The sequence below is a fragment of the Prionailurus viverrinus genome, chromosome E3 (genome assembly GCF_022837055.1).
Source record: "Prionailurus viverrinus isolate Anna chromosome E3, UM_Priviv_1.0, whole genome shotgun sequence".
Classification (NCBI taxonomy): domain Eukaryota; kingdom Metazoa; phylum Chordata; class Mammalia; order Carnivora; family Felidae; genus Prionailurus; species Prionailurus viverrinus.
In genome coordinates, this window is record NC_062576.1 from 5,107,701 (window position 1) to 5,248,830 (window position 141,130).

General features: G+C 46.3%; 4 protein-coding genes and 2 long non-coding RNA genes across 9 annotated transcripts; 3 read left to right on the forward strand and 3 right to left on the reverse strand.

Moving 5' to 3' along the window:
* Positions 1–416: 416 nt before the first annotated feature.
* LOC125154069 (uncharacterized) lies at positions 417–4,150 on the reverse strand. The gene is made up of 3 exons (XR_007147660.1): positions 3,835–4,150; positions 3,352–3,578; positions 417–673 (listed from the first exon to the last, which is right to left on the reverse strand). It is a non-coding gene; the product is annotated as an uncharacterized LOC125154069 (long non-coding RNA).
* A 66-nt stretch (positions 4,151–4,216) lies between these two features.
* On the forward strand, positions 4,217–22,150 carry KDELR2 (KDEL endoplasmic reticulum protein retention receptor 2). The gene is made up of 5 exons (XM_047837734.1): positions 4,217–4,433; positions 13,796–13,896; positions 17,413–17,571; positions 18,645–18,897; positions 20,072–22,150. The coding sequence occupies exons 1-5, from the start codon at positions 4,343–4,345 to the stop codon at positions 20,104–20,106; spliced, it is 639 nt and encodes a 212-aa protein (XP_047693690.1). The 5' UTR covers positions 4,217–4,342; the 3' UTR covers positions 20,107–22,150.
* Positions 22,151–26,677: 4,527 nt separating this feature from the next.
* Positions 26,678–61,522, forward strand: DAGLB (diacylglycerol lipase beta). 2 transcript variants are annotated; one of them, XM_047837732.1, is made up of 15 exons: positions 26,678–26,880; positions 28,608–28,759; positions 37,396–37,567; positions 38,801–39,059; positions 40,713–40,835; positions 41,414–41,541; positions 43,009–43,135; positions 43,892–43,975; positions 45,365–45,442; positions 48,069–48,149; positions 48,240–48,367; positions 58,699–58,767; positions 58,850–58,922; positions 60,363–60,613; positions 60,704–61,522. In XM_047837732.1, the coding sequence occupies exons 1-15, from the start codon at positions 26,786–26,788 to the stop codon at positions 60,897–60,899; spliced, it is 2,016 nt and encodes a 671-aa protein (XP_047693688.1). In that variant the 5' UTR covers positions 26,678–26,785; the 3' UTR covers positions 60,900–61,522. The 2 variants fall into 2 exon arrangements, with proteins under 2 accessions (XP_047693688.1, XP_047693689.1); XM_047837733.1 differs by lacking the exons at positions 38,801–39,059; positions 41,414–41,541.
* Positions 61,523–64,020: 2,498 nt separating this feature from the next.
* Positions 64,021–89,121, reverse strand: RAC1 (Rac family small GTPase 1). Of its 2 annotated transcripts, XM_047837735.1 has the most exons (7): positions 88,798–89,121; positions 77,684–77,755; positions 74,890–75,007; positions 68,360–68,416; positions 66,822–66,884; positions 65,891–66,050; positions 64,021–65,637 (listed from the first exon to the last, which is right to left on the reverse strand). In XM_047837735.1, the coding sequence occupies exons 1-7, from the start codon at positions 88,830–88,832 to the stop codon at positions 65,507–65,509; spliced, it is 636 nt and encodes a 211-aa protein (XP_047693691.1). In that variant the 5' UTR covers positions 88,833–89,121; the 3' UTR covers positions 64,021–65,506. The 2 variants fall into 2 exon arrangements, with proteins under 2 accessions (XP_047693691.1, XP_047693692.1); XM_047837736.1 differs by lacking the exon at positions 68,360–68,416.
* A 26,476-nt stretch (positions 89,122–115,597) lies between these two features.
* Positions 115,598–119,122, reverse strand: LOC125154709 (uncharacterized). 2 transcript variants are annotated; one of them, XR_007147890.1, is made up of 4 exons: positions 119,041–119,095; positions 117,081–117,096; positions 116,692–116,907; positions 115,598–116,049 (listed from the first exon to the last, which is right to left on the reverse strand). It is a non-coding gene; the product is annotated as an uncharacterized LOC125154709 (long non-coding RNA). The 2 variants fall into 2 exon arrangements; XR_007147891.1 differs by lacking the exon at positions 117,081–117,096 and having other exon boundaries at positions 119,041–119,122.
* A 68-nt stretch (positions 119,123–119,190) lies between these two features.
* Positions 119,191–139,782, forward strand: LOC125154708 (small integral membrane protein 10-like protein 2A). Its single transcript, XM_047839251.1, has 2 exons — positions 119,191–119,650; positions 138,011–139,782. Exons 1-2 carry the CDS (start codon positions 119,465–119,467, stop codon positions 138,029–138,031), a joined length of 207 nt encoding a protein of 68 aa, XP_047695207.1. The 5' UTR covers positions 119,191–119,464; the 3' UTR covers positions 138,032–139,782.
* The last annotated feature ends 1,348 nt before the right edge of the window (positions 139,783–141,130 follow it).

The following is a 141,130-nucleotide window of genomic DNA, read 5'->3' on the forward strand; positions in this document are numbered from 1 at the left end:
GGCTGTACAAAAGGGTGAGGTTTTTCTGTCTTTGAAATTTCCTAAGCAGATTACCTGTGAGCCACATCACAGTCTGCTTTGATGCTTATTCAATAATAAAACTGCTTCGGGGAGCCCGGGGTCTCAGTTGGTTAAAAGCGTCAGACTCTTGATTTTGGCCCAGGTTATCTCACGGTTTGTGGGATATAGCCTCGCATTGGACTCTGCACTGACCATGCTGAGCCTGCTTGGGATTCTCTCTCTCTCCCTCTCTCTCTGCCCTCCCTCCAGCACGTTCTCTCTCCCAATCTCTCTCTCTCTCTCTTTCTCAAAAAAAAAAAAATAATAACATAAAATAAAACCCATAAAAACCGACTGTAAGAAGAGAACTGCTTCACTCTCCCCTACGTTTTGAGCAGAGGTTTTACTGGGTTGGCGGGAGATTTTATTTTGAATTCCATCTCCCCGGCAGTTGCAGTTAAGATACATCAGCTGAGGTTGCATTCATCCGAAGGCTGGGCAGGGGCTGGGATGCTGCTTCCCTGATAGTCCGCTCATAAGGCTGTTGGCAGAAGGCCCCATGTCCTTGCTGGCTGTTCGTAGGAAGACTCAGTTTCTTACCAGGTGACCCTCTGCATAACAGCAACTTTGATGTCCTTGTTGTCAACAGCTGGGTTCTCCCAGAGTGAGTGATCTGAGAGAGTAAGGAGGATAAAAGAATACCTTTAGGACCTAGTCTTGGAAGGGAAATGACATCAGTGCTGCCATATTTTTTTTTAAGCTTTAATGTTTTATTTATTTTGGGGGAGGGAGGGGCAGAGAGAGAGGGAGGGAGACACAGACTTCGAAGCAGGCTCCAGGCTCTGAGGGGTCAGCACATAGCCTGACGCGGGGCTCGAACCCACAAACCATGAGATTATGACCTGAGTGGAAATCAAACGCTCACCCAACTGAACCACCCAGGTGCCCTACTTCTGCCATATTCTATTTATTGGTGGAAACAAGTCACTAAATCCAGTCCACATTCAAGGGAAGAGGGATTAAGCCCCTCTCTAAAAAAAAAAAAAAAAGTTTGTTTTGAGAGAGAGAAAGTGCATGTGGGGAGGGCCAAAGAGAGAGATATCTTAAACCAAAGTCAGATGCTTAACCGACCGAGCCACCCAAGTGCCCCTTAAGTCCCCCTCTTAAGGGAAGGATCAAGTAATTTATGGACATATTTCAAAATCATGAAATATGACAAGACATGCCAACAAGCTGGTGAATTAGTGTCACCAATTCAAAAAGTGTCATGTAAATCTCTGCACAAGAAAACTAGAATTGTCCTGAAATCTTGCAGCTTTTATATGAAGTAACTTGAGGTTTTCCCAAATGTGACAACAGTCCTACAAATTTCCATGGTGTAACTGATGACCACTTGGGAAGATGAAAGAAACATTTCCAAGCTAGCATTTGAACTATTTCTGATGGATTGAACTATTTTTCAATCAATCATGCTGGAGAAAAGGTCATTTGTCTGTTCTCTCTATAGAGAATATTTTGAAATTATTGTAGGACTTGGTGTGGGAGAAATGGGCATAAGTGGTCAAAGGTACAAATTGCTAATAATAAAATAAGTAAGTTCTGGGAATGATACTTAAAGCATGTTGACTATAGTGAACAATACTGTATTATATTTTTTCAAGTTGCTTATAGTAGATCTTAAAAGTTCTCATCATAAGGGGTACCTGGGTGGCTCAGTCAGTTTAGCCTCCAACTCCTATTTTCAGCTCAGGTAATGATCTCAAGGTTCATGAGTTTGAGTCCCAAGTCGGGTTCTGCATGGATGGTGTGGAGCCTGCTTGGGATTCTCTGTTTCCCTCTCTCTCTCCCCCCCTCCCCCACTTTCTCTCTCTCCCTCTCTCAAAAATAATAAATACACTAAAAAAAAGTCCTCACCATGAGAAGAAAATTGTAACTCTGTGTGGTTATGGATGTTAACTAGATTTATTGTGGTGATCATTTCATAATGTATATGAATATTGAATCATTGTTATACACCTAAAACTAATATAATGTTATGTCAATTATATCTTATACAAAAATAGAAAAAAAATCGGTGTTCTGCACTATTAACGTTTTTTAATTAAAAAAAAATTTTTTTATGTTTATTTATTTTTGACAGAGAGAGAGAGAGAGAGAGAGAGAGAGAGAGCATGAGCAGGGGAGGGACAGAGAGAGAGGGAGACACAGAATCTGAAGCAGGCTCCAGGCTCTGAGCTGTCAGCACAGAGCCCGACGCGGGCTTGAACTCAAAGACTGCGAGATCATGACCTGAGCCAAAGTAGGACGCTCAACTCACTGAGCAGGCGAGGGGCAGAGAGAGAGGGAGAGAGAGAATTCCAAGCAGGCTCTACATAGAGCCCGACTCGGGGCTCGATCCAGGAACTGTGAGATCGTGACCTGTGCCAAAATCAAGAGTTGGATGCTTAACAGACTGAGCCGCCCAGGCGCCCCTGCACTGTTCAAGTTTTATTCCCAACACCTGGACACACACAAATTCATAGTCATAGAGGTGACCGAAGAGTATACGGTGGAAAAAAAGAGGTAGGAGTATTACAGAAGTGTGCAAGGCTGTTAATTAATAAAAATATTGTAGTATTTTCAGGACTCTGTGCTGAGATCATGGGTGAGCAACCAATGCAGTTTCAGGGGACAGAAGGGCCCTTCAGTCAAGGCCTGATGCTCTGCAGCCACCGTCTTCAAATTCTTAATAATTTTATCTTTGAATTGGTGTTTTGCAGGTGAGGTCCCGTGGCACAATGGGATACACAGCAGAGACTTGGAGCCTCGATTCCTGCCTTGTTCTACTCTTGCTGCCTTTTACCTCCCCAGGATGGGTTCTAAACTGCCTGCTCCCCTGTGCCCTGGCACCCTCCACTTGGGAAGTGGTGCAGGTACAGGGTGGGTCTGGCTGGGTCAGAGTGGGTCTGGTTGAACTGATGTGCCCTGTAGCCTCTCTGAGCAGAGTATGGCGGGTGGCCATCCAACCATTTGGTGGCCAACCCATAAGGGGCAAGCCTGTCGCCTTGCCCTGATCCAGGCACTTTGTGTGTCCTAGTACTGAGGTTGCGATACCCTGGAGGGTTGCCCTCTGCCTGTGGGTTGAGCATGGAAAGGGGAGCTGCCTGGCTTGCCCTCCCTGCCCCAGGAATGTCAGCTGGCTGAGGAGGGAACCAGCAGCCAGTGATCAGGCCCAGGTGCACACGCCACTGGAGTCCAGGACGGGCCCTGCCTCACGTGAGTGGTGGCACTGGCCCCTCCGGTAATCCCATGCCCAAAGATGCCCTCCCTGGCCTGCTCTGTGCCTTGGGGACCCCCCTTTATCCTTCCAACCTTCCTGGGTCTGGCCTGTGTTCATCTCTCTGGCCGGCTCTGGGACAAGTCGTGAAACAGCAATTGTGTTCTTTCGGCCACTGAGCATTGGAATTAAGTCTTACGGTATTTCCATTCAAAACTGACATGGTCCGATGTAAAGACAATCTGTAAAACTCATGATCACGATTGAAGGCTTTTTCTTCTTCAGAACATTAAATCGCAAACAGGAAACACCCCAAGAGAGACTGCAAAAGAAAGGGAAAAGCTTTATATTTTGGTTCCTTGAAACAGCATTTTCTTTTCCTGCCTTTGAACCGGGGACCCCACGTTTTCAGTTTGCACTGGGTTCCGCAAATTATGCAGCGGCTCCAGCTTGTCAGTTTTGTTCTGTTTGTAATTTCCTGTGGTTCATTTTCTCACCCTACAGAAATGTTCACTTTTCCACCTAATTTTGCACTGTTCCTCAAAGAGACTCCCCAGAATGGTAAAAGCTTCAATCACCTCCCGCATAAGCCGCATCCGCCGCAGCACCCCCAATATCGACTTTATCTTGAGCGAATCCACCGCGGATTAATGTTTATTTTCCTTTTACACTTTTTCGTCCAGTAATCCTGCAGAGCTCTTAAAATCAATGGGGGTGGGGGGTGGGGGGAGTGGAATCCCTTGCAAGGGAGTGTCATTTCAAAAATTAAAGGAAATCGCTGGCACCAGAGGGGGAGCCGGAAACCGACAGGGGGAAGTCGGCGAGGGGTCCGGGTCCTGGGGAGGGAGCCCCTGAGCAGGCGCTTCGGGCCCGGCCTGAGCTTGGACGCGTCTCCTTTAAGGGGCGGGTCCGGGGCGGGGCCTGGCTGCGGCCCGCCCTCCCAGACTGCCCCGCGCGCGCCGGCAGTTTGGCCACGTCCCTGGCCACGTCGCGCCCGCTCTCGCCATCTTCGCCGCTTCCTCTCAGGGGCCGCCGCTGCCGCCTGAGCCGCCGAGCCCCGGGGCCGCCGCGCCGACCGCCGCCGCCATGAACATCTTCCGGCTGACCGGGGACCTGTCCCACCTGGCGGCCATTGTCATCCTGCTGCTGAAGATCTGGAAGACGCGCTCCTGCGCCGGTGAGCGGCGGGCGACGTCCCGGAGAGGCTCGGGCTCCAGGCCGGGTCGCTCTGAGGACCCGCCGACCTCGGCCGCCCCGGGGCTCGCGGGCCTGCGGCGCCCGACACACCCCCCTCGACCGGCCCGGCGGGCGCCCGGACCCGGGGCGGGAGGGAACATTGCGTGGCGTTCAGGCCGGGCAGGGTGTCGCCGTGCTGGGCCCCGCTCGGCGCGGGGTCGACTCCCGAACTTGAGCCGTCGGGGCGGAGGAGGAGCCGGCCGGACTGCGCTGGGCCCCATTCTGTCGGAAAAGTTTGGATGGGGCGGGGGCCGGGGGAGTCCGGCTGGCGCGCCCCCGCCCCCCGCCCGCGACTTTAATGGGTGCAGCACCGCGCCGGGGGGGAGGGGGCGGGAGGGGCCGGAGGTGTGGGGAGCCCGCGAATCAATGGGACGGGAGGGAGGAGGATGGGCAGGACCGCGGCCCGCTCGGCCTGACGTGGCAGCCAGGCCAGCCCGGGAGGTGGAGCGGGCGCGGGGAGGTCACCCCGCTCCTCACCCTGCCCCTTCGACGACTGGCCTTTAGGTTAGGGTGTCGGGTCAGGCCTGTCCGTGGAGTGCCGTGGGCTTCACCCCAGCTCTGGGGTCCAAGATCACGCCCGCCACGGGAGGGGGGTGTGAGGAGGTCTCTTAAGTGAATATCTTGGGGACTGTCAGTGCTGCTTGGAGAAACGAACTAGTTTGTCGAACTCCGAGTGCCTCCATCTAATAACGGGTTCTCTTAAGCCTGCGGCGCCGGGTACCGCCGAGGTCTCATGTGGTCTCCTGTAATCCTCACTCCACGTCACCAGTGAGTTGGCGACTCCCTCCTCTGGAGTACACATTTCATGCATGCATTGCCGGGAGGCAGTGAGACAAATCTTCCCCAGATCATAGCTGTGAAGTTTTACATCGCATTAACCCTAGAAGCGTAAGAGCGGCGACGTTTTCAATGATGTCTTAAAATGCAGTGTGGTCTTTAAACGTGTTTCTGATGCCATGGCCTCAGTGAAATAAGTTGAGTGCAAGAAGCTAAATGTTTGCAGAGGCCATAAGAGACGGGGAGGCCTAAAGGACCTGGGTGGCAGAGATCCCACTTACCTGATTGATTTCTGAAATTGCCCCTTCTAGAGTAACACCCCACATCTTTGCTGTCTTCAGGAGTCGCCTATCTCCCCAGAACATACCCGAGATGGAGGAAGTAAGCAAAAGCAAAAGAGACCTTTGAGCGATCAAAATGGGTATTACAAAGTCCACGTACCGAAACCGGTGTTGTCTGGCTTGGAGGTGATCTCGCAGTTCGTACCTGTTCTGAGAGGTTCAGTTGTGTGATTTCCAGTTAAAGCAGAGTAGTTGCAGCAGTTGTGGTAGCTGACACCGAAGCACTTGCTGTGCGCTAGGTGGGACGCTAGCTGCTTGATCGAGCTTATCCCACCTAGTCTTTACTCTTAGAGCTGAGTGCTGTTGTCTCCGTTCTGTGGAGGAGGGAACTGAGTCTTAAGGGAGATGAGGAAATTCGTGGTAGAGCCAGGATTGAAACACAAGCAGCGTAGGTCACAGCGAAGGCTTTTGAATCAATGTCTATTTTGGCCTAAGTAATGTTAGTTCAAACGTTTGATGCAGACCGGTAGTTTAGGTCATGTTTTTGTTGCGTTCAGGAAATTTTTTTCTCCTGCTTTATTGAAATATGATTGACACAGGGGCGCCTGGGTGGCGCAGTCAGTTAAGCGTCCAACTTCAGCCAGGTCACGATCTCGCGGTCCGTGGGTTCGAGCCCCGCGTCGGGCTCTGGGCTGATGGCTCAGAGCCTGGAGCCTGTTTCCGATTCTGTGTCTCCCTCTCTCTCTGCCCCTCCCCCGTTCATGCTCTGTCTCTCTCTGTCCCCAAAATAAATGTTGAAAAAAAATTTTTTTAAAAGAAATATGATTGACACAGAACATTGTACTAGTTTTGGGTGTGCAACATAGCGATTTGATGTACGTATATATTGTGAAATGGTCACAACAAGCTTAGTTAATTAACATCCGTCCCCACACATAGTTAACCATTTTTTTTCTCGTGATCAGAACTTTTAAGGTCTACTCTCCTGTGAACTTCCAAATGTACAGTACAGTGTTGTTAACTATAGTCATTGTGCTATACCTTCATCCCCAGGTCTCATTTTATAACTGGAACTTTGTACCTTTCAATCACCTGTAACCATTTCATCCACCCCTCAGTCTGAAGATATTACTTTTAATCTTGATTTTTGCTCCAAAATTTTTGTGTGAGTCCCTTCATCTTTCACGTATTTCTCAGAAACCCGTTCTCTGTCAAGTCCTTAAGTGCGGAAGCATGTTGTCTCTTAAATATGTATCTAAACTAAGATGTTGGGGAGAAGCTACTGCACCTCCAGGTGTAGCATTTTTTTTTTTTAATGTTTATTTTTTGAGAGGGAGAGTGTGAACAGGGGAGGAGCAGAGAGAGAAAGGGAGAGAATCCCAAGCAGGCTCCACACTGTCAGCACAGAGCCAGCTGTGGGGCTCGAGCTCATGAACCGTGAGATCATGACCTGAGCTGAAATCGAGTCAGACACTTAACCGAATGAGCCACCCAGGCCCCCAGGTATAGAATTCTTAAGGAAACCTTGAGTTATATAGAGAAAGTGAGAGGGTTTGCTATTTTGTTGATTTTTTAATATTCACTATTTTCATTTGGGAAATTTAGGAGCATTTAGGAAAACTGAAAATATTTCCGCCAAAATAATAAAGAAGATAAATAGTTAAGTTCACGGGTGTTTGTCAAGTATTCCTACAATTTAATGCTCTAGTTATAGGGCATTATTAAGCTTCTCTTTGTCGGACTTAGGATCATTTTAGTTCTTACACATGAGATTCCTGGCCTTTTAAAAATCAGAATCACCAAGATGATTTATTCAGAGTTAAATGCTAAATTTGACTAGCTGCTTTGTTTTTCCATTCTAAATTATGAAAGTTGTTTAGAGGCTTTTGAAGGAGTAAGAATTTGATAGGAGTTTCTCAAATAACTGGAATAAGAGACATGTACATTCAGGTTGTGTTTCTCACTTTGAAAATACTGGTATTGGGGTTCATTTTTAGGATTTTGGCACCTGTTCTGAACATGCCTGCAGCCAGAACCATGGGGCTTTTTCCCTTAGCGTAAGGGCTGAGATGGGTTAGTGAGGAAGCTGGAGATTCTGTTTTCCTGAGCATCTAGTTTGAGAATGAGCACCTTAAAGGGCCTGTTTTAAAGTAGGGACAGGAGAGCTGATCTCAGCATAGCTGTGTTGAATTGGCAGTCTCCTGTGCCTTTGTCTGCCATTGTCATTATAGAGGGGTGCCCGAATGAAATGTGACTTTTCTCATATGCTTGAACCTTCGTTGCAACCGGATCCACGGTATGCTGAAGTTATCACTATCCGTGTCCTAAACGCTGACCTGGATAGCCTTGGGAGAACAAGCCTTGGATTGTAGATGAAGAACTTCCTAGCAACATTTTCCTGTAGGCCGGCTGATAGTTATTAATAGCGCTCTATCTGTTGTGCTTAAATTACTAGTGGGGTCCTTCTCAGATCCATGACTCCCAGCAACCCTCTCCTAGTCTCTCCCCTCCCCCGCATCTACTGCTTTGATTGTTGTTAGCTGTGGTTATGTCGGTTGTGTTATAGACTTTTATCATACTAAACATGACAGGAACATACAGTGTCCCTGCATTTCTCATGATTGGATAGCTTATAATTTTGAAGTACAGCATCTCATCTTTTATTGCGGTCATGGTGTACTTCACGAAGCTTTTGTATTACATTCCTAGCTCCCTCTTTGTAGCAGCTGTCACCTCTCTTCTTTTGAGTGCCAGTCTGTTGGCTAATCATTGCTCTCAAACATCTGTTGACCACCCACTGATTGCAAGGCACTGGGGACACAATTCAGAGCAGCTATCAAGGTCTCTGCTGTCGAGAAAGTTGCAATGGAGTTGAAATAAGACATGTATAAAAAGATAAAAATAAAGGGTATTAAACATTAAACTGTGTAGACAGTAAGGGTGCCTGGGTGGTTCAGTTGGTTAAGAATCTGACTCTTGATCTTGGCTCAGGTCATGATCTCACCATTCATGAGATCAAGCCCTGAGTTGGGCTCTGCACTGATGGCATGGAGCCTGCTTGGGATTCTCTGTCTCCTCCTCTCTCTGCCCCTTCCCTGCTCTCGCTCTTGCACGCTCTCTTGCTCTCTCTGTGTCTCTCTAAATAAATAAATAAACATTAAAAATAAAAATAAACCATGTAGACAGTAAATCCAATAGGTGTGAAATGGCTAGAAGGATCCCAGAGAAAGGACCCTTGACTTCCTGGCAAGGAGTATGTAAGACCTACGTGAAGAAAAATGTGAAACTTTCCTGGTGGACACAGAAGATGACCCGAGTGTATGTTCCTACCGTGGTCCTGGATAGGACCAGGCAGGCTGGTAACGAAGCAAGATGATTCATCTTCCCAAATTAATTTACTGATTCAGAATATCATCAAAGTTAAAAGACAGTAAACTGAGAGAAATAATCTGCAATATATCTAAGTGACAAAAAGTTAATATACATAATGAAACATTCCTACAAATAAAAAAAAAAAAAACGGATAGAAAAATAGGCAAAGTTGGCAGTTCACAGAAGACTAACAGAAGGCCCGTTAATCATGAAAGAATGCCCAGCCTCACTAATAGAAACTTGGACAGTAAAACAGCAATGCATACCATCATTTGCCTGCTGGGTGGGAAAAGACGTTCAAAACATCTAATATATGGAAAGGTGCAGAAGGGCATTCTCATCTGGTGTTCTTGAGTATGAAAATTGGCATAGCCTTCCTAGGGGAAATCAGCAAAACTTAAAGTTGACGTTTGTATATTTTATCCCAGCAATTCTTAAGAAGGTGAACTACAGAAACCTATGTGCACAAACTATCTATAGGTGTGAAGATGTTCCTTGTACGTAAGTATGTACAAAACACTGTTTATAGATAAAAAAGATGTTTGTGCAGTACTCATAAGAACAAAAATCATCAACAACCCAAATGTCCGTTAATGGAGTGGTTGCTCAAATGTTGGTACATTCACACTATGGAACATTATGCAGCCATTAACAAGAATGAGCTGGAAGTATTAACAGGGGAAGATAAGAGCTTAATTTAAAAAAAAAAAAAAAAAAAAAAAAAGGAAAGTATACAAAAAAACCCAGAAGGTAAATCTGAGATGTTAAGTTAAAAAAGCAAATTGTAGGAACCCCTGGCTGGCTTAGTTGGAGGAGCATGTGATTCTTTATCTCAGGATTGTAAATTGAAGCCCTACGTTGTATGTAGAGATTACATAAAAAAGCCTGGAAAGTTGCATTTAAAGTGTAGGTGGGAGGGATGTTAAAAGGTCCTTTTGCTTTTTATTACATATATTTTAACCCATTTGAAAATTTTAATGAAATAGCATGTATTTCTTTGAAAACAAGAGAAAACGACAAAACAGTACGTAGTAAGAGCTGTCATTTATCAAGCATTTGCAGTGTGGCAGGTATAATATAAAACACTTTTTCTCCAACAGTCCCATCGAGTTGTTAAGATTTGTCCCCATTTGACAGATGCAGAAAGTGAGGTGAGGTAGGGGGGCGATGTAGGTAATGGGCCCAGGCTTATCCTGTGTGTTCAGGGGTTGAGTTTGAACAGAGTCCATTTGGCTCCAAGAGCCTCTTTTTCCCTAAGTCACAAGAGTTGTGTTACGCATCATTTCCTATTAGCCTGCTGTTCCAGGGAAGGTTCATGGCCTTTAGGAGATAGGAGAGGATCGACTTCTTTAAGAGACAGTGGGTCCAGAGTGGGGTGCCAGGGGCCCTTGTTGAATGCTGCCCTGCACAAACTGTCCTGGTGCTTTGACCTGTGGGGCTTGGTCGCAGCTCAGCTGTTACCAGGACAAAAATAATTCTTGGGAAGCTTTTCTTTTTGGCTGAGGGTTCTGTTCTATAAACCAGTGGGAATATAAGAGAGTCAACTTTTAACCTGCAGCCCAATTTAAAGTAATGTACACTGTAGTATATAGTCGTAGGATTTTATGAAACTTAACTTGGCCCAATGGGAAAAGACAGAAATGGTGTTAGGTTTAATGACTGATTTCCACATAACAAGTTCTACTCCTTAATACGTATTTTTGGTGCATTTGGTATTGGGATGGCTGTTTCAGAAACATTTAGAGTGAGTATTGAGAGCTTGACCTGCTAGTATTCACATGCTTTGGTCTCAAAACAGGGAGAAAGTGACTGAGGGAGCCCCTCAGGCTTTGCAAGAGGTCCCCGCCCACAAGGAGATTCCTGCCGCTGCCCCCTCTGTCTTCAGCTGGGATCCCTGCCATCTTGTGAAGACAGGACTCTTTTTCTGTTTTAAAGGGAAAGCTGCAGCTTGTTAATGAGGATCCCAGACCAGGACGAATGGGATAGAAGTGCACAAGCACATTCAGGTTTCCAGCACAGCAGTTCCTGCATGGATTCTGCACCACGAGACAAGCTGCAGGCCACACGCCGCCTGTCTCTCTTCTCTCCTGCGCAGGGGGCTCTCCTACCCTCTGGTTGGCAGTAAATTAGGGCAGAGCCCAAAGAACATTGCCTATTTACAGTCGTAGAGATGGTATGACTTGGAAACTCGTTGCAAGTGTTATTCCAAAATGAATATTTACCCCATGACATGAAAATAAAACGAGTTGGTTTTTTTTTTTTTTTTTTGACCATTTGTTCATTCATTCAGCAGGTATTTTCTTAGCCCTGCTGTGTGTCAAGCCCATTGCTGAGCACAGAGAATACAAAACAGAAAAGACATGACCCCAACCTTTGGAGATCTCCGTGTCTGTGGGGAAAGAGGGAAGACAGGCAACCAGATAATCACAGTGTATTTTATAAGACCGTTAATAGGAGCTAGGGCAGCAGCTGCTGGGAAGGGGTTCCCATTATGTACTTGCTGAATGAATAAACAGCACCAAGGGAGGTGTCTTCAAAGACAGCTTGCCAGGGGAAGTGATATGTGAATTGGGTCTCAAAAGGGAGTGGTACAAATGATATGAGAGTCCTGGATTTTTGCTAAAGGAATGCTGAAAATGGGGACAAAATCTCAAATGTATCTGGCTTCCAAAATTCCATTAGAATAAATCCTTTATAATAAACTTGCCTGTACGTACCCTATAATTTTTTATTTAAAATGTTGGAGAGAACCATATAGGAAGTGAACTGGGAATTTCTCTCTCAAAGCCTCAACGGATCTCAAATGTGAACTGCATGTTCCCTTTCCTTTCCCCTCCCTTCTCTTCTCTCTGTCCCATGTCTCTTTGTGAATGACAGCTTCATTATTCTCCTTTGGAACATTGATCTTTGATAAGAAAAAGAAGTTCCCCATTACTGGGGAAGACTAAAAGGAGCAGAATGTCTGTATCTCCACCTTTGACCCTTGAAATTGGTTACTATTGATCTAGAAGGAAGAGAGTCAACTTTTTCTTCAGTTTCTGTTTGGGTGTTTTTGTGAATAGACTCAAACTACAAATGTTCATAGGTAGTAAGTAACATTCTTGTATCCAGGCTTTGAATTTCAACAGTGGGCAAAAGTGTTTCGTAAAATGTCATTTAAAAACAATGTGATTTGGGGGCACCTGGGTGGCTCAGTCGGTTAAGCATCCAACTTCTGCTCAGGCATGATCTCATGGTTCATAAGTTTGAGCCCCGTGTTGGGCTCTGCACTGACAGTGGGGAGACTACTTTGGGTTCTCTGTCTCCCTCTTTCTCTCTCTCAAAAATAATTAAAAATATTAAAAAAAAATAAAAACAATGTGATTTTCACATCCATAGGAGTATTGCCGATAATTATGTGCAGCGACATTTCCACTAAATACATGCTTACTTAAATGTCTAATGGGGTGGGGTGCCTGGGTGGCTCAGTCAGTTGGGCGTTCGACTTCGGCTCAAGTCATGATCTCTCTGTCCATGAGTTTGGGCCCCACGTTGGGCTCTATGCTGACAGCTCAGAGCCTGGAGCCTGCTTAGGATTCTGTGTGTGTCTCTCTGCCCCTCCCCCACTCATGCTCTGTCTCTCTGTCTCTGAAAAATGAATAAACCTTAAACAAAAATTTTAAAACGATGTCTAATGGGGTGAAGTTTGCAATGTAGAGGAGGGTGGGTGGGTTCTGGCCTGGAAAGATTCAGTTTTCTTCATGAATTCACTCAATCTTCATCTGAAACCCATAGTTTACATCCTTTGTCACATAAATACCTGGCCACATACAGATGTCAGAAAAGCTTAGTGCACACGCTATGTGACCTTCGGTACTTCCCCCAGCTGAGTCACATGCTGCAAGAGCACTCTGGAGGTGGCCTGGTTGTTGGAGGTGGAAACAGATTCAAAGATATTTATTTATCTGTTTGTTTGTTTGTTTGTTTGTGAGAGAGACAGAATGTGAGCAGGGGAGGGGCAGAGAGAGAGAGAGAGACACAGAATCTGAACCAGGCCCCAGGCTCCGAGCTGTCAGGACAGAGCCTGATGCGGGGCTCAAATTCACAAACTGCGAGATCATGACCTGAGCCAAAGTCAGGTGTCCCCCAAACTGTTTTTTTAAAGTGCTGCTTTTGAGGACTGGCTGTAGTGGCAGGTTCCCACCCTTCTGTCGTTGCATCCAGCATCCACGGCAACATTTTTATGGTTGTCTGACGAATCTAAGAGGTGGAATTTTTTAAAATGTTAACATGTCCAAGAAATGCTGCCCTCGCAAAGTAAGCCACCTTGGGAGGCCCTTCCACTGCCCCCGGGGGTTACTGCTCAGACTGTTACCTGAAGCAGTGCACCTAACTGGGTTCCTCATCTGCTTAATCGGGTTAGATTCCAACACCATCCCCTGAAGGATTTGTCACCATGAGATACATTGTTTTAAAGTGGAAAGAAAGATGCTAAAGGTAGCAGACCAGTTATAACACTAACAGCGGAATTAGTGAAATTATTCCTGTCTAAAGTCTTTGAGAAATACAATGTTCATTTGAACAGTGCACATCCTGGTATATTGGTGCTGGCATAATTAAGGCACTTTTCGTAGTTACCTGGCATGATAAGACTGCAAAGTGGTTAGAACCTCCCCGAAGGAGCGTGTTCAAAGATGTTAACTGGAAAAGAAAACAAAAAGAATGTTAAGCGAAAGGAAAAGTACAGCAGCTCTCGTTGACGGAGTCCTCCCAGACGTGAGCCACTGGCCCTGGTGCCCACTCCCCATGTGTGCACTTCCTGCAGTGTTCTCCGCAGGAAACAGCCAGCTCCTCTCACAGACACTTGGCTAACACTCTCCTTTTGTTTCTTTAGGTATTTCTGGAAAAAGCCAGCTTCTCTTTGCACTGGTCTTCACAACTCGTTACCTGGATCTTTTTACTTCATTTATTTCATTATATAATACATCTATGAAGGTATGGTATGACAGCCAACAGAATGCATTTTATCCATGGTTCACAGGCTGATGGAAGCTATGAAGTTTGGGCCAGTGGCGTGCTTAAACGTCTTCTAGAGGGATGTCTAAACATGCTGTTCTCAACGTAAGCACTTTCAGACCACCTTGTATGTAGAAGTGGGAGTAGTGTTATCATCAAGCATATTTTCTGTTTCAAAGCAGAATCTATTTAATTGAAGTGCTTCGCACTTAGAGATTTTTTAATCTTAAATTCCTTGAGTATGATAAACTTCTAAAGCTCTTGATAACCCTGTGAGAAAGAGGGGTGACTATTATGTTTTCAAGCAGTGGGAAATTACAGACTCCCTGGGAAACCCAGCAGGTTGGTTCAGAACTAGAAATGAAAGCCACCAGCGCTCCTCGCCGCGGTGCCTGTTTTGCTCTTGTGCGAGGGATTATGTGCAGGCTTCTACTTTTTTTTTCCTGTTAAATCCATGTTTTATAAACTTCTTTATGGGCCATCTTTATTGCTTTTGCCATGCCTAAATAACATCCGTACCATCATTTACTTAGTGTGTTCTTGAAACCTTTTACCTTGTCCTAAACATTAGTATCCATGGCGTTAGTGTCGTTATCCACATGAAAAAAAATGTGTAGTTATTAAAATGCAGAATGTTGGGGCGCCTGGGTGGCTCAGTCGGTTAAACGTCTGACTTCAGCTCAGGTCATGATCTCACGGTCCGTGAGTTCGAGCCCCGCATCGGGCTCTGTGCTGACGGCTCAGAGCCTGGAGCCTGCTTCGGATTCTGTGTCTCCCTCTTTCTCTGACCCTCCCCTGTTCATGCTCTGTCTCAAAAATAGATAAACATTAAAAAAAAAAAATTAAAATGCAGAATGTTCGTGGACCTTTGGGGATGCACGTGTTTCACTTGCAGAGGCCTCGGTTCCACACAGCCGTGGAACTTACACTTCCTGAACACCCACAGCACTGGCCCTCCCCTAGCGCTGAGGACAGGGCGGAAGCTAAGAAGGAAGGCCTACTGTCTAGTTGGGAAGGGTAGACCGATCATCCCAGCACCAAATGAATGACTGCAGTTTGGGATGGGTACTGGGAAGGAGAAGTATGGGGCTCTCACCTTGTGCAGGAGGAGTCTCATTTCTTCCCTCATTCATTCTGCGTAGCTTACTGAGCACCTGTGTGCGGGGCCCTGTTGTCAGCGCTTGTCGGCACACCCGAGGAAGTAGCGTTTAAGCTGAAGCCTGTTGTGGCACTTGAAAAACATTTTTTGTAAACACACGTAGGGGAGACAAAGAAGTATTTGGACCTGAGGTCTTTACTAAAAAGCAAATTTGAGTTCCCTGTAATCATTCCATTCTTCATTACTAGGTGATGGGAGCCTCGTCATCAGGAAATAGTTTGCTTACTTAAAATGGCTAGGTCCCTGCCTGTTGTCCAGGCAAGTTAAAGCTGCAGGTATTAGAAGCGTGTGAGCAAGAATTTTCCTCCATTCCCCTCAGGATACCTAGCTTTACAGGGCTCCTTCTTGTTTGATTCTAGTTTCCAGGCATGTCCTGAAAATCAGAGATGTGAGGGCCAAGTTTTATGTTCTCATGGCTTTGGCTTTATTTATATTTATTTTGAGAGAGAGCACGGGAGTGGGGCAGAGAGAGGGAGGCGGGGGGAGAGAGAATCCTAAGCAGGCTTTGAGCTGTCAGCATGGAGCCTGATGCAGGGCTCGATCCCATGACCGTGAGATCATGACCTGAGGCGAAATCAGGAGTCCGACGCTTAACCGACTGAGCTGCCCGGGCGCCCCTCATTGCTTTCACTTTAAAAGCCAAGCGTTGGCAAGAGGAGACAACAGCTGCTTTCCCTGGTGGCCACCGAAGCCTTTGCGGACAAGGTCTTGGCTGGCGGAAGGCCGGGTGCTGAGGAGGGACCTTGACATGACTTGGTTGGATGTTCTGCTGGAGGGGACTCTGTGTATAAATGTATATATATTTTGTTGATACATGTAGATGATATGTTATTTTATTCATATATGCACACATACACATAGTTGTATGTGGAGAGAACTCACAATATAAGTAAGATACTAATCTTCCTTGATTTTTTTTTTTTTTTGGTAGTTTGGTATATGGGTATGACCAATTTTAATACCTTGTTGGCTATTTGCAAATATAATTTCATGATGAGGTGCTGGGGACAGTTTAGTGTCTTTGTTTCGTTGTTAAGCATATGACGGGGTTTGATGATTGCTCTCCTTTTCCTGTTAAGTCCTTTGCCCAGATGTTTCCTCATTATGTTTCACCAGGTGGTTTTCCCAGTAAGGAGTCCCAGGCAGTGTAGCTGATACCCCAGTCGTTCCTATCCATAAGCTAAACCTGCCCTGGTTCTTGGGCCTAAAATTCCACATCCTGAAAATTGCTGTAATTTCAAAATATCAGACTTTTCCTTTGGGTTGGATGAATATATGGTGTTTGGCCTTTTGAACGTGGAAGAACATAACTGGGTTGTAAGCCTTTGAACAGCTGCACCTCTATGGGAGCTGCCTTACCGCAGGCAGCTTTTGGTTTTGCTTTTGTTATGTTACCAGACAAAATTTCATAGAAATGATCTGACTTTTCTGTGTTAAAGTAACACACTGTCAGCACAAATGGTCATTGTAAAGTCAAATGTGAGTTACATGGTATCTTATCTTTACACAAGCACTGGCGGAGGGGGTGTGTGCTAGTTTTGAACTGCATGGAGTGAACTTTGTGTTCGTTTTTTTTCTTAAGCTGCTATCTAATAGTTTGAAGTGAGATTAAAAATACACGCTTTGGCGGTTTCTTACAAAGTTAAATGTACACTTTTAACATAAGATCAGCAATCCCATTCCTAGGTATTTACCCAAGAGTAATGAAAACTTAGTTTCATACAGATGCCTGTACGTACATGCCCCTAGCAACTGTATCTCCCGTCCATCAAGCTGGACACGACCCACCTGTCCTGTAACTCGTGCATGGACGGACAGACTGTGGTAACACGCACGCGGTGAGCCGCTCCTGGGCAGCAGAAGAGAGCCGTGGTTACTACACGCGGCGGCATGGTTGGATCAAGAAGGCATTAGCTGCGTGAAAGAAGCGGAGACATACCATATGATTCCATTTATGTGGCATTCTGGAAAAGGCAAAAACTATGGAAACCAAGAATAGATCAGTTATAAAAAAAAGAAAGAAAGAAAGAAAGAACAGATCAGTTATCGCCAGAGGTTGGGCCTGAGGGGGGAGGGCTTGACTCCAAAGGCGCGGCATGAGGGGGTTTTGGGGGGTCACAAGATAGAACTACTCTGTGTCTTGATCATGGTGGTGGTTATATGACTCATAGAAGTATACACCCCCAAAAAATGAAGTTTATTGTCTTTAAGCATCAAAATAAAAAAGCTAAAGAAATAAATCTTGCCTTTCTGAGCATACGAATGATGTAGAAGGAAGCCAAGGGAGTTGGAACCGCCGTGAAGTATCCGTGACCTGGTGCTTTTCTCGTTCTTAGCTCATCTATATTGCCTGCTCCTACGCCACGGTGTACCTGATCTACATGAAATTCAAGGCGACCTACGACGGAAACCATGATACCTTCCGAGTGGAGTTCCTGGTGGTCCCCGTGGGAGGTCTCTCCTTTCTAGTCAATCACGATTTCTCTCCTCTTGAGGTGAGTCAGGGGGCTAGTTAGTGGGCATGTCTCCTTCCCCAGGGAAATAGCCGTGTTTGCAGATAACGTGGGACGGTTCTGTTTTGCTTGTGTCTTCTGTTTGGCAAGCTCCTGGGGCAGCATATACTATTTGGTGTAAATAAGTCACAGACGGGAATAAAGCCCCCAGGTATTTGGGTGTCTGCTGATGGATTATTGCCAGATTCTCCTCTAGAACATAAAGTAGGCGTCTGCGTAGTGAGCGCAGTGCCTTGCCTATCCGAGTGCTGGAAGAACGTGATCTTCTCTCCACTCTGACCCAGCTTTTGTTTCCTCTTCACGTAAGGGTGTCGTGCATGGATACCACGTGCGAATCCCCTCAGCCTCCTTGCTGCGCTCTGGCGTTTAGGGGGAGTGGTTGGCATGGCGCCCTGCGCTGCACAGAGCCGTGCCTGCTCCTAGGTGCCTCGCCCTTCCCTTCGTGTCTTGGGGAAACTGCCGCTCATGGATTCAGACACGCAGGGCTCCCCGCGAGGCCTTCTGTCGTCGGCATGAATAAAGTGCCGTGTGGGGCAGAGAGTTTGCATAATTACAATTCCCATTACTTGCCCCTTTGATTTAGCCACACCGAAAAAGCCTAAAGAATAAGAAAGATGATGAGAATCTTGAGATCCTCTGGGAAGGAGACCAGCCGGTGAGGCAGACCATCAGTGGGAAAGGGGTGGCCCCGGCTGTCAGTGTCGTGCGCCCCGGCAGAGAGCAGCGTTCACTCGGGAGCCTAGATTCGCAGTGGGTCAGGCTTATCCGGGAGAAACGTGTCTGTAGATTCACAGAAAATTGTACAGGGAAGGAGATGTTGGAGAGACGAGGTCATGAAAATTCACACCGGCCGAGGCGTCCAGTTACCCAGCCTGTCATTGGGAGTGTCATGCCTCTTAAATGTAGCTAAAGTTTCTGTGATTTATCAAACTGCTAAGCTACTCTGTTTGTGCTCAGATGCCCAGACTGCTGTTTGAGCTGCTCCACGATAAAGCAAGAGTATTTCCCGTGAGCTCACGGTGGGTACGGACCGAAGCTTGTGGTTTCTCTTACAGATTTTGTGGACCTTCTCCATCTACCTGGAATCCGTGGCTATCCTTCCCCAGCTCTTCATGATCAGCAAGACAGGGGAGGCGGAGACCATCACCACCCACTACCTGTTCTTCCTGGGCCTCTACCGCGCTCTCTATCTCGTCAACTGGATCTGGCGCTTCTACTTTGAGGGCTTCTTTGACCTCATTGCTGTGGTGGCCGGCGTCGTCCAGACCATTCTGTACTGCGACTTCTTCTACTTGTACATCACAAAAGGTACCTCGGGCTATGTGCTCCCCGCCCTGTTCCTCCCGCCGCGGGTTTTCAGGAGCGACCTGGCCCAGCACGCTCCTAATCTGGCGCTTGCTCCAAAAGCACAGCTCGTTTCAGGAAAACATTTTAACGACCATCAAATAAAATTCTGGATCAAGGTTTTCAGCCTTTTTTCTTTTCCGAGCTTTATTGTTTTTCTGTGACAGCATGTTTTTATTGTAAAAAATTGAATTAGCTTTCATCATTCTGAAAACAGTCACCTGAAACCCTAGCACTCAGAGATAGTTGCTGTTAATGTTTCGGGAAATGTAATTCCTGATGTGTCTGTGTATACACAGATGGCGGATTTTTAAAATACACGTGCTATTCTGTAATCTGGGTTTTCTTCCCCACTTACATTTTTTCAAATCAGTAGATAGAAATCTACGTAGTTTTCAGTAGCCATAGACTATTTCATTATGTGTATTACCATAATTTACTTACTCAGCCCCCTGTTCGTGGGTATTCAGGCTGTTACTCATTAGCTGCTATTAAAATCCAGTGCTTAATCGGTATCCTTGTATATATACATTGCCCCATTTATGTGAATATAGGACATGCAAACGTCACAGTAATCTGATGGGGGGAAAAAAAGACATATTTATGCATGTGCACACAGATGTAAGCATATAGTTTTAGGGGATTCAGGAACCCCTGAAACGCAGCCACTGACCCAGGCTAAGAACCCTTGCTAAACAGCTATACGGTATGATTCCTAATGGCTAGATATAAGAGCACATAGATCTTCTCTCTTTTTTAACCTCCAGTATTTCATAGACTTTTATACATAGTAACAGTTACATTTTAATATATGTTGAATCAGGGGAGAAAGTCATAAAACTCTGCTGTGAATTTGGTGACAATTTCAATCGAATGTGTGTCTCTTAAATTCACTTGCTGTGGCATTGAGGTACATGAAGAAATTTCAAGTGTATGTGTGCATGACATATTCATAGCTCAGAGGGTTCTGTTTATTGACACCAAAATCAAATGGTTGTTGGCGCCAAAAGCTTGTCTCCTTGGACCTTATTCTGTAGTGTCTTGAGTGTGACAGGCCTCTGGGAACGGGAAAAAGGAAACTGTAAGCTTATCAATAGCAGTAACCTTTTGTTTTCTCTTCCTCTCTTTAAAATCCTAGTACTCAAGGGAAAGAAGCTCAGTCTGCCAGCGTAAGTGCCAAAGACCACCACCAGCATCTGTCCCTCAGGGTGCTCGGACAGAGTTCTTACCACAGCAAAGGCACAAGATGCTTGATACGGAAAATCAGAAACTTAACTCTTTTGTTCAGATAGTCATCAGTGGCTCTGTAGGAACCCCGAGGAAAAGAGCCAGAAGGTTTCTGTTTAATGCATCTTGCCTTATCTTTTTTTATTACTATGTACAAAGATTTTTTTACACAAAGGAACTTAATGCTGTATTAATAAATTCAGTGTGTAGCTTCAATTGGGGTAGTTCCAAAAGTGAAGATTTTGTGAGGAATAAGTGCAACCTTTTTTTTTTTTAATTCTTTGAAATTGTTGATTCTTTGTGTCTGCAATGAAATTGTACTCCCTTGACAGTTGGTAGATTATATATTCTTCCATCTATCAAACTTGCATTCCACTATATTTATTTTTTGCCAAAAGATGAGTTATATTTGTTTGAAATCTGAGACACTATGTTGAATTTGGTATATCTGTTCAAATTTCTTCCCACCTAACGTGGCCATCGTTCCTTGGACATGACAACACTACACGTAAGGCTGGTAAGGATGGCTTGCAAGTCTTCTGGTTTTCATTACCAAAATTTTAAGATTCTGAACGTAGAAGGAGTCAGGTTTAAGAGTCCCCAGTGGTGCCCGCCCTCTTCTGCTAAGAAGAGTCAGTGTGAGACTGTCCCGAGGATGTCGAAGAACTTGGTGGACAGGGGTTCTAGGCCGCTTGCCACCCAGGTGTGGGATGTGAGGGACGTTGATTATGTCCTCTGAGGAACGGAACCCAAGCAGTCACCTGTCACCTTTATTTTCACTTTCAAAAGATTACTACAACCATGTCCATGCTCAGATTCACACGGTTTTTCGTATCACTTTCGGGTAGTAAATTGATTTACGTTTTTTTCTTAACTGGCAGCACCAATTGCCATTCCTTATACTCTTTAAATTTTTTTTGTTTTTGTTTTGTTTTTACTGAGCTCTTGCATGATTTATCTTGTTACCATCCTCAATAAACATGTTATTAAACATAGAACAAATTGTCTTTTTTTTTTTTTTTTTTTTTTTTTTTTTTGTGAATTAGGCTTTTGGACTATTCTATGTCAGGATGACTTTTTTCATTTTTTGATTGGCTACAAAAGCTCAATATAGGGCCATAAACATTTACTGTCCACTAATGAATCTAAAACTATCTGTATTTTGAGGAAAAATTGGAGTTTTTCCTCCTGATTTTGCTGTTTTATTGATCTGCTACATTTTTTTGATTTTATGCAAAAGCATATGACTTTGTTTTTATGTGATGCACCATAAAATGTTGAAGTGTTGAATACTAACAGTGCTTACTACAGGATGTAGTATTTTTGCTTGCTGCATTAAAATAGTTTGTGGAAGAAGGGAGCTAGATGGGTTTTATTTTTATCTAGTGTGTCTCTTACCCTCTTTCTGAACTGGCAGTGTAACTGCGTAGTTTAACCTCTTGTCTTTCTCTCTCGTCTTGCTCCCTGCACTCCATGCCTCATGGTTTTGCTTTGGTGTATCCGTATGTTTCTAGCGTTCTAGTCTTGGTTTAGTTTGTTTTCATCCTCCCTGGAAGATTTGAGAGCACGGAGGAAGGGTGGGAAATTGCCACAGAAGTGGAGCAGACTGCTTGCTGCCCACACTGGGGGTGGGTGGGTGGGAGGCTCACACTGTTTTTGTGCATGTAAATCAAACACGAGCTGGGACCGCTTGGGGGAGAGCATAGTGCAGACAACAAGATCTGGGACCTCAGCAGGCCGCCTGGCTTGGGAAGTATCAACGCCTTCTCTAGTCACTGTGCCCACATAAAAATAAAGCCGGCCAAGATGGGACCACCATTTTGTGGCCAACCAGGATGACATCTTCATAAATAGGGTGGCTGAGTGGGAGTACGGGACTGGGGCCGCGTCTCCGCACACATAGGAAACGAAGGCCTTGTATGATGCGCTTTATAAAGCACTGTTTCAGAGTCCCTTTCACGTCTCCAATAAAGGTTATCAGGTAATTATATTTTTTATCCAGGTGTTTTATTTGTGTGAATTTGTTTTAAAAGTGAAAGCATGAGAAATCCAGCAAAGTTAACCAGTTTGCCCACTGAGTGATCATTCTGTGAAAAGCTGCTGGCTGTTTACAGGTGCTAATCTGTTCCCTGGTCCAGTTCAGCCGCTGTCAGAGTAACGTGTCCTGCTTCCTTGCAGTCTGGTCACGAGGGAAGTAAGTAGGTAGAGAAAAGGTTGGGGGGGGGGGAGGGGAAGGTTGCAGGTGGAAACCCTTGGGAGAAGATCCAGTCCAGTTTTTCCCAAGATGCCACTAGGTTGGATGACTCCCTGGAAAGGTCAAGCACAGATTTCCTTTCAATAGAAATCACAAGTGAGGGGCGCCTGGGCGGCTCAATCGGTTAAGCTTCCGACTTTGGCTCAGGTCATGATCTCGAGGCTAGTGGGTTCGAGCTCTAGCTCGGGCTCCATGCTGGCGATGCAGAGTCTGCTTGGGATTCTCTCTCCCTCTCTCTGCCCCTACTGTGCTCTCTTGCTTTCTCTCAAAATAAATAAACTTTTAAAAAGTGGTTAAGGGCGCTTAGGTGGCTCAGTCGGTTAAGCGTCCAACTCGATTTTGGCTCAGGTCATATCTTACGGTTTGTGAGATTGAGTCTCTAGTTGGGCTCTGTGCTGATCGCGCGAAGCCTGCTTGGGATTTGGGATTCTCTCCCTCTCACCCCCCCCCCCCATAAATAAACTTAAAAAAAAAAAGTCCTAAGTGGTTAGTGGGAACCCTGAGTCAGAAAATCACAAGCTTTGGGATCAGCCTTGTTTTAGGAGTCTCAGCTCCTCACACTCTAGCTCTGTGACCCTGGATTAACGAGTCTCTTCCCTCTGTTACCTGCAGACTCTTGCTGTAGGGTTTTTGTGAGGTGTGAATGAGTCCATGTCTGTGAAGCTCAAAATAGAACTTGAGGCACACACATTAAGTGCTCAGCACCTCTGTGACCCCCTGCTCCCCTCCCATTGTGCTTAGTTTGGGGACAGCTGCCTTGCAAGCTGGCTGGAAACCACTTCTGGCAGGAGTTCCTGGGGCTTATTTGAGAACATTGGTCAATTTTGCCCTTGTTGGGAGAGCAATGCATCTGCAGACCTTGACTCTTAAGTACCTTCCCCAAACCACCTGAGTGCCATCTAATGAGGGCTGATTGAATTGGGGCTCCACGTGGGCTTTTTTTTTTTCTCCTGTGTCCTTCGCCCTCTAGTGACTGAATGTGGAATTAGCAAGAAACGCGCCCTGCTCAGTACAGGGGACACTCCCTTCACCCCTCTGAGTTAGCCTTTGTAGCGTGGCGGCGTCTTGTGTAGGTGCTGTGGGTATTTCTCCTACTGATTCTGAAACAATTCCCTCTTAGCATTGGATTTTAAAGAAAGTTGCAGCATAATATAGCACTAATCTTTTAAAAAGACAGGGACACTTTTTTACAACATTAGAATATTCCAGGTCTCCACTCCTAGTTTCACCCCGAGCACTTAATTTAAAAAAAATTTTTTTTTCTTAATATTTATTTTTGAGAGAGACACAGAGCATGAGTGGAGAAGGCGCAGAGAGAGCGGGAGACACAGAATCCAAAGCAGGCTCCAGGCTGCCAGTGCGGAGACCGACACGGGGCTTGAACTCACGACCCGTGAGATCATGACCTGAGTCAATTGGATCCCCAACCGAGTCACCCAGGCGCTCTGATCGCCTTGAGCACTTTAAAGGTGAAAGTCTCAAGGCAAATGTTACACTACACTTGACTCTATTACCAAAACAGAATGGAAATACGCAACGTATTTATTCCTCTAATAAGGGTTCTAAGACAATTAATGGTTGTGTAATAGGGAAACTGGTGTGCCCCGAAACTAAAAAAGTCACTTAAGTTTACTTGGAATTCTGAGAATTGAAGATCTCAGGGCTGTCAAGAAGGCCTTAGAAAAACAACTGTCCAAATTCCTGAAAGATCTAGCTAACATTGCCCGACACCCATCTGACAGAGTCTAAATGCAAGGGTATTAATTTTACTCAGGACAGGGATTTACTCATACGAAAGAAAATTAAGTGCTAAAGGAATAGTGGAAGAAATAAATCAGTTGATTTGGAAAAGTGAAAGTAAAGATCACTGTTTCTCCAAGTTAATGTTTTTAAATAGCTCTAATTTGGGGCACCTGGGTGGCTCAGTAAGTTAAGTGTCTGACTTTGGCTCAGGTTATGATCTCAGTTTGTGAATTCGAGCCCCGCATCAGACTCTGTGCACTGACCACATGGAACCTACTTGGGATTCTCTCTCTCCCCCTCTTTCTCTGCCCCTCTTCTGCTCGTGCTTTCTGTCTCTCTCAAAATAAACTTTAAAAAATAAAATAGCTCTAATTCAACCAATGGAATGTTATACGGAAATAGGACATAACTTGCAGAGATTAGAACTATTCAAAATACGTTTTTTATTTTTTAATTGTTTTATTTATTTTTGGGAGAGAGAGAGAGAGAGAGAGAGAGAGAGAATGAGTGGGGGAGGGGCAGAGAGAGAGGGAGACACAGAATCCGAAGCAGGCTCCAGGCTCCGAGCTGTCAGCACAGAGCCTGATGCGGGGCTCGAACTCATGGACTGTGAGATCATGACCTGAGCCGAAGTCGGATGCTCAACCGACTGAGCCACCCAGGCGCCCCAAAATACGTTTTTTTTTGTTTTGTTTTTTGTTTTTTAATTTTTTTAATGTTTATTTTATTTTTGAGACAGAGAGAGACAGAGCATGAATGGGGGAGGGGCAGAGAGAGCGGGAGACATAGAATCGGAAGCAGGCTCCAGGCTCTGAGCCATCAGCCCAGAGCCTGATGCGGGGCTCGAACTCATGAACCGTGAGATCGTGACCTGAGCTGAAGTCGACGCTCAACCGACTGAGCCACCCAGGCGCCCCAAAATACGTTTTTTTAATATGCACACTACCTCTTTGAAATGATAGTTTTGTGGGTTGTTATTGTTCTTAACATTAAGTTGACAGCTTATCTTTACTAACAAAAGTTTATATAGAAGAATTTTCTTACTCCTAAGCCTTACAAATTCTGCTTTCAAAAGGGAAGTATTACATTTGAGAATATTCGGATCATAGACACAGGCCTCTCTAACTTCAGAATCACCCTCTTTTCCTACTCTTCCTCCAATCTCGTTTTAGTATCTCTTTCAGGGAAGTCCTCCCTGACCTCTCTGATTAAGTCACTGGCCACACCAAGTACTCAAGTACTTATTTTATAATGAATAGTTCTCTTTTCTATAGAAACCTTGTAACATCCCCATTTACAATCTCTGTACGATTTCCACAACCATCAATACAATTTCAATTTTATATTTAACCCTGAAATTTTGCCCTTTAGAAGGAACTTCAGACTTAGAAAATCTTGACATTTAATGAATTTATTTATTCATTCATCAACTATTTAGTAAGTGCCTGTAATGTGCTCTATCACGTGCACAGCAGTCAACAAGATGGACAGGGTAAATTGCTCATGCAATTTACACCCTAAGGTGGGAGGAGAGAGGTATAACAAACATGGTGCCGTGTCACGGAGTAATTATTATGAGATAAAACTAAAGCAGGGTAAGGGAATGGAAACAGGTGGGTGTACAACTGTTTAGATAAGGTGGCCGGAGAAGGCGTCTTTGAGACCCGGACACTGGAGCTGAGGCCTGAATGAACTGAGAGAGAGACATGGAACTACCTGGGGAGGAGCAGCCCTGGCAGAGGACACAGAAAATGTAAAAACCCTGGGGCGTCAATGAACTTGCTGTATTTGGGGGTTGGGGGTTGGGGAGGACGGCAGGCAGCGGGGTGACGGAGAGAGAGAGAATGGTAACCCAAACCCAGGGAGACATACAATCACGCACTGACAGACTTGATGTGTGACTACCAGGGAAAAACCTTTCCGGAGTGGGGGTGGGGGGTTGGAGTCAATGTTACGCACAAAGTGTATTCAGGGGAAATACCTTGTCGGGGGCGAGGGGAGTAACAGCAGAATGAGGGGGCACAATGAGATCGGACCAGGCATAAGGCAAAGGAGGCTGGGACGAGGGTGGAGGAGAGTGGAGGTGCTAAGGGCTCAGAAACCACGCCACTAGGCGACCGCGTGCTCGCGGGGAAGGGGCGCGGATCAGGCTATCACCCCCACGCCCCAGCCCCGAGCCGCCAGGTGGTTTCAGACCCGGAACTCAGAGGCGTCCTAACGCGGCACTCCTGACCGCAGGGAGCATCGATGGTCACACGCCTCGAAGCCCACAGACCTGGGATGAGCCTCAGATCCGCCATTAACAGCCGTGGATCTCGGTGGGGAGGGCAATTTCTCCGGGCCTGAAGAGTCCTTACCTACAAAATGGGAATATTGTCAGAACGGACTTCGCTCCCGTTCAAAAACAGCTATCAGGCCAACCAGAGTCCTCCGGGTCAGCGTATCTGCGCAGGCGCGGAGCGTCCCGCTGCTGCGAGGGGGCTCAGTGCGCGTGCGCCGGGCCGGGCCCTAGCGTGCGCCTGCGCGGAGTCGTAGTCAGTTTGGCGTTGGTTCCCGGAGGCCGCGGGGCTTCGAGTGGCCGCCGGCGCGCGGCAGGCTGGCCCGAGGCCGGGCAGCGGGGCCTCCGCCATGCCCGGGATGGTGCTCTTCGGTCGGCGCTGGGCCATCGCCAGTGACGACCTGGTCTTCCCGGGGTTCTTCGAGCTGTCCCTGCGAGTGGTGTGGTAAGGGCGGCGGGCTGTGTGGGCTGGCGGCCGGCCGGCCGGCCGGGGTGCGCAGGGAGCGGGTCCGGGAGTAGCGTCCGTGTCGCCGGGTTTGTGCGCGCCGACTCGGGCCCCACGTTCCCGCATCGGGGCCTCCCCAACGCCGAGGACCTGGGTGCTGCCGCTCTACCCATTTCACGGAGGGCTCACTGAGGCCGGAGCGGGTCGGCCAGGCCCGGGGGCACCCAGGTGGGTCCCGTGGCACCGGCGCCCGTCACGTGCGGCGCCTAGGCCTGGCCCTGGGGGCCTCCGGAACGTCGTTCCCGACCAAAGGCCGTGACCTCCGGTTCCGCTTCCTGGAGCCGGGGAGCAGCCCTTGCATGATCACGGCGCTCGGCCTGGAAACGCAGGGCATCTTTTGTCCGCCAGAGGAAAGATGGAACATAATAGCGTGGCTGCCGTTCCCGAGCCGGTTGTGGCCGAGTTCCATGCATGAGGAGCAGTCAGGCTCAGGCTCGGGAAATATGTACCCTTTCGTCTTTCCAAGTGTGGAACCCATGGGAACTGGAATTGGGCTCCTGAGGTCTGTTCCCAACCGGTCTGAGCAGGAAATAAAACAGCACCACTGTAATTTTTTAAAAACACATTCTTGAGGGGAAAGGAATACAAAAACACAAAATATTGGAAGTGGCTTCTCAGTAGTTTCGTAATTTCCAGAGCCGAGCCTCTGAAATCATTTCCCAATATTATTTCCAGACCCAAAGTCTTATACAAAAGCATAAGATGTTATCTAGTCCAGTTCCACCTCTGGGCTTGAATCCTTAATACAGCGTTCTTGCCAGGGGTGCTCTGCCCTTTGCTGAAATACCTCTGGGGACCGGTCGCTATTACTTTGCCTTGTTTGGGGTTGTCTTTATTGTTATTCTGCACTGAAGTACTGCACTGAAATCTCGAAGTCGCAATACTTGGCCTTTCACGCTTATCAGCGTTCACTATCGGTGGTCTTTGGATAACTTCTTGCCTGCTGCTTTTGTATCACACAGCAGATTACAATGTGTGTCAATTTCTCGTTAATACACAGGAGTAAACGCTATCTTGTTAATAATTTAGCAAGCATGTACTTTGTTGATTTACAGTTGCATATTTCTTTCTTTCATTAATTTATTTGGGGGGGGGGGGAGGAACCTGAGTGGGAGAAGGGCAGAGGTCGAGATAGAGAATATGAATGAATGAATCCCAAGCGGGCTCTGTGCACTGCCAGCTCGGGACTTGAACTCATGAACCACGAGATCATGATGTCAGCTGAAACCAAGAGACAGATGTTCAACCGACTGAGCCACCCAGGTGCTCCTACGGTTGCATCTTTCTGAGTCATTATGGGGTTGCTGTTTTTCAGCAGTTCATAGTATGTTTGCGTATGGCGTTAAATACCTCTTATGAATTACAGCAGGCAGAGAATAAGGGCAGTCATGTAGGCACAGAAAGCATAAAGCTAATTTTTTTAAAGTCATACTTTTTAATTGACTTAGTAGATTTTTTATTATTTTTTTTTTAGATCTTTTATCGAAGAAAATTTTAGTCCAAAGTAAATTTCACTTTGTTTGGGGAAATGTTAACTCCTTTAAAATTTTTATTTTTAAATATTTAAAAAAAAATTTTAGAAATGTTAACTCCTTTTATTTCTTTCTGTTATGTTTTGCAGAGTAGTTCCTTGGATTCCATTTCTGACTCTCCCTATCTCTTGGCAGGTGGATTGGCATTTTGACTTTGTACCTCCTGCACAGAGGCAAGCTGGACTGTGCTGGCGGTGTCCTCCTCAGCAGTTACTTGATTGTTCTTATTGTCCTCCTAGCAGTTATAATATGTACCCTGACAGCCATCGTATGTGTCAGCATGAAAGGTAAAGCCTTTTGTATTTGCTGTCTGTTCTTTAACAGTTTGATTGAGATATAATTCACATACTGTAAAATTCTCCCATTTAAAGTGTGCAGGTCAAAGATTTTTAGTCTGTTCACAGAGCTGTCCAGCCATCACCACAGTTTTAGAACATTTTCATCATCCCTGAAAGAAATCCTATACCCATTAGCAATCATTCCTCATTTTTCCGGATTTCCTCAGCTCTAGCCATCCATGTATCTGCTTTCTGTCTGTAGGTTTGGCCATTCTGGATCATATAGGTAGAATCATCCACCATGTGGTCGTTGGGTCTGGCTCCAAACTTAGCATGTTTTCAAGGTTGATTCATGTTTTAGTGTGTCAGTACTTCATTCTTCTTATGGTTGAGTAATGTCAATTACATTGAATGTATATGCCACATTTTACTTATCCGTTTGCCAGTTGGTGGGCATTTGGAGTTATTTTACACTTTGGGGCTATTATAAATAATGCCACTATGAACATCCAGATCCATGTTTTTGCGTACATAGAGGTTTTCGTGTCTCTCGGACATACCTAGGGTGGAATTGTTAGATCATGTGGTCACCCTGTGTTTAACCTTCTGAGGAGCTGCCAGACTGTTTTCCAAGCAGCTGTACCATTTTTCTTTCAGTTTATGAAGCGTTTCCATTTCTCTACATCCTCACCAACACTTCTCATTGTCTGCCTTTTCGAGCATAGCCATCCTAGTGCACTTCATTGTGGTTTTGATTTGCAGTTCCTTTTTTTTTTTTTTTTTTTTTAATTTTTTTTTAAGGTTTATTTATTTTGAGAGAGAGAAGGGGGTGGGGGGGAACGCACAAACAGGAGCAGGGGAGGGGCAGAGAGTGAGGGAGACATAGAATCCGAAGCAGGCTCCAGGCTCTGAGCTGTCAGCACAGAGTCCGACACCGGGCTGAATCTCATGAACCGCAAGATCATGACCTGAGCCAAAGTTAGACATTTAACCAGCTGAGCCACCCAGGCGCCCTGATTTGCATCTCCTTGAGGACTAGTGGTATTGAGCATCCTCTCATATGGTTAGTGGCCATTTGTATATCATCTTTGGAGGTGTGTCTACTCAGATCCTTTGCCCAGTTTCAAGTGGGGTTATTTGTCATTTTTATTAGTGAGTTACAAGAATTCTATTTTTTTATGTTCATTTATTTTTGAGAGCGAGAGAAACAGCATGAGTGGGGGAGGGGCAGAGAGAGAGAGGGAGACACAGAATCCGAAGCAGGCTCCAGGCTCTGAGCTGTCAGCACAGAGCCCAATGCGGGGCTTGAACTCAGAGACCGTGAGATCATGACCTGAGCTGAAGTCGGCTGCTTAACCGACTGAACCACCCGGGCACTCCAAGAGTCCTGTCTATTCTTTTTTTTTTTTTTTTAACATTTATTTATTATTGAGAGATGGAGAGAGACAGAGCATGAGCAGGGGAGGGGAAGAAAGAGGAGGAGACAGAATCTGAAGCAGACTCCAGGCTCTGAGCTGTCAGCACAGAGCCCGACGCGGGGCTTGAACTCACAAACCGCGAGATCATGACCTGAGTCAAAGTCGGACGCTCAACCACCTGAGCCACCCAGGTGCCCCAGGAGTCCTGCCTATTCTTAATGATAATTCTTTCTGGGGCACCTGGGTGGCTCAGTCGGTTAAGTGTCTGACTTTGGCTCAGGTCATGACCTCACAGTCTGTGGGTTCAAGCCCCGCGTTGGGCTCTGTGCTGACAGCTCAGAGCCTGGAGCCTGCTTCAGATTCTCTATCTCTCTCTCTCTCTCTCTCTCAAAAATAAATAAAGATTAACAAAAATTTTGTTTAAGTGCTAACTCTTTTCTGTGTGTTAGGGTTTTTACTAGTCACTTCACCCAAAATGTTGGGAACCTTCCCTATATGATTGCTTAGGCTCACAGGATGAGCCAAGCAGTGTGGCGCATTAGGAAGTATCAAAGGCAAGCATGTATGGTGTGCCGCTCTCCAGTGCATTTCATCGTTGCTTGAATGGGGCTGCAGGAGGCATGCTTACACACTCAAAATGATGGTAAAACTGGGTGGCAGGATCACGATCTTGATGGTTTGGAATGACCAACTGAAACTTAAAAGGTGGTGGTCGCTCAGTGGCCAACTGTTTCATGAGAAAGACCATAGGGTTTTGGATGACCAAGGAGTGTGGCTTGTGCCCACTTCCTAGAGAAATGTATAGGAAAGAGAGCTCTGGGTATTTCAGCATGGCCCTGGAAACATGAATGCATGAAGATCGGCCCAGTTTTGTGATCTGTGCAATTCCCCATTGGGAGAAGTACCTTTGTGTTTTTGTTTTTGTTTGAAATAAACTCTACCCCCAACGTAGATCTTGAACTGACCCTTAGTTCAGCAGTCAGCAGTTGCATGCTCTACTGACTGAGCCAGCCAGGTGCCCCAGCACTAAAGAGTTTTTTAATGAAGTCTGAATTTCTGAAAGATGAAGTAGTTAGATTGGTGTCATTTCAGCTATGGCATTGTCTCATTTATTTTATTATTTATTATTCATTTATTTTAGTTTTTTGGTTTTTTAAATTATTAAAATTTTTTTAAATGTTTATTTTTGAGAGAGAGAGAGAGAAAGACCAAGCATGAGTCGGGGAGGGGCAGAGAGAGAGAGAGAGAGAGAGAGAGAGACAGACAGAGGGAGGGAGACACAGAATCCGAAGCAGGCTCCAAGCTCTGAGCTGTCAGCACAGAGCCCGATGGGAACTCAAACCCATGAACTGTGAGATCATGACCTGAGCCTAAGTCGGAAACTCAACCAACTGAGCCACCCAGGTGCCCGTAGCATCATCTCATTTATTTGCCCTTTCTGTTCATGTCATATTCTGGTTAGGAGACCAAGTGTACAGCTATATCAGGAGGTTCAGATTTAAAGCAGTAATGTAGCTTTTTTTTTCCCTTAAGTATTTTTTTCCTGATATTTTTGGTGGTATCAGGGCACTTTCACACCCTGTGATGGATGGCCGTGTTCACTGAGGCTCTTTCTCTTGAGCCTTTGCTTAATGCCTGCACCATCTCACATTCATGGTCAGGGCTCAGAAAATATATAACGGGTTGAGGCGCCTGGGTGGCTCAGTTGTTTGAGCGTCTGACTTCAGCTCAGGTCATGCATGACCTCACAGTTTGTGGGTTCGAGCCCCGTGTTGGGCTCTGTGCTGACAGCTCAGAACCTGGAGCCTACTTCTGATCTGAGTCTCCCTGTCTCTCTCTGCCCCTCCCCCACTCCTGTTCTCTCTCTCTCTCTCTCTCTCTCTCTCTCTCTCTCTCTCAAAAATAAATATTAGGGGCGCCTGGGTGGCGCAGTCGGTTAAGCGTCCGACTTCAGCCAGGTCACGATCTCGCGGTCCGGGAGTTCGAGCCCCACGTCAGGCTCTGGGCTGATGGCTCAGAGCCTGGAGCCTGTTTCCGATTCTGTGTCTCCCTCTCTCTCTGCCCCTCCCCCGTTCATGCTCTGTCTCTCTCTGTCCCAAAAATAAATAAATGTTGAAAAAATATATATATATTAAAAAAAAATTTTTTTTTAACATGTCGGTGTACATGTTAAGCATTATGTGCTGGTTGTGTGTGTGTTATAGGGAGGTTGCCCGTCCAGCAGCCTCTTCCAGTTTTACTCAGGACACCCCCTCCTCCCCGCCTTGCTCACATAGGAAGTGTGTGTGTCAGAGAAGCTGACCCTCCACCCAGCTCAGGAATGATTCTCATGGATGAGCCAGTGGACATGTGACCCAATTCCTTGCTCCTGTAGGAAAGATCCAGAAGGAACACAGTTTTTGCCCTGGGTGATTCTGTGTATGGATAAGCTGCTGAATTCCTGCTGCATCTCTACTCACAGCCTAGGATGAGCTGACGCATAAAGGAGGGCAGAGCCGTGAGAAGCAAGAATGCCGGTGACACCTGTCTTGGCTCTGCACTTCCAGTCCCTGAAGTCAGGACAGGTCCTTCCTGTTCTTAAACCTTTTGTTACTTGTGGCTGGAGATACCACAACCGAACTAAAAACAGTACTTTATAAAGCATGTTAGTTTAATTGCCAGTGCGTTACAAATAATATTGTATGCCTTATTAAGGGCACCTCGGTGGCTCTTGATCTTGGCTTAGGTCATGATCTCACGGTTAGTAGGATTGAGCCCCACATAGGGCTCTGTGCTGACAGTGCGGAGCCTGCCTGGGATTCTCTTTCTCCCTATGCCCCTCTTGTACCTGCGTGCGTGTATGCACGTACCTTCTCTCTCTTTCTCAAAATATATAAATAAACATCAAAATATATATATCTTAAGTAAATTTCAGAAAAATATCATAAGGTTAAAAAAAGCAAAACGAAAACAATATTGTAACATACGAGACTATGTGACTTAAAGCCAATCTTCTTCATGTATTAGGGGTCCTACTACAATAAATAAGAAGAAGACTGATCGTCAGTAGAAAAATGGGCAAAGGTCATAAACAGTAAAATAAATATAAGTGACTTTTACATGTACTAAAAATGTTCAGCCTCAGTCGCCATAACAAAAAGTCACCCAGATAATACATGGAGTTGGCAAGGCTGTGTGGAAATAAGCAGCTCGTTTTGTTTGTAAGTATACGTTGGAAGCCAGATTTGGGAAGTACACTGTGTATTAGGCAGTATTTTCGTATATATTTGCACGTGTGCAGACAAGTCCTTGTAGGTGAAGAAACAAAACAGATGAATATATAGGAAGGAAAAAAAAAACCCAAATGTTATGAGACTCTTAACAATAGAGGACAGACAGTGTTGATGGGGGGAGGCAAGAGGTTGCTACTAAGGAAGGCCCTTGTGATGAGCAGTGGGTGTTACATGTGGGTGGCGAATCACTAAATTCTACTCCTGAACCGATACTGCACTGTATGTTAACTGGCTAGAATGTAAATAAAAAAGGGGGGTGGGGGGGATGTCCTCGTGGGGATGTTCATTGCAGTGCTATTTGTAGGTATGAAAGATCAGAACAAACCCCATTCCTGTCACTGGGCCATGGGTTGGGTCTTTGCACATGTTACAAAGAATGAGGACTGCTTTGTGGACGGGTAAGGAGTGATTTCCAATACACTGAGGTATAGGACCTTGTGTGTAGTTTGCTACCTTTTCCTGAAGAGAAGACAACTGAAAGACTGGGGTACAGAGGCTTAATACTATGTACCTACTTGAACTGTTTGAACTTTTTACCTTTTACATGCATTACCTGCACAAAATTGATGAGTTTTCTGTAAATTGTAAGTTTTGTATATGTATGTAAATTGTTTTTTAATTTTAAAAAACGTTTTTTTTAAAAAAACGTTTATTCATTTTTTGAGAGAGAGAGAGAGAGAGCACACAAGCAGGGGAGGGGCAGAGAGAGAGGGAGACACTGAATCCAAAACAGGCTCCAGGCTTTGAGCTGTCAGCACAGAGCCCGACGCAGGGTTCGAACCCACAAACCGCGGAATCATGACCTGAGCCAAAGTCGGATGCTTAACTGAGCCATGCAGGCGCCCCTATTTGTATTTTCTTTTTTTTTTTTTTTAATTTTTTTTTTCAACGTTTTTTATTTATTTTTGGGACAGAGAGAGACAGAGCATGAACGGAGGAGGGGCAGAGAGAGAGGGAGACACAGAATCGGAAACAGGCTCCAGGCTCTGAGCCATCAGCCCAGAGCCTGACGCGGGGCTCGAACTCGCAGACCGCGAGATCGTGACCTGGCTGAAGTCGGACGCTCAACCGACTGCGCCACCCAGGCGCCCCAGCTATTTGTATTTTCTTAAGCAGGTGTCACACCCAGCATAGAGCCCAGTGCGGGGCCTGAACTCATGACCCTTAGACCAAGACCTGTGCTGAGATCAAGAGTCGGGCGCCTTAACTGACTTAGCCACCCAGGCACACCTTAGTTATATTTTGTAATAGCACATTGGTTAATTTTATTCTTGATACACGGATAATTTCTTTTGCCCCTTCTGTTCCGGGAGACATCTCGGTGATTAACCTGTCACTTGTACTGACAGACAGTGTTTATGTAGCTTTTGGCTGACATTATTCTGTAAAGGAAACGCCCCCAGTTGCAGAGGACACGTTTGGAACCAGTGGAGCTCATCTTTGCCCAGAAGACTGATGCCTGTGTATCTACCTGTCCTCTTTTTCCTGGTCATCTGTGTGGCATAGTTGGGAAGAATCTTGATATTGTGGTAGTTTCCAGTTTTGATTTGAGAACCTCTCTGATGAAATCCTACTGTTGCTCCCTTGTAGGAGGTTTGAGTAGGGAAGGTCCAGCCTCATGACAGCCACATTTTGGAAGAACACCCTCACCCTCCAGGGTCTGCCGTTCACTGTGTTTGACCCTGATTGTGGGACATTTCCTTGCATCTCCTCTGCATTTATATGCAAGCTCGCAGCTCCTTTCGTGCTGGAGAAGATTACGGCAGTGTCTGGAGGTGTTGAGCCAAAGATTCTGTGACACGGGCCTGCCTTTTGTGGTTTTTACATAAATGGCTATGCCTGATGAAGACCAAGGCTGTGCCGAGGACATTCCATTCAAGGATGAAGTTCTGCTCGCTCGTTATGAGGCAGCAGCAGCAGCAGCCGAGTCCGCCCTGGTGACCCCTTGCCTTGAGAGGAAGATCTATATGTAAATAAAAACGTTTTCATAGGAATGACTATATAAAGGAGATTTTTTTCAGCATCTTTATTTCTCTTTGGAATCCTAATCAGAACTCCATTTTCTGCTTCCCTATTTATGTATTTATTTCATTCGCATAGTATCAGGACTTTGGGAGTTTCGGGCCCAGGTGCTGTTGGGGAATTCATTCCCTTATTCGGAGCTACTGCCTTCCGGTGCGCCCCGCGGGTGAGCCCAGATACTGTTTCCTGTTTTGCGGGTGATCGCCTATTGTTAGTAGCGGGCTCCAAATAGAGCACTGATTTTTCATATGCCTGCACTTTGTCCCTCAGAGAGAGACAGTGTTGTTTTGGTTACCTTCTATTTTGTCTTTGTGCCAAAAATGGGGCCCAGTAGTGTCTAACATTTTAAAATGTGACTCTGAGGTCATTTTTGGAACCTAAAAGCTATTTCCTCACCAAATCATTCCTTAGATCTTGTTTTCTTTTTTTTTTTTTTTAATTTTTTTTTTTCAACGTTTATTTATTTTTGGGACAGAGAGAGACAGAGCATGAACGGGGGAGGGGCAGAGAGAGAGGGAGACACAGAATCGGAAACAGGCTCCAGGCTCCGAGCCATCAGCCCAGAGCCCGACGCGGGGCTCGAACTCACGGACCGCGAGATCGTGACTTGGCTGAAGTCGGACGCTTAACCGACTGTGCCACCCAGGCGCCCCTAGATCTTGTTTTCAATCATTGCTCTGGGGGCTTTTTTCCTTCACTGTTTTTGTTTTAATCATGGCATTTTTATGTTGCCTAAATCAGTATTTTATCACAACTTTTTCCCAAAGGGAGAGAGTTGATGTTTAACATCAGGAATTGAAGCACCCAGGCCTCTCTCTTGATACTTGGATTTGTTTTGTATGCAGAGTAAAAAGGCCATGTCTGGGGGCGCCTTGGTGGCTCACTCGGTTAAGCATCCGACTTCGGCTCAGGTCGTGATCTCCCAATTCATGGGTTCGAGCCCTGCATACGGCTCTGTGCTGACAGCTCAGACCCTAGAGCCTGCTTCAGATTCTTTGACTCCCTCTCTCCGTGCTCCTCCCCCATTCACGTTCTGTCTCTCTGTCTCTCAAAAAATAAATAAACGTTAAAAAAAAATTTAAAAAGTCCGTGTCTGAATAGGCCTCTTCACGTGATCTTAGGCATCAGAATTGTTCACTTCCCAAAAGTGAGTTCGTTGGTGAGACAGAGCCGGGACCACACAGACCTGGATTATGTTGTAGAAAGTAGTTACCAAGCTCTCCCAGCCTTAGTTTCTTCATTTGTAAAATGGGATGGTGGGGGCGCCTGGGTGGCTCAGTCGGTTGAGCATCTGACTTTGGCTCAGGTCATGATCTCACGGTTCGTGAGTTCAAGCACCGCGTCGGGCTCTGTGCTGACAGCTTGGAGCCTGGAGCCTGCTTGGGATTCTGTGTCTCCCTCTCTCTGTCTGGCCCTCCCCGACTCATGCTCCGTCTCTCTCTCTCTCTCTCTCTCTCTCTCTCAAAAGATAAATATTAAAAAAAAATGGGATGGTAACTGTTTTCAGAGTCGTGAGGATTACAGAATAATAGACGTGAGGTGTTTCAGATGGTGCCTGAACGCCATAGGTCTCGATTAGGTGGTGGAGTCATTCTTGTGGCTGCTTGAACTTGGTGACTGTGTAGGTCTGTTGGCCTGAGACGGCTCTGTTTGGTGCCAGCCGTTCCAGCATAATTATGAACAGCCCCTCCTTCCCCTCTCAGAGGTATCCCAGTTTGGCCAATGATTATATGGTCGCCCCAGGTAGAACCCGGAGGCTTTCTGTCATGTTCCCACCCCTCATCGGTCACTGACGGTCAGTCTTAGGCCTTGAGTACCAGTTACAAGTAGATGGAGCCAGGTGGGTACTGTGCTAATAGGTGCTCTGCTGTTTCTGTGGGAAGGAAGTGTCTGAGGAAGCAGGTGACCAGTTTGAATATCTTCTGTGTTTCAGGAACCATTTGTAACCCTGGACCGCGGAAATCCATGGCTAAGCTGCTTTACATCCGCCTGGCGCTCTTTCTGCCAGAGATGGGCTGGGCTTCTCTGGGGGCCGCCTGGATAGCAGACGACATTCGGTGTGACAAGACGGTTGTGAATGGCATCATTGCCACTGTCGTTGTCAGGTGAGGCCTTCCGTCTTCTCTCTCAGCTTCTTGTCTCAGGTGAGATGGAAGTCGACAGACCTTTCTGGGTAACTGCGGATAGCCCAATGGCACAGGGGCTTCCTGAAATCGTTAGGAATTGGACCTCTTTGAGTAGGTCATAAACATTGGGAGACGCTTGTTCATATATGAGAATTCATCTTTCGTTATGTGTGTATTGATGTCATTTTCTTTCTCACTGGTTCTCATTTTTCTGCATTTCGTCCCTTGTGTTATGAGAAGGAAGAAAACCCAGATACCAAACCAAGGGCAAAAACTAAAGGCAAGAGGAGTAGAAACGCAGTGCCAGGAATTGTGACGGGGGCTGCTGCCTGGGAGTCAGGCTTTCACGTTTTCCAGGCTAATGGTCTTAGAACTGATCAAGTTAATTCCCGTCCTGTTACAGAGAAGGAAAGGGGGGGCTTCCCGAGCCGCCCGGGCAGCGGTGGCAGAATCCCCTCACGGGGGCGCGTCTTCCGCTGGCACGCGTTTCCCTGAGCCACAGCGCCTGGCACGTTGTGCACTGTCTGGACACGCTCACACATATGAATGGAAGACCTCTTGGACTCTTCCACAGTGTGGCAAAGTTCTCCTGGTTTTGCCGGGAAGAACCCTGAGGCATGGAGGAGTCTGGGTCGTGCTGGTGGCCCTTGGAGAGCAGGTTCCAGCTGCTTCCACGCCCAGGCTGCAACTGTACCTACTAGACGTCTTTTTTGTGGCCTTTACTTTTTTTTTTTTTTTTTTTTGAGAGAGAGAGAGAGAGAGAGAGAGAGAGAGAGAGGGAGGGCGGGCGGGCCGGCGGGCACGCATGCGTGCATGAGCTACAATCCAGGGAGGACCAGAAGGAGAGAGAATCTCAGGTAGGCTCCATGCCCAACACAGCATTGGATGTCATGAACTGTGCGATCATTACCTGAGCCCAAATCAGGAGTCGGACACTCAACCGACTGAGCCACCCAGGCGCCCCTTTTGTGGTCTTTACTTTTAAGGCTCTGATTTTTGTGAGGCCTGGGTCAGCCGTGGATGCATAAAGAACTTTCTAGAAAAAACAAGTCGCTCACCTCAGCCTGGTTCTGGGAAATCCGCGTCTTCCTCGGTAACTAGAGCCACGGCTGTACAGATGTAAAAACTGAACCCTGAGGAGGGAGCCCTGGCTCATGCATGTGGACGTGGGACCCACGGTCATCGCGCCTTCTTCCTCTCTCTGTTTTGCAGCTGGATTATCATCGTCTCCACTGTGGTTACCATTATCGTCGTCTTTGACCCGCTGGGGGGGAAGATGGCTCCGTATTCCTCTGCTGGCCCCAACCACCTGGACAGTCATGAGTCGAGCCAGCTACTTCACGGCCTCAAGACAGCAGCTACCAGCGTGTGGGAGACCAGGATCAAGTTACTGTGCTGCTGCGTCGGGAAAGATGACCACACTCGAGTTGCTTTTTCGAGTATGGCAGAGCTTTTCTCAACCTACTTTTCAGTAAGCCGAAGGGGTCTGCTTTCGTCTCTTCTCCCGAGTCAATGTCTCCTCTGTGAAGATGAGCCCTCTGTGTTTTGAGCCGCGCCCCCGTTGACAGAAAACAGCTCTTGCGGATGTGTGGTCTGTGCGTGGCAGAGCAGGGGAGATGCTCACGGGACGTGGGCTCCGGAGCCTTAAGCCGGGGCCCTGCGCTTCGGATGCCGTGTCTCCGGTCAGCGTGTCCTGCGTTGCTGCTGGTTCTTTGCACCGTGAAGGGTGTTAGTTAGTTTTCAAGGAGGCGAATAATGGAACCTGTATGTTTCGCGGGTAATTTGCCAGTCACCTGAATCCTGTGTCCTCCGGCCAGTGTGCTGCAGGTGCAGGCAGATGTAAGCAGTGTCCCGCATCCGGGGTGGTGTCAGACCTCGTGTGCCACATTACGGCACGACGGGATGTGTCCTTGCAGCGCAGGAAGGTGTCCTCACTCTAGAGCAGTTTCTTCAGTGATTTAGAAAAACTTGGTTTTCTTCCACATCGAGTGCTTTCGTGTAACATCCTCTAGTAAACTATCGTGTTCAGTATTGAGACCAAGTAAGGGACAGGAGTTCTCTTGCCATCCTGAGTGACTGCTGGTCCCTTTCCTGCGGCGTCCGAGTCAGCAGTGTCCAGGGCTGGCCCCGTAGGCTGACACCAGGCGGGTAGCAGCAGCCTCTGTGTAGACAGTGGACAAGGGTCTCCCTAAACTAATCCCCAGGAGTGCTTCTGCCTAGTCTTAAGATATTTGGAAGAAGCAGGGGTGCCTGGGTGGCTCAGTCGGTTGAGCATCCGACTTTGGCTCAGGTCACGATCCGTGAGTTCGAGCCCCGCTTGGGGCTCTACTGTCAGTGCAGAGCCTGGTTCGGATCCTCTGTCTCCCTCTCTCTGCCTTTCTCCCATGCACACATGCACTCACTCTCTCAATCTCTCTCTCTTGAAGATAGACATTAAAAAAAAAATTTTTTTTTTAAACTTTGGAAGAAGGAAGAAGAGAATCTGAGTGTTCTCAGCAGGTGTCTTCACCTGCATCACAGGTAGAGCTGATGACTCAGGGGCTGAGTGGCCAGTACCTGCTCCTTTTGGACTGGAAGTGCCTGGAGGCAGCTGAGGATTCCTGCCTGCTCCATACCCCACCCGGAGGAGGAGGGGAAAGTCAGGGGCAGGCGGCTTGCTCTGTTGCTGTCCTGGAGTGGGGTTCTCCCGGAGGCTTGCAGTAGCTGGTGTATTTAAGTTCAGTGTCGAATCTCTGCCCCAGGGACTCTTGCCACAAAACCACAGCATCTTGAGCAAGCATCTAAGTTTGGGCTAAAATCGGCTGTTACTGGCAAAGATGGTGAATTTACTTATCCATTTGCTCCCCAGCTTTACAAAAGATGTGAAGTCCATTAAGTGGTTCAGTTACTTAAAGTGAAATCTGAAATAAGAGCTCAGCCACATTTTTTTGTTGTCCAGTGGATTTGTCTGAGGGCAGGATAGGAAAAAACATTAAGCTCACATGCAGAAGTCTTGAAAGGAAAATACTTTTTAAGATACCCATTTACACATAACTGTGTGTGCATGTGAACTGTATAAAACTGGGTTTTGAGGAACTCGGGCTGTCCCTGCTAAGTTTTATGACAAGCCGCTGTTTGCACCCAGGACACAGATCTGGTGCCCAGCGACATTGCGGCGGGCCTCACCCTTCTCCATCAGCAACAGGACAACATCAGGAACAGCCAGGAGCCTGATGAGGTCATCAGCCATTCCCCAGGCCCCCCCCAGGTAAGCCCGTTCTTTTGGGTTGTAGAGTTTTGACATTTACACCTATTTATGTATCTTCAAAAAACAAAGAACAGAAAAACCTGGCCAGCACCAATTTCAGGAGCAGCTGGCTTGGAATGTGAGTTGTGGCTTCTGCTGGTTGTGGTTTTTCACCCGTCAGGTAAGGCGTTTGCTCACCCGGAGTTCAGGGAGCGGAGCCCGTTCCTGGCTGCTTCACATCCATGTATCTTGAAAGCATTCTCTTTTAGGAACTTGGCTGTTGCAGTCTACGTGGCAGAAACTCAGGGACCGGGCTTGGATCTCCCTGGGTGTGTTTGCGCTCTGCGCCTGGGGAGCGGAAACGGGTCAGCTTTGCTTGATGGGTTTTCCTGCCACGGGTGTTTATGCTTCTGAAAGAGAAGGTGGCACGTAGGAGTATACGTTTCTCCGCACCCCATCCAGCTGTCCAGGTCTTCACGGCTCACTTGTTGCAGGAAGGGGAGACTCCGGAGTTTGAGTTCAGGTGTATGACCTTGGTGAGTTGGTCTTGTCCGTAAGGGGTTCCCTGATACAGAAAGCTTTTTTTCCTTCTCTTACAGGAAGCTGATTTAGATGCAGAGTTAGAAAATTGCCATCATTACATGCAGTTTGCAGCAGCCGCCTACGGGTGGCCCCTGTACGTTTATCGGAACCCCTTCACAGGCCTGTGCAAGATCGGTGGGGACTGGTAGGTGGAGGGGTTTGAGGCCTCCGTCTTCCTTCTGCTTGTCACTTGCTACGCAGTCTGTCCTTTATTTCCTAAAAATAATCCGGTTTCCCCTCTCAAAACACTTTCTGTTTTGAAATATTTCAGAACTGCAAGATCAGTACTGAGAACTCCCATGTATCCTTTATATGGGGCCACCAGTTGTGACTCAGTTTGGTCACATGTGCTGTGTTACTATAAATACATAGCTTCTTCCTGAACCACTGGAAGTGTAATGCGATCAGCATGCCCCTTCTCTGTGGTTACTTCAGCCTGTATTTCTGTTCCCTCCCTCCCTCCCTCCTTCCCCTTTCTTTATTTTTAATTTGAGAGAGCCAAAGTACAAGTGGGGTGAGGGGCAGAGAGAGAGAGAGAAAGTTACCATTAAGCAATAGCTCATTTATATTCTGTATTCACAGTTTTCCAGTTGCCACGATAGTATCCTTTGTAACAGTTTTTCCTCCAGGTCAAGATTACGCGTTGCACTTAGTTGACATGCATCCCTAGTTTTTTTCTATTTTGGAACTATTCCTCAGTCATTTTTCATCTTTCATGATCTTGACATTTTGGAAAGGACAGTGTAGGTATTTTGTGGAATGGCCCTCAATTTGCCTTTGTCAGATGGTTTCTTCCTGATGAGAGTCCAGATACACATTTTTGGCAGGAATGTCCCGTGAGGGGTATTGCACCCTTCTTAGAATTACATCATATCAGCAAACGCAAGAGGTCAGTTTGTCCCGTTACTGGAGTTTTAGAGTCTCTCCCATTCTTTTTTTTTAATGCTTTATTTATTTTTGAGAGAGACAGAGACAGAATGCGAGTGGGTTAGGGGCAGAGCAAGAGGGAGACACAGAATCCGAAGCAGGCTCCGGGCTCTGAGCTGTCAGCGCAGAGCCCGACTCGAGGCTCAAACTCACAAACCACGAGATCATGTCCTGAGCTGAAGTCGGACGCTCAACCAACTGAGCCACCCAGGCGCTCCTTTTTTAAATTTTTTTAATGTTTACTTATTTTTGAGACAGACCGAGCATGAGTGGGGGAGGGACAGAGAGAGAGGGAGACACAGAATGTGAAACAGGCTCCAGGCTCTGAGCTGTCAGCACAGAGCCCGACGTGGGGCTCGAACTCACAAGCTGTGAGATCATGACCTGAGCCGAAGTCGGACACTTAACTGAGTGAGCCACCCAGGCGCCCCAAGTATCTCCCATTCTTGATATTGATTTTTTTGTATATGTGAAACATCGACATGACTCCAGAGATGAAAGCTGTAGTAAGAAGTATGCACAGGAATGTAATAATCTCTTAAAGGCCATTATATGTTCGCCAGAGTAAGGCCTGAAAATTGTAAACTTGGGTCCTTGTGATTTGGGGAAGACAGAACAGTGGGGATCGATGTTCCTTGGTCAGTGGCTCAGGTTGGCAGAGTACCAGCCTTGCCTGTGTTTTTAGTTGTAGAACCAGGACAGCAGAATATGACTTGGTTGGAGGTGATCAGCTCAGCTGCCATTTTGGCTCCATCCTGCAGACGACAGGGCTACAGTACAGGGACTTCATTCACATAAGCTTTCATGACAAGGTAGGTGTAACGGCGCTTCTGAACTTCTTTGGGGTCCTGGAGTCCTTTGAGATTCTGACAGAAGTTACAGATTTTTTTTTTTTTTTATGTTTATTTACTTTTGAGAGAGAGAGACAGAGACAGAGTGGGAACGGGTGAGGGGCAGAGAGAGAGGGAGACACAGAGTCCAAAGCAGGCTCCAGGCTCCGAGCTGTCAGCACAGAGCCCAACGCGGGGCTGGAGCCCACGAACCGCGAGATCATGACCTGAGCCGAAGTGGGACGCTTAACCGACCGAGCCCCTCAGGCGCCCCTACAGATTATTTTCCCCAGAAAAACGTACATGGGGAGACACACACACACACACTTTGCATACTGTTTTGGCTTAACGTAGATGGAGCCAGAAGTCTTCATAGAGATGCTGTACTGTGTTTTTGGTTTGGTTTTGTTTTAAGTTTATTTATTTATTTTGAGAGACAGCTTGCTAGTAAGCAGGGCGGGGACAGAGAGAGAGGGAGAGTCCCAAGCAGGGGCTTAAACTCCCGAACTGTGAGATCATGACCTGAGCCGAAACTAAGAGTCAGTCACTTAACCGACTGAGCCCCCCCGGATGCCCCTGCACCGTGTCTGCACGTAGCCCGCCTCCTGTTGAAGGACAGGGAGCTGCACTTGGCAGTCGTGGCTGCGGAACCGTTAGCAACGGGGGCCGGCCTGACTCTGTATCCGCAGCCACACGTTCTTACCCTCGGGACCTCCTGCCTCTTTCCCTCGCCCTCAGGTCTACGAGCTTCCCTTTTTAGTGGCTCTGGACCACAGGAAGGAGTCCGTCGTGGTGGCAGTGCGAGGAACCATGTCTCTCCAGGTAGGGAGCCCAGGGACGAGGGGTGGGGCGAACGGCCAGCCGCGGGCACCAGGAGCTGAGGATCAAGGCGGCGTCAGACAGGGCAGCAGGCGTTGGGGGGGAACACTGGGACAGAAGCTGCCGAAGCAGACCCCGGTTGTGAGACACTCCCTTTGGAAAAACCCAGGAAGTCGTTTTCCTTTTCACTGAGAAGCATCAGAAACAGACTGGCGGGGTTGGGGAGATGGGGGGCTTCCCTTCAAGAAGTTGCTACAGAGGCGCCTGCCAGTCCCCTCCTGGTGCTCACATGCGGACGCCTCGAGGACTGCCACTTACCTGTCCCCAGCCCAGCGAGACCTCTCCCGTCCTGTCCCGGGGAGATCCTGGGTGGCTTTTTTCTCCCTGTTTCCATGATGTGCTTTTCGGTCTGTTCTTGGCCGTTCCTCAATCTCATTTCCTGATTCCCACTTTGCTGCCGCCCCAGAAAGTGTAGAGAGACCTTGACCCTCTGCAGGGCGGGGGTGCACCTGGGGGTTCTGGCCGGACACCACAGGCACCTCGCCTCCTCCAGACCCGCTGTCTGGGCCCCGATTTCTGGTAATTCTGCAGCAGCCCCCAGCTGTCCCCTATAGAAAGGGTGAAGCCGTCCTCGGTGTCTGTCCTGCCTTCCTGCCCGGCTCTCTCCGGCCGTCTCTCTGTGCACAGGTCCCCGTCCCTGGTCTTTCATTTTCCCAGTCAGTCCTCATACCGTCCACAGAGACTCTTTCCAGAATGTGGGTCCGATCTTCCCACTCCTCAGGACCTCCCTCACCGCACCCCCTTCCCCGTTGCTTTTTAATACAGAATTCATGTCTCTTATCATGGCTCTATCGGAGCTTTGTGACCCGAGCCCCCCTGCCTTTCCACTTCCCACCAGGCACTCCACATGCTCCGGAGTCCCATCCCTGGTGGGTTAGCCAAGCCGGGGCCTGCTGCCCCTTCACCTGGGGTTGCCCACCTCTCTGTTTCCTGAAAGTAAGTTTTTCCTTTAGTCTCTGGCGTCACCTCCTCCAGGAAGCACCCCCACCCCAATGCATTTCTTACCCTCCCTTAGGTTTCTGTGAGCCGTTGATAGCCCCTTGAGGATAGGAACCATGCTTTGTTCAAAACCCAGGTACAGGGCTCTGCTCTGTGGTACTTAGAAGAGGGGTGTACAGAGTACTTAGGCAGAAGGTGTGTCTTAGACGCGTCCCACAGCCCCCTCCCTGCCATGGGTCCCTCAGGCTTCCTGGCCACCTGGGTTTCCCTCCTGAGTTTGGGTGTGAGGTTCAGTCCTCAGTCTGACCCAGGAGACTGTCCTTCAGAGGGACCCACCCCGCAGCGTCTGCTCTCAGCTCATCCCGGCGGCCTCTTCCAATGCGCTCTTTGCAGGACATCCTCACGGACCTGTCAGCGGAGAGCGAGGACCTGAACTTGGAGTGTGGGGTGCAAGACTGTTCGGCGCACAAGGTACGAGCCCTGGGGTTTGTGTTCGGGAATGTTCCGTCCAAGAGAAGCTCAGAGGGGCCAGGGTTTTTCCAAGTCTGACTGTCCGTCGTGGTGGCAGTCATGCTAGGCAGAATGCTAACCTGCTAACCGTACAGCAGATAGCCAGTGCCGAGTGAGTGCTCTCTTCCCCTTTAGTACAAATTCCCACGACAGTCCCACCAGGTTGCTTTTTGTTTCTTTAAGAGGAAGCAGCAGGTTCTGAGCCATCGAGGGACTTACCAGAGGCCACCCAGTTGTTAGGATAAGTGTCACTCGGCATTTGACCCCCCAGTCGAATGCTCTTCCCTTGATGAAAGTCACACATTGTCGTGGGGAAGTCGAGGTCCAAGAAGCGTCCAGCGCACGTGAGTCTCCCGCCCAGGAGCCCCGAGGGGCCCCGCAGCCCCGTCCAGTCACCCGCGGGTTTCCTGTGCAGAGGACACAACACACGAGTTCTCGTCTTGTTGGTTCTGTGCCGGTGGCGTGGGGCTGCGGGCTCCTCCTCCAGGAACACAAAGGGCCTAGAGCAGAGGTGGTTTTTTTAAACGGTTTCGATGACGTGACATAATATCTGTCACATTAACCACTTGTAAGCGTACGGGTTGCTGGCGGTAGATAGATTCCAAATGCCCGTCCCCATGACCGCCGTCTGTGCCCAGACTTTCTCATCGTCCTAAACAAACTGTCCCTTCAGCAGTCCCCTCTCGGCAGCCGCTGAGAGACGTTCTGCTGTGTGCACAGACCACTTTGGTTTGTCCGTTTGTCCACTGGAGGGCCCGCCGGCCACTGCTGCAGCCCTTCCTTTGCGCTCTGTAGAGACTCCACCCAGAAGCGGGGCCGCCGCGTCTTGGGGTGTTAGCTGGGTTTCACTCGGGGAGGAGCCGCCGAACTGTCTTCCGGCCCAGCTGCACCAGTTGGCGCTCCGCTTGCAGCGTGTGAGGGCTCCCGTTCTCCACGTTCTCATTCACACATATCTTCTGTGGCTTCGATGACAGCCATCCCAGGGGTGCGAAGCGGTGTCTCGCTGCGGTCTGGGTTCACGTTTCCCTGATGACTGATGCGGTGGCGAGCAGGGTGTTTTAACGTTTGGGGGAATGTCCGGTCCCAGAGATCATGGCGGCTGCTTCCGGGGCCAGGGCTGTCGGGGTGGACGGCGGTGGGCCTGTGCTGTTTTTATGCACTTGGGGTTTTTCAACCAAAACCCGTATCACTTCTCTAGTAATCGTTTTTTAAGCAAAATGCTTAGTTTTTATATAAACGTGTCAGAGCCAGAGTGGAGCTGATTGAGCCAGTGTCCTGCCTGGATAGTTCGCAAGGCGGGGCCAGACTGGAGGCTTCGTTCTGCCCCCCGTTAGAAGCTTGACAGTCCTCGGAAGTGAATGTTCCCCCGCAACCCCTAGCTGTCTCTTTGTGCCTCGAGTCACACAGGAATCCAGTTTAACTGTCGGACACGTGGGAAGAAGAACCAGAATGTTCGACTTTCTTACCGAGACACAGCCACTAGCCAACCACAGGATGCAGTTCAGTGGGCTGGGTAGTGGCTCTGGTCTTAGAATCTAGCCGCAGGCTTTGTGCGACCACAAGATGCGCTCTGAGCCTGGTCCCGGTCCCTCCAGAAGCAGCTCCTCCCTCGGGCCAGGAAGGTGGCTGCTGGAGCTGCAGGCCTAAGGGCCTGTACTGCTGCTCTCCGCCTCTGGCTTCACTCCTACACGTTTTGGCCCCGATACTGGCCGAAGTCGTTGGAGTTCACGACCATGCAAGCGAGCACAGTCTTGGCCTGCGTGTGTGACACGGGCCAGGGACTCCGGCCAGCTGCAGTGGTGTCCAGGTCACTTTTGGCTCTGTCTGTCCGGAACCGGGCCTCTCTCGTGTGAGGCCAGGTCCCGCCTCCTCCCACAGAATTCAGTCATTACCCACTCAGGGATTTGCAGTAGCTCGGGAGGCTGTCCCTCGTCTCGCATCTGAACACAGGATTTCTCCCCTTCGGTCTTGTTAGATAGAAGAGCAGCCGCACAAGGACAGGGGCCACGATGGCCTTGTCTTGTCCTCCATTGAAACTGCTTCATTTTTCAAGAAGCCTGTTTCTTAGGACAGCTGTATTTGTTAGGAGGTTTTACATTTCATTTCTTCTTTGAAATGGAACTAAAATCTGACCCCCCCCCAGAACTCATTTCCGATGGTCTTAGTTTTGCCTTTGCCGAAACTGAATACTTGACGAATATCTTAGAAGATCAGCCACTTATAATCTAAATCTGACAATCCGTCAGGACTTGGCTGAAGTAAACCGTGGTATGTGTATACAGCAAAATATCGTATAGCTTCAGAATAAGCCATAGAAAGACCCCTTGCCATGCACGTGTGTTCCCGATGTTACCCGTTCACTGGTTCGTGAAAACAGCCATGGAGCCCCCTCTCCAGGCCGAACTCTGCATCAGGAACCAGGAACACAAGGGCGAGTGGTAGCTGTGGCCGCTGATCCCCAGGTGCTGGTCTCCGCCTTGGGGAGACCGTCACAAATGAGTGTGCACAGTGTAAGCCTGTCACCTGTCATAACGGAACTCATTTCGTCTGATGATCAAAAGCCACCTTCTCTCGTCTGCATTTTTAGGGGATTTCTCAAGCCGCCAGATATGTGTACCAGCGCCTCATCAACGATGGGATCTTGAGCCAAGCGTTCAGCATTGCTCCCGTGAGGTTTTCATTTTTCTTTTCCTTCCCGTCGTTGTCGTCAGCCGTCTGCTTCGTCTTAACCGCGACACGTTCTGCTTTTGTCCCGCAGGAATACCGGCTAGTGGTCGTGGGACACAGCCTGGGGGCCGGCGCCGCGGCCCTGCTGGCCATCTTGCTCAGGAGCTCGTACCCTCAAGTCCGGTGCTACGCCTTCTCCCCGCCCCGGGGGTTGCTGAGGTACTTGTTTTCTGGCAGGCGTGCGACGGGGTGCCGCGTGCTCCAGACCGGTCTTGGAGTTGTGATCTCGTGATCTCTCGTGCTCAGCCCGTTTGCTTCAAGCACTGCACAGTTGCAGGGACATCGAACAGCCTTTCACAGGCCTGCTTGAGCACAGCTCTGCTCTCCCAAAGGGCACAGAGCGGAGACTCTCTTTACACAGAGGGACGGCTCACATCAGATGTCCCACAGAATACGTCGTGAAATGGTCACGAGACGTCTAGGCAACCTCTGTCTCCTTACATGACAGAATTTCTTTCCTTGGGACAAGAACTCTTAAGATTCATTTAGCAACTTTCAGTGTTTGTTTATTTTTGAGAGACAGAGAGACAAAGAGAGACAGAGCACAAGTGGGGGAGGGGCAGAGAGAGAGGGAGACACAGAATCCAAAGCAGGCTCCGGGCTCCGAGCTGTCAGCGCAGAGCCCGACGCAGGGCTCAAACCTACAAGCCATGAGATCATGACCTGAGCTGAAGTTGGACGCTCACCCGACTGAGCCCCCCCCCCCGGCGCCCCCCTCTTAGGAGCTTGCAGATGTGCCATCTGGTGTGAGTAACTCGTCACCATGCTGTACTTCCATCCCCATCGGTCCCCGTGACTTATTTATAATTCGGGCTTTGCGCCCTTGGGCTCCGTTCACCCCGTCCACCCGCCCTGCAGCCCTCACCTCTGGCAGCCACCAGCCTGTATTCTCCGTGTCTGTGAGCTTGGCTTTGGGGGATTTTTTTTTTTTATATTCCACATATAAGTGAGATCATACAGTATTTATAAAAGTATATAAGTCTATCTGACTGATTTCAGTTAGCATAATGCCCTCAGTGTCCATCCGTGTTGTTGCAAATCGCAGAATTTCATTCTATTTTATGGTCATTGTACATGCACGTGCACACACACCACCTTTTTTCCATTCACGTGCTGATGCGTGCTTACGTAGTTCCCACGTCTTGGCCGTTGCAAATCATGCTGCAGTAAACGGGGTACAGCTCTCTTTTCAAGTTAGTGTCTTCATTTTCTTTGGACACGTACCCAGAAGTGTAATTGCCGGATGACATGATAGTTCCACGTTTAGGTTTTTGAGGAGACTTCACACTGTTTTCCACAGTGGCTGCACCAGTTTGCTTTCCCACCAGCAGGACACCGGGGTTGCCTTTTCTCCGCATCCTCGCCAGCACTCGTTATTTGTTTGGGGACCTTTGTTGTTTTACTAGCCATTCGGACGAGTGTCAGGTGATATCTCATCGTGGTTTGGATTTGCATTTCCCTGGGAAGTAGTGATGTCGAGCATTTTCACGTACCTGTGGGTCACGTGCATGTCTTTTTTTGGAAAAAAGTCCATTCGGGGTGCCTGAGTGGCTGTCAGGCATCCCACTCTTGATCTTGGCTCGAGTGTTGATCTCAGGGTCGTGAGTTTGGGCCCCGTGTTGGGCTCCACACTGGGTGTGGAGTCTACTTAAAAAGAAAATGTTTAGGGCCACCTGGGTGACTAGGTCGGTTAAGCGTCTGACTCTTGATTTAAGCCCAGGTCATGATTTCATGGTTCACAAGATCAGGCCCCATGTGGGGCTCTGTGCTGATAGCATGGAGCCTGCTTGGGATTCTCTCCCTCCCTCCCTCCCTCCTTCTCTCTCTCTCTGCCTCTCCCCTGCTTGTACGCGTGTGCACTATCTCTCAAAAATAAACATTTAAAAAAAAAGGTATTGGACGCCTAAATGGCTCAGTCAGTGAAGCATCTAACTTCAGCTCAGGTCGTGATCTAACAGTTCGTGAGTTCGAGTCCCACTTTGGGTGAGCCCTGCTTCTCTCTCTGTCTCTCTCTCCCTCTCTCTCCGTCCCTCTCTCCCTCCCTCTCTCCCTCTCTCCCTCTCTCCCTCTCTCCCTCCCTCTCTGTGCCCCTCACTCACTGGTGTCCTCTCTCTCAACAACAAAAACAAAAAAACCACAAAGTGTTGCTTAAAAAAAAAAGAATGTTCTGCTCCTCTGCCCATTTGTTTTTTAATTTTTTTTTTAACATTTATTTATTTTTGAGGCAGAGACAGAGCATGAACAGTGGAGGGGCAGACAGAGAGGGAGACACAGAATCTGAAACAGGCTCCAGGCTCTGAGCTGTCCGACAGAGCCCAACGCGGGGCTCGAACTCATGGACCGTGAGATCATGACCTGAGCTGAAGTTGGCCGCTTAACCGACTGAGCCACCCAGGTGCCCCTGCCCATTTTTAAATCTTACTGTTTTTCTGCTAGTGGGTTGTGTGCCTTCTTTATATATTTTGGGTATCAACCCCTTGTCAGAGGTATGATTTGCAAATGTTTTCTCCCATTCTGCAGATCGCCTTTTCGTTTTGTCGGTCGTTCCCTCTCTCTGTGCAGAAGCTTTTCGGTTGGATGTGGTCCCTCCCTGTTTAGTTTTGCTTTTGTTGCCTTTGCTTTTGGGGTCAAATCCAAAAAGTCATCATTGAGACCAATGTCTGGGAGCTCACTGCCTGTTTTCTTCTGGGAGTTTTATGGTTTCAGGTCTTATATTTAAGTCTTTCATCATTTTGAGTTGGGTCGTGTTGTGGTGTAAGATAGGGGTCCAGGTTCATTCTTCTGCACGTGGCTTCGGTTCTCCCAGCACCATTGCTTGAAGAGACTCTTCTGGCCGCCTCGTATATTCTTGCTGCTATGTTGTAAATTAGTTGGCTTTATTTCTGGGGTGTGTGTCTGTTTTTATGCCAATACCATACTATTTTGATTACTGTAGCTTTATAATATCGTTTGGAATCCGGGAGCATGATGCCTCCAGCTTTGCTCTTCGTTCTCAAGATTGCTTTGGCGATTTGGGGTCTTTTGTGGTTCCGCATACATTTTAGGATTAGTTCGTCTATTTCTGTGAAAAATGCCATTGGAATTTTGATAGGGATTGAGCTGACTCTAGATTGCTTTGGGTAGTGTGGATATTTTGACAGTATTAATTCTCCCAGTCCGCGAGCATGGAAACCTTCCCATTTATTCTTGTCTTCAGTTCTTTCATCAGGTCTTAGGGTTTCCAGTGCACACGTCTTGCCCCTCCTTGGTTAAATTGATTCCTTCGTGGTTTTGGGGTGCAACTGTGAGTCGGATTGCTTTCTTATTTTTCTTTCTGATAGCTCATTAGCTCATGCCAACAACAGATTCCTGTTTACAAGTACCTACCTTGTGTTATTGTGCTTCGCAGGTACTGCTTCACTTTTAAAATTTTTTTTAAATAAGTAAAGGTTTGTGGCAGCCCTGCCTTAAGCAAGTTTGTTCGGACCACTTTTCAAACAGCATCAGCTCACTTTATGTCTTTGTCACATTTTAAAGGTTCTTGCAGTATTTCAGTTTTTTTCATTATTTTGTTATGTTGACGTGTGATGGGTGGTTATGACTCACTGAAAGCTCCGATGGTGGTTAGCATTTTTTTAGCAATAAAGTATTTAAAAAAAATTTTTTTTTTTTACGTTTATTTATTTTTGAGAGACAGAGACAGAGCACAAGCAGGGTAGGGGCAGAGAGAGAATGAGACACAGAATCCGAAGCAGGCTCCAGGCTCGGAGCTGTCGGCACAGAGCCTGAGGCAGGGCTCGAACTCACAAACTGAGATCATGACCTGAGTCGAAGTCGAACGCCTAAACGACTGAGCCACCCAGGCGCCCCACAATAAAGTATTTTTTAATTACAGTGTGTACATTGTTTTTGTAGACACATCGTTGCACACTTTAAATAGACACTGCACGCTTGGGGCCCCTGGGTGGCTCAGTGGGTTAAGCGTCTGACTTTGGCTCGGGTCATGATCTCGCAGCTCATGAGTTTGAGCCCCGCCTCAGACTCTGCTGACAGCTCAGAGCCTGGAGCCTGCTTCAGATTCTGTGTCTCATTCTCTCTCTGCCCCTCCCCTGCTTGAGCTCTGTCTCTCTCTCTCGAATATAAAGAAACATTAAAAAAAGTTAAATAGATGTTGCACACTTAATAGACTGCAACGCGTGTAAACAGAACTTCTCTGTGCTGGGAAACCAAACGATTCACGTTAGTCGCTGTACCGCAGTATTTGCTTTCCTGCAACCGAACCTGCGTAACACTGTGCCCCATGTTATGTCCGGAGTCGTCCTGCAGCCTACAACTCTCCTGAATTTGTTTCCTGATTATTTTTTTAAGTTCGAAAGTATATTTTTCTTTTCTTAACATACTTAATCCTACATCATTTTCTGTCCTAATGATAAAAGAAGTTTGTGCTATAATTTAAAAAGAAGGAAAAAGGGGAGGAAGAAAGAAATTTGTATCCATCATGGAAGTTTTGGAAAATGTAAAAAAGTGGAAAGATCAGAGATTTTCTACCCAGAAATCACACTGGAACTATTTAGGTTTGTTTACTTCTAGCTGCTTGTGTGTGGCTATGCTTTACAAATTAACAGTTTTTACTTGAGAGAGAGAGCAGAAGCTGGAGAGGGGCAGAAAGAGAGAAAGACACAATCTTAAGCTGGTTCCATGCTCAGCGTCAAGTCTGACAACACAGGGCTGGATCCCACAGCCCTGGGATCATGACCTGAGCTAAAAATCAAGAGTTGGCCCAATCAACTGAGCCAGCCAGTCACCCAGACGTAATATTTTGTATACATTATATCCTTAAATATTGTTTGAGAGCATGTTTTTTTATGTAGCTGCTGAGTATTCTATTATCTGGTTATGCCATTTCTATTCTATGGATGGAAATTTACATTTTGTGTTACTATTGGTAATTATAATTATATTTAATAATTATAATTCCGTCCATTATATTTATATATAAATATTTGTATACCTTTCCAATTTTTAAAGCTTTTTTTTTTTTTTTTTTTTTTTTAATGTTTATTACTTTTGAGAGAGAGACAGAGTGTGAGCCAGAGAGGGGCAGAGAGAGAGGGAGACACAGAATCTGAAGCAGACTCCAGGCTCTGAGCTCTCAGCACAGAGCCAGATGCGGGACACGAACTCACCAACTGTGAGATTATGACCTGAGCTTAACCCACTAAGCCACCCAGGTGCCCCTTAAAGCTCTTTTTATGTTAAAATATACATTTATACATATCAAAAGACATGAGTGACTTCTAAAAAAGTTTTCTTAATGTTTATTTTTGAGAGAGAGATAGAGAGGAAGCCGGCGAGGGCAGGGAGAGAGGGAGACACAATCCGAAGCAGGCTCCAGTCTCTGAGCTGATGGCACAGAGCCTGATGTTGGGCTCAAACCCACAAACTGCGAGATCATGACCTGAGCCAAAGTTGGACATTTAACTGACTGAGCCACCCAGGTGCCCCAACAGGAATGACTTTTTTTGTTTTTATTTTTTTATGTTTTTATTTTATTTTGAGAGACAGAGTGTGATCAGGGAAGGGGCAGAGAGAGAGAGGGAGACACAGAATCCAAAGCAGGCTTCAGGCTCCAAGCTGTCGGCACAGAGCCCGATGCGGGGCTCGAACTCATAGACTATGAGATCATGACCTAAGCCGTAGCCCGACGCCCAACCGAGTGAGCCACCCAGGTGCCCCAGGAATGACTTTTTAACTGAATTTTTGAATTGTGAAACATTTAATACAAAATTTACATTTTCTGAGAAGGATAAGCAAACATCTTTACAACGTGGATGCATTTTGCCATGTGAAGAAAAGTCTACACACAAGACCTATTGTAGGATTCCAGTTATCTCACCTCCTGGGGTGGGGGTGGGATTGATGGCCAGAGGACACAGGGGGCCTTTGGGGGTGCTGGAAACGTTCTTTATTGTGATGGTGGTGGCAGTTAAGCAGTTAAAGCATTTGTCAGGACTTGTCCACTCACATTGGGTGATTTTGCTGTGTCCACCTCAATAAAGTGGATTTAAAAATACACACAGCTCTCCGTACCCACATTGAGAAACCAAGCGTTCAGTGACTTAGAATTCCCTGTGCGTCCTCTCCTTCCCTGCACATACTCCCCATCCTGACCTTTGTGAAAATTCTTCCTTTGCTTTAAAAAGTAGTTTTACCGCTTATATTCAGGTCTCCACATAGCAGTTTGGATTTGTGTGGTTTCAGAATTTATAGAACTGGATTCCTTGTCTGTTGAGTTTCTACTTTGGTGGTGTTCCTTTTGCCCATTTTTCTGTCAGGTCTTTTGCTTCCTCGATCTGCAAACACGTACATTATGTAGTCCGTTCTTTTGCAGTTGCAAGTAAGTGTCGTGAATATGCTCTCCTGGTCCTCAATGTGCTTTGTACTTGCATTGAGTCCTGTCTTCACTTCCTTCCGTTCTTGATTTTAACCTTCATTTGTCAACCTTTTATGATTTTTGTTTCTTATTTAAGAAATCTTTTTCAGGGCACCTGGGTGGCTCATTCGGTTGAGTGTCCGACTTTGGCTCAGGTCATGATCTCATAGTTTGTGGGTCGGAGCCCCGCATCAGGCTCTGTGCTGACCGTTTGCTCAGAGCCTGGGCCTGTTTCAGATTCTGTCTCCTTCACTCTCTGCCCCTCCCCCGCTCACGCTTTGTCTCACTCTGTTTCTCAAAAATAAATAAATGTAAAAAAAAATTTTTTTTTTTAAGAAATCTTTTTCTATGCTAAGGATTCGAAGCTCATCTTCTTTATTCCAACAGCTCTTAGTCTGGCCTTTCACCTTTAGGTAGATCTTTAGTCTGTGTTTAATTGCGTTTTTGTGTGCGGTGTGAGTCTGGGATCCAGTCATTTCCCCCTCACACAGCACAACATCGTAGCCCTTCCCCTGCTGCCAACACGAAGTGTTGGCCTCTAGTGGTGCAAATCTAGTGTGCCTTTTGCTTTTGCAAGAGCTTCGTGGCTGTTCTTAGCCCTTTGCACCTCATATCAATTGTGGGATCAACTTTGCAAGTTCCGTAAACAAAAAGCTTAGTTCTTATTTCAGCTGCCTTTACTTTCTAGTTCACTCTGGAGGTAACTAACACATTACTGAGCCCTCCAGCCTTTGAACATAAAGTCGCTTTTAAAGTATTCCGGGACCCTTTAATGTCTTCCAATTAAATTTTATCATTTTCTCCTTTGGCTGACGTAGATCAAGCTCATAGAAATTTGTCTTTCGTCTTGTATCCAACAGCCTTGTTAAATTTCCCTATTTAGAATTCCTCTGCAGATGCTTTCTTTTTTTTTTTTTTTAATTGTGTATAATAACTTCACAAATGACAGTTTTCTTTTTTTTTTTTTTTTTTTCCCCTTTCGGGGCTGATCACCATTAAAATGTCCTGTGTCCTTTTGCAGTCAGTCCCTTCCACCCACCCCCACGTATCCAAGGATCTTTTTGTCACTGTAGTTTTCTCTTCTCTAGCATGTCATAAATGGAATCCTACAATATGCTGTCTTTTGTGTTGCGTTTCTTTTACTCAGTAAGGTGCATCCGGGTCACATGGGTGTTTGCTTTTTTCCTAAGTGCTTGTAGAATCTCCTTTTAATGTACCTTGCTTGAAAGGTTTAGATCCCCCAATCTGTGAAGGCCTAGTCACATGTGGCAGATGGCTGCCTCTGCGGTCTCCCACTCCTTGGGGGACTCCCATCAGACAGGCATTACTGCCTTGCTCTTACTGCACGTTGCGAACTTGTCTCTCGCACCTTGTCTCTCTGTTTCCAGTGCTACCTTCTGGTTAGCTCTTCGGATTCCCGTACGAGATCACTAACGCTCTCTTCGGTGCTTATGATCATCTTAAAATGGAATTTTCATACAGAAATCACAAATTCAAACCAAGGTCAAGAGAGCAGAAGCCACCATTTAATCAGCTTCAGTAGTTTATTAACACGCCGAATCTTCAGGTACCCCCTGCTTCCCACAGATCCCATGGCACGATTACTTTGATGCAAATCTGAGACCTATCATTTTATCCGTAAATATGCTGATTTCTATAGCATAGAGCACTTTTAAAAAAAGTTAATAATTTCTTCGTACCAATAACTAACCGATCACGTTCTCCCAATGATCTCATAAATGTTATAAATTCCAAACAAGATTCTCATCACATTGGATATAGTGGATTTGTCTTGTAACTGTATTTTTTTTGTTAGTTTTTAATCACATTTAGTAGTGTACATGCAGGCAATCCAGGAAACAGAAATTCTGTAAACTCTCTTAATGTATAGATTTCTCATTTCCCTCTATTTCCGAAACAAGTTACTTGTTGTGGAGAATCCACATTCTGGATTTCCTTTCTTGTATATTCACCATGTCACGTAACATGTTCCTGCGTACCGCTGGCTGTGTGTCCTAGAAGATGGTAGTTGTGTCTAGAAACTTGACAGACTCAGGGTTGATTTTTTTTGACAGTAATGCGTGGTGGGAATGGTACGTGATTCCTATTGGATCACCTCAGGAGACACCGGTCTGCTGGGCTCTGTGACGTTGGCAGCTGGTAACTGATATGTACGTATTTTATTAGAGATTGCAAGATGCTGATATTCTGGCATTCCTTCTACAGTTATTAGCCAAAAATTCAAAAAAAAAAAAACAAAAAAACAATACTTTTCTTCCAAGTACTTGGTTATCTGAGGTATAAGCTTCTCACAGTTTAAGCAGAACAGATGCATGAATGCTTGAATCTTTCCCTCTCCTTAGCTGTGTGCCGAGTGCTGAATCGGTATTCTAGCATTCTCCAGAGGTGGACCTTACTTCTTTGAAACTATCTCAGCCCATTGCAGCAGAGTTGCTGATGTTCCCACCGTCCCCTTTTGGCCAGCGGAGTCCCTTCAAACCAGGCTTCTCACCCTGCCACGGCCCCGGGTGTCGGACAGGTGTCTCCTTTCTGGCACCACAAAACGTTCTCAGGTTTCTTGCCCGGTCCTGCCATCTGGAAGCGGCAACCATCTCCCCATGGAGTACTGTGTTGTTTTTGAGTAGGAAATGGTATTAGAGACTGTCACCTGGGCACCGGGTGCCCCATTCCTGCCAGGCGGGGTCACGGTTTCTAGGCCTTTTCGGTGCTAAGAGGTAGGAAATGCTGTTGTTACCCCAAAGAGGAAATGTATCCTTACTTCATATTGACACTTGCAACTTAAAGATCGGGATTTTTACCGCAACTGTATCTTTTTTTCTCTTATGCTAAAAATCTTGGTTTCCTCTAGCCCCGGTTTTTAGTAGGTCCACAGAGCCGTGTGCTCACCGACGTATGTGTGCAGAGGCCACACAGACTGATCACTTTCGGAATGCTCATAGTGGAAGGATTGCTGCAGGCGGTTTGGGTTTTTTTACACTTGGTTTTGTTCTTATGTAACATCCCCCCCAGGGATGGACAGCCAACTTCTGTTGTTGGAAGCTCACCTGAAATAATCCTTCCGTTTGGCTAATACACCGCCAGGTTCATTTCTTTCACCCTCGATGTTAGGAATGGCTTTCCTTCTTTTAATTTTTATGATTATGTAAAACAATGACATGGTTCCAAAGACAACTGTACAGAGCAAGAGACACTCAGAGAGGTCTCCTTTCCATCCTTCTTCCCTGAGGTCACCGTTAGTTTTTAACCTGGCTTTTCCATAATTCTCACCTACTTACATATAAAAGCAAATACGGATACAACTTTGCATTCCTCCTCCTCTCCGATAAAAGGTAGCTAAGTCTTCATGCTGCCGTGGGTGTTGCTGTAACTTGTAACTTGACCGTGTGTCCTGAGACCACCCTCACTCTCCTGCTGCTAAGGACTCGGTACTCCCTGGACGTGCTGTGGTGTATGAATTGAACAGCTCTCCAGGGGTGGACGTTGGGGTTTCCAGCCTCTGCTATCGTAAGCAGTGGTAGCCTTTTGTATCTGTCCTTCTCCGTTTTTGCCAGTTGGTGTTTTTTCTTTGAAGTGTATTTATTTTGAGAGAGCGCACACACCCCTGCACGAGCCGGGGAGGGGCAGAGGAGGAGAGATTGATTCCCAAGCAGGCTCCCGCTGTCTTTGCAGAGCCCGACTTGGGGCTCGATCCCACGAACTGTGAGATCATGACCTGAGCCGAAATGGAGTCGGATGCTGAAGCAACTGAGCCCCCCGGGAGCCCGGCCAGAGTGTCTGTTAGGTCCCTCCAAGCGGGGCTGCGGGGGCGAAGGCACGCGCGTGGCCTGCCATCTGGATCCGGCTGACAGCTGTTTTGGCTTTACTCGAATCCGGGAAGGAGTCGCTCCGACTGGATGCTCTCCACTTTCTCTTCCCCTTTTTTAAAGGGTAGAGAACAGCCCAGGTCTCTGAAAACTGACCTCGGTCACCTGGCAAAGTTGCTCGATTTCTCTTTGGAGCTCTTTGTGGGCAATATAATCCTGAAACTTGACGAATGTTTATCTTTCTGAAATTTCAGCAAATCCCTTTATGAACACTCCAAGAACTTCACCGTGTCGCTTGTGCTAGGCAAGGATATCATCCCCAGGTGAGTCTGCCGGCGCTTCCTCGGGGCTCGGGGCAGCTGAAAGACCGGATTTTGAGCTTCAATCTGGTCTTCTGCTAAACAGGTTAAGTGTGACCAACTTGGAAGATTTGAAGAAGAGAATCTTGCGAGTGATCGCGCACTGTAACAAGCCCAAGGTAACCTGGGGGTGCCCGGAAGAGGGTCTGCAGGAGTTGGAGGCTGTGTGTGCCCCGAGAGGAAGTTTCTCAATTCAGAGGCTCTTAGCCCGGCGCATTCGATGCCGTTGCCCGAGGCTCTCTCTCCCCAGGGTACAGCTTCCATCTGGGGCTCGGGGCCGATGCCAAGGAAAGCACACGGCTCAGTCCTGAAATGCCACGGTTGGAGACTGTGGTAGAACCTTCCCTGTTCCACTTCAGTGATGCGCTTTCTTTGCCCTGTCTTGTGACCCAACAGTATTCTGATGCTTTTGGTCCCAAAGCTTAGAAAATAAGGCTGCCAAATAGAGTTTAAGAATTATTAGTATACCATGGAATGTTGTAGTCATTAGAAATGGTGACATAAATTTACATTTACCAATAGAGAAAGATATCCATGATGTACTGAGAAAAAAAACACTTTTTTTTTTTTTTTTTTTTTTAAGGGCAGATTTAAAAATGATCCACTTCAGCTCAGGTCATGATCTCTCAGTTCGTGGGTTCAAGCCCCGCATCAGGCTCTCTTGACAGCTCAGAGCCTGCTTCCAATCCTCTGTTTGCCTCTCTCTGCCCTTCCCCCAATTGAGCTCACTCTCTCAAAAGAAACATATATATATATATATATATATATATATATATATATAACATATATATAACATATATACACACACACACACACACACACACACACACACATATATATATATTTTTTTTTTTTTTTTTTTTTTTTAAAGGATTCTCAGGGGCACCTGGGTGGCTCAGTCGACTAAGCATCCAGCTCTTGATTTTGGCTCAGGTCATTGATCTCACGGTGCAGGAGATCGAGCCCCGTGTCAGGTGTCGACATCATAGAGCCTGCTTGGGATTCTCTCTTGCCCTTCTCCCTGGCTCACAGTCTTTCTCTCTCTCTCTCAAAATAAATGAACATTTAAAAAAGTAATATAAAAATGATTCTTAGAGGTATGTTTGAAGGCAGCGGATGATAGGTGGTAACAAGGATGTAGAGTTTTTGATGATTTAATTTACTATGAAAACAGTTTACTGACTTTCAAAAAAATTCTTTTAATAAGCTTTCTCCTTACCAACTACTCCCCACTCCTCAAATTTTTAAAAAGTAATGTGCTTAAGGGAAAGAACGAAGCTGGTTGGCGGAACTGCTTAAAAAGAATTAAGGGTCACTTTTTCTCAAAATCTGCATGATGTGGTTTTTACTGTTGCTTCAAGTTTGATGTGGCTTCGTTGTGCAAGAGATACAGGAGTTCGGGCCACTGAGGTCCACGCTCCTAAGACCCGTGGTTTAAACAAACCAGGGAGGCATTTGAGCTCTGAGGTCACCGTCCCACAGCAAGTGCTGTGGTCCGAGGTCTGTGTGGCCCGGGAAGGACTGGGTAACAGGCACCTGCCTTCTTGCTCTGCCCTCAGTACAAGATCCTGCTGCGCGGGTGCTGGTATGAGCTGTTCGGAGGCGACCCTGACAACCTTCCAACAGAGCTGGACGGGGGCGCCCAGGGACACCTGACGCAGCCGCTTCTGGGGGAGCAGAGCCTGCTGACGCACGGGTCCCCGACATACAGCTTCTCCAGCGACTCCCCCCTGGAGTCCCCCGCCAAGTACCCCCATCTCTACCCTCCCGGCAGGATCATCCACCTGGAGGAAGAAGGCACCTCAGGGAGGTGAGTGCGGGCGGCGTGGCTCGGTCCCCCTTGACACGTGCTTCCAGCCAAGGGGGGGCGCTCCGCTAGTTCAGCTTCTGTCTGTCTCAGGTTTTGCCGCGCTGCCGCTCGGTACAGTGCGAGGTGGGCACACGAATCACAGTTCAGCAAAATACTCATCGGCCCGAAGATGTTAACGGACCACATGCCCGACGTCCTGATGAAAGCCTTGGACAGCGTGGTGTCCGACAGGGCCGCCTACGTTTTCTGTCCCCCCGGAGGTGGCTCCAACGTGGACGTGGTGTAAGTAGAGCTACTCTAAACCGCTCGAGGACGGCAGACTCACACTTTTGTTCTTACGTGGACAGTAGCAGAGTGACGTCCGTGATGCCGGTGGATGTCCGTCGATAGGAATCCGTCAGGTACTAGATTTGGTGGTCTTCTGAATCACGGAACGATTGATCACAGTGTTAGCAAGATCGGGTGTCAGGGGAGAACATGGAGATGACGGGACTCGTGTAGGAAGCTTCGGGAAGCTCCAGGGCAATTCCCTGATGATCTCAGAACCGTCCCAGCAAAAGTTGGGATCCACGGCTAGGTTTAAGGACCTGACGGATCTGTGGACTCTCACCGCCCCCCCGTCCCACCTTTTCAATGACAGGGTCTCGTCTTACCACTGTTTAGGAGTCTGAACCCGGCAGACTGAATTTTCCTGGCTACACAATCTTAGTGCGTCACTGTAAGGGTACGGATGGGTCTTCTCCTGGGTGGCGCTAAGGGTCAGCCCCGAGGTCAGGCTGGGAACTGGGGCCACTGCTCCTCGGCGCTCCAGCCTCAACATCAAGCTGCTTTATTTTCACCTATTACTTTGGCTTTTGGACGTCAGCCAGTGGATTCCGAGGGAGTTTATAATAAAGCACTTACACGTGTCGTTCGTGTCTGTACGGTGACGTACTCTTCCACTGGATGTTTGCGGGAAGGCCTGTTTTACTGGCTAGTTTTACAGCAATCGCGTTTGAAAAGCTTTCTGTCTGAGCAAAAATGAAGTCTTCTTGGATAGTTTTTTTTCTTGGAGCTCTGGGCTAAAGACTGAGATTGCAAAGGCATCTGATTTAACCCCACCGAAGCGCTAGGAAATGACGGTAAATTGGTCTCTTTAAAAAGCATAAATACACCAGGATGGGGAGAGAAGAGAAGGAACAAATGGTTGACTGGAGGAAACAGGATCTTACGTGGAGGAGGAAAGACCAGAACTGCCCTGGGTTACAGCTCAGATTCCCCAGGCACCTGGGACAGAGCGCGGCACAGGACTAGTCAGGTGAGCTGGTCTGCCAGAAAGCTGGAAGAAATCTGGCCCTTGGTTCGCTCTGGGGTGGAGGGGGCCCCGGACAGCAGCACACTTGAAGGCAAGGGGATGAGGTCTCTCAGCTTCTCACCCTTGGCTGCCAGAACCTTCAGGAAGATTCTCCCAAGTTATCTGACCTCTAGAGACCCTTCCCTCAGGGCCTCTGAGCTGTCACAGCCATTAACGCCTTAGGTTCCGCAAACCTGCAAAGGCCCATTTAGGAAACTCCGGTTGAGATGCCACGGTAATGTCCAGTTGCTGTGAGTTTGGGTTCTAGACACAGTTCCTGTACACTCGGGGCAGAAAGCTGACAGATCTGAGATGCCCGTGGACGCCACCTGTGGGCTTGTTTCCAATCTGCTTTGTAAAGGCTGTCGACCTTTAAGCCCGAGGCCAAGGACCACCAGGCACGTGAGCGACAAGCGACCGGAAGAAACTTCCAGCTACCCCCACCACAGCTTGCGGACAGAGAAGACCGATCCCGACACTGAAAAAGTGGCAGGAATGAGAAAGAACACCCGAAAGTTAAAAGCAAGCAAGATGAACTCCAAAGCAGCCAGGCGGCGGCCACCTGCAGAAGGGCAGGCAGGACAGAGGGGGAAGTACAAGGGACAGCAGCCGCACGGGGTGTGCAAGGCGGAAGACATCCCACACGACTGCAGTGGCCAAGACGTGAGAGCACGGGTTCCCCACGTGCTGCTTTCTCAGGAAACACCCGGAGAATGTGTTCAGCAAGAGGAAGCAAGTTAAGAGACAAGGAGCCGGGGGCACCGGCTGGCTCGGTAGGTAGAGCAGTGCCTCCTGATCTTGGGGTCGGAGTCTGAGCCCCACGTTGGAGGTAGAGATTACTAAAAAATAAACTCAAAAAAAAAAACCCCAAAAACATCGATACATAAGAAAAGTGGTGGCCAGAGGATTCTGAGACTTTAGGAGAATGCAAATTGCTGAAACTCAGCAAACATCCTGAGGAATTTCGGTATCGGCTGGAAGTCTGCAGTTAAATCGTGAAGCACACAGAAGAGCAAATAGTCTTAATTATCCTCAAAGAAATGAGTAGCTGTGCAGCACAGTCCTGTTCCTCAGTGGCTCAGCCAGGCGCATCTGCACAGTAACACGGATGCTAAATAGCAAACACCAACCAGGATCGGGAAGGAAAGGTATGCCGGGGGTGGGGTGCCACTGGGAAAGAGCCGGGGCTCCCGGGAGGACCAGTGGTAACGGCTGAAACTGAAAACTGCAACCAGCACCAAAGTCCTGTGACTTCGCCAGACCCCCAAGGAGGGGAGGTGGGCTGGAGGGTGAAGCAAAGAGCCGGCGGTCGCATCAGGCACGCACGCCTCTGTGACGAAGCCTCACCCAGCGGGACGGGTCCAGAGAGCTGGCGGTTTGGATCAGTGAACACGGGGAGATTTGGGGTGGGGAGGGAGCTGGGAACCGCGTGGGGGCTCTGTGTTCTCCCCCACACCCAGCCCTACGCATCCCTCTTTGCTAAGCAACTGGTGATAAAAACTGGTAGGTAAAAAGCTACATCACTTAGCCGTATGGAGATAAAACGAAGGTTTTAAAAGAACTCAAACTGGTTGCCTTGGGGGAGGGTGTGATGGGAGACAGCGGTTTTTGTAGCAAACCTTCAGAACTACATGGGCTTGAAACTGCCTTTTAAAAACATCTTTAAAAACTCAAAAATAAAGCAATCTTCAGAATGATATAAAGGATTTAGAAAATGGATTCCGACATTACCTGTTCATTGAAGTACAGTTTCAGGCTTAAGGTCATAATCGGCCTCCTTCCCCCTTTTCGGGGTCCCAACAGCCGCCAGCTTTAGCCCAGAGCTCTGGCCCCAGTTGCACGAGCACCCATGTGGACGCCCCACCCGCATCCGAAGGTCCCAAACCCAGCCTGACTCCCCACCGGTCCCTGCTGACTCTTCAGCTTCTCCCCTGGAGGGGCCTCTCCCCGTCCCCCAGCATGAAAACCTGCACTGGAAATAAGCGTTTCCAAGCGCCTAGGATTTCAGGTGAGGCAAACGTACACATACCCCAGGAGGTCGTTCGAGCTCTCAAGAATTCAAGTATTACAGTCATATGATTCAAGGATTTATTAAGTCACACATGCAAAACATAACTGCTAATTGCATTAGCAAAAGATCAATGTAAAAACACTCCACAAGTCTGCAACGGTCAATTTAAAAAACTTTGTTCTAGTGGTTGAAAGGTCCAACCTTGGATTCTTGCCAGCGGGTAAGTTGTACAGAACTTGGTTAGCACGAGCACGGGCTTACAGAACCTCACAGACCCAAAGGAACGTGGTTGATTAGGCAGAGCGACAGGAAGCGTGTGTCCAGGGGAAGGCGGCGAGGAGGAGGGTCAGCATTAGTCAAGGTACAGTACTGGTGATCTGGCAAGACAGTGATGTTACGAAAGTTCATAGTTTAGGAATATCTAAAATATTTCAAAAACTGTAAAGCTGCAACACATGATTTTTACACCTAGTTACTAGAAAACTAAGGAAAGCGCTTATTAGCTCTGAATAAAGTAACAAGGGAACAGGAATGCACTTTCACTAATCTACAAAAAAAAAAAGTCTAATGCATTATCAGAAAGATTTTATAATACAAGGAGGCATATTGCTCATTAAGAAGGGGTTCTATAAGAAAAGCACTAAGTCAGCAACTATGGGAACGACCAGTTCAAAGATGAATTAAATGCCCGATCTCAGGAGGGATGGAGTCTAAGAAAAAAAGCTTAAAACACTTAGTGATGATACCGACCTTTCATCATTTACTGCATCTGACAGAAATTAACCTTTTAAGATTTTACCCGTGACACTTTCAGTTTAGTAATGACGTGCACAGTGTAGTGTTTTGTCAGAATACTGTCTTCGTCCTCTGATCGCGTCCCATGGCCCGCACACCCTCCCCAGGTGCCCACGGCCACAGCGGACCCGTTCATCACAGGGGCGGGAGCCAGAGGGCGGTTCCAAATCTCAGCAAAAGCGAATACACTACTTTAAAAAAAAAAATCTCACTACAAAATCAAAAAGATTGATCAGAGAGCTGAGTCATTACGCTCTTTCCAGGAGGACACACAGCTCGGTGCTGGGGGCGGCCGGGCTGTGCCAGGCGGCCAGTCTCCGGAAGGAGGCTGGGGGCTCTCCCGGCAGAGACCAGCCAGCAAGGGTCTGTGCGTCTGAACTTGAGAGGCTGGCTGCGGTCTCTTCTCAAGACAAAGGTCTTAAACGGTTTAGTGCTTAGTGTTCTCAGCACAACAATGCAATTTAGTTCACAAGGTATTTTGGCAACTCTTAATCTGAGCAAGAATAGGGGCTTCTGAAAAATAAGGCTTTAAAAAAGCTTGCCATTTTAGGGCTAAATTTTAATATAATGTGAAAGTTTGAAGTCTTACACTTTAAACAAACAAAACCTAAAAATTACTGATTGGTTCAAAATGGTTTTATGGAAAAACTAATCTGTAACAAAAACTTGGCATTGAGTGCGAAGGCTCCACCATTTTTGAGCAAAGCGTACAAAGGTTCTGAGGGGGGGCAGGGCAGGAGAGGGGCCCGGACATTTACAACAGCAGGCATTTTCTCTTCCTCTTCTTGACGGGAGGGGGGCAGAGAACCGCTCGAATAGCTTCATCAAACACTGTCTTGAGGCCTCGCTGCGTGAGCGCCGAGCACTCCAGGTATTTTACAGCACCTGCCGGGAGACAGCCTCTTTCAGCCCCGCTCTCCTCACCCGGACAAGGACGAAGCAGCAGCTCCCCGGGCCCCGCCACCTGCTGGCACGTGTGGCCCAGCGGAGCAGCCCTGACCCTGCACCCACCTGGTGAGCGTCATCACGACCCTGAGTCGGAAAACACGCTCTCTACTTCCCCAGACTGGAGTCCAGTCTGTCACGAAAATAAAACCCGAGCAAAGAAAGCAGACGTGAAAATGCAAGGATTTCCTACCGATCTCCTTGGCCATGGCCAAACCCTGCGGGTAGGTGATGGGAGTCAGCTTTTTCTCCTTGAGTTTCTCAATCGTGTCTTTATCGTCCCTGAGGTCAAGTTTAGTTCCCACCAAGATGATGGGGGTGTTGGGACAGTGGTGTCGCACTTCAGGGTACCACTAGATGCAAGAGAGAAGAAAGTCATGACACGTTCCCCTCCCTCATGAACTTTCTTTGCCTAAACGATACCCATCCGGGTGCCCAACTGACCCCACCACCCCACCTTAGTCCCTCGGCGCTTTTGGCAGGAACCGCCCCCCCCTGCCGTGCTCACGCCCCCCCCCCCCCCTTCAATACTTTCAAGAACCACAGGCCTGCCTACCTGTGGGTGTTTGATCAGCAAACCAGGATTCCAAGACTAAAGACCCAACAGAACAGGCTCTACTTGTCAGTTGGGGGGGGGAGGGGGTAGGAAGGGAAGGTCTTCCTTCCCCAAAAAACTACCTTTTGGTAAAATGGGTCAAGCTCTTACATGAACTCTGAGAATCCTACCTACATATATTCAACAGTGGGCATGAATTATGTGGACTGAGGTCTTAGCCCTGCCACCACTACTCTCACTGGACACATCCCTGATCACAACGAACATCCCCCGCATGACACTTTTCACTGGAAGTGTGTGAAAGACGTAGGAGAGGAAAGTCATGGCCGCTGTTTTAGCAGATGACTCCCATCAGATGGACTCGAAAGTGTTATTTTAACAAGGATGCAGCGTTTCTGAATCAGACCCTGAACTTTAGAATTCTACATAATAAAGTCAATGATTTCAAAAATTGATCTACCTAAAGTAGAATTACAAAATCATTAAAATTTCTATCACTAAATGGTAGTTTTACCTCCCAAAGATGACACTATGTAACAAAACATTGGTCTAAAACATCCCGGCTTACCTTTGCTCGAACATTTTCAAATGACGCAGGACTCACAAGAGAAAAGCAAATTAAGAATACATCCTATAAAGAGGAAAGAGAGGCATTTAGAAATGATCTCACGGTGACGAGCGCGCTTTGCTTCGTAAACACTGTGGGGACGATTCACGAGACGAAGTGCATGTTATGCACCAGCAGTCCGTGTCTAAAGCTCACTCCCTGGTTACAACCCTTCAGTTCTGTCAGAAGCTCCCAGACCAGAACCAGCACATGAAGCAGCCAGCTACTTACGAGAAGAGGGGAGAGGATTTACTACAATGTGCTAGCATTTCCTAGAGGCTGGAGAGGCCTCCAATCAGACCCCCAGGAGGCCTCTTCCTTCACACTCCCAACTCCCACTGGCAACTTTAATGCTCTTATTTATATACAGGGACCAAACCAGAGTCAAGGTACCACTCATTTCTGTAAAACATGGTCTGTTTTTCAAAAGCAGAGTTGATTTTAAAAAACATGTATAAATGGTATGCTTTTCATTAAGCTCCCCGGGTGCACATTAAGTACACTTTCAGTTGACCGCTGGGTTGCAAATAAACTGCTTTAAGAACTGCCACCAGGGTCCCCGGCACAGAGTGGGGTCCGGCTGTTCGCTGAGCACCTTCCGCCGTGACGGAGGTTCCCGGGTGTAAGCGGCATCTTCCCGGCTGTCGGTTCTCAGCCCCGAGCAGGGCTCTGGAGGACTCGACGCTGGGCAGTGGTAGCCGAAATAAAGATTCAGAGGAAAAGTCCGTGCAGAATAAATACCTGGAAGAATTTCCGACTAAACGTAAAACCTCTGCCCCACTCTATTGTGTCAAGAGTCAAATTTAAATATTTAGCTGTATTAAAAATGCCTAAGAGTTTCTAAAATGCTAGGTTTATAAATCCCTTTCCTAGAAAAAGGCAATTCTGCTACTTTGTGAAATGTATCTTCTCCCAAGCTAACACAATTCCCAAGCTAGCACTTTCAATCATCCAGCTGATCCCTTGTACCTGGAAAGGGAAAGAAACATCCCACACAACAGCTTTTTATAAATGACATTTAACAAACGCTAGCGCATGCACAGGCTCGTCGGAGAATCACCGCGGCAGGTCGGCACCGGGTTACATCATTTGGAAGCAGGGGGAGGTTAGCTCAGCCGCAGAGCCGCGCCCCGGACACCAGAGACACCAGGGGACACCAAAGCGGAGGAGGAGGCGCCCGCAGCCATGCTCAGTCCCGCTCCATGGTGGGTGGGCGTCACGTGGAGCCTCGACGGCCTGGGAGGCCCCTCACGAAGGTCCCTCCTTCCACACGGGAGGAGGGAAGGAAGCAAGCAGTTCACAAACCGCTTTAATTCGAGCTAGCAGGTAAACTGTCTCGCTCCACTGAAAGCACATTTCATCAAGCAAAACCCAACCTCGAGTGAAGTGAACACAAAGCACTCAAGGAACGTGGGGCTCGAGAGGAAATCCTGGGGAACTAAGTGAAACGAGAGAACAGATAAAGCTTGAAACTGAAGTCGACTGAAAGTTTTACATACGGCAATCGGCTTGTCTTTGCCCCTGGAGGTTATATCCTTACCATACGTTTCTCCAACCTAGTAATGCATGAGAACTGTGTTTGAGTTTAGTAAAAACTGAGGAAAGTAAAAGTCAACACAATCCATTATTTCTTCTTCATCAGAATTCTGTCTCAACCCTCCCAAAGGATCCAAAAGCAGAGGACTATCTAGCATCTGTGACGCCAAACCCCACCGAAACTCCATCACACCTGTGAAGGCCATGATGCAGACAGAGGTCAGGCACACACTGGCGGGGGGGGGGGGGGGGGGGGGGGGGGTGGGGGGGGTGGGCACTACCATAACAGGAGCACACAGAAGGTTCCTGTTCCGGCAGCAGCGCCACCATGCCTGATGACACAAATGCCCTCCCGCCCGAGGAAGCACACGGGCTCTGTCCACTCAGGAAACGTGCAGAAAGCGTGCGTTCCTCCTTAGCAAAGGCGTGTCCGTGCGTCCATTAGGAAGAGACACACGGGTCAAAGATCTCTGTCCATGTTCCGAGACACAGGCCCAGTGGCAGCAGCCATCAACGGGAGGCGCACCCGTCCGTAGGACCGGGCCTCTGGGAGGAAAGGGCCCCAAGAAGCACTGCTGGGTCTGCGCTGTGACGGTGACAAGGCTGGCGCTCACTCTCCCCCCAAATTCCGCAAGTGCAGATCGAATTCAGGGAGCTAGAGGACCTGAGTGAACGGTGTCAATGCACTGAGACCTTGAACTGTGCCCCCCCCCCCAAGCCCCTGCAGCTCTGGACGGGACGGCCACCCAGAGAGGACGGCACCTCCAGCGGCCACCACAGGGCTTTCAATTCGCCCCTGTTGCAACAAAAATCGAAAGAAAGACTTGCTCTTCAAGCAACACAGAACCCCACACGTCTTTTAACAAATGAACAAGAGAATTACTTTAATTTCCTCTCTCTCCAGCTTCTCTGACCACGATTCTGAGAATATTAAAGTTGCCACTTTCATCTATGGGCTACTTTTAAAGATTTGTGCTCCCGACTCTTTATGGTGACACAGGGACCCCTGGGGATTGGCCACAAAAACGCAGCTCCAAAATATCCTCCAACCACATCTGTTCTACCTTTTTCAATTTTTAAAACATACTTTTTGATCAAGAAACATGCTTTTCCATCCTACGTTAACATTCCACCATCTGCCCGTTCCCTTCTCCTTCTTCCCCCAGCCTAAATAAGGCTTTAAAAAGGTGTAAAGAATAATGTGGTAATTCTTCTAAAACAGTAACATGGAAATCATAAAACGTCTAGTCCTTCTGACACTTCGCTCTTCCAGGAGGGATTCATTGCAGCCTTGGCCTCCCAACCAGACACCGCGCACAGATTCCTGCTGCTCGACCTTGGCAGGTGTCTCGATGTCCACGGGGGTCCCCGGAGGCCGGAGCTCCATGGCAGGGCCGCCTGCAGCAGGACTGGCCCAGCCTTCCTCCCAGTGTGTCCTGGAGCCTCTTTATTCTGCCCGGGCCTCCCCAGGCCACGGGCTCCCCTTCCCTCTGGCCCGGACGCTGCTCTCCTCACACCGGCAGCCGACTCCCGACCACACAGGCTCCCCGCCAGGCCTTCAGTGACTGCTCCGGGTCGCAAACACCGCTCCCTCACTGGCCAGGTCCACCGCCTCCACCAGGCATGCGGAGGGCACCACAGAGAGGTTCCTGGCGGAACGGGAGGGGACTCGGGGGTGGCTGGGATCTCCCAACTCCTAACACCCTAGCGCTGCTCGTGCACGTGCGCGCTCTCTCTCTCCCTCTCATTTTCTTCTCTTCTTAAGGCCTTCCGCCCGGCTTTTACTTTCAGGCCTGGAATAGTTCTTCCTACAGACATTCTAGGAACCGGGCAAAGGACCAGGGTGCAAACAGGACAGAGCAAAGATGCTGTGTGTGTGGCACCCATGGGGAGCTGCTCAGGAGAAAGAGGACAGCCCCGAACCCCAGGAGCCAGGCTACGGCGAGTTCCCACTGAATGTGACAATCTCCCAGAGCGCCCACGTCAGACCACGCAACCATGCTGACACGAGACCAGAAGCAAAGAAACCAAGAGAAGACCACTTAACAATCTTGTCTAACCACAAACACAAGGTCACCGTGCAAACTATAGAAACCCCAAACGCCCCCTCTCGCAGCCAACGAGACTGTGTGACGGTGTCTGCACCAGTCACAGATTTGGCCCCAGAACTACCCTACTTCCTGCCAGCACCCAATCCAGAGCAAGCCCTCACCCAAATCACACACCCCACAGTCCCCGAGGTGCAGGTCTCGTTTGGGGCACAGGAACAAACCCGACTTTGTTCAAGCCACAGGTGTGTTCCTAGTGACCTGTGGCCGGAGGACACAGGTAGAGGCGGCCACCCGAACAAAGCAGAAAAAGCCAGGTGAAAATCCAAACGACCAAGCCAAACACAGCCATTCTCCTTGCCTCCGCGCCACCACCCGGCACTCCCGAGCTGAGCGCACACACACCCCAGGTCCCCGCAGGCCCCCGCAGGCCCTGACACAAGAGGCCCGGCGCCTCGGGCAGCACAGGCCTCTCCAGACCCGCATGGAGCTCAGGCCTCGTGACCCCGGCAAGGCACACAGGTTCCCACTCACACCACGTCCTGGACAAAAAGGCAAATGCAGCTGACTCGACACGACGCACGATGCTGGGCCCGAGCACTACACGGGTCACGCTGCCACGGTGACAAATCAACTCAAGACACACACAAAGAACGTGCAGGAGAGCAGGCTCCACGTCGGGCCTACTTCAAATGCAGGGCTCAAACTCCCAACCGTGAGATCAAGGCCTGAGCTGAGATCAAGAGCCCAACATTTATCCCACCAAACCATCATGAGCCCCTATTATGGCACATTTTTATTTTTTTTTTTTAATTTTTTTTTTCAACATTTATTTATTTTTGGGACAGAGAGAGACAGAGCATGAACGGGGGAGGGGCAGAGAGAGAGGGAGACACAGAATCGGAAACAGGCTCCAGGCTCTGAGCCATCAGCCCAGAGCCTGACGCGGGGCTCGAACTCACGGACCGCGAGATCGTGACCTGGCTGAAGTCGGATGCTTAACCGACTGTGCCACCCAGGCGCCCCTATGGCACATTTTTAAAAAGAGAATATAAAGATAACTTATTAAAGGACAGGAAAGCCCTAAGGATTACTTAATTTAGAAAAATAAAACTTTCGAGGGCAATCTCTACTGAACAGGACTACCTGCTCGCCATCTTCTGGAGAACGCAGAAACGAATGCCTTAAACAGACCTAACTTCGCCACCCAAGCTGCCCAACAGAGGACAGCAGCATTAAATGCCCACAGGAAACATGACATCTATTTTGGGGGGTCGCCAAGCCCTAAGGGTGACATGTGGATACAAAATCGTCTACCGGCCCTTCAGGGGAGGTCTGAGCACGGTCACGGACACGTCACATAAACAGGCCTTGTAGAGCCAACAACCAGAGACCACGTTCCAGTCAGTACAAAGTTCAGAGGCATCCCCGCTGCCAAGGTGCCAGCCGGCAGCCACCGGGCCTGCTCCCCCTGCAGGGACAGTGTGGCCCAAAGGAAGGAGACCTTCCAGGCACCAATCTCCGCATTTGGGGCCGCCCCTCCGGGAGCCAATGAAACGTCCTCATCCGCAGGAGGCCAGCGGGCGCATCTTTAACTGCTACACAGCCGCTCTCCTCTCTGCTCAAAGTGCCCAGGACACCCGTCGGCTGGCGCGATGTGTCACACAGCACGTGTGAGCCATCTGAGGGCTAGAGTTGTGCCTCACCCCCTTAGCCGTTCAAGTGTCTGGCAGGAAAAGAGCACCTTACACAGAAGGGACACAGAAAATTTAAGTCCTGCCCCAGAAGGACAACACCCTGCGGCTTGATTCAATCTGTCACTTTACCTGCGTGTGTTCTGGCATACAGAGCAGGGACCTTGCCAAGTCACCTTTGACTTACTGTGAGCCACTCCCTCAGAGAGAAAGGCCACACCCTGCCCGGACCCGTGAGTCACAGGAGGTGGCTCTCACTTCTCAGAAGTGACACCCCACCCTTCCAGATGGATCCAGTGGGTTAAAGACTCCTACTCTGTCTGTCAATAGGTTAGCAAATCCATTTAAAATCTGGAATTATCAAGCACCCATTGGGGACAGAAGAGTTTCCTAAACATGTTGAAGAACTCAAACCATTTGGTGATTATGAACTGATTTTCAAACCTTAATCAGTTAATTTTTAGCTGGACATTAACTGAGCACTCACTCATTCAAACCTCCCATTTTATAGTTCTGGTTACAATTCAATCGAAGGACAATCAGCAAAAATCTACAGCTCAAAGCAACTGGATTTGGCAATTCCTCCAGGAGAAAATAAATACAGAAGACAATGACTGTTGCATTCTAAAACTGTACTCAAAAGTATAAAAAAAAACTATCATTACTAAAAACGGGAAGTTAAATTTAAAAACAAAAGATCTGGGAAGACTAGAACTATGGTTATGTTCACCCACACTACACCCCCAAGACGGTGACGGTCAGGTCCATCCAAGGGTTGACACCTGCCTTCTCCAGGGTGTCTCCTTGACCCTGACCCCTCTGGTCATCCGGAGTTGCTGAGAGCACACACAGCAACTTCTAGTCATTCGGGCCCAGCCAGCTGGGACGTGAAGAGCTCTCCAGATGTGCGTCTTCACCGCAGCAACACTGGAGTGTCTGTGACGTACCTGGACCCTTCTGTTAGCTTTATACATACTGCTCGTCTAATCCTATGTCGAGACAGGTGACAACTAGAGCCCTGAGGAAATCTGCCAGGGTCACAGAGCTGGGAAGCAAGGGCACAGGGTGGAAACCTAAGGAGTCCGTGCTAGTGCGTATTTATTCCTTTGGCTGGTTAGCCACTTGAGTCTCCAGAGTTATTTTCAAATACTTTTAAGACGAAGAACAAATGTGTAATGAGAGAAGCACACGATGCAAATAAGACAATTCCTAATTTAAAGAAAAGAGGCCTCTAAACATATTTCCACCAACTCTCATTAGGTTTTGGTACACGGATCATTTAATCGTCTGAAATGGAAGCAAAACAATCTAGAAGTTTTTCTGACTGGACACTGTGGACGTAATTTTACAAAACCGAAACCTGACTCTACATTGAGAAGATGTAAGTGCTAAAGCCAAAGGGTGGCTCAGACGGTCAAGCGTCTGATCGTGATCTCATGGTTCGTGAGTTCGAGCCCTGCATGTGGCTCTGTCAGCACAGAACCCGCTTCAAATCCTTGGTCTCCCTTCTCTCTCTGCCCTTGCATCTGCCGCCCCCCCACCCATGCTCGCAAAAATAAACATTAAAATAAATGATAATAATAAAGCCATAGAAAAAGGAGCATGAGTAACATAGAAAAATAATATTAAAGAGCATCTGGCTGGCTCAGTCGGTGGAACGTATGGCTCGATCTCAGATTCGTGAGCATGGAGCCCAATTAAAATTAAAAAAATAAAAAGAAAGAAAAAATAATATTAAACCCAAAAGACAAGTCACTAACTTGATTTTCAAAAACCTTAATCCTAACAGGGCACCTGGGTGGTTCAGTCAGTTACGCATCCGACTCTTGATTTTGGCTCAGGTCATGATCTCCCAGTTCAGGAGGTCGAGCCCCTCACTGGGCTCTGCGCTGAGGGAGCAGACCCTGCTTGGAATTCTCTCTGCCCCTCCCCTGTACACACTCTCACTCTCAAAATAAATAAATATTTAAAGGGGGGGGGGCGCCTGGGTGGCTCAGTTGGTTAAGAGTCTGACTTTGGCTCAGGTCATGATCTCATGGTTCATGAGTTCAAGCCCTGCATCAGGCTCTGTTGCTGACAGCTCAGAGCCTGGAGCCTGCTTTGGATTCTGTGTCTCCCTCTCTCTATGCCCCTCCCCTGCTCACACTCTAGCTCTCAAAAAATAAACATTAAAAAAAATTCTAATAAATACATATATAAACAAACAAATAGCAACAATGGAAGCATGTAAACTGCACAGCACCATATTCTATACCAGGTTAAGACCAGAGAAATGAGAACAAGCCAACTCTGGGTGGGCATGTAGGGGACACATGCTACTGAACTAACATGAGCTTGCTACTACTCAGGATGCCCCAAAGATGGCGATACAGCAGACCCCTGAACAACACGGGGGGTGATGGGGGGGAAGCGTAAGGGGTGCCGACCCCCCCATGCAATCAAAAGTTCCCCAAAATTTAATGGCCTGCTACTGACTGGAAGCCTTACCAGTAACATCAACAGTCATATGTTAAGTACATTAGGTACTGCGTTCTTACACTAAAGTAAGCCAGAGAAAAAATTTCCCTCAGATCTGGAGGAAGAAACATACTCACTGAAATGTACCGACAGGCCTAGTCTAAGCGGACATGTGGAGTTCAAATGTGTTGTTCACGGGCCAACTGTGCAAGCAAACCCACAGGTGATGTGCAATTTCATATTCAGAAATCATATATTCTAAAGGACACATTAAAAATCAGTCACGATCCTTACTGTTTGCGGATAGGATAAGGGACGTAATCTGTCATAATCTTCTTGTCCAGCTGTATCCCATAAGCCCAGATTCACCGGTTTTCCATCCACCATAACATTGGCAGAGTAGTTGTCAAAGCTGCAGAATGGAGTAAAAATGGTTAGTCTTTAGCCATGGAGCATTGGGCACAGATCAGGGACTCGAGTGACTGTCCCAGCGAGGGCCCCAGAGGAGATGCACCAAGGCCAGGTGCAGTCTGGGGGTTGCCGGGCCAGGGGGCGGAGCTAATGTTGGAGGGAAACTGGGACGAGTGTAAGGGAAACAAACCAACACCTGGAGAAACTCGCCCAAGAAACAAAGGACAAGCTCCTCAATGTACCCGAAACAAAGCAGTGGCAGCAACAGGAACCTCTGCCTCTTCAACAGGACATTAAGATTCTTCTGCCCCAGAGAAACAGAGTATAAAATCAGTCCCTCTCTTTCAAATCCCACTTGCTGAGATTTTTCACATCCACATGTGGCTCATCTTCAGCAAGGTGGCGCGGCACGGAGCCACTGCACTGAGTCAGGGCGACAATTAGTCAGGTCGTGGTCATCCAGCCAGGCCTGCGACCCAAGCGCGAAGGGAACACGAAATGAACCTAATGTGAGAGGCCGTGGTGGACTGTTTCAGAGTGAGTGTACTGGGTTACATGCATACCAAGTCACCCCAGTGATTACTTAACGATAAGCAGAGGCCCAGGAAAGCCTGGCTGACAGGCAGAAAGTAAGGTGGACTTCCACAAAACCAAAGCAAACCACAAGTACCACCAAGTACTTCATTAAAAAGAAAACCTGGCATTGCCATTCAAATCAGGGCAAGTACCAAACAGGACCCAATACAGCAGCCTGTAAGATACAATTTTGGAAGCCACCTTCACACACTCTCGACACTGAAACTCAGGGACTTCCTAAACTGCGACGGCAAAGCCGAAGTCTGAGTAAGGCTCCGATGTGGCTTAACGAACGTTAACGACCACACTAGCTCCCATGAAGACAAGGTCTGGGGTATCGTAATTCTGCTTCTGTGAGAAAAGGACAGATTATTCAAATGAACAAGATCATGACTTTTTTATCTGGGAAAAAGAATCAGTGCCCACCTCCTATTGTACGAAAAAATAAATTCTAAATGAATTAAAGATTAAAGCGTTAGCCACAAAAATCTAGAAAACATACTTTTGCATCACTGAAGTAGGAATGGTCTTCCTAAGCAGGACATAAAACTCCATGCAGGTAGAGTGGCATATTTACATAAACACATCAAACTTCTTAGGGCGCCTGGGGGGCTTAGTCTGTTGAGCGTCCGACTTTGGTTCAGGTCATGATCTCACAGTTCACGGGTTCAAGTCCTGTATCGGGCTCTGTGCTACCAGTGCGGAGCCTGCTTCGGATCCTCTGTCCCTCCCACTCTCTCTGCCCCTCCCCTGCTCATGCTTGTTCTCGAAAATAAATACTAAAAAAAAATTTTTAAACAAAAAAAAAGTCAAACTTCTTTATGGCAGAAGACCTCATAATGAAGTTCAAAGAGACAGAGGGCAAAGGAGAGACAGAGGAATTGATATTTCTTGTACACAGAAGTTCCATCAGTAAGAAAAAAATCTCAATAAAAAAATAAGCAAAAAGGATTTCAACAGTCCATCCACACAAGACTACAAATGGACAGTGAACATTTGAGGGATTTCAACCCCACCGGGGATCAGAAATGCAAATGAGAAAGTAACTTTTTCAACTCCTGTCACCCACAGTCCAACCAGAGGAGCCGGCTTCAGTCACAGCTGGTCCAAGTACAGCCTTTGGGCAGCACATGGGTAGTTAACCTATCAGAAATCGAAATATCCATTCCCTCTGGATTTGGCACACCTCCACTTGTCATCATCTATCACATGTGCACAAAGACGTGTGCAATGATGTTCAACACGGCAAAAAAAACCCAAACAAACCCCATGACCAGTGTACTGTATCAGCTACAGTAGTTCAAAGTCACCTACAGTGATCATGATTTAGTTCTACCTACATGTGTAGATTAGGAAAGTCCCCACCATAAAACCAGAACAACACGGACAGTATGATCCCACTTCTGCAAAACTTTGGGCAACACTGCAGCGCACATGTTGTGCTCGACAAGGTCAGCATGGGTGGGACTTGAGGTGTTTCCTCTACTAGGATGGCAGCTGTGAGGACAGAGCAGGGTGACGTGCTACACAGGGCTCCCTAGTAATCCTATCATCGGAAAAACACTTCCATCTCCACCCAATTCTGCTGCGGAGAGGGAATAAACAGCTCAGCGGCCAATTCCGTCCTCCCGTAACTGCCCCCAGCACCACCCTGTTTCAGTTCCACAGCCTGATAACTCAACAGTGACATGGAACCATTGGGATCACTTGCCAGAAAAGGCCAATCGCAATAGAACAGACTATTTCATGTTCTGGCTCCTTGATCCTTCACACACAGATGCTCGAGTGCCAAATTTATATGAAACTCTTACTATATCCAGTCTTCACACTTCGGTTTATTAACTTTGTTTCCTGAATGTCTAAAAACCAATTAGGAAAGCTGTGTGTTTCATCACAATGCAGAAACTTTACATCAGATTAAGTATTTTTTAAAAGCCCGATTCTCTTATTAATCAGACTTTGGTCAACGTTCACGTTTAAGTGGAAAACTAATCAGATCTGTTCATGTAAGAATTAAGAATGCCTTTACAGCAAAACAAAGGTCAAAAGAACTAAAAAAACACATCACAAGTAAATTCCTTATTTAACTCCAGATACTTACACAGTGGGGATATATTCTCCAGGAAACGCATTGGTTGTGTAACTGATCAGTAGGCACGTTTTACCTACGGCTCTAAGGAAAGAGAAAAACAATGATATAAGTTGCTTAGTCAACATGAATGTAATTCTTTCATTACTCTGTTAAACTTACAGGAAAAAAATCAAGAAGTATACACCAAGTACTTAGCATTAAACAGTTTCTGTAACCTTCTACTGAAGCCTACACATTTTCTATCCTGAAATTTAAAGTAAACAAACTCGAATTTCTCAAAAAGGAGCCTTCCTGCTCTGCTTAGGAATTAGCATTCACAGAACCAGCTGTTAATTAAGCACAGGTTGAAGAGGAACGATAGTTTAAAACGGAAAGTCTCTTCTGCGACTATGTGTAGGAGTCTCTCATCTGAGCATCTTCAATTCTATCCTCAAATCACTTTGATGCGTCCTAATATGCAAACACAGCCTTCCTCTGCAACTTCCACTTGGCTGCTAAGTAATACATTTTGCAGCCTCAGAGTGGTAGCTCAAACCCACCACCTTTTAAAGCCTTCCCTCTGGCACCAGTAATGACTGTTCTCTTAACAGAGTGCTTAGTCACTAACCACCGCACACAGAACTGTGAGCCACAAAGAGCCATACAGAACTCACTTTAACTCATCTGTATTCATTTGCCACTCCGCAACCCCCATCCTCACACATCACCATAAGCCTTTAGAGCGGCTAACACAATATATTCCAGACATATTAACTAACGGCTCAGGGACGCTGGCATAAACTTCGCAAAGCTGCAAAGAGGAGAAAGTAAAAAAGAATCGTGTAGAAATTGTCCAGAGACAGAAGGCCCTCCCGCACCACTAGTGGGGGACACAGTGTACCACGGGGCAGAGGTCAGACTGGTGGCTTGGAGTCTTCCAACCACTTGAAATTTTCATAAGAATATATCACCTACAAATTAAGATCACTGTGCCTTTAGCCAAAAAATGAGTTCCAAATTTGACATTTCTCAGGGTGACTTCAGGGGCTTCTGAGAGCCTGTGTCCCAGGCCTAAGTTTTCACTAAATGCTCTCCTTACTATACTTGATCTTAGCCAGAAGGCTGAGAAGCGATATAAATGCTCTCCTCACACAATGAAGCTCTGAGCTGTAAGAATTTGTTGTCCAATCGCAACTACTATGAATTAGGATTCACCATAAAGAAGTTAAGTGCTTTTCTATTTTCTTAGCACTCTTAGCTTAAGGCAAAAACCTCTCTGCGAAGACAGATTACAGGCCCATCCGGTTTGCCAATACTTGTTTTACTCATAACATTATTAAGGGCTTAAAAATTAGAACTCCCCCACCCTGAAGACCTCACAGACTCAAACATTACATTACATCATCAGGAAGTAGCTCCCAACTCCTAAAGGCTTTCTCAACAAAAATGACTCATTGACCATACATTTTGTTAAAAGCTTACAATGTCAAACCTATATAAGCAGGAGGCGGAGATCCATAGTCATTAGCCTAGATTTGAGACCCAGGATCAACTCTGTATCACTTACTAGGCTGGACTTTTTTGTAAGTTTCAACTCCCTTATGCCTCAGTTTTTTCAACTGTAAAATGGATGCAAAACTACCAACTCCATCACAAAACTACTGAAAGCATGAATTCTATTTCAATCTATACCAACAAAGTGTGTGCTATGCAAGGAAGTATACCAGGTACTGAAGATATTCCAAGGAACAAAACTTCATGGAATTTGTGCAGTTATTTTTTTTTTAATGTTTGTTCATTTTTTGAGAGAGAGTGAGACGGAGTGTGAGCGGAGGAGGGACAGAGAGAGAGGGAGACCCAGAAACTGAAGCAGGCTCCCCAGGCTCTGAGCTGACAAGCCCAGAGCCTGACACAGGGCTAGAACTCACGGATGCAAGATCATGACCTGAGTCGAGGTCAGATGCCCAACAAACTGAGCCACCCAGGTGCCCCATTTGTGCAGTTATTAAAGTAAAAAAATGAAGAGTGCATGGGGCACCTGGGTGGCTCGGTCTGTTAACATTGAGACTACTGATCTTGGCTCAGGTCAAGATCTCATGGTTCGAGGGACCAAGCCCTACACTGACAGCACAGAGCCTGATTGGGATTCTCCCTCTCCCTCTCTCTGCCCCACTCACACTCTCTCTCAAAATAAATAAATAAAACTTAAAAAAAAAAAAAAATAGGGGCGCCTGGGTAGCTCAGTCGGTTGAGCATCCAACTTCAGCTCAGGTCATGATCTCACAGTTTGTGAGTTCAAGCCCCGTGTCAGGCTCTGTGTTGACGGCTCAGAGCCTGGAGCCTGCTTCAGATTCTATGTCTCCCTCTTTCTTTGCTCCCCCACCCCCACGCTCTGTCTCTCTCAAAAATAAGTAAACATTTAAAAAAAAACTCGAAGAAAAAATGAAGAGTGCAGTCATTAGTGTTACTAAAGATGGTGTGGGGGATGCCTGGCTGGCTCAGCCCCTAAAGCATCTAGCTCTTGATCTCAGGGTCCTGAGTTTGAGCCCCACGTTGGGTGTAGAGCCTATAAAAAAAAAAAAAAAAGGTATCTTTAGGGGCATCTGGGTGGCTCAGTGGGTTAAGCAACAGACTTTTATTTATTTTTTTTTTTATTTTTTTTTTCAACGTTTATTTATTTTTGGGACAGAGAGAGACAGAGCATGAACGGGGGAGGGGCAGAGAGAGAGGGAGACACAGAATCCGAAACAGGCTCCAGGCTCCGAGCCATCAGCCCAGAACCCGACGCGGGGCGCCCCAAGCAACAGACTTTTAATTTCAGCTCAGGTCTTGATCTCGGCTTCGGGAGTTCAAGCCTTGCATTTGGTTCCACACTGGGTGTGAAGCCTACTTTAAAAAAGGCGAGGGGGCAGTGGCGGGGGGGGGGGTGGGGGGGGCGCCTGGGTGGCTCAGTTGGTTCAGCATCCGACTTCAGCTCAGATCATGATCTCACAGCTCGTGAGCTCAAGCCCCACGTAAGGTTTTGTGCTAACAGCTCAGAGCCTGGAGCTTGCTTTGGATTCTGTGTCGCCCTCTTTCTCTGCCCCTCCCCTGCTCGTACTCTGTCTCTCTCTCTCTCTCAAACATAAACATTAAAAGAAAAATTTTTTAAGATTCAAAGGGATCTAACCTAGTCTTGGAGCTGATAGAGGTCGCAATGTACGCTGAACCCTAGGAGGAATGGGGACATGACAGGAGGAACATTCTAGGCAAAAACAGCAGCATTGATGGGGAGGCCCAGAAGCCCAGCACAACTGAAGAACCAAGAACTAAGGGGGAAGCAGCAAAGGAAACTCTGAGGAGTCTGTCATCTCTTCTTGTTAAGGACATGGGACTTGATCCTACTCGGGAAGTCCCAGAAAGTTTTTAGTTGCCAAGAAACCATTAAATTTGCATTTTTAGAAGCAGTCTCCAACTGCAGTGTGGAAAAGAGGACTGAGGAAGGAAGCTGGGACTGGAGACAGAAAAACAAGAGTGGTCTGAACCAACGAGGGAGATTCAGGGTAAAAAGAAGTGGGCCATTTCTAGAGCTTCCTAGGCGTGTGGCAGAACAAGATGGCCCAGCCATGGGCTGGATGTGGTAGCTGAGGAAGAGAACGGAGTCTAAGGCCATCATTGCTGAGCCTCTTTTCAAAATTACAAATGTGACGGGGCGCCTGGGTGGCGCGGTCAGTTAAGCGTCCGACTTCAGCCAGGTCACGATCTCGCGGTCCGTGAGTTCGAGCCCCGCGTCGGGCTCTGGGCTGATGGCTCGGAGCCTGGAGCCTGTTTCCGATTCTGTGTCTCCCTCTCTCTCTGCCCCTCCCCCGTTCATGCTCTGTCTCTCTCTGTCCCAAAAATAAAATAAAAACGTTGAAAAAAAAAATTAAAAAACAAAATTACAAATGTGTAAAAATGTAATAGTTACTGCCTCTTAACATCAAGGATAAGAGGCTATAAAGGTTTTAACGGTTATGATAAAACGTCATGGTAGTACTTCCTTTAAGAGTACTGTCCCAAATCTCTTCCATATGTATAGGAACAAAGCCATTACTATAAATATGACCCACTCTGTTTCAAAAGTTCTAAGATCTTGGGGCGCCTGGGTGGCTCAGTCGGTTAAGTGTCCAACTTCGGCTCAGGTCATGATCTCACAGTCCGTGAGTTGGAGCCCTGCGTTGGGCTCTGTGCTGACAGCTCAGAGCCTGGAGCCTGTTTTGGATTCTGTGTCTCCCTCTCTGACCCTCCCCTGTTCATGCTCTGTCTCTCTGTCTCAAAAATAAACGTTAAAAAAAAAATTTTCTTTAAAAAGAGGTGGACGCCTAACGGACGGTGCCATCGGGCGCCCCAAAACTCAACCAGTTTTTAATAATAAAAAAAAAAAAAACCAAAAGCTCTAAGATCTCTTTTCCTGAAACTTCACCTTTAGCCGAGGCATCATCTTTTGAAAGGTTTAACTGCAAAGGAATTCAAGGTATTGGCATACCCTGATAGGCTGAAATTTTATTACCAACCATTACAGCTATAAACTAATCTGTAAGAAATTATTAAATTATAAAATTCCTACTTAATTAAGTACATGTCCAAATGCTGATTTAAATATTTAGTTTTAAAAAGACAGATAAAAAGAAAAAAATAACGGTGATTTACCTCCCATTAGTGTTATTTATCCACTCCTTTTAAAAACACTCCACAAATAAACTCTAGAGGCCAAAGTCAACACAGCTCCCACGCGACGAATGGAAGCTGCATTTGGTCACAACCTTGACTGATGCGGCCAAGAACCTCTGAAAGTTACTATCTGGTTTGGAATTTCCACTTTTATATATGCTACCACGGAGTTCAACCTCTTTTTAATCCTTGAAAGCTGCCACAACTGTAGAAAATGAACACGAATCTACTGAAAGAAAGTTCATGTGAGTAACATTTTTTTAAGCCTATGTGTGCCTCTCCTGCTCTAGTAGAAATTACAAAGATTAAAGCCAGTAACTCATGTTCCTATTATGTTCTTCATTTTCCCATTAGGAGAACTTCAAGGAAACGTTTAAAATTTGGAGGGGAGGGGCGCCTACCTATTGGGTGGCTCAATAGGCTGAGTGTCTCTGAGTTTGACTCAGCTCATGATTTCACGGTTCATGAGTTCTCCCACATCAGGCTTGCTGCTGTCAGTGAAGAGCCCCGCTTCGGATCCTATCCCCCTCTCTCCCTGCTCCTCCCCCACTCGCGTTCTCTCAAAAATCAACAAACGTTTAAAAAAAAAAAAAAAATACACTGATCTTAGGACTCAAAGACCAGATTTCTCCAATGAGAAAATAAGGGGCCTGTATTGCTGTCTAAAAGTACCTAGATCCTGGGGCACCTGGGTGGCTCAGTTCGGCGGAATTCAGCTCAGGTCATGATCTCATGCTCATGAGTGCAAGCCCCGCATCAGGCTCTGCGCCCACAGCATGGGGCCTGATGGTTGGGATGGTCTCCCCCCCAACCCCTCCAGCTACTCCCACCACTTGCACGCACTTTCTAATAAACTTTAAAAAACAATAAAAATTTAAAAAGGTACCTAGTTCTTAACGATATATTAATAGAACATAGTGGAATGTGAAAGTATTAAATATATATTCATATTTATTGCATCAATGAAAGACCCTGAATGAAAATCCTCAATTTACCCTGTGAAATGGGGTTTGGGAACTCTCCAATTGTAGGCCTTCAGTAAATGCATAACCATGCAAAGAATAAATTCAGGAAATACATGAATAGAGTAGTTTAGCGCACAAAAACACAAAACCCAATGTGAAATTTTGATATTGTCACTAACAGGGACATCATAACCAACTTAGGAAAACCAGCCATTATCACCATTGGAGGCTTCAAAATATTCAAAAACTGGGTAGCTTCTAGAACCCTCAAGGCTGAAGATGCTACCCCTAAGAGAGTCCAATTCTGAAGTAGCCTTTAAGCTACAGGGGAAACCCTCCCCCTTCTAGAAACACCAAACCCAATCCTAGAATAGTTATTATCTGGATCTGCGGAAGATACAAAAAAGTTCAAAAAGGACTTTTTTTTTTTTAATTTTTTTTTTTCAACGTTTAATTATTTTTGGGACAGAGAGAGACAGAGCATGAACGGGGGAGGGGCAGAGAGAGAGGGAGACACAGAATCGGAAACAGGCTCCAGGCTCTGAGCCATCAGCCCAGAGCCCGACGCGGGGCTCGAACTCACGGACCGCGAGATCGTGACCTGGCTGAAGTCGGACGCTTAACCGACTGCGCCATCCAGGCGCCCCAAAAAGACTTTTTATCTAACTGCATATCAGCCTCATTCTTCTTCAAAATCAAATCCTCTTAAAATATGCCCTGATAATGGGAAGATATGTCAATATCAATATAGCAAAATATTGATTACAAAATCTAAGTGGCAGGTGTTCACTACACAATTCTTTCAACTTTTCTGTATCTCTGAAGTTTTTCATATTTAGATGTGGAAGGAAAAATATTCCTCTGATGACATGCGGTAATTGCCCCGGTAGCAGGATTCCTGATAAAACATCTCCTTTTTAGGAAGACTAAAAATTACAAGAACTACCTGGTGAGGCAGAGGTGAAAAAGTAGGAGGCACTAATACGTTAGATGATTAATGCAAAAGAAAGAACATCATAAAAAGTGGCTTTAAGTTCTCTAAAAATGGATTCCTGATACTCCTCTAATGAATCCAACCCCAAACTTTTACTGGGATTATCATTTGAAAGTTAAAAAAAAAAAAAAAAAAGCATACGTATAATTTTAACCACCAAGATCAGAGTCAAACAACAAATCTAAACTTAGGGGCGCCTGGGTGGCTCAGGTCATGATCTCACAGTTCATGAGTTCTAGCCCCACATCAGGCTCTGTGCTGACAGCTCAGAGCCTGGAACCTGCTTTGGATTCTGTGTAGCCCTCCCTCTCTGCCCCTCCCCTGCTCACACTCTCTCTCTCAAAAATAAATAAATATTAAAAAAATTTTTTTTTAAACAAATCTAAACTTAGAAGCCAGTGCAGGGGCGCCTGGGTGGCGCAGTCGGTTGAGCGTCCGACTTCAGCCAGGTCACGATCTCGCGGTCCCTGAGTTCGAGCCCCGCGTCGGGCTCTGTGCTGATGGCTCAGAGCCTGGAGCCTGCTTCCGATCCTGTGTCTCCCTCTCTCTCTGCCCCTCCCCCGTTCATGCTCTGTCTCTCTCTGTCCCAAAAATAAATAAACGTTGAAAAAAAAATTAAAAAAAAAAAAAAAAAGAAACCAGTGCAGAATTCAAACACCTTTACAACAGGTCAAACACAAACATATGGAACCCCATGCTCAAGGCAAAACACACAGACAATTCACGAAGCACTTAAATTCATGGATCAGACCATCAGTGATTGTTCAATGGAAACAAGTAGAGAGGAACTGGTGCATTCCTAAAAAGATGACATCATCATGGAAGGTATTTTTTATGCTCAACTAAAAACATTCCTGGACAGCAATGCCTAAATTAGACACTGGGCTGGAGAGACTACTAGCCCAATCTGGAGTGAACTAAGAGGGGTTTCATTCACTCCCAGCCTTCTGGTCAACCAAAGCCAAAACAACACTATTAAAAATGGTTTAGGGGTGCGTGGGTGGCATCCAAATCTTGATTTTGGCTCAGGTGGTGATCTCTCGGTTCATGAGTTTGAGCCCCATGTCAGGCTCTGGATACTGTAGAGCCTACTTAGGATCTTCTCTCCCTCTCTCTCTCTGTCCCTCCCCTGCTCACTCATGCCTTCTCTCTCAAAATAAATAAACATTTAAAAAAATGGTTTAGGGAGAGACACCTGGGTGACTCAGTCAGTTAAGCCTCCCAACTCTTGATTTCAACTCAGGTCATGATCTCATGGTTCGTGGGTTCAAGCCCCACATCAGCCTCTGTGCTAACGGTGCAGAGCCTGCTTGGGATTCTCTCTCTCAAAATAAAATTTAAAAACATTAAAAACTTTTTTTTTTAATGGCTTAGCAATATCTGAATGTGAGATGCTGTCTTACCTAAGTAAAACTGAGAGAATCTTGGGGGCAGATGTCCATCAAATAAGAATGACAGACCCTGTGTTCAAGAAGGACTAACAGAATTAGGACCAAGAGAAGGATTAATAACATAAAAAGTATCAAAATTTCAACTCACATTTTGTACTCAATGCCAACTGAATTGCTATATAGAAAATAATCCATAAGAAGAATCTAGGCTAATTGATCCTAGTTATAATATGATTATGACATGGCTTCTAACTGTAGTTCCCAAGAATATTTTTTTAAATAAGGAAGCTTGCAATTTGTGCAATTTCAATTTGCCTTTACTGCTTAAACTGCCCTTAATTGCCTCAGATTCCCCACCATGGAGTTCTCTGCCCCACAAAATGTAGACCTACATTTACAGCTTTAACAACTTTTGAATAAAAGAACACTCCAACCATATCATCAGGCTGATGTTTTGTTTGGGTAAAAGCAGAAAAATATTTTTGGTATGGAAAATTATGTGTCTAAATTTTTCACTGAAGTAATGTTTGCTATATGCCGTCCCTTAAAGTAACAGAGGGAGCACATGGCTGGCTCAGTTGGCAGAGCATGAGACTCTTGATCATGGGGTCGTGAGTTCGAGCTCCACACTGGGTGTAGAGATTACTTGAATAAATGAATAAATCTTTAAAAATAAATAAATACCTTACATTTTTTTAATCCACTTTTAACAGGATTCTTAGCCCCCCAGTCTACATCAATGTCAAATACGAAAAAAACTAACTGAAAACTTTAAGCCAAGCCAAGAACTGTCTTATGCCTACCACTCCCCTCACAGAGTCCCTCAGTGCCTCGGAGTAAGAGAAACAGCACGTACTCCGCACAGGGCAGACACCTGGGAGGCACTTCGTATCCAGCATCTGGTTTAATCCTCACAAATTCAACTTGAGGCACCTGTCTTGTGGAGGATGACTGATATGCCCAGGGTTTCCCCCTAAGCAGCGGGGTAGAGACTTGAAGGAAGGATCCAGATCCCACAGTAGGCGTTCAACAAGTATGCGACTAGATAAACAAGCCAATACAAACAGCAGAGGTCCATAATCTGTAAGCGTTAAATATATCTGCTGTGCTTATGTTTTAGTTCCAGAAATTTTCAATTAAGGATATTACATAGGATATTACTAGGGTTATTGGATTATCAGCAATTTGGCGTTTTTAAAAACTAGTATTATTTCATATTCTAAGCATTACTGATTGAACATTTTTAATTTTTAATATTTTCTGGTATTTTTTTAACGTTTATTCATTTTTGAGAGACAGAACATGAGCAGGGGGAGGGGCAGAGAGAGAGACAGAATCTGAAGCAAGATCCAGGCTCCGAGCTGTCAGCACAGAGCCTGACGAGGGGCTTGAACTCCTGAACCATGAGATCATGACCTGAGCTGAAGTTGGACGCTCAACCAACTGAGCCACCCAGACGTCAACATTTTTAATTTTTTTTTTTAATTTTTTTTTCAACGTTTATTTTTATTTTTGGGACAGAGAGAGACATAGCATGAACGGGGGAGGGGCAGAGAGAGAGGGAGACACAGAATTGGAAACAGGCTCCAGGCTCTGAGCCATCAGCCCAGAGCCTGACGCGGAGCTCGAACTCACGGACCGCGAGATCGTGACCTGGCTGAAGTCGGACGCTTAACCGACTGCGCCACCCAGGCGCCCCCAACATTTTTAATTTTTAAGAGAAATTCACTTAAAGCGTTAAGACAACTTGATAAACGTTTAAACTTCACTTAAACAGTTTACTGACTTCCCTATTAAGTAACTGAACATTCCCCCCCACCCTGATGAAAATAAAACTTTCTTCTGAAGGGTTTAAAAAAAAAAAAAAGGGTACCATACATATTCCCAAATAGGTGGGAGGTGTAATTGTTGGCTATATACATAGAACCATGAAGTGTTAATGTTTCGCATGTTGACTCTGACAAATCCCAGATGGGCATCTTTTAAAAATCAGTTCAACTGTACCCACATCTGAATTAGCTGTGGAAACAATTTCGAATGTGTAATTTGCAACAATCTAAACAAAGCCAATTCACAACGGGAGAGGCATAAAAGCCGCATCAGTCCTAATGACAAGTTTGGGGAATATTAATCAAAAGATAGAGCGATGCCAGAACGCTTCCTTCGACTTTACAAAACTTGAAAAATGCACCCGCCGCCTTCTGAATTTCATGAAACTGGTAGTAATTCTTGGAGCTTCCTTGTTAACACTCAACTACTCTAGCCCTGCTGAGACACACAATTTTGCTCGGATTACACTGAGATTCTTGTTTCTATGGGAGGAGGAAAAAAAAACTGCATAAGCCAAGTCTTGTCTTCCTCTAGGGCCTGTAACCACCACAGACAGTAATGAAAAGAAATGCCTTGAGTCACAGGGCAGCTCCGCTCAGGGAGCCTGTTCTGCTACATCCCATACCTAATGCAAGAAGCGAAAGCCAATTTTTTTTTTTTTTTTATGACCACACCACGTTCAGAGAAAAGAACAGTCTTAATCACACCCGACTCCTCGCAGCTAGAATCTCAGAAGTTTCTCCACGTTAAGAGCAAAAATAATCACCTAAAAAAAAAAAAAAAATTCTTAACAAGTGGCCAAGTGCAAGCGGAAGATAGCCCGTGGTAAATCAGTTTAGGGCCACCAAACCCGCCCAGGCAAACATTCGTCCGGTATTATCGACCTGACCGCCGGGACACACGGAAGGTCTCAACCGGGCTCGAGAGGTTGATGTAAAAGCCCAGAAAGGGTCGTTTTCTGAGAAAGGCAACTCCAAGCCCACCGGTGTCCAGGCGGACGAGGGAGGGTGGCGGCGCGGCTGGGGGGGTCCCACCCGGCGATCAGCGGGCCCGACAGAAGGCGGGAGGGTGGAGTTCACTTTTCCCTCCGGCCGCGGGTCGGCGACCCCCTCCCCCACCAAAAAAAAAAAAAAAAGGTGGGGGGGTAGCCGGAACCAGGCCCGTGCCACCCGGTCCCGGGGGTAGTGAGTGGCGGCCCGCGCCCCACGCCACGCGCGGCAGAGAGGCCGGCTCCGACCCCGGGCGAGCCCGCCCGGCCCCGGCCCGCGCACTCACCCGTCTCCCACCACCACACACTTGATGGCCTGCATCTGGGCCGCTCGCTGGGCCGCGGCGGCGGCCGGACGCTGAGGCGAGAAGCGGCGCACTCGGGACGCGGCGGGCGGGCGCGCGGCTGCGGGCGGCGGGGCGCGGAGTGCCGGGGCCGCTGTCCACGCCGCCTCGCCCTCCGCCAACGGGAAGCCGGAGCCCAGCAGCGGCCACCACCCAAAGCTGGGGAAAACTGCGGAGAAACAGGAAATGGCCGCTCCACTCACATCCGGTCTCCCCTCCCCCCCGCGCGCGGGCGCGCCGCTCCCAGGCTCCGGGGCGGGGTCGCTCCTGCCCGCGCGCCTCCCGAGCTTCCTGCCGGCTTCGGGGATGCTCGGGAGACGCTCGGGAGCGCTCGGCTCAATTCGAGGGCGCTCGGCTCGGGGGCGGGGCGCGGGGCCGGCCGGCCGCCATCTTCGTGCCGCCTGATGATTGGCCTAAGTCTAGCCTTCTTCGGTGATATCCTTAACTTAGGAGAGGAGGAGGTTCCTCCTGAAAATTCGGAACCTGAAACTCTAAAGAAGGAAATACCACACTACCATTTTTCAAAGAAAACTCCTGTTCATTAGGTCAAAAATATGTTGAAATTTGTTGGCTCACGTATGCATTTTGTTTCCAGCATGCTGAGCGTTTATTATGCCCTATGCTTTGTACGAGTTCTGGAGATAATGTTCTGTAGGCAGACCATTAAGGTGCCAATATTTGGGATATTTGCTTTCAGTTCTCCCTTCCTTCCTTCCTTTTGCAGGCTCCATGTCCACCATGGGGCTTGAACTCGTGACCCTGAGATCAAGAGTTGCGTGCTCTGCCAACTGAGCCAGTCAGGAGTCCCTCTTGGTTACTTATGTATGCAACAGCATGTTGTATGTATGTATGTATGCATGCATGTATGTAATCTACACCTAAGGTGGAGCTCGAACTCAAAATTCCATGATCAAGAGTTGTACGCTCCTCCAGCTGAGAGAGCCGAGCGCACCTGTAACGACGTTTTTTGTATTTATTTTTTAACATTTATTTATTTTTGAAACAGAGAGAGACAGCATGAATGGGGGAGGGTCAGAGAGAGGGAGACACAGAATCCGAAACACGCTCCAGGCTCTGAGCTGTCAGCACAGAGCCCGACGCGGGGCTCATACCCACGGACTGCGAGATGATGACCTGAGCCGAAGTCGGCCGCATAACCGACCAGCCACCCAGGCGCTCCTGTAACAACATGTTTTGTTTTGTTTTTTTAATTTTTTTAACGTTTATTTATTTTTGAGACAGAGAGAGACAGAGCATGAATGGGGGAGGGTCAGAGAGAGGGAGACACAGAATCCGAAACAGGCTCCAGGCTCCGAGCTGTCAGCACAGAGCCTGATGCCGGGCTCAAACTCACGGACCGCGAGATCGTGACCTGAGCCGAAGTCAGCTGCTCAACCGACCAGCCACCCAGGCGCTCCTGTAACAACATGTTTTAAACAGAATGTAGAAACACTGAACCGTTGGGACATTTTCAATGGCCCGTTGCTATTCAGTGCCATTATGCACATGTCCCTTAACCAATTCATGTATTACTGGACAGTGGAATTGTCCCTATTTGAGAAACAGTGCTGAGCTGGGCATGTTTGTGCCAGAATCTTCACAGTTTGATTTCTTTAGACTACACGCCCCAAAATGGAGTTTTTATTTTATTTTTTTTAAAATTTTTTTCAACGTTTTTATTTATTTTTGGGACAGAGAGAGACAGAGCATGAACGGGGGAGGGGCAGAGAGAGAGGGAGACACAGAATCGGAAACAGGCTCCAGGCTCTGAGCCATCAGCCCAGAGCCCGACACGGGGCTCGAACTCCCGGACCGCGAGATCGTGACCTGGCTGAAGTCGGACGCCCAACTGACTGCGCCACCCAGGCGCCCCCAAAATGGAGTTTTTAAAACTTCCATACCTGTTGTTGCATTGCCCTCCTGCAAAGTGGTAACTGGTTCACCACCCACCAGCTCTGTTTGAGAACAGACCCTCCAGGGGAGTTGATTTCCAATGACATTTTTACCTGGAGATCTTCTTTTTCTAGAATTCACTCTGTTGAAGTAACAATGTTCTGAAATCAGACCTTCTCTACATGGGTTTTTTCTTTTCTTTTTTTTAAAGCATCTTTGTCTTGCAGTTATTTCAAAATAATATGGTCCTGGGGCAAAGGACATCTCCTTTTCACTGTTCCTAAAGCTCTCCCTTAAAGAGGAGTCAAAATTTTAAGGGCACTAGAGCAACAGCGTCCCCTTTGCTGGTAAAAGTATCCAGGGAATCTTTAAAAAAATTTTTTTTTTGTTTTTAATGTTTGTTTTTGACAGAGAGACAGAGCGTGAGCAGGGGAGGGGCAGGGAGAGAGGGAGACACAGAATCCGAAGCAGTCTCCAGGCTCTGAGCTGTAGTCAGCACAGAGCCTGACACAGGGCTGGAGCTCACAGATTGCAAGATCGTGACCTGAGCTGAAGTTGGCCGCTCAGCCTACTGAACCACCCAGGTGCCCCAAAAATATCCAGGGAATCTGTGACCAACATAAACTTCGCAGTCTAAATACAGGAGCAAATAAAAGGGTGGGGCCTCAGGTCAATAATTTACTTCAATCGAACAAATAGTGGAGGGCTGCACTTGCCTAATGGACTGATAGTAAATGAAATAGATAGAGACATAGTTGCCAGGATACCGGGCCCAGTCTTCTCCCTGTTAAGTGGGGTATAAACATAGTGCTGACATCAGGGACCAAAAACTGTATTCACACTAATAAAAAGGGCTTTCATCAAAAAGATAAGAGTGGAAAGGAGGCACTGGGTAGGATTTCTGGTGGGTCTTGATGGAATAAGAATTTTCCATAGTGAGAACAAAGGCCTGGGCATTAGAAGCCATCCTCACATGTGACTCCAAGGGAGCCATGCCTTTGAGCTGCTCTGGGTCTGGAATCCAGAGAGGTCATCAAAGGCTGTCTTGAGGACAGACTTGATTCTGATACATGTGCTTTTGAGCCAACAGGCAACACAGCCCACATTCAGATCATGATTTCTCTAGATTGGTAAAGTGAGAGTCCACTGCCCAAGAGGTTTGACTGTGTCTATACAATAACAAAATCAGCGTACAACTCACATATGAAAATACACTGATTCAAAACTGAGTTTATTTAAAAGTTTAAGGGGCACCTGGGTGGCTCAGTCGGTTAAGCGTCTGACTTCAGCTCAGATCATGATCTCACAGTTGATGAGTTCAAGCCCTGCGTCAGGCTCTCTTCTGTCTGTTGGCTCAGAGCTGCTTTGGATCCTCTGTCCCTGTCTCTCTCTGCCCCTCCTCTGCTTATTCTCTCTCTCTCTCTCTCTCTCTCTCTCTCTCTCTCTCTTTCAATAAATAAATAAATAAATAAATAAATAAATAAATGAAACTGAATTTAATAAACTTTAAAAAAAATAATAAAACTTAATTTAAAACTTCTCCACGTTTGACCTTGAGTAATGTTCTCCATGGCAACAAATGGGCCAAAAAAAATTAAAATTAAAACTAGTGACACCCGGGTGGCTCAATCAGTTGAATGTCTGACTTTGGCTCAGGTCATGATCTTCCAGTTTGTGAGTCCGAACCCTACATCAGGCTCTCTGTTGTCAGTGCAGAACCTGCTTCAGATTCTCTGTCTCCCTCTCTCTCTGCCCCTCCCCCGTTCCCCCTTTTTCTCTCAAAAATAAATATTTTAAAGAGTTTAAAAAAAAAGATGCTAGAAGGGGAGGCTGGTAGAGGGAACCCCAGCACTGAATGGCAATTACAGGAAAAATTGTCAATTAGAGACACCTAACAGAAGAGTCTCAACAGAAAAGAACCACTCATTACAGGGCCCAATGGGGAGACACATACATTGCATCTCTTATAAGAAATCAACCACCCCTGCCACTCAGCCAATGGGAAATCGTCATCACTGGCAACTCTTGCTTCTCTCCAGTGGGGTTTTATTCAAAACAACCTCTCCCTGGAGAACCTGAGTGCCTCAGTTGGTTGAGCATCGACTTTAGCTCAGGTCACTATCTCACGGTTCCTGAGTTCCAGGCTCACTGTTGTCAGCCCAGAGCCTGCTTTGGATCCTCGATCCTCTGTACCCTTCCTTCTCTTTGCCTCACCCCCAAGTGGAGGTGTGTGCTCTCTCTCTCTCTCTCTCTCTCTCTCTCTCTCTCTCTCAAAAACAAAAAAACAAACAAACAAAAAAACCTCCCAACTTCCTCCTTCACCATAAAATAATGTTCCTCTCCTTTGTTTATCAGACTGTCCAGTGGTTTTGCTGTAGCCTCCTTGTCCTCAATTGCAATTCTCTGCTATTCCCAAATAAACTCATTTTTACAGGTAAAATGGCAGTTTTATTGTGTGTGTTTAAAGATATGGTTTTTAGGGGCACCTGGGTGGCTCAGTCGGTTGGGCGACCGACTTGGGCTCAGGTCAGGATCTCTCAGTTAGTGGGTTGGAGCCCTGGATCAGACCCTGTGCTGACAGCTCAGAGCCTGGAGCCTGCTTCAGATTTTATGTCTCCCTCTATCTCTCTGCCCGTCCCCTGCTCATGCTCTGTCTCTCTCAAAAATAAATGTTTAAAAAAAAATTTTTTTAAGATTTTCTTAAGTAACTTCTACACCCACCAATGGGGCTTAAACTCACAACCCTGAGCTCATGAGTCACATGCTCCACTGACTGAGCCAGCCAGGTGCCCGCCTGGCAGTTTTATGTTTAAGGTTAACACAATCATATCTCCTACTGAGGTCCTTCATTCAAGGTCAATCAGTTTTCCTGTTCCAGTTACTGTCAAGGTGTTGGAAGTGTGAAATGAGCAAAACAGATTCCTGGCATCAGGAAACCTACATCCTAGTAGGAGAGATGCTTAGTAAGCAAATGAACATATAGTATTCATTTCCAGATTAACACGATGGGTTAATACAAGTATCTAATTTAATTTCTACCCAAAACCCCACTAGAACTTCAGAAAAGGGATTTTTAAAAAAGACATAATCTTAGAACAGATTGGGATGAGGAGACAGACTGCTTGTAACTGATTTAGTCTCCTAGACTAGCAGTGGGAAAAGCTAAGGGACACCAGATCAACACCAGAGGATCACCAAAGAGCTGGGAACTGACAGCAGCAGGCACCTACAGAACTGGGGTAGAGGGAGAGCGGGGCACAGAAATGGCACAAAAGCTGATGAGCAGCAACAGGTCGTCTACATCCCTTCCCATCTTCCACTGGGCAAGGTGGCTGCCCTCTTCCTCCCCTACAAAAGACTGGAGGTTCCCCTCCAGAGAGCGTAAACTGAGAGTATTTGGATTGGGGGGTGGTTTGGGGCGGGGTGGGGGGGATAGGCAGGGAGTCCAGGCACAGTGCCTGGGAAAACAAAACAAAAACAAAGGGATCTAGTAGCCTAGGCTGAATCTTTTTTATTTTTTTTAAGTTTTTTTGTTGTTGTTGTTAATGTTTATTTATTTTTGACAGAGAGACAGAGTACAAGCAGGGGAGGGGCAGAGAGAGAGGGAGACACAGAATGTGAAGCAGGCTCCAGGCTCTGAGCTGTCAGCACAGAGCCCGACATGGGGCTCAAACCCACCAGCTGCAAGATCGTGACCTGAGCCGAAGTCGGACGCTCAACCGACTGAGCCATCCAGGTGCTCCGGAAGTGGTATTTAAAAAAAAAAAAAAAAAAAGAAGCATTCAGATAATTAACCCCCCCCCCCAAAAAAAAAAACTAGCAGGAAAAACAACAGAAAGATGAGAAAATCTCTCAGAGGACCCAGAAGACATGGAGAGATAGAAAATAGGAAACGGTGAGAACATTAGGGAACTAGCTGATGAAGTCCAACCGTCACCCTAATAATATCCTGTAATAGAAAACAAAGAACAAAGAAAAAGCAAAGGAGGAAAATATCCACGAAAATATTCAGGGAAATTTCCCAGACTTGAGTTCAGAGACAGAAAGTGCCAGCCCCGTGAATAAAAAATAGACCCGCCCTTGAGTTCATCATTGTGAAAACTTGAGAACAATGGGAACAGATAAGATTCTACAAGTTTCCAAAGAGAAAACACAAGGAAACAGGAAATAGAATGGCTTCAGATTTCCCAACAGTTGCCCTGATGGAGCAGTATGCCTTCCAGATGCTGAAGAAAGATGATTTTTTACTGAGAATTCTATTCACGGCCAAACTATCGATCAAGTGGGTGGGTGAAATGAGAACATTTTCAGACAAGTCAGTTCTTAAAAAAGTTTTATCTCCCACACACCATATCCCAGGAAGCTTCTGGAACATGTGTTCCTCCACGAGGAGGAAATAAACCAAAAGAAGCTGGAGCGCAGAAGCCAGAGATGCAACACAGCAGAGGGGAGAAGGGCCCCCACCCCCACACTGGGGATGGTGACTGTTTTATGACCAGCCCACTTGGGAGCGGGGAAATTTTGTGGCCATAAACCACACGCTGTCTGTATTCCTGGCCACTTCCTCCTACTTCCCCCAGCGTGGACAGCCAGGGATAGTGAAAGACAAACCAGCACTGTTGTCGACCAGCTGGGCTCTGGTGACAGAACGAGGATGTGACAACACTGACAAAGTAACGAGGAGACAATAGAGAAGTAGTTCTTGATGTGAATGGTCACACTACCCCTGTACTTCTCTTTTTCTCTTTGCTTTCCCCCTACATTTTATTATACAAATTTTGACACAGAAAAGTTGAAAGGAATGTACAGTGAACGTCCACATGTCCATCTAAATTCTCCAATTAGCATTTTCCTATTTATGCTTTATCACATATCTATTTATCCGTTTAACAATTCATCAAGAGGCGCCTGGGTGGCTCAGTTGGTTAAGTGTTCGACTCTTGACTTCAGCTCAGCTCATGTTCTCACAGTTGGCAAGTTCGAGCCCAGCATTGTGCTCTGCCCTGAGAGTGCGGGGCCTGCGTGGGATTCTCTCTGTCTTCCTCTCTCTCTCTGCCCCCCACCCTACTTTCTATCTCTCAAAATAAATGGATAAACTTTAAAACAATCAATTCATCAATTTTTGGCCACATTTCAAAAGAAGTTAGAGAAATCAATACTTTTCACCTTTAAACACTTTAGCACACATGTAATTATCTTTTTTTAAGGTAAAACTATATACAATAAAATGCACAAACCTTAGGTTTACCATTCACTGACTTTTGACAAATCTACACAGCTGTAATGCAAAACTCCATCAAGACCTAAAACCTTGTGGCAGCCGGGTGGCTGAGTTGGTTAAGCATCCCACCTCACTCAGGTCATGATCTCACAGTTCGTAAGTTCGAGCCCCACATCAGGCTCATTGCTGTCAGTGTGGAGCCTGCTTCAGCTCCTCCGTCCCCCTCACTCTCTCCGAAGAACATTTAAAATAAAGCTGAGAAGAACATTCTTGTACAGATCTTTTTAGACATGCATTTTCACTTATTTGAGTGTAAGTACCCAAAAGTGGAATTGCCAGGTCAATAGAGTAGATGTGTTTCATTTTATTAGAAACGGAGACTTTATTCCAAACTCATGGTTCCATTTCACATTCCCATCACGCTGTATCCCCATGAACACATAGTGTTATCAGTCTTTACATCTAATCAGTCTTTTATTTATTTTTTTTAACCTTTATTTATTTTTGAGAGAGAGAGAGAGAGAGAGAGAGAGAGAGCAAGAGGGGGAGGGGCAGAGAGAGAGGGAGACACAGAATCCGAAGCAGGCTCCAGGCTCTGAGCTGTCAGCACAGGGCCCAACACACAGGGCTCAAACTCACAAACTGTGAGATCATGAGTTGAAGTCAGAAGCTTAACAGACCGAGCCACCCGCGCACCCCTATCTAATCAGTCTTTTAGAGGTTAGTCATTCTGGTGGATTTCTAGTGATCTCTCTAATTTGCACTTCCCCGGTAGCTGTTGGTATAGCCCACTTTTGTGTGTGGGCTTTCCACCAGGCCCTCTTTGAACTAACAATGTGCAACAGTCTTCTAATAGCCCTGGGCTACACTGCAGACAAAAACACAGATCATTCCAAATAAGAAAAATTATTATATATACATGCTTATCGATGCATTGACATTCTCTGCAAGAGGACACAGCAGCTGGGAACAGTGCTGACTTTGGGGAGGGGCCTGGGTACCTGGGAAAGGAGTATGAGGGACATGTTCTGTTCCCCTGCTCAGTAGGGAAGGAAAAAATTCTCCCTCTACCCCTCAGGGTCTTCCAGCTGACTCAGAATTAAATTTACATTGGGGCGCCTGGGTGGCTCAGTCGGTTAAGCGGCCGACTTCGGCTCAGGTCATGATCTCGCACTCCGTGAGTTCGAGCCGCGTCGGGCTCTGTGCTGACAGCTCAGAGCCTGGAGCCTGTTTCGGATTCTGTGTCTCCCTCTCTCTGACCCTCCCCTGTTCATGCTCTGTCTCTCCCTGTCTCAAAAATAAATAAAAAACGTTTAAAAAAATTAAAAAAAAATTAAATTTACATGAGACAAGTAAACAGGACAAAAAACAAATAAACATTGTTTTATTACATGTGCATGTGCACGGAGGCCTAATACTGAAATAAAGACCAAATGAAATTACCAGGGCAGACAGTTTTTATACATTTTAGACAGAGACAATTGTTAATGAATTAATAATTATAATTAATAATTCCCTAGTAAGTAGGGAATTCTAAGCTAAGGTAGTAGATAGAAAAAAACTAACAAGGGTTGTTTCTACAGCTCTGTCTGGTTTAAAATCCATATCTCTTGGAGAGCCTGGCTCAGTGATTAAGCATTCCACACTTGATCTCAGGGCAGGTCTTGATCTCAGGGTCCTGAGTTCAAGCCCTGTGTTGGGCTCCATGCTGGGTGTAGTGCCTACTTAAAAAAAAAAAAAAAAAAAAAAAAAAAACCTAAACTAAAGATAAATTCCATATCTCTGCTAATAAGGGTGTCTTTTATTTATTTTAGAGAGAAAGAGAGAGTAGGGGAGGGGCAGAGAGAAGGGGGGAAGACAGAGAATCTGAAGCAGGCTCTGTGCTGTCAGTGCAAAGTCCAACATGGGGCTTGAAGCCACAGACCGTGAGATCATGACCTGAGCCAAAGGCCGGACACTCAACCGACTGAGTCACCCAGGCGCTCCAACAGACAACTTGTCTTAATCATGTTAGCCTCGCTGCCGTCTTATGCCGAAAGTGTGGCAGGGGAAGGAACTCTAGCGTAGGAGCCCAGGAATGCCCCTGCTTTGTCACCAATGGACTATGGATTTGCTAAGTCACCAAACTTCTCTGCTCATCTGCACAATGACATGAAGCTTGTGCTCTCAGTTTTGTGTTCCACGAGTCCAGCAAAGACTGTAAACACGAGGAGAAATAAGCTGTACCAACGCATTACTATGTTATTGGAATTTTTTGTAAATATAGACATGCATGCATATTGTTAAAATAACAACTGCTACAGCCCAGCTTATACTAAAGATCATGGTCCCCAGCCCAGCCTCTCCTTGGGTCTCCTCACTCCCAAGTCGGCCCCCAAGGGGCCACCCCTTTCTTTAAAAAAAATTGTAGGGGCGCCTGGGTGGTTCCACTGGTTAAGTATTCGACTCTTGATTTCAGCTCACATCATGATCTCATGGTTGTGAGATGTAGCCCCACGCCAGGTCCTCGCTGAGAATGGAGCCTGCTTCAGATTCTCTCCCTCTTTATCTGCCTCTCTCCTGGTCTCTCTCTCTCTCTCTCTCAAAATAAATAAGTAAACATTTTTAAAAAATTTTGTGAAATTGGGGTACCTGGCTGGTTCAGTTGGTAGAGCATGCAATCTTGATCTCAGGGTTGTAAGTTCAAACCCCACATTGATTACTTCAAAATAAAAGCTTTGCCCCCCAAATTGTGAAATACAACAAATTAAAGAAGAAGGCATGGGAGCACCTGGGTGGGTCAGTCGTTAAGCATCCGACTTAGGCTCAGGTCATGACCTCACGGTTTGTGAGTTTGAGCCCTGTGTCGGGCTTTTGTGCGGACAGCTCGGAGCCTGGTGCCTGCTTCGGTTTCTGTGTCTCCCTCTCTCTTTGCCCCTCTCCCACTCGTGCTCGGTCTCTCTGCCTGTCAAAAAATAAATAAACATAAAAAACCAAGACAAGAAGGCACGAAACTAAATGTACAGTGAGGGGCAACCATGTTGAATTCTATCTGTCTTCTTGCAGTGATTTCCTCCGAAACTCCAAAGAACAAACTGATAACCACTATTTCTCGCTTGATCAACTGTCAACATTACATTTCTGCTGTGATAAATGCAGATTTGGCTCACTGACGCTACCATTCCCCCCTTAATGTACATTTCGCTATTTTAGTTCTTTTCGTGGGTACCGTTGCAAGTTTCAAGAAGATACTGTCCCTCTCTTCTTGGCTCTTCTTACTGTCTCTGGATCCTCCCAGGTAAAATGAGGAAGCTCCAGAGGCTCACCTGGACCAGGAAGGCCCGGGCAGTTCGAGAGTGACCACGCAGCCTATGGCAACAGGCTTGTGCCTCTGACCCAAGGGCACGTACTCATACTTATTGTAGATTCATCCATTTTGTCCTTGAAGTCAGGACAGGTAGAGGCCTGAAGGGCACAGTCCTGTCCAGAATTTGCATGGGAAAGATGTTAAAATTAATGTGAGATTGAGCCCTGCATCAGGCTCTGCACTGTCAGCCTTAGGATTCTCTCTCTCCTCTCTCTCTGCCCCTCCTGCACTTTCTCTCTCTGTTTCTCAAAATCAATAAATAAACATTTTTTAAAAACTATCTCACACCCCTTCAGACTCCAAGCCGGTCGCTGCTTGCTCCTGCGTTTGCTGAGATTCCTAGGTGTGATGTGTCACCCCAGCTTATCTCCCTGGAAATGGCCGACAAAAATATAACACAAATTACATAAGAATGTTCTAGTGGCCACGTTAAAAAGAGCAAAAGGACGCCTTTCTGTTTATGCCACCTTGGAGCCTGTGAAGGCCTGCTGGAACGGGACTCCTGAAACGACAACTATGTCTGGAAGGCTGTGGTCCAAGGCCATTTTTGCCGGCTATGAGCGGGGTTTCCAGAACCAGAGGGAGCACGCAGCTCTTCTTAAAACTGAAGGTGCTTAGGCTCTAGCGGGGAGGGGAGGGCAAAAGCACTAATTTTTTTAGTTTGATTTTTTTTTGAGTAGGCTTCCTGACTAACATGGGGCTCTAACTCATAACCCTGAGACTAAGAGTTGCACGCTCCACCAAGTCAGCCACGTGCCCTGCAACTAATTTTTTTCCTTATTTATTTATATTACTATTATTTTTTTTTATTTTATTTTTGAGACAGAGAGAGACAGAGCATGAATGGGGGAGGGTCAGAGAGAGGGAGACACAGAATCTGAAACAGGCACCAGGCTCTGAGCTGTCAGCACAGAGCCCGACGCGGGGCTGGAACTCACGGACCGCGAGATCACGACCTGAGCCGAAGTCGGACGCTCAACCGACTGAGCCACCCAGGCGCCCCTTTTTTTCCTTTTTTAAAAAATGTTTTTTTTATTTATTTATTTATTTATTTATTTATTTATTTATTTATTTATTTATTTTTGAGACAGAGAGACAGAGCATGAGCAGAGGAGGGGCAGAGAGAGGGGGAGACAGAATCCGAAGCAGGCTCCAGGCTCTGAGCTGTCAGCACAGAGCCCAACGTGGGGCTCGAACTCACCGACTATGAGATCATGACCTGAGCTGAAGTTGGACGCTCAACCGACTGAGCCACCCAGACGCCCCAAATGTTTATTTTTGAGAGAGAGAGAGAAAGAGCACACGTGCAAACGGGAGAGGGGCAAAGAGAGGAGACACAGAATCCACAGCAGGCTCCAGGCTCTGAGCTGTCAGCACAGAGCCCAACATGAGGCTCGAACTCAGAAACCAATGATTGATCTCTGGAACCGTGAGATCATGACCTCAGCTGAAGTCAGACGCTTAACTGACTGAGCCACCCAGGCGCCCCACACTGCAACTAATTTTTAAGCCACTTTATGGAGGTGCGATTGACAGATGAAAGCTGTACATATTTAATGTACACAACTTGATGAGTTTGGAATAATGCAATTAATTTTAATCACATGCTTTATTTGACTCAGGACTAAAATATTATTTCAATATGTAATCAATATTAAAGTTGTGGCGATTTAAAAATTTTTAAGTTTATTTTGAGAGAGACAGAGAGAGTGAGTGGGGGAGGGGCAGAGAGAGAGGGAGAGAGAGGATTCCAAGCAGGCTCCTCCGCATTGTCAGTGCAGAGCCCGAAGTGGGACTTGAACTCATAAACAGTGAGATCATGACTTAAGCTGAAATCAAGAGTCAGATGCTTAACCGACTGAACCACCCAGGTGCCCCCAAAATTGTGAAGATATTTGACAGTCTTTTTTTGGTACTAGTTTTTGAAATCTGGTGTATTTTACACTTGTAGCATATTTAGATTCAGATGCTTTAGTGTTCATTAGAAATATTTGATCTGTATTTAGATTTTGTAAAATTTACTGTTCAAAAGGTAGAATCCCAATACTCAGGTTAAAGTAGACATACTTAAAACTTTTCCAGGGGCGCCTGGGTGGCGCAGTCGGTTGAGCGTCCGACTTCAGCCAGGTCACGATCTCGCGGTCCGTGAGTTCGAGCCCCGCGTCGGGCTCTGTGCTGATGGCTCAGAGCCTGGAGCCTGCTTCTGATTCTGTGTCTCCCTCTCTCTCTGCCCCTCCCCCGTTCATGCTCTGTCTCTCTCTGTCCCAAAAATAAATAAACGTTGAAAAAAAAAATTAAAAAAAAAAAAAACTTTTCCAATAACTGAATCAGTTTTTAAATTTATTTACTAGTTTTTAATTTTTTTAAGGAACCTCTACCCGCCATATGGGGCTCGAACTCACGACCCCGAAATCAAGAGTGACATGCTCTACCGACTGAGCCAGCCAAGTGCCCCAGTTTTTCCATTTAAATTAAAGTAAATTTCAGGGGTGCCTGGGTGGCTCACTTGGTTAAGTGTTCGACTTTGGGTCATGATCTCACAGTTCCTGAGTTCAAGTCCCACGTCAGGCTCTGTGCTAACAGCCCGGAGCCTGGAGCCTGGAGCCTGCTTCTGATTCTGTGTCTCCTCTCTCTACCTCTTGCCTGCTCACACTGTCTGTATCTCAAAAATAAACATTTTTTAAAAAATCTTTAAATTGAAGTAAATTTCAAAAGCTGAAAAGTCACGTGTCTACTGCATAGGACAACTCAGGTTTAATGGATGATGATGCTACTGCTACGGAGGCCCCTGCTTGGGAGAAACTATCACAAATGTCTAAAGGTCCTTCTGTTTGGCTTTTTTTCACGAGGATGTTATTGATCATCTTTCCCACTACATCACCTTTATGAGGACCACCTTTCAGTTCTTCGTACAGTTGAAAGCTTTTCTTAAGGGGCACCTGGGTGGCTCAGTCGGTTAAGCGTCCAACTCTTGGTTTCTGCTCAGGTCACGATTTCACGGTTCATGGGTTTGAGCCCCGCATTAGGCTCTGCGCTCGCTGACAACACGGAGCCTGCCTGGGATTCTCTCTCTCCCTCTATCTGCCCCTCCTCCACTCTGTCTCCCAAAATAAATAAACTTAAAAAAATAATTAAAAAAAAAAAAAAGTCACATGCCACACTGACTGAGCCAGCCAGGGGCCCCTGTGTTTGTTATTAAATATATAATTTCAGATACACTGATAAATGGTACAAATAAAAATGCAGTAATACTTATTGTATTAGTTGGCGTTTTTTCAGAGAAACAGAACCAGCAGGAGAAATATGTATGTTTCTCTTGTTGAGAGAGAAAGAGAAAGACAGAAAGGGAGGAAAGGTGGGAGGGAGATTTATTATGAGCAATTGGCCTATGTGATTGTGGAGGCTGACAATGACCTACCATCTGCTACAAGCTGGGGACCTGGGAGAGCCCGTAGTTCTAGGCCAAGGCTAAAGGCCTGAGGACCAAGAGAGTTGATGGTGTAAGTTCCAAGCTGAAAGCAGAAGACCAATTTCCCAGTTTAAAAACAGGAAATTCTGCCTAGCCCCACCTCTTGTTCTATTTAAGCCTTCCACATTGGGGAGGGCCATCTGCCCTACTCAATCTACTGCTTCAAATGTTAATCTCATCCGGAAACACCTTCACAGACACACCCAGGATAATGTTTAACCAGCTAACTGGGCACTCTATGGCCTGGTCAAGTTCACACATAAAATTAACCATCACACTTATTATTATGGGTATTGAGGGGGATGCGTTATGGTCATAATTAACAATAATAATGAATAATTAATAACAGGAACAAAACCCAACTAACATACTAACTACCAATCACTGTATATGCCTTTCTTGTATTATTTTTGTTTTTCTTGTATTATATTTAATTCTCAAAACAACTCTAAGGGTAAGGTAGTACTAAAATAAGCATTTCGCAAATGAGGAAATTAAGGCATATTGACATTTATTAACTTGCTCAAGATCAGGTTTCTGGGAAATGGTATTTTGAAACTTTTTTTTTTTAAGATTCTCTTTTTAAATAATCTCTACTCCCAATCTGGGGCTCAAACTCACAACCCCAAGATCAAAAGTCACACACTCTACCGACTGAACCAGCCACACGCCCCACAAATGGCACTTCGAACTAATGTCAGGATCTGCTCTCTCAGTCACTACACTAAGCTACTTCATGTATTTATTCTTTGGTTACAAATTTTGAAGAGCTGGTCCCTGTCCTCAAGGATCTTCCCATATAATAAGGCCACGAGCCCTGCCACAGAAAGAAACCATTTTTCGTTTGGAAGATAGAAGTGAGGGCAAGGAGATGATGCAGACAAGACTGTAGGATGAAGATATGGATCTGAAAGGCCAAGTATTGGTTGGGTTTCCATATTTGTAGCACGTTGTATTTTCCAAGTTGACCACAAAAGATCTCCTATCCTCTATGCCCTCCTACACCGTGACACTGACACTCCTCCGGCTGAGAAATGAGATCTATGTTCCTTTCCCTCACAGCCTAAGGAGAAGTGGAAACAGGGGTCTGTCTGGGATGGCCAGCAAGCTTGCTCTTGGAACCCCATCATCATAGCGTAGGGAAGCGCAGGCCACGTGAAAAGGCCACATACAGGTGTTCCAACTGCCAGCCTCTTCTGAGGACCTAGCCACGGCCAGCACCAGATTCTTGAGCAAGTGCAATATGATAATAAATATACTTAGAGGCACCTGGGTGGCTCAGCTGGCTAAGCATTGGACTCTTGGTTTTGACTCAGGTCACGATCTCACAGTTTGTGAGTTCAAACCCCGCGTCAGGCTCTGCACTGACAAGTGTGGAGCCTGCTTGGATTCTCCCTCTCCCTCTGTCCCTCCTGCGCTTTCTCTCTCTCACACATGAAATAAATAAATAAACTTAAGAAATTATAAAAAATATATATATACTTGGTCTCTGTCCCCAGTTTTTGGTGTAGAGTTCTTAAAACTATTGGAATTCCCTGAGCAATAGCATTGCCCTTTGTTACTCATAAGGAGACCTTTTCAACCACATCTGAGTTTATGCTAATGAGGTGACTCATGGCTGGGCCTTTAGATAGCCTCAGGGTGGGGACTGAGGGCCAGAAACACCAATCATGTGATGAGAAGAAGGTTGGCCCCTTCAGCACTCCCCCCAAACCCCCCCCCCCTTTCCCTCAACCCCCGGAGAAAGGACTGGAGATTGAGTTCAATCTTGTGGCCAGTAACTTAATTAATCGTGCCTGCGTAATGAGATCCCATAAGAAAACCCTGAAATAATGAGACTGAAGGAGCTTCGGGTCAGTGAACAGGTCAAAGTGCTGGGTGGTGTGCCTGGCTTCCATGAGGAGAAGGCAGGGAAACCCTGCCTCACTCAACTTGGACTTCGTCCTCATCAACTCTTTTTTTTTTTTTTTAAGTAATCTGTACATCCAACATGGGGCTCAAACTCACAACCCTAAGATCAAGAGTTGCATGCTCAAAAAAAAAAAAAAAAAAAGTTGCATGCTCTACAGAGCCAACCAGGCACCCCTACAACTCTTTCTTTTAAACCAGTTTATTGAAGCATGATTGACAAAAAGCTATATATATATTTTTTAACTATTAATAATTACCACAATCTATGCCATAAACATGTATCACCTCCAAAACTTACCTCCCGCCTCCTTTACTTGCTATTATCGTTGTTATAAGAAAACATAAGACTTGCGCTCTTGGCAAATGCTTAATTATACAGTCAATATTGTTAATATAGAGGCTATGCTGTGCATAAATCTCTAGGATTACTCAACTTGTGCAACTGACATTTTGTACTCTAACACCTCCCCTTTTCCCCATCTCTTGGCAGCCACCATTCTGCTCTCTTAGGAGTTTGGCTATATTTTTTTAATTAATGTATTTATTTTAGAGAGAGAGAGAGAGAGAGAGAGAGAGAGAGAGAGAGCTCAAGTGGGTGAGGGGCAGAGATGAAGAGACAGAGTCCCAAGCAGGCTCTGTGCTGTCAGCTGGGCTCCATCCCATGAACTGCAAGATCGTGACCTGAGCTGAAATCACAAGTTGGACACTTAACTGACGGAGTCCCCCAGGCTCCCCGGTTTGGCTATTTTAGATTCCTCATCTATAGGGTATCACGCAGCATTTGTCCTTCTGTGTCTGGCTTATTTCACTTAGCATAGTGTCCTCCAGGTTCACCCACGTTGTCACAAATGACAGGATTTCATTGTTTTCTTTTTTTAATGTTTATTTTTGAGAGAGAGAGAGAGAGAGAGAGAGAGAGAGAGAGAGAGAGCGTGAATGGGAGAGAGGCAGAGAGGGAGACACAGAATTGGAAGCAGGCTTCAGGCTCCGAGCTGTCAACACAGAGCCTGACGTGGCGCTCGAACCCATGAACCGCGAGCTCATGACCTGAGGTGAAGTTGGACGCTCAACCAACAGAGCCACCCAGGCGCCTCTTCCTTGGTATTCCATTGTATCCTGGTGGGCTCTTCATCTGATTGTTCATTTGTACCCTTCATAGTAAACCAGTAACTGCAAGTTCACAGCGACTTCCTGAGTTCTGTGAGTCATTTTTGTGAAGTATCAGACCTGAACAGGGGTCTGGGAACCCTTGAATTTATAGGCTGCTTGTCAGAATCATGAGTAGCTCCCAGGACTTGTGATTGGTGTCCAAAGAAGGGGTTGTGTTATGGGACTGAGACCTTAAAACCTGTGGAGTCTGATGCTAACTCCAGGAAGGTAGTGCCAGAACTAAGTTGATTGTTGGACACCCAGTTAGCGTCAAGGAATTGTCGTGTTGGAAAATGCAGGAAGCCTTTAAGAGGACAGCAGTTCTTGCTGCCATTTGACTGCAAACGTGAGAGCCCCCAAATGAGACCTGTTTAGTGCAGCTGACTCCACCCCCACGGCAGTGAGAGAGGATAGTAAAATGATGGTTGTTGCTTTAAGCAACGAAGTTATGGGATGACATTTTTATGGAACAAGTGACTAAGGGGCATCAGGGTGGGGATACTGGCACAACCAGAGGCGAAACAATGGGAAGGCAAAGGAAAGATGAGAGGACATCATGGGCTGTGGTTCTGGGGGTGCAGGCAGCAGAAAGCTACTCTGGACTGAGAAAAAACAAAGATATGAATGGGAAGAACACTGGTGAGCTCATGGAATCTAAGGACAAGTTGAGTGACTGGGGCTCAGAAAAGACAGGACCCAGGGCTGCTCTGGGGACCTCAAGGATCTTCTCCCCAGGACACTGACATGACAATATCAGGCTCACCTGCCTGCAGGTGCGGCTCTGATGGGGTTTTGGAGGGATGGGGGTCCAGAGCCGATGGCCAAGAAAGAATTCTTGAAGATGTCTTCGGTGCAAAACGGTGATTTTATTTTTATTTATTTATTTAATGTTTTTATTTATTTGAGACAGAGAGACAGAGTACAAGCTGAGGGAGGAGCAGAAACAGAGGGAGACACAGAATCAGAAGCAGGCTGCAGGCTCTGAGCTGTCAGCACGGAGCTGGATGTGGGACTGGAACTGGTGAACCGCGAGATCATGACCTGGGACGCTCAACCAACTGAGCCACCCAGGCGCCCCCCAAAATGGTGATTTTATTAAAGCATAGGGACCGTGGGCAGAAAGAGCTGCACTGGGGTTGTGAAGAGTGACTGGTTGTGTACTATGGAGTTAGGGGACTGAAGAGGAAGTTTCTTAATGGGATTTCCATATGCTAAGGAACGCTCCCAAGGAGTGAAAGAGTGAAGGAGAAAGTTGCTGGAGGCCTAGCTATTGTCAAGGTTAGGTTGTCTTTCCCTTTAGCAAATCGAGATCATTAATAGTAGGGAGATTCTGGAGATTAGGCTATTGATAAGATTGCCCTTTTCTTGTAATTTACCAAGAGATTTGCAAACCAATGGAGACTCCTGTCCAGCAGGACTCTGACCTCTAGTCAGTTACCCATTTGCTTTCCCCTTTCCTTTGTTCTTGGGCAGCCAGGAGTACGGGAGCAATGTCAGACACAGCCCACCTGGGGGGGCAGTGATTTTGGGGGGTGTCAGTTGCCTTATGGTCCCTCCTCAGCTCCACTCAGGCTTCAGTTCCTGGCAAGCGGGCTGGTATTCTCATCAGTAAGGTTTGGTCACCTACCTGCCTGTTGGGGAAAAGGGAGTCCATCCTGTGACTCACAGCCCACCGGAAGCACAAGGAATGGGTTAGAGGAAGTCCTCCTGAAAGAGGGAAGTTGTGGCTGGTCAGGGAAAATGAAAAGGTACCATTGTATTCATTAGGATTAGTTTCAGTGAGAATGACAGAGATCTGAAGTGACAGCAGTTTAGACAAGATCAAGGTTTATGCCACTGGTATGTAAAAATCCAGGGGTGCCTGGGTGGCTTAGTCAGCTAAGTGTCCAACTTCGGCTCAGGTTATGATCTCTCGAGGTCCGCGAGTTCGAGCCCTGTGTTGGGCTTTGTGCTGACAGCTCAGATTCCGGGTCTCCCTCTCTTTCTGACCCTCCCCCACTCACGTTCTCAGTCTCTCTCAAAAATAAACATTAAAAAAAAATTTTGTTTTTAAATCCAGAGGTGAGTAATTCAGGCCGGTATGTTCCTCTTATCTATGAAGCCTGAAGGTCCAGCTCCTTCCTCACGTACCAAGGTGGAGCTCAAGCCAGCACACGAGTTCCAAGAAGATGGGGAAACAGGGAGGCAAGGGTGGGGTGGAGTGTGAATGAAGGGTCTCTTCAGGGTGATCCCGGGAAACTCCCTCACTTCTTACACCCCATCTGCCAGAACTCAGTCACATGACCACACAAAGCCACTGTGCGGGCTGGGAGATACAGGCCTTGCTAAAAAAAAAAAAAATCTATTCCCCCTCAGGAAGAAAAGAGTGGGTCCTACAGGACAATTGTCAGGTCCTGCCCCCAGGCACCGTGTGCCATCTGGCTGTCCGGCACTCACACACATATATCTTTCCACACACGAAATATTTTTAGATGCTCTCACCCACCATAATGTAACCATCACAATCTCATACTCAACCAAGAACACCCTCACCCATCTTGGGGAGAGAAACACAGAATCCAGTCCAGGTATGGCGAAGGCCCCAATTCCAGGACCTCTGGGATGTGCTCTCTGCCTTCAGTCCTATCTCAAGTTCTGCAATCTGTGGGCCAAACGGAAGTACAACCACCACCAACTCATCTTATATAGAATAACAAGAAGCAGGAGGAGGAAAGAGATGTCACAGATTCTAAACAATGATACAGCAAGCGAGGAAATGCAGCCAGACACTATCCACCGCCTCCATTTCCACAAGGAACAAGCCTGTAACTGACATCTTTCACTTCCCCTTTCACTACCCTTGCTGACATCCCCTTGCCTGTGGCCAGCATCAAAGTCAGTCAGTCCGTTAGAGTCTTTGTTCAAAGCTTCTGTTCCTGAAAAATCTTAGCCCTTGGTAATCCAGCCTGCAAAGGGATTCTGCCATGTTTTTAAACCTTTGTCCTTGATGTATGAGTTATCTCTTGCTAGGTAGCAAATCACTCCCAAACTTGGGGCGTCTGGGTGGCTCAGCTGGTGGGGTGTCCAACTGTTGGCTTTGGCTCAGGTCATGATCTCATGGTTCAGGAGTTCGAGCCCTACATTGGGCTCTGTACTGCTGGTGCCGAACCTGCTTGGGATTCTCTCTCTCCCTCTCCCTCTGCCCCTCCCCTGCATTCTCTCTCTCTCTTTCTCTCTCTCTCTCTCAAAATAAATAAACTTGAAAAAATCACTCCTAAGCTTAAAATACTTCAAACAATAGACAGCAAGCAGGGTCCTGTGGAATGATGATGGCCACTCCTACATTCATTATCCTGTGGAGCTGGGGGAGCCCCACAGACACACACTGTAAGTGGTACAGTGGGAGAGTATTCAATTAGCATGCAGGTAGAAACATCAATAGCCTATTCAATGTTGACTTCTTTTGTCTTCAAGCAGTACTCATAAAAAAGGCATCACAGGGACACTTACCTTGGTCAAAACTGAAAATTTGAAATGAGACTATGGAGAACCACTATATTGATACCTAAAAAAATAATTTGCAATTTGCGTTATGCTTAGCTTTTTGTTAAGCTGTATAGAACTTTAAGCATTCCACAGACACTAAATAAATTTTGCAGTTTATTTCATGACGGTTAACATCAAGGAGAATAATCTGGATTTACCTAGATGACCCATGACTTTTGAAAGTTTATTTATTTGAGAGAGAGCGAGAGCACAAGAGTGCATGGGGGTGAGACAGAGAGAGGGAGACAATGAGAATCCCAAGCAGTCTCCATACTGTCAGCACGGAGCCCAATGCAGGGCTTGAACCCATGAACCCACGTGTGAGATCATGACCTGAGCCAAAATGAAAAGTCAGATGCTTAACTGACTGAGTCACCCGGGCACCCTGTTCCATGATTTTTAAATGTCATGCTTTTGATTCTGACACATCCTTGGAGTGATCATTCACTTAAAAAATATTGTCTGTCCGCTATGTCTCATGAACATTAGTTTTGTTAACTGATGCTGATAACAATGAAAGACACTTGAAAACTTTTGACACTTTGTAGTTTAACAGAAACATTATATTTATTGTCTTTGGGTTTTATTTTTATTTTAACTCCTTAGTAAAGATACTTTCAAATATACAGAAAAATAGAGGAGCCTGACAAACTCTTAGGCACCTAGAGCCCAACACCGATCATAATAAATATGAGGCTAGTTTTATGTCACCTTTCTCCTCATTCTCCACACTGGCATACTTTTCTTCTTTTCTTTTCCTCCTCCTCCTCCTTCTTCTTCTTCTTTTTTTTTTTTTTTTTTAGAGAGAGAGAGTGAGTGGGTTGAGGGGCAGAGGGAGAGACAGACAGACAGACAGACAGACAGAGAGAGACAATCTTAAGCAGACTCCTTGCCCAGCATGGAGCCGGACAAGGGGCTAAATCCCATGACCCTGGGACCACGACCTGAGCAGAAATCAAGAGTTGGGCGCTCGACCGACTGAGCCACCCAGGTGCCCCTACACCAAAGTAGTTTAAAGCAAATTCCCTTCATCATAAGATTTTATTCATAATTACTTTAGGTTGAATCTCTAAGAGAAAGACTTAATAAAATAGCTATAAAGATATTAGCACCCTAAACACAATAATTCTTTAATATCAGATATGCCTAACTCATGGCCAATTTTCTCGGATCATCTCAAAAATAATTTTTAAATATGGAAAATTTTAAATGTATGCAAAAGCAGACAGAGTAGCAGAGTACATGTCCATATATATACAGCACCTGATTTAGCAATGATCAATTTTATGGGTCATTTTGGGTCATCCATACCCACTCTCACTATTTGGAATCAAGTTACATGACATTTGTGAATATTTTAGTATGCACTTTTAAAGTGCAAACTTTTGGGGCACCTGGGTGTCTCAGTCAGTTAAGCAACTGACTCTTGGTTTCAGCTCAGGTCATGATCTCACAGTTCGTGGGATTGAGCCCCATGTTGGGCCCTGAACTGACAGTGCGGAGCCTGCTTGGGATTCTCCCTCTCCCTGTCTTTGCCCCTCCCCACTTGCTCTTTCTTTCAAAATAAACAAACCTTAAAAAATATAAATTTTTAATAAATTTAACCATAACTCCATTATTAACCTTAAAAAAATAATAATTCCTTAACATTATCAAATTTTCCCAATGTCCCCTCTTAATTTTTTTTTACAGTTGACTTTTTGAAAATAAAATCCATATGTTGGATTTGTAGATAAAAGTCTCTCAAGTGTGTTTTCAGATTTCAAAGTTTCCCTTTAATTCTTTTTTAAGTATCTTTTTTGTAAATGTTACAATCTTGATTTTTCTGGCTGCATCATTGCAGACATTTAATATGTTCCTCTGGTAATTAGGTCTAGAGGCTTAATGGATTCAGATTCCATTCTTTTTTCCAATGTATTTCCTCAGGAGTCACATGTCTGGTGGTTTCTTTTTGTGATGTTAACACTCATCAATGGTTAGTTGTTAGATTCATTAATTATTAAGGGCTATAAAATGGTGATACTCTGATTCTCACATTCCTGTTTTACTTATTAGCAGGGGCCCCTCAATAAAGAGAAATATACCCTTAAGTATTTGCCCTGAAGTTCAGTTTATACAGAGGAAGTAGGATAAATGCTCTACTCTTTCACTTTATTTACTAGTTCACAGAAAATGAATTTGTCTCCAAGCATTTTCCAAAGGTAACCAGTGAGATTGGTTTTGGTTTTGTTATTGTTATTAGGTACTGAATTGGGTTGAATAGTGTTCCAAAAAGATTCCTGTCCACCTGGAACCTCAGAATGGGAACTCGTTTGGAAATAGGGTCTTTATACACGGAATTAGTTGAGATGAAGTATACAGTGGCCCCAAATCCAATGATTGGTGTCCTTACAAGAGGACACACAGATAGACAGAGAAGGCAGCCCAGTGAAGAAAGAGGCAGAGATTGGAGCGATGCAGCTTCAAGTTGAGGGGCGCCAAGGATTGCTACAACCGCTAGAAGCTGGAAAAGCAAGGAAGAATTCTTCCCAGGCACCTTCAGAGGGGTTGTGGTCAGGACAACAGTTTGCTTTTGTTTTTTAATTATTACTATTTTTAGGGGGCACCTGGGTGGCTCAGTTGGCTAAGTGTCTGACTTGGTTTTGGCTCCAGTCCTGATCTCACAGTCTATGAGTTCAAGCCCCACGTTGCCTGCCTGGGATCCTGTCTCTTACTCTTTCTCTGCCCCCTCCCCTGCTCTCTTGTACTTTATCAAAATAAATATTAATTACTATCATTTTTAATGTTATTTATTTTACTTTTTACTTTTTTATTAAAAGTTTTTTTTTTTTTTTTTACAGTTTATTTATTTTGAGAGAGAGCATGCAAGCAGGGGAGGGGCAGAAAAAGAGGGAGCAAGAGAGAATCCCAAGCAGCTTCCACACTGTCAGCGCAGAGCCCCACACAGGGCTCAGTCCCCAAAACTGTGAGAGTATGACCTGAGCCAAAATCAAGAGTTGGACAATCAACCAACTGAGCCACCCAGGTGCCTCTATTATTTTATTTTTTAAAAGACTGTGTTTTTAAGTAATCTTTAAACCAAACGTGGGGCTCAAACTCACAACTCTGAGATCAAGAGTCCCATGCGCCACTGACTGAGCCAGTCAGGTGCCCCTATTATTTATTTATTTATTTATTTATTTATTTTTAGTTTTCTCTTTGAGAGACTGAGAGAGAGTGTGCACGTGAGCTGGAGGGGGGGGGGGAGAGAGAGAGAGAGAGAGAGAGAGAGAGAGAGAGAGAGAGAGAGAGAGAATCCCAAGCAGACTCTATGCTTAGCATGGAGCCCCACACAGGACTCAATCCCACCACTCTAGGATTGTGACCTGAGCTGAAATCAAGAGTAGGACACTCAACTGAGTAACTCAAGCACCTCTTTATTTTTTAAGTAAACTCTATGCCACGCATGGGGCTCAAACTCACAACCCTGAGATCAAGAGTCACATGTTCTACCAGCTGAGCCACCCAGGGACCCTAGCACCTTGATTTTGGGCTTGTAGCCTCCAGAACTGCGAGAAAATAAACTTCTGTTGTTTTAAGCTAGTTTGTGTTAATTCATTAGGGCAGCCCAAGGAAATTAATACAAATACCATAATGAACTCAGAGATTGCCCGTATTTGGTATGTTTCATACTATTGTAGTTATTACCTTTATTGGTGCTTAGATTATCCCATTGAACCTTTTTAAATTGGCTTGTAACTCTTTCTGACAGAACCCTAGTGGTCTGTGAAAGCTTCCTTGATGTCTGGTGTGACAGGAAGTTCTAGGCTCATCTCGTCTGTACACTGTCTGCCCCAAACTGGGAATCTAGCTTTTAATGCGAAAACATATTCAGAGACTCCAAGCTGGGGACTAGAGACACTCATTGCTACTAGGTTGGTCACTCACTATTCCTTGGCCTTTTCAGGAAGTGAAGCTAGGAAACACACACACACTCACATTTTTACAATAAAGACACCTGAGTTCGTGCCACACCTCTGATTCAAAATCAGGACTACAGTGTTTTTATTGAAACTCATCAAGCTTATGAGGGCAATTCTTTTCTCCCATACAAAAATTCCTTGTTCTCAATAACACCAGTATAATTACTCATTACAGAACAAACACACAGCAGTTTCAGAATAACAATACAAACGGCGCCATCAACAGTATGATTACTGAAAATGATTTAGGAGCTTATTAGCAGTTACTTTTTTGGTACAAATTGTAGCCATGACATTTCCTGGAATGGTTCCTCTCTGTGTTGTGCCACCAACTGGATATACAGGCTCATTGATTTCATTTTGCTTTCGAGTATTAGGGATTTTTAAAGAATTTTAACTTTGTTTTATAATTGTATCAAATATGTACCTGGTTCCAAACTCAAATTCTACAAAATGAGGTATGCTCAGGGAAGCACAGCTTTAATCTTCACCCTTTACCCTATCCTTTCCCTCTCAGTAAAGGTAAGCACTTTAAAACAAATGTATGGTTTATCCTTTTATTTAAAGAATAAACAAAAGAAAAAATAAAAGATCCCCCAAACCCCACATACGTGTATATATGTATAAATATGTATAGGGGCACCTGGGTGGCTCAGTTGGTTAAGCATCTGACTTTCGATCTCAGCTCAGGTCACGATCTCCTGGTTTGTGAGTTCGAGACCCACGTCAGGCTCTGTGTTGATGGCAAAGAGTCTGCTTGGGATTCTGTTTCTCCCTCTCTCTCAAAGTAAGTAAACTTAAATAAATATGTATATACATCCATCCATATATACATACATGAATATGGGTATAAATGCACATATAATGTGTATTTTTATACACACATAGGTTTGTGTGCATGCATGTACACACACACACATCTATATACACTTTTTTTTTTTTTTTTAACCTAAGAATGAGTGTAGGGGATGGGGCACCTGGGTGGCTCAGTTGATTAAGTGTCCAACTCTTGATTTTGGCTCAGGTCATGATCTCACAGTTGGTGAGATCGAACCCCATGTAGGGTTCCATGCTGACAGCCCAGAGCCTACTGGGGATTCTCTCTCTCTCCCTCTCTCTAGATGAATAAACTCTTAAAAAAAATTTTTTTTGGGGCGCCTGGGTGGCGCAGTCGGTTAAGCGTCCGACTTCAGCCAGGTCACGATCTCGCGGTCCGTGAGTTCGAGCCCCGCGTCGGGCTCTGGGTTGATGGCTCAGAGCCTGGAGCCTGTTTCCAATTCTGTGTCTCCCTCTCTCTCTGCCCTTCCCCCGTTCATGCTCTGTCTCTCTCTGTCCCCAAAATAAATAAACGTTGGAAAAAAAAATTTTTTTTACGTTTATTTATTATTGAGATACAGAGAGAGACAGAGCATGAGCATGGGAGAGGCAGAGAGACGGGGAGACACAGAATCCAAAGCAGGCTGTCAGCCTGAGCTGTCAGCACAGAGCCCAATGCGGGGCTCAAACTCACAAACCATGATATCATGACCTGAGCGAAGTCGGACGCTTAACCGACTGAGCCACCCAGGCGCCCCAATGAATAAACGCTTAAAAAAAAAAAAAAAGTAAAGTGAAAAAAAAAGAAAAAATAAAAAGAAATAAAAAAGGAAATAAATAGAATGACTCCATACCAGCACCTTGTCATTGATTCACATTGACCTTAATCTGTTGAAATAATGTTGCGTACCTGGAAAGGGCCCTTCAGTAAGAGATAGGAAACTTGACATTTCTCACAGTGGCAACTGAGCTCTCATACTTAAATCCATCCCACCCTTTCAAGTCTCCATGGGAGTCAGCAAAGAAATATAAATTATTTCTGACCAACATTCTGGATCATCGTGTCCATCCTCTTTTCCAGCAATGTAATCTAGGTGTTTCATTTTTGGGTTGCTTGTGATCCATAGTTAAACATTATCATTGTAATGATTTTTTTGGTAACTATATATATATATATATATATATATATATATATACACATATATATATTTGTATTTTGTATTTTTTCATTTCTTTACTTTTTATTGCATTGAAACCTCAAAATTGGAAATTTTTTATTTTTAAAATTTGTTCATTTATTTTGAGAAAAAGAGAGCACAAGCAGGGGTAGGGCAGAGTAAGAGGGAGAGAGAATCCTTTCTCTGATTATGGGGCTCGAACTCATGAACTGTGAGATCATGATCTGAGCTGAAATCAAGAGTTGGACACTTAACCAACTGAGCCACCAGGCGTCCCTCTTTTTGCAAATAACCTCTGTCCCCAACGTGGGCTCAAACTCAGGACTCCCAAGGTCAAGAGTGGCATGGTCTGCCAACTGAACCAGCCAGGTGCCACTAATTATGATTATTAATGGATCCACTAGGCTTGTACTGTAAGGACTCCAGGGACCTAAGCATGAAAATAACTACGACTTTCTGGGCGCCCTCTATCTGCCTAGGACTGTGCTGGATGCTATGCACACTTGCTCTCATTTATTTCTCACAAATACCCTGTAGGATGGGTGCCCTTCTCCTCATTGTACAGAACCAGGTCACAGAGCTCCAAGAAGCTGCTGAATGTGGAACTCTGCCTCCCTGTGCTTTTCCTATCAGGTGAAGCTGGAAAGAAAAAAGCCTACTATTTCCCTCACCTGAGCCTGCGCACTCACAGCAGGAGAGAAGGTTGTAGGTGAATCACTTGGATCCTGTTGATCGAGTGTGAATAAAATTATTTTCCTATTTGTGTCAGTGTCTTTTCTCCTACCTTCTTTCATAACCTTTATGAACCTCTGTGGAAATACTTTTCACACTGACTTATAATTAATTCTGCCTGTTTCTCAACTTATAATTAGCAGAATGTCTTCCCAGAGATGCCAGAAAATGGGGGCTGAGTTAAATGCTAAAGCAGGAGGCTAGGCTAATTTACCAGCCTGCTCTATAGCTTAGAACTAGTTAACCTTGATATACATTAAACCTCAAATCTTGTTAGTGTTCCTTCGTGTTCTCTTTGACCTCCCATTTTGTTTAATCACAGAAGGCTTTTTACCTTGCTCAGGGTGGTTTTGTGTTAATTCTGTTTGCCATTGCTTATGGCAACTGGATGCCTTGTTAAAAATGCCTTCTTGCCTCAAAGGCATTTAAAGAAATGAATAACCAAGGAGGATATACATATATATATATATATATATATATATATATATATATATATATATATATATATATATATATATCTCACATCCCTGCAGCCCATCTGGTCTTTCAACATACTTCTAATAAACAGGACTGCCAAATCTCCACCCAGTGAAAATCTTTACAGGCCTAAGAATAAATTCAGCTGATCTCCAAACCTGTTCACACATTGTCAGATTGATTTTGTAATTTCGGCAAATTTTCCACTGAAGACTCTAGCCTTTAAAATCTTTAAATTGTTTTCTAAATACTGTGCAAAGAAGTGTTCATTTTGCTTTTTGGGGAAGGGTAGCTTGAATGATGATGATAATTCAGCACCATGTTTTCTGCATCCTCAGAGATAGCATCCACTGAGCGCTGAAAGAAAAAAATAGCTTACCAAAAAAAAAAAAAAAAAAGGGAAGTGAGCTTCTTATGGCAGCAATAAATGTGGCAAAATATAATGTTGCAAAAATAAGGGAAACTAAAGATTTGTGCAAAGACTTTAAAAAATATTATTTTAATAATAATAAAACTAGCCCAAACCCAAAAACCCTGAAATACTTACTTAAAATGGTCTTGGCCTGAAACACAATGGATAGTAAACATAGGATTATGAGCATCAAAAAGTACAATTAAAAAAAATATTTTTACTTTTAAATAATCTCTGCACCCAACCTGGGGCTCAAATTCATGACCCTGACATCAAGAATTGCATGCTCCACTAACTGAGCCAGCCAGTCACCCCCCCCCCAAAGTACTATCTTTACACAGTAGACATTTAAAGAAAAATTATAGTGTTAAATAATTGTCATAAAGACAATACTAGAAATGATTTATAACCTATTTTTAACCTTCTTTGTATTATAGATGAGTAAAATGAAAAATTTTTTAAAAATGATTTTGAACGTGAATTTATTTCAGGGTAGAGAATTTTTAAAAAAATAATTTTTCATGTTTATTTATTTTTGAGAGAGAGAGAGCATGAACAGGGGAAAGGGTAGAGAGGGCGACACAGATTCTGAAGCAGGCTTTAGGCTCTGAGCTGTCAGCACAGAGCCAACACAGGGCTCCAACTCACAAATTGTGAGATCATGACATGAGCTGAAGTTGGACACTTAACCAACTGAGCCACCCAGGTGCCCCTCAGGGTAGAAAAATTTTAAATGACTTCTATAAATGATTACTATTGCAAACCCATTTTGGGGCAAAGCAATTTTGCATTTAAATCTATTTTCAAAAAAAAATCTATTTTCACACTGTTGCTTTCTAATTTTCTTAGAGGGCTAAAGGCTTGCTTTTAATTTTTTTTCAATGTTTTATTATTTATTTTTGAGAGAGAGACGGAGCATGGGTGGTGGGGGGGCAGATGGAGAGGGAAACACACAATCTGAAGCAGCTCCAGGCTCTGAGCTGTCAGCACAGAGGCCGACGCCTGGGCCCGACGCCAGAGCTCGAACTCACCAAGAGATCATAACCTGAGCCAAGGTCAGACGCTTAACCGACTGAGCCACCCAGGCACCCCAAGGCTTGCTTTTAATTTCATCAGTGCAACTCGTTTTTTCCTCACCTGTACCAAATTCCCAGACTTTCATTGGTAGCAAGAAGTAATGACATGAAATACTTTGTCTGAAACTAGAAATAAAGCATCTACTTTCACACCATGAAAATCTCTGATAGAAGCCTATATGCTGAAGTATGAATGTAAAAACTCACTGTCAAGAAAACAAAACACCCCGAACCGGAATACTAGAAGTTTTGTAAGTTTCAATATTATTACTTTTTTATATTAGGGGCTTAATTCATATCATAATTATTAAAGATCAGAATTAAAAAAAAATAATGTTTATTTATTTTCCAGAGAGAGAAAGAGAGAGAGAGAGAGAGAGAGAGAGAGAGAGAGAGAGGCAGAGTGCAAGCAAGGGAGGAGCCGAGAGAGAGGAAGACACAGAATCCGAAGCTGACTCCGAGCTATCAGCACACACCCAGATGCAGGGCGCGAACCCACAAACCCTGAGATCATGACCTGAGCCGAAGTGAGACGCTCATCCGACCGAGCCACCGAGGTGCCCCTAAAGATTAAATTTTAAGGGCTCCTGGGTGGCTCAGGGCATCTGACTCTTAATTTCGGTTCAGATCATGATCTCACGGTTGGCGAGATGGAGCTCCACGATGGGCTCTGTGCTGGCAGCGTGGAGTCTGCTTGGGATTCTCGGTCTCCCTCTCTCTCTGCCCCTCCACCCCCCCTCTCAAAATAAATAAATAAACATTTAAAACAAGAAAAATAGATTAAATTTTACATCAGTTAACGTTGAACAACAATGGCTGAAGTCCTGAAACAATCTAAGCGGGGAGCATGTTCTGCCCCTCAGGCCCTTTTTACAATTGCGGTTAGACATGCATTACATAAAACTTACTATTTTAACAATTTTTAAGTGTACAGTTCCGCAGGACTCAGAACACTGACACTGTACAACCCTTTAAAATTCACTGTTCACCTTCTCGTGTATTTTAATTTTCCTACTTACCTTTAGGGGGCAGACGGAGACAACGCATCAGCCTCTCTGGGGGAGCATCCAGCAGCTCCTGGCCCACGCATGCGCGTCTCACCTGCGGAAGGTGACAAGGGGCGGGGTAGGGGGCGGGGCAGAGGTGCGCAGGCGCGGCGCGGGCATTGTGACGTCAGGCCGCGCGGCCCGGCTGGGACCAGGCGGCGGCTCGCGAAGGAGCTTCCCCGAGTGTGACGCGTGGACTCCGCTCCCCGCCGCCCGCCCGCCCCTGGCGTCGCCGCCGCCTCCCTCGCTCCCTCAGCGCGCCGAGCGCGGCCCAGCGGCCCGGGCGGAGGCCCGGGGGCGACGCGGCGCCGAGAGGGCGGGCGGGCTTCGGAGCGCCGGGCGGCCCGAGTCCGCGGCCGGTCGGTGCGCGGCGGGCGGGCGGCGGGCGCCGGTCTATATGGCGGCGGCTCTGTCGGGCCTGGCTGTCCGCCTCTCGCGCTCGGCCGCCGCCCGCTCCTATGGGGTCTTTTGCAAGGGGCTGACCCGCACGCTGCTCATCTTCTTCGACCTGGCCTGGCGGCTGCGCATCAACTTCCCCTACCTCTACATCGTGGCTTCCATGATGCTCAACGTCCGCCTGCAGGTGAGTGAGCCGCGCTCGCCTGGTCCCCTCCCGTGACCCTCCCGAGCGCGGGACCGCCCGCGCCGCCCTCCCCTCCCCTCCCCTCCCCTCCCCTCCCCTCCCCTCCCCTCCCCGGACGGCGAGGATGCTGACAGGAACTGCCAAGCTGGATGCTGAGTGTACGCCAACCACCGTGCATTTCTCCTGCACCCCACGGGAGAAAAATCCTCGGAGGTTATTGTTGTTCCCTCTGCAAAGGAGGCTGCGGGCGGGGTGGAGCTTGCCCTGGCTGAGGGCCTACATCTGGGGCGTGGGGTCCGCGGGGATGGTGGATGCTGGCACCAGTGGAAAGGCCCGGGAGAGGAAATTGTGCCCAGAAGGTTGCAAAAGGTTAGGTTTGCGAGATGGGGTTGTGGTTGAGTCTGCTAGTTACCAAACTTGACAAAGCTTTTCAGAAGATTATTTGTGAAACTTAAAAGGATTAGTTGATGTTTGATACGTGTATTTTCTCTCTCCTGGTCGGAGTGGAGGTGGGGTGAGGGTGAAGAGGGAACATTATTAAGTGGAAGAGGCAGAGACGCAAAACGTTTCAGAGTCCCAAAACTATTCAGATGTGAAATGGTAGACACATACACACTCGGAACCCTGGAGATCACGTTTGCTATAAATGACAGTTTTACATCTCTTGAATTAGCGATGTTTTTTGCTAGTAGGATGGAAAGTTGTCAGATTGAGAAGTATTCCTTTACAGGTGTGTCATAGATGGCTAAATACCAAACTCCTGTTGGATTCCGTTTACACAGCTTGGGGTGCCTGCCTCAGGCTTTGATGGAGGAGGCACAGGTTCCTGCCCTCCTGGAGTTTACAGTCTGACAGTACTTGTGTTGCTTCCTGGTGTGCAAAATGAGGAAGCCTGAGTGGTAGGACCAGGCACGTTGAGACCGTGTGGGTGTTGTTCCTCACCCTGGTTTGGTTCTATCAGAACAGAATTATCTCTGTGCCTGGACCTTTAGGTTCTGGGTGCCTATCACTGGTGATGGTAGGCTACTTAAAACCAGTTCTTGATCAAAATTGTGTTAAGGTGAGATGAGATGAACCTGCATATCTACTTCAAGATCCAAATCGGGATATTTTTATGTGAATGAGGGCTTGTGGTATCCGTAAACTAAGGTACCAGACCAGAAGATCTTTCCAGCAGGTGGTATGAACGAGTCAAGTGTGCTGGGTGTGGGGACTGGGGTAAGCCAGAAAGCCTGTGCTCTAGCCAGTTGCCACCAGCCAACTGTTGTTTGCCAGATCTAGTGATTTCCAAGAGAAATTGGAAATAGTGATTTTTTGATACCAGATTAGCTCAAGTTTGAAAAAAGTAAACTTTGGCCAAAACAGAACATGGCTTCAGGCTATATTTGACCCCCAAGTTCCTGCTTTGGAACCTTTAGTCTAGAACTGCATTAATGCTTTGCAGTTACATATACAATTACAAGAACTTAAAAAAAAAAAATAGTAAATATTAAAAAGGGGCACCTGAGTGGCTCAGTCGGTTGAGCATCCAACTCTTGATTTTGGCTCAGGTCATGATCCCAGGGTCGTGGGATTGAGCCCCATGTCAGGCTCCATGCTTAGCATGGAGCCTGCTTAAGATTCTCTCTCTCTCCTCTTCTTCCCCACTCACACTCTGATTCTCTCTAAAATAATAAAAATCAACTTTGTCATATGTCCGGTTATCTATTTATGACCACCCCCTAGTCCAAAGTACCATAATCACTCACCTGGACCATCTATTTTTCACCAGGCAGTAGACGAGTCTTTTTTTTTTTTTTTTTTTTAAACATAGATGCCATTTCCCACAAAACAACAGAACAAAACTTCTCATGGTGCACAATGTAGTTCATGCATTTTTATCCTGCAGATCTGGCTTTTGCCTACCTCTCTTAACTTCTCACTTGAATTTCTCCTTGTTTACTATTCTCTCTCACACTCTTCTGTACTCTTTGTCCTCTTCTTCTCCTGGCCATTTGCACAGGCTGTTCTTCCTTTGGTTCTTTGAATGCTGATACAGTTTCACACTTCAGCTCTGATTTCAGAGAGGACTTGTGTGATCACCCTATCTGTATGATTTTGCACTTGCTCTCTTCATTGCAAGGGTATCTTGCTTGTTTAAGTAGTAAGAAATAAAGAATTCCATTTCTAAATAGCATTTCTTTTTTTCTTTTTTAAAAAAAATTAAAAAAAATTTTTTTTAACGTTTATTACTTTTTTTTTTTTAAATTTTTTTTTTCAACATTTATTTATTTTTGGGACAGAGAGAGACAGAGCATGAACGGGGGAAGGGCAGAGAGAGAAGGAGACACAGAATTGGAAACAGGCTCCAGGCTCTGAGCCATCAGCCCAGAGCCTGACACGGGGCTCGAACTCACAGACCGCAAGATCGTGACCTGGCTGAAGTCGGACGCTTAACCGACTGCGCCACCCAGGCGCCCCTAACGTTTATTACTTTTGAGACAGAGAGAGACAGAGCATGAACGGGGGAGGGTCAGAGAGAGAGGGGGAGACACAGAATCTGAAACAGGCTCCAGGCTCTGAGCTGTCAGCACAGAGCCCGACGCGGGGCTCGAACTCATGAGCCGTGAGATCATGACCTGAGCCGAAGTCGGACGCTTAACCGACTTGAGCCACCCAGGCGCCCCAGCATTTCTTTTTTTCTTAAAGAATTCCATTTCTAACATCATGCGTAGGGTTTCCAAATCTCACTGGTTGGTAGTTGTTTGAGAATCTCTGGAACTGTTACTCAAGTACAAATTTCATAACAAGGAATCTGCACTGTTAGGATTGAGGGTAGATGCATATAAGAGGAGGGAAGGGAGTTTTATTTGGAGTGGTTTGGGCACTCACAAGAGCTCAACATGCACCAGTCCCCAAAGCCCAGAATGGGTGATTTAGTGCCAGTTAATAGTCCAGGTGCAGCGTGGCGGTAGAGAATTCTGGGAGCTGAGCTGTGGGAGTAGAGTGCGGGCTTGTTCAGTTCAGGGGTGAGTGGGGGCGAGGGAGGCACAAAGTGGTCACCGGGTCCACTAAAACTGCATGAGGATTTTAGGTTTGCTCCTGGGCTTGATCAAGTGCTGCAGCAGCCAGCACATGCTGAGGGGGAGACGGAGACGGTGGAGGTGGGGGAACTTTTTCTTTCCTGTGATAGTCACATCTGCTGCTTTATTTATTTTTTTAACATTTATTTTTGAGAGAGAGACCGACCAGCCATGAGTGGGGGAGGGGGAAGGGAGAGAGGGAGACACATTATCCGAAGCAGGTTCCAGGCACTGACTGTCAACACAGAGCCCAATGTAGGTCTCGAACCCCCAACCATGAGACCATGAGCTGAGTTGAAGTTGGGCCCCCGACTGAGCCAGGCGCCCCACAGCTGCTACTTTAAATGCCCCTGTAGGTTTAGAGTTTCTGTTCATTTGTGGACAATTACTAACTTACCTGATTGAAGGGTTTAATGATTCCAGCCTCTTGTAAAGGGAAGTGCCGTGGGAAATAGAATCTGAGCAAGAGGACAGCCGCAGGTCATTGATGCCTTTTTACTCAGAACACCCTGTACCCATCCTCTCCGTTACAGGGGTGCTGGAGTAAAGGATGCTGATTCCCACTTGGTTACTTAGGACCCCCACATCATTTGTTTGTGGGTCAGCGACACATTCTCGGGAGGTTGACATCTGTTTAACGTGAAAGATGATTAAACAGATGCAAAAGGGTTTTGTAAACTGAGAAGGGTTATGATTTTAAATATTGTTTGCAAGCAATCCTTAATCTGCTAGAGTCCTTAGCATCCTGCTTATTTATACAGAATCTGAAATACAAGGCTGTGGAAAATTAAGAATCCATCCGGAACACTAAATGTAGTAAAAGCAAGATGATAGATTGTGCTGAGAACCATCGTAACAAGTTATGCCTCCAACTTTGTGGTTCTGCCGCCCATGGGAAGAATTGAGTATCTTAGGCCCTGGTCACCAGATTCTTAGAACCATTAAAAAGGCCTCAAAAGGGTGAGAGAAAAGACCCAGTGAAGGTGGATGACAGCCGTCACACTGAGCAATGTCCTGGTCTTCCTTCACGTCAGCCACGTTGCCCTGTGCTGAGCAAGCCCAGGGAAGCTTCCTCTGGCTCCTCTCTGTGCGGCCCCTCTCCTGGGCTGCTCCTATTTGCTCTGTCGTAGTCTCCCTTCTGATGAACTTTCTGAATCCACAGCTCCGTGTTTTCCTGTTTGCCTATCACTTGAAAATCTGTACTCATTTATTCCAATCAGGTAAAAGATTTCTGGAGTGTGGAGTGTAGGTGGGGTGGGGGAGCTGGTTCCTGTTCTAAATAGAGGGGTGGGTTTCATTGATTAGGTGGCATTTGAGCAAAACCTTGAAGGCAGTGAGGGCTTTAGCTGTGGAGACAGGGAGATGTCTAGGTTAGAAGAGTATCTCATATACTCTTGTAGGGCAGAGAAGGCCCTACAGCTGGTGCAAGCCCCGTGTGTTCTAGAACAGCAGGAGGCTGGTGCGTGAAGCAGGTGCCAGGAGACTCGGACAGAGAGGTTTAGGGGCAGTGAAAGGACTTCGGCTTTGATTCTGACTAGATGATTTTGTGTCTGAACAATTTAAAAAAAGATCCCAGATCTTCCTTGCAGGGTCAAGTGCAGCTTGAAAGGAGCCTTATTTTGTTGCTTGATTGGTAGGAAATGGTAGAATATTAAGAAAACGTTGTATAAACTTAAAAGCTTTGTGAAATCTTAAGAGGCCAAGTCAAAATCATCAACTCAGTTAGGAATTTGTTCCAGCTCCTGAAATAAGGAACAACTATATACTTTGAGATGAGAAATACCAAACATGCGGGAAACAAAAATACTATGCAATTCAAATGAATGCTTGAATCATGGTTTGTTTCTTATAAACTTTTGAAAAATTTGTAACCTATGTAAATAGGTTGAAATAGGTTTAAAAAACTTTGAAACCTATATAAAATAGGTTGTACATTGAATACATTGAAAAAACAGTATAGTGAAAACCTGTATCCTTGAATCAAGTTATTTTTAAGTCTCACACAAAGTCCTATAATGGTTCAAGCAGATATTAAAGTGTATGTGTTAGATCTATATGTACTAATGTTAAAAGATACCAACCACATATAAAGTGAAGAAAAGTAAGGTAAAAACCATTTTTTCGGGACGCCTAGGTGGCTCAGTCAGTTGAACATCTGACTCTTGATTTCGGCTCAGGTCATAATCTCATGGTTTGTGAGTTCAAGCCCCACATCGGGCTCTAGACTGACAGTGTGGAGCCTGCTTGGGACTCTCTCTCTTTGTCCTTCCCCTGCTCACATGGCTTATCTCTCTTTCTCTCAAAATAAATAAATAAACTAAAAAAAAAAAAAAAAAGTTAAAGCATTGTTTTCAGGATGCCTGGTGGCCCAGTTGGTTGAGACTCTCTCTGTCTTCTGTTTTTTAAATTTTATTTAAATTCAAGTTAACATATAGTGTAATAAGGGTTTCAGGAGTAGAATTCAGTGATTCATCACTTACATGTAACACCCAGTTGAGCCTCTACTCTTGGTTTCATCTCAGGTTATGATCCCAGGGTCGTGAGATTGAGCCCCCTGTCAGTTTCCACACAGGGCATGGAGCCTGCTTGAGATTCTTTCCCTCTCTCTCTTTCTCTGCCCCTCCCCTCTTTGGGCTCTGGCTCTCCCTCATGTGTGTGCATGCGCGCGCGCTCTCTCTCTCTCTCTCTCTCTCTCTCTCTCAAAAACAAATAAGACCCCATTTTTTCATAAATGTGTTGGTCAGTGGCAAACTGGGAGGAGTGGGCCCAAGTCAGGAGGGAGCCTGAGCATTGCTTCTCAAATGACCTGTGGAGAAGGACCAGTGTTTCTTTGCCTCTACAGACAGCGTGGCTTACAAACAACAACCATTTATTTCTCCCAGTTTTGGACACCCAGAAGTCCGAGACCAAGGCACTAGCATGGCCATGCCCTTGTGAGACCCCTCCTGGCTCATAAGCCTGTGTCTTCTCGCTTGTCCTCTCCTGGTCAGGCCTGGGGTTCTCTCTGGGGCCACTTTGTAAGAACACTGATCCCATTCATGAAGGCTCTCCTTTCATGACCTACACACTTTCCAGAGGCTTCGCCTCCTAATACCATCATCTTTGGGGGTTGGGGTTTCAGCATATGAATCTTGGGGGGGATACAAACATTCAGACCATAGTACCTTCTGATAGCTTTGTAAAGACCAATAAAAATGAATTGCTTTCACATGGAAAAGAATGAAGTTGAACTCTTACCTTTGTATATAAAAATTCACTGAAAATGGATCAAAGACCTAAACACACAAGCTAAAACTGAAAAGCTCTTTTTTTTTAAATTTTTTTTTTAACGTTTATTTATTTTTGGGACAGAGAGAGACAGAGCATGAATGGGGGACGGGCAGAGAGAGAGGGAGACACAGAATCGGAAGCAGGCTCCAGGCTCTGAGCCATCAGCGCAGAGCCTGACGCGGGGCTCGAACTCACGGACCGCGAGATCGTGACCTGAGCTGAGGTCGGACGCTTAACCGACTGAGCCACCCAGGCGCCCCAAAAACTGAAAAGCTCTTAATGTTTATTTTTGAGAGAGAGACACACACAGAATCCAGAGTAGGCTCCAGGCTCCACACTGTCAGCGCAGAGCTAGATGCAGGGCTCCAACTCATGAACTTCGAGATCATGACCTGAGCCGAAGTTGGATGCTTGATCCACTAAGCCACCCAGGCACCCCCTGAAGAGCTCTTAGAAGAAAACATAGGGGAAAGTCTTCCTCAAAGCACAGGCAACAAAAGAAAAGTAGATAAATTGGACTCCTTTAAGACTAAACTTAAAATTTTGTTTGTGAAAGGACACTATCAAGTGTGAAAAGGACAACTTACAGAATGGGAGAAGATGCAAATCATATTTATCTGATAAGAAAAGTGATGGCCCTGTTGGCCATGCCCTGTTCCTTGCCCTGGCCCTGCAGGTGGCCGGGGTGGGGGGGGGGGGCGGTCAGCTTCTCTCTCTGAGACACCTGCAGCCCCTTTGTTTTTTTTTATTTAAAAAAAATTTTTTTTTAACGTTTATTTATTTTTGAGACAGAGCATGAACGAGAGAGGGTCACAGAGAGAGGGAGACACAGAATCGGAAACAGGCTCCAGGCTCTGAGCTGTCAGCACAGAGCCCGACGCGGGGCTCGAACCCTCGGACCGTGAGATCATGACCTGAGCCGAAGTCGGACGCTTAACCGACCGAGCCACCCAGGCGCCCCTCCTGCAGCCCCTTTGAACCATCCCTACCCCAGAGGCATCACAGACCTGATGGGTGAGGGACCGCTCATTTCTTATTGGCAGAGTTTCCCAACCCAGACTTGGGAACCCCCACGCCAAGCTTCCAAGAGCCTCCACTCACAGCCCCAGGTACACATATGAGTCACAGACTGAGAAATACTTCCCTGTCCCAGCCGTGCCCCGCCCCCCTCACCCCCTCAGGATGCCTCCTCTCTTCCAGGGAGGCAGTGAAAGCCAATGCTGGGGGGAAAATTAGTCTTTAGGGGAATGCACATCAAAACCACAACGATGGGGCGCCTGGGTGGCGCAGTCGGTTAAGCGTCCGACTTCAGCCAGGTCACGATCTCGCGGTCCGTGGGTTCGAGCCCCGCGTCAGGCTGATGGCTCAGAGCCTGGAGCCTGTTTCCGATTCTGTGTCTCCCTCTCTCTCTGCCCCTGCCCCGTTCATGCTCTGTCTCTCTCTGTCCCATAAATAAATAAACGTTGAAAAAAAAAAAAAAATTTAAAAAAAAAAAAAAAAAAACCACAACGAGAGTACCACTTAACATCCATTAGGATGGCTATAATAAAATTTTAAAAAGGAAAAAAACAAATACTGGCTAAGATGTGGAGAAATTAGAACCCTAGTGCACTATTGGTAGGAATGTAAAGTGGTGCAGTTGCTGTGGGAAAGCTTGGTGGCTCCTCAAAAAGTTCAACATAGAATCACTATATGATGCAAATTCCACTTTTGTGGATGTACCCAGAAGATTTGAAAGCAAGGACTTAGACACCTGTACTCCATGGTTCACAGCAGCACTACTCACAGGAGCCAAAAGGTAGACGTAACCCAAGTGTCCATCACAGATGAGTGGATAAACCAGATTGTGTCTGTACAATGGAATATTATTCAGCTTTCAAAGGGAATAAAGTTCTGATACCTGCTATAAGTCGGATGAACCCTGAGCCATTATGCTAAATGAAATGTCAGACACAAAAGGACACTTACATGAGGTCCCTAGCGAAGTCAAATTCCTAGGGACAGAAAGTAGAATGGCATTTGCCAGGGGTTGGTGGAAGGGAGGAATGGGGAATTGTCTAATGGAGACAGATTTTCAGTTTGGGAAGATGAAAAAGTTCAGGAAGCGGATGGTTGTCATGGTTTCACAACAGTGCGGATGTCCTCCATGCCACTGAACTACTCTCGGAAGTGGTTAAAATGATAAATTTAATGTATATTTTACAATTTTTAAAGTGATTGCTAGAAAAATGATCACATCCTTGGATATCGTGTCAATGTTGTCATAAAGGTTTGTTTTTTTCTTTTTAAGTTTGTTATTTAAGTGATCTTGGCACCCCACATGGGGCTTGAACTCATGACCCAGAGATCAAGAGTAACATGCTCTTCTGACTGAACCAGCCAGACGCCCCTCTGAGTGTCTCTTAATTCTGTTGTTCTGTGATCATGGTAACAAACTGGGGAAAGGGGATTATAGGGCGGTGGCTCCTGCCTTTACAAGAACTTTGGCTTGTACTCTGCGTGAAATGGGAGATGGTTCACTGAGATGTGACTTAATGTGATTTACTTTTTTAAAGGACCATTTTTTTTTAAAAGCTTTATTGGAACATTCAGACATACACAGAAATAGAGTAGCTATATATGCATGTCTCCATCACCCGTCTTCAGTAAAGCTCCGCTCTTTGCTCATCTTGTTTTACGTTTTTCCTCAGGCCTACACCATTTTCGTCTCCTCACCCCACCCTGGGGCGTTTTTAAAAAAATCTCAGACTGGATCACTGTTTTGCTTTTTAACTTTTACTCTGAAATGCTTGGACTTGGAGAAAAGTTGTGAAAAGAGTGCCAAGGGCTCCCATAGACCCTTTGCCCACCTTCTAATGTTGGGGGGGTGACTGTACCGTGGCACAGTTCTCAAAACTGAGAAATGAACATCAGTCCGATACTATTTGGATATCACCAGTTTTTCCTGCTACGTCCTTTTTCTTTTCCAGAACCCCACGCTGCATTTAGCTGCTGCGTCTCCTCCAATCAGTGACACTTCCTTAGCCTCGTCTGGTCTTTTCTGTCCATCAGTTGGACATCCAGGCTGTTTTCACTTTTGGGCTGTTACGACCCATGCTCCTTGGGAACATTCATGTACAGGGTTTGTGTGGACATGTTTTCATTTCTCTTGGATATTAGCTAGGAGTTATTGTATAACAATAATCCTGTTTTGAACCATTTCAAAAGGGTCACTCCTGCACACCACAGTTGAGGGCGGAAGCAGGGAAACTCTTGGGAATGCTGGAGGGAAACGGGCCAAGGCACCTCATCAGCAGGGGACATACTGGGAGGCCCTTGCCGTGTGGTGTATTTTGGTGTTTGAGCCAACACACCTTCCTTAAAAGACATGGTGTGTGAGAGAGACTCAATCATGTTTCTTGTGAACTACCCATGTTCTTGGCCCATTTTTCTGTTGGGTTTTGGTGGTGGTCTCAATTTCTTAGAGCCTTGTTGAAAAGGTTTTTTTGTTTGTTTTTGTTTTAGCTATTTGCCTTTATGGTGTGTGTTTGACATACTGAAATTTATTTTTTAATCTTGTTTCTTCCTTCCTTCCTCCCTTCCTCCCTCCCTTCCTACCTTCCTCCCTACCTAAGTCCAGTGTGGAGCTTGAACTCACAACCCTTAGATCAAGAGTTACATGTTCTCAACGACTGAGCCAGCCATGCACCCCCGAAATTTATTTTTATGTAGTTAAATTTAATAATCTTTTCTGACCTTTGGGTTTGTCCTAGTCAGAAGGCCTTCCTGACTCTTAGGTTATGAGGAATTCAGCCCTATTTTATTCTGGTAAATATGTATATATATTGTGATACGGATCCAAACTGCACTGCCATCAAAACTTGGTGTGAATGACATTTTTGTCCTTGCGTGTAAGTTAACTTGTGTGTGTGTAAGCTTCGAGAAGAGCACTGTTTGTCCTAACACCAGCACCTAGAACAGTCCTGCTCAGTGTTGGGGCTCAGTGAACACTTACACGTTGAATCTGTAGCAGAAGATTGTAGGAGTAGAATCCCGGAGGAAAGGTTATATGCCCTTGTGAATAATTTTTCAAGTTAAACACCCAACTTGCCCTCCCCTGGGGTTTCTCGTACTCTGCTTCCTCCGGCGATGCAGGGGGTACCTCCGGGTGCTCCCTGTTTGCTGGTCGGCCACCGCAGCTGGGTCTTCTACCCCTTCACGGAAACACACTGGTGTGTGTTGAGGCCACTTAACACGGTGCCATCAGCGGGCAGTGCTGTGTGTCCTGCTTTACAGAACCCCTCAGCCGCGTTGTTATTGTTCATCCCCTAAAACAGTGTCGACGATGGTGCTGACAGCAGCTGTGTATGTGAGGCCGGTCAGAGGGGACGCCAGGCACTTTCACACATTGAGTCCTCACAGCACCGTGAGGACAGAGGACTGTCTGAGGCCCCCGAGCCGGGACACAGCCTGGCCCTCAGACGTGTGAGTGTGCCTTTGGTCCGGGTGAGAGGAGGACGACACAGGGCGGTGGCTAGTGAGAGCTGCACAGTTGGCTCTTAAGGGCAGGTATGGTCGGGATGTGCTGAGTGATTAGTGGCAGGAACTCTGCACTCGCAGTGCTTCCTGTGGTTATGATTCAGCTTAGTGTGGACATGACTGAGTTGTTCTGTTTCTCATCCTCTAAGCAGGGTAACAGTTTTTAAGTTTTACTTTTTTAAACTTAAAAGTTTATTTATTGTGTGTGTGAGAGAGCGTGTGCGAAAAGGGGAGGGGCAGAGAGAGAGGAAGGGAGAGAATCCCAAGCAGGATTTGCCCTGTCAGCGCAGAGCGCCGTGTGGGGCTCGAACTCACGAACCCTGAGATCATGACTTGAGCTGAAATCAAGAGTCAGACGCTTAACCAACTGAGCCACCCAGGTGCCCCTAGATTTTAGTTTTTATTTCCTTAAGTAATCAGCATGTCCACCATGGGGCTTGAAGTCACGACCCCAAGATCAGGAGCTGCACGCGCTTCCGACTGAGCCAGCCTGGTGCCCGTAAGCTGGGTAGCAATTTGAGGAATGTGTGTTGGCCACTTGCTCAGTCTGATGGTTTTAGTCACGAGCGCAGCGATGTTAAGGTCTGCGAATGTTCACGTCTGGAAGCCGGGCGAGGCCAGGATGGGCCTGGAGTGTGTTTGTGAGCCATTGTAAGGCAGGACGCCAATCCAAGCCCATTGTCCCAACCCTGCTGTTGAGCTGTCTTCTCGCCAGCCCCCTTTGGGAATAGCCTTGCCAGCTGGCTTTCAGCAGCATAGAGGCCAGGATATTTTTAGTTTACGGAGCAGTGTATCCAGACTGTCAGGTCCCTGAGGCCATTAATAGCTCAGGTTAGAGAAGGTAAGGTGACAGCAGTCTGAGAGGGCAGCAGCTGCCTAATTGGGTCAGGCCTATTGTCATGCAGCGGGTCAGCTGCGTCCAGCAGGCAAGGATTTTGGTGGAAGATGATTTCTCGTGTCTGGACTGGAGATCATGGGCATACCCAGATAATCCTGTTGCCCTGTGCACATCACCCCTCTGGTCTTGTGGTTCCATTTTCAACCTTTGTCATCTTTTTGTGGGGGGATGTGGGGTGAGGGAGTACATTCAAGAATTTACTTCCAGTATTGCGCTTGATTTTTCCTGAATCATACTGTCTTGAACTTCAAAATAGACTCCTTCCTTCATTCTGATGGTCAACATTTTGGGGGATAAGTTTGTTTGCCACAGTTTATGTTGCTTATTATTGGGGAGTGGAAATGAGATTTCTAGGGACAAGGACAGTTAACTGTATAATTGTGTATGACTGTATAACTGTATAATTGTGTACTTTATTGGGTACAACATAATGTACATATATATATATATATATATGTAACGGAGTGAGAATAAGTTACAAAAAATATTTCACAAAGACAAATACCATGTGATTTCACTTATATGTGGAATCTAAAAAACAAAACAAATGAATACACAAAAGCAGAAACAGACCCATAAATACAGAGAACAAACTGATGGTTGCCAGAGGGGAGGGGGTCGGAGAGATGGGAAAAATGGGTGAAGGGGGACGGAAGTACAGGCCTCTAGTTACGGAGTGATTAAGTCACGGCACGGAAGGTACAGCATAGAGGATATAGTCAGTGGTGCTGTGATAGTGTTGTATGGTGACAGATGGTGGCCACCCTTGCAGGGCAGAGCATGATGCATAGAATTGTCAGGTCACTTTGTTGGACACTTGAAACTCATCTAACTACTTCAATAAAACAATATTTCATAAATGACTACATGCTTAGAAGTTATTTGAAAGTTATTTCTGGCTCTCAAAATATAAGTAATGTGTGTGTCTAATATTAGAAGAGTTAGCTAGTTGAGGAATCAGAGCCAAAGTGTTTTCCTGGACCTGAAGTACTTTTGTCAAGAGATTAAATACATAATTACTGAATTTACTAAAGAAGTAGATCTTCAGTGAACAGTTTATTCTATCGGGGCATCTGGCTGGCTCAGTCAGAAGAGCATGCGACTCTTGATCCTTGGGGTTGGGAGTTCGAGCCACATGCTGGGTGTAGAGATTACTAAAAAAAACAAAGAAACTTAAAAAAAAAACAAACAAGAATTCTAGGGGTGCCTGAGTGGCTCAGTTGATTGAGTGTTTGACTCTTGAGTTTGGCTGAGGTCATGATCTCAAGGTTCATGGGATCAGGCTTGTGCTGACAGTGCAGAGCCTGCTTGGGATTCTCTATCCTTTGTTCTCTGCTCTCCCCACCCCTCTCTCGTGCATGCTCTCTCAAAATAAATAAATAAACTAAAAAAACCTGTTGTAGCATTAATAAATATGTGATTATTTTAGTGGTACCTCAGCTAAGTATTTTAACACAATTCTGGAAAACCTCCATCTTTCTGAACGGCACTAAGTTCTAGTACAAGGACATACTGAAAATGGTTAGAACTAATTTTCCTGAGAGTTGGCCCCTGTTAAATGACGTGGTTTTTTCTTAAGAATTTTTTTTAAAACCTATTTTAATATGTATTAAAAATATATTTGAGAATGCTTCAATTTCAGAAAAAATGTTCGTTTAGTACATTTGAAATCAGTAAAGTAAATGGAAGGTTTGAAAGAATGTGCTTTGCAAAGTTACTTTGAAAGAACTGGCCAGGGAAGCTGATGAGATTTTGAGGTGGTGAACTTTGAAAGTACATTTCACCCTTGAACAATGTGGGGGGTTAGGAATGCTGACTGCTGTGCAGGTGAAGATCCACATATACATTTGACTCCCCCCCCCCCCCCCCAAAACCTAACCTTCCAATAACATAGTTGATTAACATGTATTTTGTATCATATACTGTATTCTTACAAAAAATAAGCTAGAGGAAAGAAAATGTTATCTTCAGGAAGAGAAAATACATTTTATAGAACTGCACTATATTTATTGAAAAAGACCTGTGCATTTCAAACCGGTGTTGTTCAAGGGTCAGCTGTATTGGTTTTGAATTGTCCCCAGAATCCATACTTACAAGATTGCACCTCTTAAAAGTTCTCATCACAGGAAAAGAATTGTGATTATGTGTGGTGATGGATGTTGACTTGTGGTGATCATTTTGTAATATTTGCAAATATTGAATCATGTCATACACCTGAAACTAATATAATGTTAGGTCAGTTGAAAAAAGTGTATTTTACATTTGTGTATTACTTTATACTGTTCAAATACATTTTTATCAGGTATGTACAGAAATGGTCACATTTCTATTGGTAAAAAGTTGGGTTTTTTTGTTTTTGGGGTTTTTTTTTTTTAGTTTATTTTTAATTTTTTTTTTAACGTTTATTTTTTTTTTTTTAATTTTTTTTCAATGTTTTTATTTATTTTTGAGACAGAGCATGAACGGGGGAGGGGCAGAGAGAGAGGGAGACACAGAATCGGAAACAGGCTCCAGGCTCTGAGCCATCAGCCCAGAGCCCGACGCGGGGCTCGAACTCACGGACCGCGAGATCGTGACCTGGCTGAAGTCGGACGCTTAACCGACTGCGCCACCCAGGCGCCCCTTAACGTTTATTTTTGAGACAGAGAGAGACAGAGCATGAATGGGGGAGGGCCAGAGACAGGGAGACACAGAATCTGAAACAGGCTCCAGGCTCTGAGCTGTCAGCACAGAGCCTGACGTGGGACTCGAACTCACAGACCGCGAGATCATGACCTGAGCCGAAGTCGGACGCTTAACCGACTGAGCCACCCAGGCGCCCCTAGTTTATCTATTTTTGACAGAGACAGAGTGAGAGCATGAGCTGGGGAGGGGCAGAGAGAGAGGAAGACCTAGAATCCGAAGGAGGCTCCAGGCTCCAAGCTGTCAGTACGGAGCCCGATGCGGGGCTCAAACTCACAAACTGTGAGATTATGACCTGGGCTGAAGTCGGACGCCCAACCGACTGAGCCACCCAGGCGCCCCTATTGGTAAAAAGTTTTGAGCATGCCCTACAAATAGAGATGTATGTACTTATTTATGAACTATACATTTTGCTCTACCAAAATATGGTATATATTGTAAAACATGGAAAAAGTTAAAAGGGCAATGAGATAAAATGAACTAGACACAGATCATCTGGTATTTTCTCCTCTGTTCGTTGAGGTGGGATCACTCCATTTAGCAACTGCTAGACTAGAAGACTGTGAAGTTTAGCGTTTACTTGGAGCTAAGTTGTTTGTGTAAGAAACACGACTAACCACCCTCTTTTTGAAGCGCTCAGTGCCGTTGGTGTCTATGACTATGAGTTTCTCAAGGTGCTTTGTGCCTTCCTCCTTGGTGGCTCTGGTGGGCCCCGCGCTAGATCTTGGTCGGACCCGGCCTTCTGTATCGTACCATCTTTCTGTCTTCTCTTTGGACGTGTTTTACCAGGGCCATCATTTTATCTACCTCCCCAGAGCTGGAGACTTCAGAATTAGGTCCTCAGTTCTGACATCACTCTTGAGCTCACGACTTGATTAATAATCCAGTTGCTTGCCCAGTTCCCATAGTCAGCCTCTTTGTGTCCCCATATGAGCTGTTTGATGCTCCTCCCGACCTGCTGCTCCTTTACATTCTCTGTTAATGACACCTTCGTTACCCAGAATCGAAAGTCAGAGAAACCTGTGGTTGTCTCTCTTTCTGCCATCTGTCAGCCACCAACTGGGAAAATGCTCCATCTCTCCCCTTCCCTCACAGCTTCACTTCTTTCCCTGCACTATTGGAATAACCTCCCAATTGGTCTAACGTGATTCTTGTCCAGTCTAGCCACCACACTGTAGCCAAGTAATTAATCTGATATGCACATCCAGCCCAAGAAGATCCCTCAGTGACTCCATCACCTGCTGATGGAGGCCACGCTCCCTGAACTGTGGCCACGTGAGCCCCTGTTGGCTCCACGGCCCCATCCCTTAGCTCTCTGCTCCTGCTTCAGCCTCCAGTAATACCTGTTTATTTCCTTCCCAGTGTGCCCTCTTTAACTTTTCAAAAAATGTAACACACATACACACTCCTCTAGCTTAGAGGAGTCTCCTAGTTCCCCTAGTTCAAGAAACTGCAGCTTCCTGCCTCCCATTTCTCTGTCCCCGGTGCCAAGCCTTTCAGCTACAGCTGGTTCTCCTGGTGCGTGTTTCTCTGTCTTGGAATTACATTGTGTTTTTGCTTCTGGACTCTTTACTCTTAGGCTTTGTCTTTGTCTTACTGGGGGAGATGAGTGTCAGCTCTTTCACCGGCTTCTGCCTCACGCCTCACTTTTGCATCCCTCCTTTTCCCAACAGAGTTGTGCGTTTTTGTTAGATCGATGCTCCTTAGGCTAGTCTCTTAGAAAAATGATTAAATACAATTTATGTATTTCTTTATTTTACATGTATTGATGCTCTGGGGTTATGGTTGTTTTTTAAAGGAGCCCAGGTCAACATTTTTTTTTTTTAACTCGTTAATGAGGGAACTATTGAGATGTTATCAGTTTAAAGAAGAATTTAGGGGTGCCTGGGTGGCTCAGTTGGTTGAACATCTGACTCTTGATATCGGCTCGGGTCATGATCTCATGGTTTGTGGGTTCGAACCCCTCATCGGGCTCTCTGCTGTCAGCACAGAGTCTGCTTCAGATCCTCTGTCCCCCTTTCTCTTTGTCCCTCCCCCACTTGTGTATGCAGTCTTGCCCCCAAAATAAATAAACGTTAAAAAAAATTTTAAAGGAGAATTTAGACAAAACATACGTTATCAGGAATGCCACAGTGAAGTTACAAGTGGATGTAAAATTTGTATCAACAGGGGAAAAATCATTTGCATTCCTCTGGACAAAACGTTTATTTCTTTGGATAAGAAATAATTTGCCAGGGCGCCTGGGTGGCCCAGTCGATTGAAGGTCCAACTTTTGGTCTCAGTTCAGGTCATGATCGTAGGGTTGTGGGATTGAGCCCCATGTCAGGCTCTGCACTGAGCATGGGGCCTGTTTAGGATTCTCTCTCTCTCCCTCCCCCCCGCCCCCTCTGCCGCTTGCATGCTGTCTCTCTCTAAAATTAAAAAAAAAAAAAATTGCCTTCTCATATTTTCTATAACTTACAGAGTTTGTGAAGCAGCTCAGAGAAAGGAGTAGGGCCCCGTAAACCTAGATAACCCTAAGGATGCACTGGACAGGGCACCCTGTCATCGGGTCTATTTCATGGCCTTTCACAGTCTTTCCTGACCTCTTTCCCGTTTGGAGCATAATGATGTCAAAGAAATATTGCTCTTGGTAACAGAAAAAGGCTGCTCCCATTAGGGTTGCAGGTGCAGCAAGAGTGTTAGCCATATGGGCCACCTTGAGTTTGCTCTTGAACAATACTGAGGTCACAAATCAACTTCTGTCCTGAAGTTTTCATGCAGAATCTAAGATTGGGTGTTTGTTTGTTATTTGAAAGGGTTCAAGTGAGTGAGGGGCAGAGAGAGAGAGAATTCCACAAGGGGCAGAGAGAGAGAGAGAGAGAAGCAGGGCTCAAGCTCACCTAGTGTGGGGCTCGTGGTTTGTTTTCTTGTTTTTGTGTTTTGTTTTGTTTTGTTTTTACCTGAAGCAGGACTTGAGTTCACCCTATGGGGGACTTGAACTTACAAACCATGAGATCATCACTTGAGCCACAGTCAGATGCCTAAGCCCAAGAAACTTTCTCCTCATTTTTACTTGTAGTACCTATAAAGTCGGGTAAATTATTCTCTTACCAAAGCTCCAAAATTTGCTGCGGTTCCTGACCTGCCAGCTGTTCCTTACCACCTTGAGGCCGTGATGTTGTATGCCAGGACCCCTCCACGCTGGCTTTTCCTGAGAGGGCTTTGTAGACATGAGATCCATAAATAAAGTTGACCTTGATTCCTTAAAACTGGCTTGTCATGCCTGAGTCACTGAGAATCATTCTCAAATAGGACACACATCAGGTAAGGCCTTGGTTTGCGGAATTGAATCACTTAATTATATTCTGATTAGAGAGAGGACAAATTTTTATTGAACCTACAGAAATAACTAAATAGCTCTGAAAAGTACAAAGCCTAAGAGTGTATCTTTTTCTTATTTTTAAGTAAGTATTTTTAGGAAACACTGCATTAATAAAGTACTGGTTTTTTTGGTTTGTTTTTTAATATTCTTTTTGTTATGATCTCTAATTGGTAGGTTGTCATCCTGTTTTTTTTTTCTTTTTAATGTTTTACTTATTTTTGAGAGAGAGAGAGAGAGAGAGAGAGACAGAGTGTGAGCAGCAGAAGGACAGAGAGAGAAAGGGAGACAGAATTCGATGCAGGCTCCAGGCTCTGAGCTGTCAGCACAGAGCCTGACGTGGGTCTCGAATCCACCAACCGTGGGATCATGACCTGAGCTGAAGTCAGACGCTCAACTGACTGAGCTGCCCAGGCGCCCCCATCCCGTTTTCTATCAAAACGTAGGAATCCTTGGTACCAGAGACAGCTCAAGAGATCTTCATATTTGTCAGGAAACCACCTGATGTGTGTAGGCTCTTTTAAGACTCTGTCTTCCTAATAATACGTTAATTTGTTTATCTTTTCCAGGTTCATATTGAGATCCATTGAAGGCCTTCTGCTGACTGACAAAGGCAGGTCATCAGGCTACCACACCAGAAAACACGCAGCATGAGGGACAGAGTGGGGGCTCTGGGCACCCGCCCCGGGAAGGTGAAGGGGGCAGGAGGGGACTCAGACAAGTTGCCGTGTGGACTTGAAGGAGCACAGGGGGAGAGCCCTTGCCCGTCCTCCCGGACGCACATGCCTGTGGATGACGTAGATGGAACTTCCCAAAATGAGGAGTTGTCAACGGAAGTGAAAAATGCTCTGAGTGAGGTCAGCCTCTCGCTTCACAGTGGCAACAAAGCTCTTCCGTGTTTGAAAGAATCATTAAGAAGAAGTTCAGCTCCCGCGGCGGCCCAGAGCAAGACTGTGGATCTGTCCTGTGCTCCTGCGGGAGAGCATTGTGCTGGGGTGTCGTGTTGGGGTGGGGGAGCTCTGGCGAGGGGCTGGCCGGGAGGAGGGCCCAGGGCCAGCGACAGCCACAGAGGATGGTGCCACAAAGGAGAGCCTTGGGGGCCAGGACTACCGTGCCTTCAGAAACGGTCAGAAGTGGGGATTTCTGAGGAGGACCCGCCAAGGGCTCTTCTAGAGGGGCGAGGCTCCGAGTCGGAACTGTCTTGCCTGCGTCTCGTCCCGTCGACGCTGCTGAGCACACGCCCCGAAGTACTCCTGACTGATGAGACAGAATGTGTTTTCCTTGGCTGTTCAAAGCCCGCGTTTTCAGAGCAAACAGAATACAAGAAAACGCTCTCACGTGTACGAAGTCCCTCAGCCGATCTGCAGACAACACCAGGGTTGCTGGCTCTACCAGCTTTGGAGGTAGCGAATCCGTTTGGCCGTAGTTAAGGTGCGAGCACAACAATAAAAGTAGTGAGATTAATTTTAAAAGCTGTCTTAGGATGATTTCTTTGACACTGGTCTGGATGCCTGTTACGGGGCAGTGAGGTTCCTGCCTCAGTTGGTGTGAGCAAAGGAAGTGGAATTGAAAGTCCTGGGAAGTTGTTGATGCGGGAGGAGATTTTTGAGCCTGCTTTAAACTGTGCTCAAAACACATTGAGTATTGGGCTGCCACTTCAAGGAGAACATTAATACATCCTGTATCAATATCAGGTTAGAACGTGAAGACTTAACAGAATTCTTTATGGATCTTCAGCACTCATTGCCAAGGGCTGCTGCCCCGGGTACTGTGTCCCCAGGCCGTCTGCTCGGCTGCTGTTTGTACAAGCCAGCCCCTCCGTAGTTGACAGCTGTCCCCGTTTCCGCATTCTGTAGAATAATTTTGGGCTGCAGCACAATTTGACTTCTGTCCTCCCGTCTCCTCTCCTTCCATTGGAAACGCCATTTAAGTGGAGGCCCTACAGTGAACGTTGCAATATTAAATGTACTTTTAGTATAGTCTTTTCTCAAACTGGGAGCCCTACCAGTGTCGCCTAAAATAAAAGCAAGCTTGGGACTTGTCTGCTGCAGCTCAGCTGGGGAGAGACGGACCTAGTGTTTCCCTTACAAGAAGGTTCCAGTTCCTAGGAGTGGAGGTATCTCTTACACTAACATTTTTTCTGAGGTAACGCCTCTGGTGGTTGATAACTTCGATAAAGGTCACTTCAGAGCGTGGAGTTTTTAAGGAGTCCCAAAGTGAGACTTCACCGTTTTCGGGGCTATCAATTGCCTGTATCCGTTTGTGTGCTGTTTCAGTGTTTTGGGAAAGTGAAAAATGAAAACTTGTTACTTAGCATAATAAATGTCTTATTTTAAGTGTGTATAGCCTTGGCTCCCCTCGTCTTTTATCAACGCTGCCTTCCTCGTACTGAGAAGTCTCTCGGCGCCAGTCCAGGTATGCTGCTGGTTTAGAAGACCAGAAGCAAAGCCTGAAAAACTGAGAAGCCAGGTCGGAACTCAGCTCTCACTTTGCTCCCAGGATATAGCGAGAGGTGCTGTGATTCTCTGGGGCGGTGCTCACCACGATCACGGCCAGGGCGAAGGATGGTTGGGGCAGTGGAAACTCTGGTTAGAGGACCCCCTGTTTGGGGTCAGTGATGGACGGTGAGGCGACACAGGGAAATGTTTTTCAATGGGAACTGTTTTCTTGTCAAGCCCTCCCCTGCACCCTACCTTTCTTTTAAACTAAGTCTCCTCCTTTGGGACAGAACTTTCCATGACCCATCGACTGTTTTATTTCTTTTGTTTTATAAGTTACAAGTGTATACATTTTCAACCAATTGCAAAGAACAAATCTGGAATTCTCTATTTAGTACCAGATGCTAGGTTAATAAATTTGGAATATCTGGGGCACCTGGGTGGTTCAGTCAGTTGAGCATCTGCCCGACTTCAGGTTATGATCTCGTGGTTTGTGAGTTCGAACCCTGCATCGGACTCCCTGCTATCAGCGTGGAACCCGCTTCGGATCCTCTGCCCCACTTTTTCTTTGTTTGCCCCTCCTCCGCTCTGTGCTGACTCAGTCGCTCGCTCTCAAAAATAAATGTAAAAAAAAAAAAAAAAAAAAGGCCTCAAGATATTGAGGTTGGTTGTGAGATCAAGCCCCTGTGTTGGGGCTCTGTCAGTGCTGTCAGCATTGAGCCTGCTTGGGATTCTCTTTCCCTCTCTGCCACTCCTCCGCTTGTGCCCTCTCTCAAATCAACTGAAAAAACAAAAAAAACAAACTGGGATGTCTTCATGTGGTTATATACTAAGGTATGTGGTTTTTAAAATTTTTTTTAATGTTTGTTTATTTTTGAGAGAGCCTGAGCAGGGCAGGGGCAGAGCTAGGGAGACAGAAACTGAAGCAGGCTCCGCTCTTTGAGCTGTCAACACAGAGCCTGATGTGGGACTCGAACCCACAAACTGTGAGATCATGACCTGAGCTGAAGTCGGACCCTTAACTGACTGAGCCACCCAGGTGCCCTAGGTATGTTTTTTTATGAATTCTGGTTTGAGGAAACTTCACAATAACTTTTTTTCTTTAAAAAGAAAAAAAAATTTTTTTTTAACATTTTATTTATTTTTGAGACACGGAGAGACAGAGCATGAACAGGGGAGGGTCAGAGAGAGGGAGACACAGAATCTGAAGCAGGCTCCAGGTTCTGAGCTGTCAGCACAGAGCCCGATGTG

Coding starts and splice junctions, on each gene's coding strand:
- KDELR2 (XM_047837734.1), top strand. CDS start 4,343: ATGAACATCTTCCGGCTGACCGGGGACCTGTCCCACCTGGCGGCCATT. Junction 13,897..17,412: donor TATATAATACATCTATGAAG/GTATGGTATGAC, acceptor TCTCGTTCTTAG/CTCATCTATATTGCCTGCTC. Junction 18,898..20,071: donor CTACTTGTACATCACAAAAG/GTACCTCGGGCT, acceptor TTAAAATCCTAG/TACTCAAGGGAAAGAAGCTC.
- DAGLB (XM_047837732.1), top strand. CDS start 26,786: ATGCCCGGGATGGTGCTCTTCGGTCGGCGCTGGGCCATCGCCAGTGAC. Junction 43,976..45,364: donor GAGGAACCATGTCTCTCCAG/GTAGGGAGCCCA, acceptor CGCTCTTTGCAG/GACATCCTCACGGACCTGTC. Junction 60,614..60,703: donor GAAGAAGGCACCTCAGGGAG/GTGAGTGCGGGC, acceptor TGTCTGTCTCAG/GTTTTGCCGCGCTGCCGCTC.
- RAC1 (XM_047837735.1), bottom strand. CDS start 88,832: ATGCAGGCCATCAAGTGTGTGGTGGTGGGAGACGG. Junction 66,051..66,821: donor TTGAAAATGTTCGAGCAAAG/GTAAGCCGGGAT, acceptor TCTTGCATCTAG/TGGTACCCTGAAGTGCGACA. Junction 65,638..65,890: donor GGCCATGGCCAAGGAGATCG/GTAGGAAATCCT, acceptor GTCTCCCGGCAG/GTGCTGTAAAATACCTGGAG.
- LOC125154708 (XM_047839251.1), top strand. CDS start 119,465: ATGGCGGCGGCTCTGTCGGGCCTGGCTGTCCGCCTCTCGCGCTCGGCC. Junction 119,651..138,010: donor TGCTCAACGTCCGCCTGCAG/GTGAGTGAGCCG, acceptor TATCTTTTCCAG/GTTCATATTGAGATCCATTG.